This window comes from Trichomycterus rosablanca, chromosome 21 (assembly GCF_030014385.1).
Source record: "Trichomycterus rosablanca isolate fTriRos1 chromosome 21, fTriRos1.hap1, whole genome shotgun sequence".
Taxonomy (NCBI): Eukaryota; Metazoa; Chordata; class Actinopteri; order Siluriformes; family Trichomycteridae; genus Trichomycterus; species Trichomycterus rosablanca.
Window position 1 is genome coordinate 17,200,259 of NC_086008.1, and position 121,896 is coordinate 17,322,154.

Genomic DNA, 121,896 nt, shown 5'->3' on the forward strand with positions numbered 1-121,896 from the left:
CAGTCAGCTTCATTCTCAGAACAAAATCCTTCCTCTGTCCTGGAAAATATTAAAAACAGACTCCTTAGTGTATGCATTCATTTCCACTTTCAATCCCCAACTTGAAAATGACAGGGTTTAACAACGTGAAACAGAAATTTAAACACATTTTTATTCCGCAACGTCACTAACAGACAGTGGATACATTGAAGAAAGAACCTAAATACTTGAGTTGTGAAACATGATGAATGTAAATGATTCCAGATATGTGCACTGCATAATATAATCATATATGACTCTGCGGTATCTATAAAAGTGCTGAGCAGGCCCAGTTGAACTTGAATCAAATAATATTCTTTATTCATTTTTAATTATTTAGTAAATCATACACAGGAAGTGATGGGTCTAAAGCCACCAGGAAACACTGTGTGCAAAGCAGGCATTTACATGGTCCACATACCTCGCAGGGCAAATCCAGAGGAAATTTGTCTAGATGGTCAGAACATTTGTGATCATATAAGAAGTAAAACAAATCATAAGGTGACAATTTGAGATGTACTTTTTATAGATGCAGTCAAATTGACACTGATCAGCCATAACATTAAAACCACCTCCTTGTATCTACACTCACTGTCCATTTTATCAGCTCCACTTACCATATTGTAGTTCTACAATTACTGAATGTAGTCCATCTGTTTCTTTACATCTTTTTAGCCTGCTTTCACACTGTTCTTCAATGGTCAGGACTACCACAGAGCAGGTATTATTTAGGTGGTGGATGATTCTCAGCACTGCAGTGACACTGACATGGTGGTGGTGTGTTAGTGTGTGTTGTGCTGGTATGAGTGGATCAGACACAGTTTTTAAATACTGTGTCCACTCAATGTCCACTCTATTAGACACTCCTGCCTAGTTGGTCCACCTTGTAGATGTAAAGTCAGAGATGATCGCTCATCTATTGCTGCTGTTTGAGTTGTTCATCTTCTAGACCTTCATCAGTGTTCACAGGACGCTGCCTATGGGGTGCTGTTGGCTGGATATATTTTTGGTTGGTGGACTATTCTCAGTCCAGCAGTGACAGTGAGGTGTTTAAAAACTCCATCAGCGCTGATGTGTCTTCTCATACCAGCACAACACACACTAACACACCACCACCATGTCAGTGTCACTGCTGTGCTGAGAATGATCCACCACCTAAATAATACCTGCTCTGTGGTGGTCCTGGGAGAGTCTTGACCATTGAAGAACAGCATGAAAGGGGGCTAAAAGAGCATGCAGAGAAACAGATGGACTACAGTCAGTAACTGTAGAACTACAAAGTGCTTCTACAGTATATGGTAAGTGGAGCTGATAAAATGGACAGTGAGTGTAGAAACAAGGAGGTGGTTTTAATATTATGGCCAATCGGTGTATATTTGCCATAATTCGCTGACACAATTATGACTGAACACAAATTGAGCAATTGAGGGTTAATTGAGGGCCTTGCTTACGGTCCACTAACTTAATCACAGAGCTGCCACTGTCCTTTAAATTAACCCTATTTATATGGGCACAAATACATCACCAAATATCATAATCACTAAAAAGTTATCAAGAGGAAAAGCAAGTTTTTGTTTGTAAAATTATGACTTCAGCTGTTTCTGCAGCAAGTAGTCTCCCATATTTAGGGTGTCCATGCGTCCGGTTTTAGGCCGGGCGAACCGGTTTTTCATCTGCCTGCAGTCCAGCACAACGCTTGAATGGACATGTATTTATCCTTCTTTGGAAGCTAACCAGATGTTGGAAACTATCATAATTAATTTGGCTGTAATTGGCTTACAAACATGTCAACTGAATTAATTGTATTTCACTGGTTTAAAGTCACCCCTTTCCGTGAGGATATCTGGCACTTTATTGCAGAATGGCCAGACCTGAAATGCTAGTTAATTACTATGTTTAGTAAGTTTTAATAACTGTTCACAATGTCAACATGCCAAAATGACAATGTACAGCTCTGAGTGGTCAGCTCACCACCCCTTCATTTTGAAGAGTAGAAAAAATTAATTTCATTTTTTTTGTACTAATGTATCACAAGTAAACTCTAAATGTGGTGAATAGAACATTTATTAATATGGCAATTTTCTAGTTCATTTGGTTGCATTACAATGATATCAATTAAGGTTTTCATTTTGTCTGCTGTTGACACTTTCCTATATATATATATATATATATATATATATATATATATATATATATATATATATATATATATATATATATATATACATACAGTATATATATCAGCCATAACATTAAAACCACCTCCTTGTTTCTACACTCACTCATTTTATCAGCTCCACTTACCATATAGAAGCACTTTGTAGTTCTACAATTACTGACTCTAGTCCATCTGTTTCTCTGCATTCTTGGTTAGCCTTCTTCAATGGTCAGGACTCTTCCAGGACCACTACAGAATAGGTATTATTTGGGTGGTGGGTTATTCACAGCACGGTGGTGGTGTGTTAGTGTGTGTGCTGGTATGAGTGGATAAGACACCGCAGCGCTGATGGATTGAGAATAGTCCAGCAACCAAAAACATCCAGCCAACAGCGCCCCGTGGGCAGCGTCCTGTGACCATGATGAAGGTCTAAAAGATGACCAACTCAAACAGCAGCAATAGATGAGTGATCGTCTCTGACTTTACATCTACAAGGTGGACCAACTAGGTAGGAGTGTCTATTAGAGTGGACAGTGAGTGGACATGGTATTTAAAAACTCCAGCAATGCTGCAGATGGACTACAGTCAGTAATTGTAGAACTACAAAGTGCTTCTAATGGTAAGTGGAGCTGATAAAACGGACAGTAAGTGTAGAAACAAGGTGGTGGTTTTAATGTTATGGCTGATCAGTGTATGTTCCAATATAATTTTAAACTTTGTTTCATCCACTATATGTAGTAATTCATACATCAGGATATGTTTCCAGCTAATGCACATTCAGAGATGTTTCAAAACTGGTTCGAGATCTTGAGTAATTCTTTTACATTCCACATTCATTTATCCTGATCAAGAGCAATAAGATGTTAGCTTGTTTTAAAGTTTTATACTGTGGGGCTAAACCTGTCTTTGAATTGGGTAATCTCCTGGCCAGGGGAAAAGCCAGAATTCTCCTTTGATTCTAAAGCTAACATTGTGTGCTACCAGCTCAGCTGCTGCAAAGCATTAGGCTAAGTAACCAGCCGCTTGTAAAATACTTTTGGAAAGGGAAAGAAGAGAAGATGAGGATCCCACATGGCTATCCTTGGAGATGATAAACAAAGGGATAAGGTGATACACTTTAAGTGATATATTGAGCACATGTGGGAATGCACAAAAAAGAGAAGGCGAGAGGAAAAAAAGAAGAAAGGAAGGAGGGAAACAAAAGCCTGGTCCCACTACTGATTTATTCTAAGCTTTAAAAGCTGGTGTATCCAGGAACAAGATTAGTTCAGTAGATCACATCACCATACATGCGTCACAGATTTGTTTTCTACTCCAATGTTATCACAAAATGGCTAAAAGACAGGAACACAAGTTTTTGTTAAACCTTAAAGTCAGTGACAGAGGTTTAAAGTAGTCTTCCAGAAAGAAAGAACCCCACCAGCAGATTCATGTGTTTCTCTAAATATTCCAATCTACATTCCAGATCAGTTTTGAATTTATAGCTTTCCAAGCCTCCTTCACTATTGTAAGCTTTTGGAAACGGTTGCCTTGTTCGTTGGAGTAGGTTGGCTTGAGGAAGCCACACCTAGCTTTCTTTAAGTGGCCCTCTTTAGCAGTAAGCCCGTCTGGAGAGTTCATCTTCACGCTCCCATGAAGAGGGCCAGGGCTCTTCAAATCCTCCGTGTTAACTTTTATAGGAAGTGCTTATGTTAGGTCAGAGACATCAGCTTACACTGCTCTATTTTCCCCAGCCTGCCTTTTTTTACAGTGGGGCTTGGCATGCTGTTCACAGAACATGAAAAGCTATAGGAGCAAGAGCCCTATTAACCTCAAGCATTAAAGACCAAAGCCTACAACACAAAGTGACTAGTAATCTTAAGGTCTTTTCTTTATTATGATGGCTTTTCGCTGTAGAAAGATTGCAACATTTGCAGGGCTGGCAAGAGAGTACTGTTTCTGTCAAATTAAAAAAGCAACAAAGAATATGTACACAGAGGATTTAACGATAAAATGTAAGTCTTCAATAAAATCTAATGTGATTACAGAAAATGTGTTTTAAAAATACTTACCGGCTCTTTTCTCTTGTGCTAACTTGCTAATGATGGACTTCGTTTGAAATATAATAATACAATGGACATCAAGTTTAACTAGCCCTAGTCTTGAAGGCAGCCACAGTCTGAAATGTCTTCACTTTGGACATTTGGCTATGAATTGTGTACAAAACAAATATGTGAATATATGTGAATATGCCCACACGCATTCTTAAATCTATCCTTGTTTTACATGGAATTCATGTCATTCATAATACAAGCAAACCAGTGCTACCTTTAGTCAAACCATCCAAAATCTTTAAAATAATTGTAAAAAGTAATTTAAAGCAGGGCTAAGATCCAATCATGGGCGGCTCATTCCTTAGGGCGATCGGGCGACGCATCACCAAAGGTCGAAAGGGAAGAAATTTTTCACATAAATCACATTCAACCAGCGTTAAACTAGCTGTGACTTCTGGACAGTCTGTCTTGACTCTGAATATCATAGTCCAATCAGAGTCGAGTTGTGTTACGTACAGTACCGCCCCTTTTGGGCAATTTCAGTCTGATTGAAAATCGCTCAAATTGCTCTCATAGACTCTCATATTAAGGCACTTTTTTTCAAACTGCAGGCACTGCAATACAATCTGAATGGCCTCCGGGAGGGCTAGCACTTACGTGCTTGCATCACACGTAACCTGGTGTAGCGATCTCGTCACCATGACTACCGTCACCTCAGTTCGGAGCAACTCCATCGTGTCATTAAGGGAAATGCCATTCAGTCGTCGTAGTAATCAGGATAAATTAGCAACTAAAGAATTAGGGCCACCCAGACCAAATTTAAACATCAAGCAAGTATCTACAAAGGGGGGAAATCATATAAGTTACAAGTAAATTACAAGTAAGTAATGTAATTTTTAAATTGTGAATTGTGATTGCACTTATTGTATCTCCCCAATTGTTTAACTGTACTTCTTTATTCATTGCACATCAGCCCAGATGCCAATCTTTATTCTGGATCTGCTGCACCTAAAATAAAATGCTATCTGATGAAGACTGAATTAAATTGTTAGTGTGAAGGCTTTACTTAATTTTATGATTAATAATGAAGCTGGTCTGTTTCCATGTTCAAAGTTATTTGTGAGGGCAAACTGACAGATGACTTAATATAATAAAATAATAATGATATTAATTATTTAAGCTTTAATTTACCCATTGAACGGGTCACCTTGGCCATCATCGCAACAATTGCCCCCCCTATGAGATTTGGCAGGAGCCGCCACTGGATCCAATACACTATCTGCTAATTTGTTAAGCATACATTTACTCAAATATATGGTCTCAATTGTAATTGGCAAAGACACATTGTACTATTGATCACTTTTACGTTTATCTCCTGTATCTTGTGGTATACAATGTCATATCATCATGACATAAAAAGTATTACCAATTATTTGCTTTATAGAAATCATCATATAGCCTCAGTAGTTTCTATCACATGCTGAATATTTATTAGCAATTTTGGTGCTTAAACAGACCAAACATAAGCAGGACTAGTATAGAGGTATTCACTTTTCCCACTTTGTGGCTTAAACAAAGTTGAATTTCAAGGCTGTAAATGTCAAAATTCAACTTCCCAATTCCAAGGAAAGTCAAATGCAGCATTAGAGCCTCAATGTATCAAAACAGAAGGCCACTGACCGAGCTAAGAAGAACATCTGCTTTCTCCAGCTGAGGCCTCTGTAGTTTAACAACCCACCAGGAGTAAACACACTCACCAGGGGAGAACACATCAAAAAGGCAAACAAACCGAGGAGAAACATCACACAACTGAGAGCTGGTGGCTTAAGTAAAGTCCTATCCAATAATTAGTCACCCTATGAGAAGTAAATGAAGCAAGCAGACAAATATAGGCTATACATCTTATTCCTATTGTGTAGGTAAGGGGTCATGGGGTTGGTTTGGGGTGAGGGGAACGAGGGGTGATTCAGTGCTGATGGGTTGTAATCCACTTCCCTTTTTCTCAAGCACTCTATTTTGTGTACTTGACTGATCCAGCTGTCTAATCAACAAGACTAAGTAACTGATCCAGTGATGGATTGATGTTGCTTAAGCTTCCACTTTCAAGTGTCCTAAGAGCCAACATGAAAACGCAGGAGATCATATTTATGCATTTTTGTTAAGGAAGTAGCTTGAAAAATGGCGCTGTGTATGAAAGAACATGTTAGGACTCCCCATTGCATTCCTCTTAAAAAATATTTCACTTGTCAGATGCACCCAATTTTATTATTACTTAAAAAATTTTAATAATCGAGATATCATCAATTGCGTATTATTCACTTATTAACCATAAAAACAGAATATTTATATACATTAGCACAAAAGCTTGAGAACCTGTCAGAATTACATGCAGAATTACACACCACTAAACTGTAATGAGATCTTCATTGAAGGCTTATTAATCAATAGACACATTTTATCCAAACTAATAACACAGAAACAATTATACACTATATGGCCAAAATCATGGTGATATTAGATCCTGAAGTTTTCTGGCATCGCATTTCAAAACCAATGGCACTGATATTAAGTCGCCCCACCCCTGCAGATTTAACAGCCACCATCGTCTGGGAGGGAGGGCTTATATTTTATTGTATTATGTGTCTTTGGGAGTGTGTGCCAATGTCAGGCACTTATATTAAACAAAAAGGCTTGGCTCACAACTGATGGTCACATTAATCTTACAGGAGTTGAGTAGGGTTGCAGGCCACAGGAGTTCTTCAAAATCAAACTTGCCAAACCATGTCTTTTTTGGCAAATGGCACAGTCGAGCTGGAGTAGGAAAGGCGGTTCCCCAAACTGCTTCCACAAAGTTGGAAACATATGTATTATTTGATATAATTGATTTGATTGGATACACATTAGCAATAGGTGTGGCTGAACCACCTGAACGTTTAAATTAGGAGGGGTGACAGTATGTTGTGGCCATATAGTGTATGTTTCTTGTTTTTTATTAATAACACTCATTAACAATATTTGTATCCAGCAACTAGCGGAGCCTTCTTTGACAGCAATAACACTTACTGAAGCTGCTAATAAGACTTGCACACTGATGCGTAAAAATTGGGACCATTGTAAGATATAATGCATTAACAGACCATCCAGGTCATGCCACAATCTCTCAGCTTGTATAATGTGAATTCAGTGCGGCATAAGTGTAGATTAGTTGTTAGTCTGACGGAGAAGATCTCAGTGTTAGAAGGGCGCATTCGGGCTTTAGAACAGACTACTACTAGTGAGGGCTTAGATTCAGCTGTAGCAGTCCCGAATGCCAGCAGTTCAGGTACAGAACCCCAGACTCCGGCATTAGAGTCCTCACAGCGGGGCGACTGGGTGACATCTCGGCGACATAGTCGTAGGGCAAAGCACAGACCATCTCAGTTGCACGTGTCCAACAGGTTTTCCCCACTCAGTGACCCACCCGCTGAGAAGCCTGTTAATGTAAGTGCTCTGGTTATAGGAGATTCTCAGCTCCGACACGTGCGTATTGCAACCCCCATAGAGACACCAGCAACCATAGTCACTTGTATTCCGGGGGCCAGGGCGCCTGACATCAGAGCAAATCTGAAAGTGCTGGCTAATGCTAATCGTAGATTTTCGAAGATCGTTATCCACGTCGGCACTAATGATGTTCGTTTACGGCAGTCTGAGGTTACTAAGAGTAATGTTAAAGAGGTGTGTGAGTTAGCTAGGTCGATGTCTGAGGCAGTAGTGTGCTCTGGCCCCTTACCGATTCGACCCAGTGGCGAAACCTACAGCAGGTTGTTGTCGCTGAACCGCTGGATGTCTAAATGGTGCTCAGAAAACTGCATTGATTTTGTAGATAACTGGTCCACCTTTGAGGGAAGGCCTGGTCTTTTGAAGCGGGATGGTGTCCACCCCACGTGGGAGGGTGCTGCTCGCATTTCTTGCAGCATAGGTGACAGGCTTTACCACCGCGTTAGTGTAGCGGCAGATAGTGTTAAATGACTATCCAGAGCCAAGACCAGGCAGCAGACAAACAGGCCTAACCGACTGTCTGCGAGTCGCCATCGGACGTCACCCGGAATCCTCAGGTCACAAACCATTGAGACTGTGTCTGTTTACCGTGGCAGGTGTAAGCCAAAACAAAATCAAAAAGTATGTCATAATAACTTAATTAAAATTAATCTAAATGAGCATCATGAAAACCCTAGTAAGGCTAAACTAAAGTTAGGACTTCTAAACATCAGGTCACTTGCATGCAAAACAGTAATTGTAAATGAAATAATTACAGATAATAGTCTTAGTGCACTTTGTTTAACCGAGACCTGGGCTAGACCTGATGAGTATCTAAGTTTAAATGAAGCATCTCCTCCGGGTTACAGTTATGAACATAAGCCACGTCTTAGCGGTCGTGGTGGAGGAATAGCCACAATTTATGATAAAGACATAGGTCTTACTGTAAAATCATCTCCCACAACAAACTCGTTTGAAGTTCTTATCTCTGACATAACCAATAAATGTTCATCTGATAAAACTAGTATGTTTAAACTGGTTACTGTTTATCGACCTCCTGGTCCTTACTCAGAATTTCTTAACGAATTTGCCGATTTTCTTTCTAGACTAGTCTTATCAACTAAGAAAGCTTTAATTGTTGGTGACTTTAATATTCATTATGAGGATAAGTGTAATCCACTCAAAATTGCGTTTGATTCTATTTTAGAGTCCTTAGGCATCACCCAAAATGTAACAGGACCCACTCACCGCTGTAAACATACCTTAGATTTAATACTTACTTATGGTATAAACATAGACAACCTGGAAATTGTTCCACAGAATGACTTAATTTCTGATCACTCCCTACTAATATATGAAGTGTCCCTGTCCAATAATATACAGCAACCACATCGTTTTAAATGTAAGCGTACTATTACATCTGCAACTGCAGCAGCGTTCATAAACTGCCTACCAGAATTACCAAATATACCAGCATCAGAACCTATAGAACTAGATCAGGCAACTCAAAACCTAGAAACCATACTGCGCACAACCTTAGATAACGTAGCCCCACTCAAAACTAAACTGATTAGGGAGAAAAAACTTGCTCCTTGGTACAATGACCACACATGCACACTTAATGCACACTTAAACAAGCATGTGTGGAAATTAGAACGCAAGTGGCGTCACACTACACTGGAGGTGTATAAGATTGCTTGGAAAGATGCTCTAACTGAGTATAAACATGCACTTATAAAAGCTAAATCTTTATATTATTCGTCCCTAATAGAGAAAAATAAAAACAATCCCAGATTCCTTTTTGAGACAGTGTCCAAATTAACTAAAAACGTCAATGAAACTGAATCTAATATACCGCCTGACTGTACCAGCGATGATTTTTTAAAATTCTTTAATGACAAGATAGAAAAAATACGACTTCAGAGTCAAAGTGTGTCACTTGCCAATGTTAAGTATGGACTCACTCCGAGCAGCATTGGTGATAATAGTAACGAGTTAATCCAACTAAATTCCTTTAATCCAATCTCCCAAAATGAACTAACTATGTTGATTAAATCATCAAAGTCATCATCGTGTATACTCGATCCTGTTCCAACTCGTTTACTTAAAGATTTACTCCCAGCTATTGTAGAGCCCCTGCTTACATTAATCAATGCATCCCTTAGCCTTGGGTACGTACCTAAATTGTTTAAAAGTGCCGTTATTAAACCCCTGATTAAAAAACCTAATCTTGATCCACATGTACTAGCTAATTATAGGCCAATTTCAAACCTTCCTTTTGTCTCTAAAATATTAGAAAAAGTCGTTTCCAAACAGTTATGCTCATATTTGAATGAAAATTGTATTCATGAAAAATTTCAATCAGGATTTAGACCCAATCATAGTACCGAAACCGCATTAATTAGAGTAGTTAACGAGTTGTTAATGTCTTCTGATAATGGATGTGTCTCTTTTCTTGTTCTATTAGATCTTAGCGCAGCGTTTGATACAGTCGATCATAACATTTTACTGGAGAGGCTAGAAAATACAGTAGGTGTTAAAGGACTCGCACTCTCTTGGTTTCAATCATATCTGACTGACCGCTCGCAATTTGTTTATGTAAATAATAAATGCTCGGAAACTACAAAAGTAAAGTGTGGTGTTCCACAGGGGTCGGTACTTGGACCGCTATTATTTACACTCTATATGCTTCCACTAGGTGAAATTATTCATAAACATAGCATAAACTTTGACTGCTATGCAGATGACACACAGCTGTATATATCAGCCAAACCAAATGATACTGACACAATCAGTAAGATAGAAGATTGTGTAAACGACATAAAAAACTGGATGTCGTGTAATTTTCTTTTACTTAATTCAGATAAAACTGAGGTTTTACTTGTTGGCTCTAAAGCTGCAAGAGACAAGTTGTCTAACCTGGTGCTAAACCTAAACACTTTCTCTGTTACTCCCAGCCCAGATGTAAAAAACTTGGGTGTCACAAAAGATTCAGATCTTTCCTTTGATACACACATTAATAATATTATTAGAGTTGCTTTCTATCATTTGCGTAATATCTCTAAAATAAGAAATATACTATCTGTTAATGACGCTGAAAAACTGATCCATGTGTTTATAACTTCTCGGTTAGATTATTGTAATGCTCTTCTAACTGGATGCTCTGGTAGATCCATAAACAAACTCCAGTTAGTTCAAAATGCAGCAGCTCGAGTGCTAACTAGAACTAGAAAATTTGATCATATCAGTCCTGTTCTATCATCTCTACACTGGCTGCCAGTTAAATTCCGCATTGATTACAAAATACTTTTACTAACCTATAAAGCGCTACATGGTCTGGCTCCACAGTATCTGAGTGAACTTATTAATCACTACAGCCCAGCGCGTCCACTTCGTTCACAAGATGCAGGGTTACTTATAGTTCCTAAAATAAAAAAGACCACAGCTGGTGGAAGAGCATTTTCTGTAAAACTGTTTTACTCAACTGGCATTGTACATTATTAACTACATTCTTTGTTGTTTTACTCCAAAGGCGTTCTGATGGAAACCTGTTTACCCGCCGAGGTTAAGGATTAAAGTCGAGACTGCCGTGACAACTATGCTGCTCCTGCCGGATGTGACTGGTCTGGAGTAATTGCACCAAGAATGACAAGAAATCACTACAGACATTATTGAAGACTACACCGAAGAACAACTCTATTATTATTCATCTATTTATTACCAGTTATAACTTTTAGATAATTTAATTCTGTGTTCGTATGCTCTGTGTAAATCGTGTATTTATTTAAAGTATCCTCCTGGCCACCCAAGAAGGATGGGCCCTGCTGAGTCTGGTTCCTCTCAAGGTTTCTTCCTGTAATTTTCAGGGAGTTTTTCCTTGCCACAGTCGCCCTCGGCTTGCTCAACAGGGTTTTTTTTGTATCTGTTGGTCCTGGATTTTGTGAAGTTGCTTTGAGACAATGATAAAGTTGACTTGACTTAATACTGAGTTAAAGCTTGTAAAGCTCAGTAAAGCGAGTTAGCTAGCAAAATGCTAATCTGCTAGCTTCGATACAATGCTGGCAGCATTAGGATTTGTGAGTAAGAAATTCCCATCAGCATTTATCAGAAGCAGTAGACCTGGACCTATAGACTAGTAAAGGCGTGTGAAGGCTTGTAGCTGTATTGAGTTTAATAAAGAAAATTCCCCACTTCTGGAAGAAGCTTGCTCACCAGTCTTTTAAGGATTTTTGCAAGGCTTTACATGCTTTAGAAGTGCTAAATCTAGATTACAAGATGTTTGTATGATTTTAGGACTTCAGAATGGGAACACTAATGTTTCAAGTTCAAAGTGACATTGCCCTTATTATTTAGGGCAAACCGTGACTTAGTATTTAGGGCAAACCGTGACTTAGCTATAAGATCCTACTGTTATAAAATGTGTAGCTTCTCATAGTGTATCAATTAGTCAGGTTACTAAATCAGTTAACCATTAATGTAAATGTGTGACTTACCAAAAGGTGGTGTTTAATTTCCGTCTAGTATTAATTAACATGCTAAGATTAAGCTGTTAAACTATTTGTTAATGTTAAATGTAAAATCTAATGAGAGTGCTCATTAAATATCAATTAACTCCACTATAATAACTGACTATAATGAATATTGTTTAAGGTTCAGATTAGCAACAATAGTTCAGAGGGGATGTTTTTTAATTAAAATCAAGACTAAAAGAGTACAAGAAAAGAAAGGGAAGAAATTGGGCTGAGATATGAAATTTCATCTAGATTTATCATGAGTGGCATCTAAAATTTAAGCTAATCACATTCAGAATTAAAATCATATACACTGATCAGCCATAACATTAAAACCACCTCCTTGTGTCTACACTCACTGTCCATTTGATAAGCTCCTCTTACCATATAGAAGCACTTTAAAGTTCTACAATTACTGACTGTAGTTCATCTGTTTCTCTACATACTTTTTAAACCTTCTTTCACCCTGTTCTTCAATGGTCAGGACCACCACAGAGCAGGTATTATTTGGGTGTTGGATCATTCTCAGCCCTGCAGTGACACTGACATGGTGGTGGTGTGTTAGTGTGTGTTGTATGAGTGGATCAGACACAGTAATGTTGCTGGAGTTTTTAAATACCATGTCCACTCACTGTCCACTCTATTAGACACTCCTACTTAGTTGGTCCACCCTGTAGATGTAAAGTCTAAAGAGACGATCACTCATCTATTGCTGCTGTTTGAGTTTGTCATCTTCTAGACCTTCATCAGTGGTCACAGGACGCTGCCCACGGGGCGCTGTTGGCTGGATATTTTTGCTTGGTGGACTATTCTCAGTCCAGCATTGCTGTTTCTTATCCACTCATACCAGCACAACACACACTAACATACCACCACCATGTCAGTGTCACTGCAGTGCTGAGAATGATTCACCACCCAAATACTCTGTAGTGGTCCTGGTTACGTCCTGACCATTGAAGAACAGCATGAAAGGGGGCTAACAAAGCATGAAGAGAAACAGATGGACTACAGTCAGTAATTGTAGAACTACAAAGATCTTCTTTATGGAGCTGACAAAATGGACAGTGAGTGTAGAAACAAGGAAGTGGCTTTAATGTTATGGCTGATCAGTGTATATTTTACATGAGACCAGCATAGTGCCTAGCCTGCCAGTTAGTTATGGTATTTTTTTTTTCATTCTTATTTTTCAGTTAATTTTTATTGACCCTTTTATCCTGGTAAGGGTTGTGTTCTGTCCCTTTTCATTGAGAAACACTGGGCACAGGGCAGGAATACCCAGGACAGGCCGCCAATCCATTGCAGGGCTTTAACAGCTGGGATCCAGGGTTCAAATCCCCAGCGGTGCTGGGAGGGTGAGGGTGGGGCCGATGGCCGAGGTCTCACGATGGATTGGCCTGAGTGTGTTACTGCACTGTGTCCAGTGAAACCAAACACACTGTACAGATAGATAGATAGATAGATAGATAGATAGATAGATAGATAGATAGATAGATAGATAGATAGATAGATAGATAGATAGATAGATAGATAGATAGATAGATACTTTATTAATCCCGAAGGAAATTAAAGACGCTTTGACAGGAAATTAAGGATTAACTGTGATGCTGACCATGATAAAGTGGTGGTAAAAACATGAATTAAAAAAAAACATAAATATACAAAACATTTATTAATAAAAGCAAAATCCACCACAACAGTATGTGTACACTTTGCTAATCATGAGTTTGTAAGGGCAAAAAAAACGTGTGTAATGTGGGTATTTCATTTGACACTTTTTGTCAAATAATACACTAGTATGCCAAAAGTATGTAGACACCTCTTATTATTAGGTTCAGGGGTTTTAGTGATCCCATTGCTAGCAGGTTCTTAAAATCGTTATATAAAATAAATTTTATTTTTTCGAATTTGTGGCACCAGTCATGTTCTAAATGATTGCTTATGTAAGTGAAGTGACATCCTTAAAGACATCTAGACTAATTTGCAACTAGAAATCTATTTTTACTAAGGTTAATATAAATTGAAATATTTATTATTCTTTCTAATAAGTACTAGCCAGCTGTCGAGTATGCTAACATGCCATTGTTGTTTAAGATCATGTTAAATTGATTACAGCTTGGTACATAGCATGAGAAAGCCAATTACGCTCTTATTTTGAAACTACTGTTAGACATACTATTAAGTCTAGTAGTTAGAGGTTCAATAAAGAGACAACATAAATAATTTATTTAAGAGAATTTATTTTCTCTTCATGTTGAAGTATTTTCGTGATATTTTAATAGGAGACAGTACTGTCTACAAAGCCACGCTATTGTAGCACATGCAGAATGAAGACTTACATTTTCTTGACAACAGATGTCTCTGTAAAATCCCAATATATGTCTCTGTGTCAGTAGTAACTTCTACTATGTCGTGGACACTGATGAACCCCATACCATGGCAGTAGCAACTTTCTGGATGTTCCTTTTTGTCTTTAGCACAGAGAACTTAGCTACTATTTGTCCTAAAAACAAGCTGAAACATGGACTTATCCAACCACAGCACAAACCCAGATACGCACCATTTTCGCATATGGGTCATTCCTGGGAATTTGTGCCTTTTGGACCTTAAAACTTTTTGAAAATGAAACACTGTTTTAATTTGTTTTTCATGTTTTATTATAAAAAGGACATGTTATACTTTTCCAAACTAATATTGGTCAAGCTAAATTACACATGAACCTCATATACACTGTGACGTCCAGTCTGTTACGTATTAGGTCGTAACAGGGTGGACAATAACAGGGTGGACATTCTGACATAAAATTAGCCATTAGCTAGCAAGTGAGCAAAACCATGCTAGTATAAAAGTGAATTCAGACAAAGAATTCTCTGCTTTTTAGTGTGATAATTTTTAAAATGATCAAATTATATTGCTTTTTCTCATATATCCCATAACAGGGTGGACATGTTCTGGTTGACCATATAAGACTTTTAGGATAAAATGTGGAAAAAAACAACATTAAAATGAGGAGTTTAATAATCCACTCATCTTCCACAGTTGTTTTCCCTCCAAAAAGATTATGTGAGTTCCAGGAAATGATGTCAGTATGTAAAAAAACAGTTCTTCATTTTAAGAGACAGTAGTAAGAAATAACAGGGTGGACAGCAACTTGAGGAACGTGTGAAAAACCCTCATAATCAGCAATAAAATCAAACTCATAAAGAAAAAAAAATCCAAGGTTTAGAGGGACTTAATCAAAGCTTTTAAACAGTATTGAAAGACTGAGATATTTTCACGATTAAACCTCATGTACTGTATCCATCACTAAATCAGAATGTACTGCACTGGGGACATGGGAAAACCTTGTATATCTAAGAGATAAAAACAGTATGTATACAGTAATTTTTATTTTGGGGGGGGGGGGGTAGAAAACATTGTGTTTAGTATTTAAAAGTGTTCATTATTTCAGTGAGATGTTTAGAAATTGTATTGTTTAAAATTTACTTAATAAATACAATGATCAGTACTGGGGACACAAAAGGCACCGAATTGTAGGAATGACCCATATACATGTGATGTAAGGATTTCTCTTTGTTTAATGCAGCGGCGGACTGTGTCAGGTGAACTTTTTTTTTTTTTTTCATAGAACTTTTGGGCTCATGTGAATATCATTGTAACATGACGGTTTCTCATGCAATACCATCTGAGGGTTCAAAGATCACTCATATTTAACAAAGACTAATAAAAAGGTTTTTTTCTTTATACCTTTGTCAGTTAAATAACGCTTTAAGAGTATTAACAAGCCACAGGTAATGACTTTACTATACCATGTTAATTCAAAGTATCAGAAAGGGTGCAGACACAAATTTTGTTCTCCACCTAACCTCTATTACCAATTGAACAAAAGCACCTCCACTTGTTTGATTTTACATGTACGAACTTTATCTTCATCTGGCCAAATATTTCTACTAAACCCGTGAGGGATGTGTCCAAGCAATATAATCGACTTCCAATGGGCCATCATTCAGAACTTGGAAAAGAAGATCATAAGCAGCAAAGGAACAGACGAGGAAGAGAATGAGAGAAAGTGAGCGTCTGGATGCAATTAGCCCCTCCCCAGGTCAATGCTAGCTGCATCTAGCGAGAGCTTTTGTGAAGCTCTTTTGGCTGTCAGGACCCCTGCTGGGCTCATCAGGGTGTCCCTGGAAAATGTGTGTGCCAGAGCTCGGGGAGGAGGCCTGTGGACACAGCTTAGGGGCCAGCCTTCCTCATCCTACAACTAGGCAGCTTCAGAGCGCACAGCTGCTTATGTTAAAGTTCGTGCGGAAGAATGAGAAGCCTGCTCATAAATAACCCCCATCTTCTTTGGAAAGAGCAGACGTGAGCAGAACAGTGAAATGGGTTTTTTGTTACTATTACAAATACAAAAAGTATTTCATTTTGATATGCTATAATAAGTCCTTGGTGTCATAGCATGATAACGGGTGTTTGTGGCATTCCTTGTTTGGATGAATCCACATGAGCTGAGTGATTCACAGATTAGTGTAACCCTCTAAACTATCCGAAGAATGTTACCACCTTCCCCTCAAACAATCTCAGATGAGTATGTAACAACAGAGCTTCTGGATGCGATTTGTAATGCTTGGGTTGTTGTAATGAGGGTGAACCTTTAGGGCAGCAGGTTGTTTGTAGCCTCTAAGCAACAGAAGTGACAACCAGATAAATCCTCGAAGGACCTATTTGATTCATTTTCCATAGGATTTGTATTGCCATGTATTTCAGTAATGTGGATGCGTTGTGTTTTTGAATGGTGTAAAAGGAACTTCCCCGTACATTACTATTTGAACACTATGACTGAACACAATTAGGCTTGATTTCAGACAGCCCTCTAGAAATATAAATGTCACTCATCTTAAAAGCAACCATTAAGTATAATCCTTTGCTTAAAGTTTCTACAGGAACACTTTGCCATTTTTTTTAAGTTGGTAAAAGAAATACTCTAAAAAGGGTTACAAGGCATTTTCTAAAGATCTGGGACTCTCTTAAACCACCATAACACACATTTGTCTCATTTATTTTGTGTTATCTAATTTTTGTCATGGTGATAAATACCTAATAGAGTTTGGCCTCCATGTCTCCTCACATTTATACCCCAGCAGAAAATCAAGTACTAAGGCATTTGTGATAGTTCCTGTGATTCAGAGGTAAGGTTTGGATCAACACTGTTCCTGTGTAAGTCAGACACAAAATATGTCTAAAGGGCATGTTAGGAGAGAAAGTTCTAGACTCTAGTCAAAAGTTTGGCCACTGTAGAGCATTAAGTCTTCAGTGGATAGCAATATTATTTAAAGACCATAGAACAAATGGCATATGTTACTTTTCAACAGCCAGATTAAGACAGGCCAAATGGAGTGTCACAAAGGAAACATTGTCAAACACTAATAAAAAGACTGGCTGCTGATATATTTTTTAAAATGTCTTAGCCAGATGTTTTACAAGTGTACCAAAAAACATTTTTGCGAAAACATTTGTCACAAGGGGTTTGCTTAAGAGGTTCTGTCATGCTTATAAGAGTAACCAGGACTTTCATATTGAGCAATACTATTTAAAAAAGTCAATAGAGAGATATAACATAACATGCATTATTAAATAAAGGTTATAAAGCACTATACAAATAAATTTGACTTGACTTTACTTGATGAAAATCTATAAAATTTGAGATATTAAATAGATACGTAATGACATTATACTAGAAAAATCCCAATTAAATGAGTCTGGCTTTTAAATCACATTTTTGTCTGTGCAATATATTTTATCAATATTAGCTTAGCAGAGTCAAATATGTTATAAACCAATCCAGCCAAGCATGACTGCCTAAAAATTCTGTACCATTTCTTTTAATATGTAAAACCTCATAGTTCGAAGTCATACAGGCTATTATATACACTTTGCTTTTCCCATTAGTAAGTCAGTAATGACTCAAATGCTTTGTCATCCTCTGTGGCCTAATAATATCCTCAGCTTCCTCCAAAACAAAAACCCATCTATTATAATGCGATATAAAAGGGGTTAAATTGGACTATAAAAGTTACCACACTTTATAAGATTCGGTCACCAGAGGTACAAGTGTGGAAGTGGATACTCAGGAGTAATCATTAGAGGATGTTGATAGCCAGCTTTGGAAAGGATCCATCACCATGACAGAAAAAAGAAAATATTTTTTATGACTTCCTTTTAAAAAAAATATTCCAATTTATAAAATGTTTCCTGTAAAGGTGTCAGATACAGTTCCCTCTTGTGCTCATCGTACTAAATCATTCAGGCAGAGGTATTAAAACTTCAAATGCCTAAAAACTTTCTTACACATGTCACTCTATAGTCCCCATATAGGACTTTCCTGGTCATTCAGTGACTGATATAGCAGTGTGTGCTGAGTGCCAATTTTCCAAAAGGGGAAGAAAGGTGAACCTGAACACTGTAAAATCTGTATTCTCTATCACTTTGGCAGACAGGAAAAGCTCATCACAGGTGGCTGTCAGTGTGTCCACCTTGTGGAGCCAATTTCTAACAACTAGAACATGTAACATTCACAACAGCAAAGACAAAAAGCTATTGCAACCATTATCAATAATGCAAAGATGGCAACAGTCGAATTAGGGTCCAGATATTTTTCATTTAGACCATTTTAAATACACGATAGCTCTGCGGGGCATGCAGCTCAATATTTGGTTTTTCACTGACCAAACGTATGTGGACACCCCTCCTGTCTCAGAAAAACCTGTTGCTAACAAGTATAATCTATTAAAATAATTAAATTTAATTATTAAATAAAGTTTTTTTATCTTTGTGGTAACAGTTTAGGGAAGACTCTTTCTAGTTTTAGCATTACAGTCCCCATGTGCAAGTTCTATAAAAACATGGTTTGATGAGTTTAATTTATTGATGTGGAAGATCTGCAGTTGTCTGCACAGAGCTAAGAACATTCAGTTTAACTTTTGGGAAGAACTGGAATGTAGAGTGTGAGCCAGGCCTTCTTGTACTTACATTAGGTCTTTGCATCTTTACCTGGAAAGTTTGATAAGACTCCATATGAGTTTCTTAGGGGTTGAGTTTTTATGCAGTGTTGTTGTTTTGTCCCTGTTTTTACATTCAGCCTTTATAAATGATTATATAATTATTTAATGTTAATAATGATGCTGTGAAGGTGTTACCATATATAGCAACCATTAAAAGGAATTTATACTAAATAAAAGTACATGTGTCTCTAGCTGGGTCACTACTTTTCATTTCTAAATTATTATTATGGATGCATTTACTCTAGTATTATCAGTGTATTAGCTCATTGGTAGCTAGCTAAACATTGCATTATTAGTGGTGAATTTGATGGCAACATCAATAATTAATAGTCCTACTAAATATAATTAACAGCCAATGACTACTAATAGCTGACTGATTGTGGGTTTGCTGTTGGGTTCAGTAGATGATGAATTGACCCTACTTTCAGCATTACCATGGAAAAGCACTGCAGCATAATATATGTGTATTGTACCCTATTTAAAAGCAGTCTGAGCTAAATTGCATCAAATAACCTTCAACATGACTGGGCGGGCCGCAGTGCTGTAAGCCAAATAGGTGGTCATATGTAAAAGCAGGAGGTCAGATGTAAATGTCTTCATGGTAGTGACATTACAACATGAGGAATTCAAAATGGACTGACCTTGTAGCCTAGTTTCCATACAACCTGTGTGGACTTTTTACAAAAGCCTTTTCAACATGCTCATTACTTAGACGTACAAAGATGTTATTTGGCTAATAGTATCAGCTCAGAAATGTTGAGTTTGTTTAGTTCAAAGTGCGAAGTGGTAAAGGAAAAATTTAGCATTTATTTACTTATTTATTTATTCAACAGATTCATCTTACTTACTTAATTACTAAGACAAATTTAAACGTTTATTGTAAATCTTTTAATTTAAAAGCATTGGTTATGATTTGATTGATTTAATTAGTAGGTCAGCTTTAAGGTTAATTGGATCCTGATATCTTGTAAATGTTTGTTGCTACATTTCGTATGGCATTTTTTTTAAGTTTCAAGAAAACAGCATACTTCTTTTAAGGTGGGAGGGATGGGGATCCACCATCATGGGTGTGAAGTATATCTCAGGAACTAGTTTATGGGAAGAAAGTTAATCAATGTTTCGGACCCAACTAGCAGGCCAGAAGCTTAGCATTTTTAGAAAATGGAGAAATGTTTGATTAGTACTGATTTGATTGCTAATTAAATACAGAGACAGCCATTCCTTAGAAACTAATTTTTTTTGTTTGTTTAAGGGTAAATTAGCACTGCATGTTGATGCATCTTGACATCCTTGTCATTTTGATGCAAGCAGTAATTTTTTATTTATGACAGTAATTACTCAATAATATATTTAATAGTAACCAAATGTATTAGAATATTGTATAATAATCATGGCTTTATGTAGGTTTAATTTATGTAACAGGGCAGATTTTTTAGACTGCTTGTTTACACTGTTGGTAGCAAAAACAGTAGCATTGTGGCATCTCCCTACCTCCTACAACATAACAATAAATGGAAGAGCTACTAGTTTTATTTTAGTAAGGTAATGAGTAAGTATGTGATGCCTTGCAACAAACTGGCACCCTGCATGATGTATTTGTGTCTTGCGCCTAGTGTTTCCAAGTGGGCTCTGAACGCATTTCAACTCTAAAAGTTAATTAAAGCCTTGAATTGATAAAACATTTTGTGAGTTTTTTTAAAGATCAACTTTTGTTTAGATTTACTCTCATTAAAACACCAGGATTTATTAGTATTTATTTACATGCTAATTGGAAATGCCTTCATGTCTTCCTGCTATGTAATAAAGTAGAACATACACTGTTCTGACTGCATTCCAAACCAAATAATATAGCATCCCAAACCAGATTGCTACAATACCCATGGTGCTGCCAAGTATTCTGAAGCTGTTTCATATATGCATGTTAACTCATCAATTTAATGGACGATTTCCTGGGTTGACATTATTAAAACCCATGTGGATTAGTTCAATTTATTGCAACCTAATGTCTAAAACTGGCTCAATTTCATAATTTAATTGACAACACTTCAGAACAGATATTCTTGTAATTCTAAAGTAAATTTGCACAAGACTCAGATGGATCATAAAAAGCTCTATTTTATTTTCTTCAGTGCTAAGTGGTATTGAATGAACTCCATCATGGCAATTATCACATACTCTAGAGCATTTAGTACGGGCTGTTTCCTGAGGTGGGACTAATAACCATGGTGCCTCATTGAGGTCAGATTTGGAGCAGTGAACATAAATCTTTCAGTTACTGTAAGGCACAGCTTTAGCTCAGAACGATGCAGTGCCTGGTTTCAACAAACCAGAACTATTTCAACAAACATTATAATGCAATCAAATTCAAAAAGAAATGTTAAGGTAGTTTATTTTCAAAGCTATGATGGAATAGGAACTGGAATGTGTTATTTTGATTTATTAATTTTTGGTACAAAGTCAGGGTTAGATCTTTCATCATGGGCCACTATTCATTTTTCTCAAAGTCAATCAGAGGATTCAAGTGTGTTGCTATTTTTTTCATAGTAATATTTTAACAAAATTCATTTGAAGAAAAATGGTAGGCAGGCTCCTTGTGGAGTTGTTTTGCAGGTAAAAATATTTTTTAAGGCTCACCAATATTCTATAAGCATCACAAAACTATACATCATCCAAACAGGTTCTTAAAGAAAGAGAGACCAGAGAATCAAAGGAAAGTCCTTTCATCCATCATTTTTATATCATATTTTAAATCAAGTCCTATATCAAGTTCTACTTATTTTCTGAGAAAAAATAGCTAAAGTGTAAACGTTTATAGTAACCATCTGTGATCCAAATGTCCCATTTTTATTTATTAGTGCATGAAATACATGACAGTATTACAAATCAATTTATATTCATCAAATTACAATACACACAATCTAGTAATCATTTATGTAGTACAACAGCTATTATTCCATAAATTCCATAAATTCCTAAATGCTCAAGAAAATAAACAGGTTCAGGAGCATATGTTCTACCTTTTCTATCATTTAGAAAATTAAAATGCATAGGTTTGTATGAATATATATATTCACTGAAAACACCCACGTTTTGTGTCATGTCATAAATAACACTCAGCATTCACTTCGGCTGCATCTGACACCAAATAAAACTACTCTAACCATGGTGTCATAAGTATTTTTAAGCAATTTGACACATAAATGTACCTCTCCATTTAATCGTCACTTTACTGGGATGATGTTGTGTGTGAGTAGTACCAAGCTAATTGACATTGCAGTTACCAGGTCAAGTCCGTACAATTTCCTGGTATTCATTTGCAAACAAAGATAATACATTACCAGTTAAAAGAAATACAGAGGAGAGTGATTTAAAGCATTAACACACACAAGCAAGTTTTTTGTTCTTTATCTGTACAGTGATGTTACTGAAGGATGTATGTAATGATAAACTGGTTAATGCATAACAGTACATATCATGGAGGGTTAATACAGCATCCATCCCTTAGACAGGGCTTTATTCATTGTTGACAATTTATTATTTTGCAAGATAGATAGATAGATAGATAGATAGATAGATAGATAGATAGATAGATAGATAGATAGATAGATAGATAGATAGATAGATAGATAGATAGATAGATAGATAGATAGATAGATAGATAGATAGATAGATAGATAGATAGATAGATAGATAGATAGACAGACAGACAGACAGACAGACAGACAGACAGACAGACAGACAGACCAGACCAGACCAGACCAGACCAGACCAGACCAGACCAGACAGACAGACAGACAGATATTTTATTGATCCCAAAGGAAAATTAAGGAATTTAAAAAATTGAAGTACCTACAATAGTCTTTAATCAATACCTGTATATATGAAACAAATGCTTTTAGTTTAAGTACGTTAATGTGTATATTTTCTGTAATTAATGGGTATTGCAACTGTGAGGGACTATGTACCTAAGATTTTCACTCACCGTTCACACCTGTGTTAATGTGACGTGACAATAAAATGATTTGATTTGATTTTTGATTTGATCTAAGAGGGATTTTAGAATCAGAGACTTAATCATCATTATTATTTTTTATTGACTTATTTATTAGCAGCCAAATGTTGAAATATGTCAGCTGTTTGTGCAACATTAGAACAAAAGTCTAGTTAAAAGGCTTTCAGACATCCTTTCAGTCACTGAAGAAGACTTCATAATCCACTAATAATATATCAGAGTATCATATGTAATTGGTTCATAATTGTGGCATTCTTTTAGAGATGTTAAAGACCGTCCTTAATTCAGTGTATTAATTTTGTTTGTTTGTTTGTTTATTAGGATTTTAATGTCATGTTTTACACTCTTTGGTTACATTCATGACAGGAACGGTAGTTACTCGATACACAAGATTCATCAGTTCACAAGGTTATATTGAACAGTCATGGACAATTTAGTATCTCCATTTTACCTCACTTGCATGTCTTTGGAATGTGGGAGGAAACCGGAGCTCCCGGAGGAAACCTACGCGGACACGGGGAGAACATGCAAACTCCACACAGAAAGGACCCACCTGGGGATCGAACCCAGGACCTTCTTGCTGTGAGTGCTACCCACTTAGCCACCATGCCGCCAGTGTATTAATTATTATTATTAGTAGTAGTATTGTTTATTGTTATTGCTGTTTACTTTTACTTTTGATTTATAATTATTAATTTACCTTAACACCTAAAATAAATAAAAGTTTGTGATTTGAGTTCAGAACGACTGTAATTATTCAACCATGCTCTAATTATTAATTAAGAAATAAAACTTGTAAATGCACTGCTTGTAATAAACAGCTTCCATCTAAAAATGTTGAATTATACCTAACATTCTAGAACAGAATGTACTGTGTACTGTGCGTTAGTCTTTTCAAAGTGAGCTGCTGTAATAAGAAAAGAAAAAGTGTACTTTTGTATATTACTACCATATGATCAGAAAGATCTTAAAGTGCACACTCTGCATGTGATCCCATGCCTGACAAAATATGATTATGATGGATAGCTGCAGACTGTATTGGATTTCCATGTGTTTTCACAACACCTGAAAAGCGAGGTGATATACATGTTCATGTACATCAAAGGCCAGGCATGTAACTGTCTATTAAAAGACTGGCTTTTACAGGAAATAGCTGAACACTTGAGTGTCCAAGATGACACATCACCTCATCCTTTCTCAGATTCCCATCAAAGTTTTTTATATAGTTCTGTCTAAATCTGAATTTCTTTTGAAGTCCTGAACTGAAACATGAACTGCTCACATATTAGGAGACAGAAAATAAAATCTTGGCACAATTTTTACGCCGGATGCCCGGCTTGGGACCGGCTCTGAGAGCGCATTGACAAGTCCATATATATATATATAGAATAGTCCACCAACCAATATATTAGACACTCCTACCTAGTTGGTTCACCTTGTAGACGGTAATGAAAAACTCCAGCAGCGCTGCTGTGTCTGATCCACCCATACCAGCACAATACACACTAACATACACACCATGTCAGTGTCACTGCAGTGCTGAGAATGATTCACCACCCAAATAATACCTGCTCTGCGGGGGTCCTGACCATTGAAAAACAGGCTGAAAGCAGGTTAAAAAAGTATGTAGAGAAACAAATGGACTACAGCCAGTAATTGTAGAACTACAAAGTGCTCCTATATGGTAAGTGGAGCTGATAAAATGGACAGTGAGTGTAGAAACAAGGAGGTGGTTTTAATTTTATTGCTGATCAGTGTATATATATTAATATATATTTATACATTAGGGGACTCGGGTAGGGCAGTGGTAATATGTAATATTTAGGATGGTAATATTTTGTGTCTGATTACAGTGTGACCAGCTTTGATTTTTCATCTCTGTCATTTATTTAAATTTAAAAATGTATGTTAGGGGGTGTGGCACAAATTCCAGGTTTGATCCCTGTCTGTGGTTACAAGCTGTGTGGAGGGTAACATGTTTCCAGACATTGCAGTAGGTGGATTATTCATTTATTCATTCGTTGTTGGTTTTACCACTGCGTTATCCTATTCAGAGTTGTGGTGGGTACAATTCACAGAGCGAAAGGTAGGAAACTACCTGGTTGTCAGCCAATCACAGGTCAAACACACACACATGACCTGACTGCATGTCTTTAGACTGTGGAAGGAAACCGAAGCTCCAAAAGGAAATCCACGCAAACACAGGGAGAACATGCAAACCACACAGAAAGTACCCAGATTGCTCCACCTGGGAACTGAACCCATGAACTTTTTGCTGTGAGGTGGCGGTGCTACCCACCAAGCCAACATGCTGCCCAGTAGGTAGATTAGCTACTTTCAATTCCCAATGATTGAGTAGGTAAGGTCCTGCAATGGACTTTTACATAATCCAGGTTTCACATGACCCCAATCCAAATTAAGAAAGTTATTAATGATGGAGTTCTCAAAAAATTGAATGCTGTTAGATGTGTTTTTGTTGTGTTTTTTAAAGCCACTAGGTACATTGTAAGACCAGCACAACAGCTGACTCACCCTGACCCTGACTGGTAACTTACACTTTTCACAACATTGCATTATGTACCATTTGGTCACTGACCATTTGGCACTGTCACCCTGGTAGGAAGAAAGACCATTCCCAGTCAGCAACTGTGTAACATGGACCAAGAGCTACAAAGAGAAATTCTCTTCTAAGTTTTTTAAAAACACATTCTATCGAAATGAATTCTCACAATCAGTCAAATCCCCCTGGAGATGGGTAGAACGTTGGAGACCTGCATGTGGACATCTGGACGTGAGGTCCTAACCCAGCAGAAATCTGAGAAGATAAGATGTATAAACCTGTTTTGTGGCACTGCATTGTACAGGAAACATTCTGTGTTTACATGACAACATGCAGAATAGCACACATCATGTTGGCTAAACACAGTTTAATGTCACAGTAGCAACGGCTAAGACTGTGGCCTCTGTCAAGGTTAAATTAATCAAAATTTCAGCCAAATCAAAAGTTTTAATGATCTGTCCAGGTGGCCATCTCAGCAGATCCATTATTTTGAAAATGCATTAGATTGGTATAGTAAGAAGAAATACCAGTGCTCAAATAGTTATAAGGGGGTGTTGCACTCACAGCCTGGATGTTTACAAAACAACTGCATTGCTCATTTCGTAGCACTTTTACAAAAAAGATGGGAAGCTCCAAATTGGTGTTATTTCAATCACAATCCAGATGTTTCCAAAACAATTACAGTTTCTTAGGACTTGTAGTACATTCATAAGAATTTGTTAGTGGGTGTTGTTTTAATTACAATCTGGATTGTTTACAAAGCTTCGTATAGCTCCTGTCACTGGTCCATGTCTACTTGGATTCTCTCTGTGTACACTAGTTTCCTCCCACCTCCTAACATCATACAAATAGCTCAGATGGCTATAATAAATCAGTAAGTGCATGAGTGAGCTAACAAGCAAGTAAGCAAGTAAATGAGTAAGAGTGTGATGGATTGGTGCCCTGCCAATGGCATGTTTCCACCTTGCAGCCAGTGTTTGCAGGATAGGCTTATAAGCTTCTTCTTAATGTAATCCTGACCCAGATAAACGAGGCTACTGAGGTTAAATAAATGTGTTTATTAAAAAATATTAATTGCTATGTATGACAACATATAAGTTTAAAAACCATAAAACAATTGTTCACAAAAAAATATTTATTGCAGATTTTTTTATATTATGGGCAGCACGGTGGCTCGGTCGGTAGTCCTGACGCCTCAGAGCAAGAAGCTCCAATTTCATCCCACAGTCCAAAGACATGCAGGCAGGTTAATGGCAACTACTCCCCTTAGATATGTGTGTGTCTGTGTTTGCCCTGTGATGGACTGGCCACCTGTCCAGGGTGTTTCCTGCTTTTTGTCCAGTAAATCGGACTCACCGTGACCCCGAATAGAATAAAGCGTGGTGAAACAGATGAATAATGAATATAATAATGAATGAATGTTTTATATTAATGCACTTCTTTGTGCAGAGCCCCCCAAAGGAAACCTACAGAAAGTAAACGCTTGACTTGAAGGCACCAGCACTACTAGCTTTGCCACAGTACAAAGCCATGTAGGCAGATGTAAATTAGAACGGCTTGTATGTTCAAATAATATTTAGAATTAAACCTAAACATACTCTCACTGCCACTAGTGTTTATCTTATAAAAATTATATTACATTATAAATAAATTATTAAATTACAGCCAAAAGTATGTGGACATATGACCATCAGCTTGTTAAACATCAAACTTCAAAACCATAGCCCTTTTTGGCTATAACAGCCGCCATTATTCTGAAAAGGTGTGTCTGTTTAAATTTGTTTTCATTTTTAAATGACATTTGTGAGTTAAGATGAGCGATCTCATTCTGCACAAAACCACATTGCTGATGGAACTGGAAAAATTGTTGCCCCAAAATTAAAGGCAACACATTAATATAATACATTTTATACACTTGTAAACAATGTGTGGACATCTAAACACCTAAACTCAGTTTTTGGAAGAAGTGACCGCATAATTTGTCCTTATAATATATATTACAACATATAGGAAGTATGCAGTGGGCTTTGTTAACTGTAAAAGGTTCTTGTTCTCAACGTTTGGCATCAGTTTTATGTTACTAATAAGACTGCCAGCTTGTGGGCAATTTAGGTCCCCTATTCCTTTTACCATTAAACATCATTCAACAACAACATCCACAGCTAAACCCAAACAGCTCTTCCTGTTCACATTCCATCTTTCCAGTCCCCTCCATGCCTTGCAATGGGTTTCCCAATGTTTGCTCCTGGCCCCACGTTTAACCTGATACACAATCCCTTTCATTTCACCTGATCTGTCATCAAGTCTTTGTTTGGCCTACTTCAGCAAAGAAGGCAAGTCTGCTCTCTCAGCAGGGCATACCCCAGGAGAGCTGAGGGTTGAGGGGGAATTAGAGGGCCACGTCCAGGGCAGAAGTCAAGTAGTCTCAGGGGCTTGCCTTTTAGCCTGAAGCTATATTTAGTCTATTGTTATGATGATGAGACGTCAAATCATCGCAACATGGAGAGAGCAGTTTGTTTTGTCACAGTTTTTATTGATAGCTGATAACTTCCAAATTGGCTCTTGCTGGACCCATGTGACCTCACTTAAAAATAAATAGATTGTATTGAATGCGGTCCATGTATCCAGTAAAAAAAGTATTACATTTTGTTTTACTAAGTGTACTATTACTACTATTATTACTACTACTGCTGCTAATAATAATAATAATTTTTATTATTATTGTTGTTATTATTATTATTATTAAAATACAGTAAGTAAAAAAACATTCTTTGTTAATTAATATTCAGTACTTCCAGCTCATCAATCCACAATAAATTTAAACATATTATTAAATATTAAATATTTTTGTCAACATTAATTAAACATTACACAATCATATATTTTTAAGATGTATATCTTATATTAAGAGAATCTACAAAATAGAAACGTTTTTACCAGGGATTTGTATTTTTAATAAAGCTAAATTCTGACTTTTAATAAAAAAAACATTTTAGTGTCATGAAAACTAAAGTGCAGCATTTCACTGCGTTTCTCTATCCTAGTTTCACTTTCCACCCTTAATTTCCCTGTGCTGTCCTAGTGATAGTTTGCTGAAGATACAGTCTAAATGGGCCGAAACAAAGACCTTAGAATATGACCTCCACAGGAAAATCTAATGTCTTTTTCTGCCCAGATTTCCATAAAATTTCCATGTTCTTTTCAGAATAGCAAATTAAGACCATGCATCGCTGGACAGAGAAGATAGTTTTGTGATCTTGTAGACACTGGGCTCCAGTCCTAAAACAGGATATTGTTGATATGTTGACTGTTGAAATAAGCAGTACACAAAGCGTGATGGACATGCGTGCACACAGCTGGAGCAATAAATCAAGATCAAATGTAGCCCGGGATAAACTGTTGTTGCCAAGCTGAACTTTCCAGATTTATATTCCTAAAAGATTTACACACATTTGCATGAAGTTGGGCCAATTTGCCTATCTACTTTCCTGACTTGGAAATGTTGCGAAAAAAGAGAACCTGGACAAAGCCCGGGCATAAAGTCTAGGTCAGGACAAAGGATGGACAGTGTTGTTTTAATCTATGTAAATGATGCTTTGAAAAAAAGAGCTTGGTTTAGTGCAAGCATCTGAAAATGATATTTAGTTTTATGTTTCACTTAGATGTATTCCCTTGCGGACAAGCGCTTGTTGTTTTGGCTGATTACTTTATGAATCTGTCAACAGAGAATGGAGGTGGTGTGTTTAACAAGTTGCGTTGTTTGTTGTAGTGCCACTATTTCAATATAATCAGCTGTTGAGTGTTTGTTTGGGGGAAGAGCAACTGTTGCTGCATGTGAGAATTACAACCATTGAGTTGTAGGTGCAAGAGAACAAGTGTGAAAAAAAACATCCCACATTTGATGCGTAGAAACGCTTTTACTATGGAAACACACAGGAGGATAGTGGTAGTTTATTTGTTTATTTTTAAGTTCGCATGAGTCTTCATCGCGCATGAGTCTGCGATCAGAGAGAGTGAAAGTGAGCGAGCGAGCAAGCGAGCAACCAGGGCCAAACCCTAATTTGACTGAGCCCGCATTGGTTTCATCAGCTGTCAGCTCAGCAAACATGGTAATTAAGTGCTGCTCGCTTGTTAAAAGCTCCCATGCTACACATTTCTTATTATATTACAAGCTGCCTTGAAGGAATTTTGGGCCGCAGCCTTGCGTAGAAGTTGCTGGTAGTGAACAGTCAAACACAGTGAAGAAACTGAGGGTAATAAATAGGGATCCTACCCCTCTGGTCACACATTGGTGAGAATCTATGCAAAATACAGGGCTCGCCATTTATTCCACACATCAAAATAACCCTTCTGCTGGTGTGACTTCTGTGTGTCGATGGGTTTGCATACACTTCAGCTTAATAGGTGCTTAATGTGCGGCGTATTGTAGCGCAACCCGAGCCAGTGTGCTATGTTACTGAAGCGACAAAATCAACACATTGAAAGATGGTGAATACTTCTGCACCTGCAGAGGCAAAGAGTTGAGAGGAGGGAGACTGGGTGGGAAATGGGACACCACAAACTGCCCGGCTGCAAACTGGTCAGAGCAGTAAAAGTTGAGGCTGGCAAGAATCAGCCTCAATACCTGATCATGACCTAAAGGTTAAATCTGACAAGTTGATCACAAATCTCAAGTTCTAAAAATCTCAAGTTCTAAAAATTAATTTACATCATTATTACTGTAGAGTCTGGGTATGTTATGTTATTGTGGCTTTGGAATACATTCAGAAATGTTTTATGGTAGAAATATAATTACAGTATTGTTTAATTTCACACTTGTTTATCTTGACCAGGGTCACAGTGTGTGTGATGGGTGAATCTTGCACACTCACTTGCTCACACCTAGAACAGAAAACCACATTCTGCATGTTTCAGAGGAGTGGGAGGAAGCCAGAGCTGATGTGAGGAGACAATGCCAAACCTCTTACAAACAGTGGATAAACATAAGGTTTGAACTTTGGTCCTCAGCACCATGGTACCCTTTACTGTATATAAATCTGAATTCAGAGCTAAGCAGTATTGATATTTAAATGTTTAGAATACCTCAGAAAACAGAGAAGTATTTGTATTTAGTACAACATGTTTTAGAAATGAGAAAAATAATTATTGTACAATTTGTTTATTGTAGATTTTTTTCCCAGTATTTTATGCTTTAAGAGTATTAAACATATGTTTATTTTTACTGGAACTATATAGTTTAGCCATATATTTATAGGTATTTATTTATGGGCTCACAGATGGTCTCTTTTCAAACACCTATCCTGTTCTCAGATTTAACAATAAAAATATAATAAATTTTTTACATTTACATGTATGTTATTTAGCACACACTTGTATCCAAAGTGACTAACAATGGTGACTAAATAAACTGCAAGCAATTGAGGGTTAAGGGCCTTTCTCAAAAGCCCACCCATGAAACTTTTGGCAGTGATGGGACTTAAACCAGCAATCTTCCAATCACTAGTCCAATAGCTTAACCACTGAGATACCACTGCAATGTTTTGTTTTGTTTTTTGCATCAGACAACTTGCGCAACTGCAGATAACTAATTAAGTCAACTCAAGTGAAATCTATTTGTATAGCGATTTTTTCAATTGACATTATCTCAAAGCAACTTTACAGAATCCAGGACCATCAGACCAAACACCCCTGTTGAGCAAGCCAAGGGTGACTGTGTAATTAGCCAGTTTAATTGATCATTTGTTAGATTTTTGGCCTTGAATGGCCAGTAAGCTTCTTTGGACTTCTGTCCAAACCTTTCTAATTTGTCAATTTCAAGTGCTTCACTTTGTGCACTGCTTGGACCCCTAGAACTGCTCCGGCTAATATCACTGACCAAATACTGTGACTTTTTCCAAAACAATTCACCTCTTCTCTCTTTCTTTAAAAACTAAATATATTCTATGTATTGTAATGGAATGTGTTACAACATTTTTTTTAATGTTGTGGCCAACCTTTTTTATACAGGTTTCTACCAGTTTATGTTTGTACGTGTATTTTTTCAAACCAAAATCATAATTATTCTTAAACATAATTATGTGTACATTATATACGTGTTGCGTACAATGAAAAACTGGCTAATTAAAAGTAAGTATTATGTTATTTAGCTTACTCACCAAGCTTTCACAGAATAGGCTGTTCTGCATGTGTCTCGTTTCATTTGTTTTTGACCCTTGGTTTCAATCCTGTTTTTTCTAGAAATAGTAAAAGTGAAAACAAACTGTTTCAGCAATGAAAGATAAATGATAAGATAGCAACAAAAAGAAACATTAATCCATCTTAAGTGGGTGAGAACAAGCAAAAGGAAAACTAGATGGATATAAAATCTTCCATGTGACAAGTAGCTGCACCTGAGCGCTCAGTGCACTTTAACACACAGCAGCTCAAATTGTCAAAGCCGATGCTATCAATAAGTTGACTGGAGTCAAACAGAAACTTGTTTATTTAGCTGTTGTGTTTGACTGGAGAAGCTGGATTAGATGGATGGGAGAGAAAGGCTGGTAACAGAAGCTGAACAGCCATGTTTGTGATGCCAGCGAGAGCACTTTGCTAATGTGCTAAATTCGACACTTTGGGAATGAAGCTCATCTGTCTTGATGGCATCAGCAGATCTCTATCTGTAGCGGTTAGCATCTCCAAACACTTCGCTTCTACAAGCTCATGTATCTTTGCTAGCCTCGAACTATTTGCACCACAAATAGACTAATATCTCTGTACAAATTTGGGTTCAGGCTATTTAAGGGAACTGTTTACAGTAAATATATTAAAATGTGAGAGCAAAACAAGAAAGAAGTTTTACACAGAATTGTCTTCCATGAACAAGATGAACTGCCAAGGGGTATTGATCCCCCTAGTGCAGCCATTATTATGTCTGCAAAGACTTATCAGGGTTAGGGAAAAACAAACTGTCAAGCCAGCGAATAAATTTAACACTTGGAGTGTTCTTTCCATGTCTGCTTTTATATATTTTTATCTACACCATGCATCAGGCTTATCTCTAACCTGATGACACATATTATGCTTATGTTTATACCTACTTAATGTAGCGTGCCATGTCCTCGTTTAAAAATTTCCCATGAGAAAGTACAAAAAGAAAAGCTAATTTAATTCACAATTTGATATACTGCTTAAGCCTAGAAAATTCAAATGCAGACCTAAAAAAAATTAAACAATTTCCATGTAAATCAATATTTTTTATCTTTTCGAACTACTCTGACACATGTGCTTTAAACCAACTGAACGCTCAAAGGGTTTCAGTAGAAAAAAATCTGAATTGTAAAACAGACAATTTATGGACGTCTTAAGTTTCAGTAAAAAGACGAGAAGATGGCATCTGTGATACAAATTCACATAATTTATGTCTAGAGCAGGTGTTCCAAGTCTGCAGCTTAAGTATTGTAAATAACTGTACAATACTGTCTCCTCATGCGCAGATAAATGGCCACATATTTAAACACTCACATATTTCAGCTTCATTTAAATATGAGGATATAGGTGAAGTTTTATGCTACATTTGAGCTTTATAAAAAAAAAAAATCCTTTTTTGTTGTTCTTTTTATTGCCTTTTTAACTTTACTTAACTTTAGGGATATTTTGATCTCATCCACTGACATATTTAAGATTATTTAATAAAAATTAAAAGCAGATTCTCCTAAAGATCATCATTAAAATGTTTTGTGATGTTTACACAACTTGCTTACAGTGAGCCTGGTTACTAAAAGGATGTATTAGAATATTAGAGAATTTGAATAGGATGGGCATTATTCGAAACTAGAATTAAAATCGGATAATAACAAATAGAATTTGGATATTCCTACTCTAATATAGGTGTTATTTAATATAATTTAATTAATAGGAATTATTTTAATATAAATAAATAAATAAATAAATAAATAGAAATGTAAGGTAAAATATCCCATGACAAGTAACCAAATAAAAGTGCAGATTAAGATATGGACATAAATAGTTATTATGTTACTAAATACTAAAAATAAAATGCCTAAATTAAATGGCAAATAAATGGAATTGTGGTTGTATTCTATTAGTAATAAAATAGGACCTCATGATAAAAAAAATCTGAATATATTACAAGAACAAATTGGTTTATGATTTTTAATTCCATTTTATTGAAAGATTTTAGGTAAAAATGATCAATGCATTTAAATACTCTACACATGCTATTGTTACATACTATATTATGTACATAGTTATTTACAAAATCATCAGATAAGTTGAAAAGACTATGTAGTATGAAAGCATGAGTGCCATAATCACTCATTAACACATACAAACGCAACCAGCAATGTCAAAATCTATTGCCAAAATGGATAATAATAAATATACAGCATATTAAAACATAAGTCCAAGAGGTACATTTGGTTTATTACAGGCAACCTTACTGTAATGCTCGATTTACTGGCAACGAGGGTCGTTTTAAAATGGCTTCTACAGAAAATGACAAAGGCTCACTCGAAGAAACCTTTGTGCCAGCTGGCTTAACAATGAAGTCTTTTACTGCTCTCTCCGAGCTTTTAATGCAAGCTGTGTCCTTCGCTGTAATGTCCCTGTACTTTCTAGCAGCCTCCTCTAGTAATTCTTTAGAGTATGGGCTTCTCAACTCAGTGCCCTTTTCATTCAGTGTCTGCTGGATCAGTGAGTGGAAAGAGTTCAGTTTCATGGACAGTGTCTGCTTGGCACTATCTTTGCTGATCTTGTTCAATAAATGCTCGTGGGCTCCTGGAGGGAGTGGGCCACTGGCAAATGATGGCCCGAAAAGTTTCTTAGGAGGAGAGAAGGCTGAGCGGTCCCTGATGTTCTGTCCTGTCTGGGACTCTCCAGGCTGAACTTCACTCAGTTCCAAAGCCACCCGGGACCCCTCGAGTCTAGAGGCCGCAGAAGATGCAGATTCCTGCTCAGGTGATTGGCTTTCACTTGAGGGCATCATCTTGGGGTCCCAGACAGCACCAGGCTTGAGGTTCTGGACTGCTGTGGCATTAAGAAGGCATTGCTGGTAAAGTAGTGCATCACCCAGGTTGCTGCTGCTCCTCGGCCACATGACAAAACGAGGTGAGAGAGGGTATTGGCGATATGTAGTGGCCACGCTCACATTAGAGGATATAAGTTCAACATTGGCTGCCCCATTAGCAGCTCCATAGCCCAGAGGAAGGTCCAGACACCCTGGCAGAAAGCCACACAACTCCTTGGAGGGTGCTTCGTTTGCAGCGTTGGGAGCAGACGACGAGGAGAAGGCCGTCTTATAAGAGTTGTACTCTGCAGCATGAACCACATTTCCTGGCAAGAACAGAGAGGCAGAGGCCGACTGGTTGGACTCAATGAGTTCTCGTTCCTTGTATTCCCGCTCTAGCATGATGGTCTCCAGCTCTTTGTCAGCAAAGGCACGTCTCTTCCTCATGCGGTCACTAAGTGGTGGTGGTAGAGCTGGACTCACACCCATGAAAGGGTCTGACTGGGAAGGGCGGTAACCTGAAAAAAAGAAAAAACTTGTTTAGATTGTGAGATCTACTTATAAATTGTCATACATAGATATTTAAATTTCTGTATCAATTGTACACTATAGTAATTTTTTTACATACAGTATTTGAACACTAAATCTGATACACTGCATGCAGCACATTTCATAAAATTCCTCTAAATAAACAATCCTTACTGCATTAAAATCTCCAATATGAAGCAAGAGAATTGTAAGAAAAGTTCAGAAATCCAAGAAAAGCTGAGGAATAAAGAAAAGCATTTTATTAGCTTGTCAAGAGACAGAAAAGAGGGATCAAAGGGATGAAAAAGGATTAATACACAAAGAGTGCACAATATAGTCATTCCATGCCTGAAATTCTGCATGTTGTTTTTTTCTCTGCATAACTTACCTTCTAAAATACTTTTTGCCAGCATAGTGGATGGGCGCATGTGTCTGTGGTAAATAGCCCGTCTCTCAGGTTGTATTGGCTTCCCTGCTATGCCTTTCTTATCCTAAAATTGAAAACAATTTTATTATTAACAATTATTAATGAAAAAGGTTATGGAGGATTTTACATTGTGAAATTGTATTTAAATTAAAAATATACATTTTTTTTTATTTTAATAAGCCTATTATTTACTTGATTTAGACACACATCACTAGGAGCTGCATGTTTTTTTTCCAATATGTACACAGGTTTTCACAGTTTGTTCCAAAAGTAATAAAAATGTAAGGACATTGTGTGTTAATATGTTTAGTTAATAAAGAATTACACATTTAAATTAAACTGATTTAATAAAACATTTAACTTTTTCTCATTTAGACATTTGACAGCGTGACTTGCTTAATTTTGCTGCATGTTTTGCACAAAACCCTTTTTAAATATTAAGATGGTTTATAATGCTTGAAAAATTCAGACAACGATCATTGTTAATTTTGGTGCCTAATCCGGTGTGTGAGCTACACTACATTTTCAGTGCAACTTTTGTAATGCTTTTAATTCTAATGTTGACAATGTGTACAGTGAATGTTATGTACTTACCTAATAAACAGCATATAATTGTGTAATAAATGTTTTGCATTTGTTTCTCGTTTGCATTTTTTTTATTTAGTTGTTATTCTAGACAACTGATAGCTTAACAGTTTTACACTGGAAAAACTCAAATGTATGTAATATTTCTTATCAGGAAATCATTATAATTATAACTTGCATACTTTTACATTTTTGCTTGCATGTTTTATTTTCTAATAATTTTTTTTTGAATGTTGAGATAATAGTGTTTAAAATCTGTTGGTTTAGATTTACGAATACTGTTGATAACATGTATTAACATTTTTATTTACTTTATAAAGTTACATTTTCTGCCATTATTTTCTTCGCTATGGAATGACTTAATTATAAATTATATAATGGTAGTTTTTTTATTTAAAAAAAAAATGCACTGTTCGGGGAAAAACATAAAATGACAACTTTTACTTTTCACATATTTTAAAATGAGAGTTTAATAAATAATAAAATATATAATGATATTTTTACTGCATATTAGAGCCTTATTAAACCATGTTTAAATAGTGTAAGGTGGAAAGAAAACCATCAGCAAATAATGCATTTGACAGGTATACTGATTGCAGGCAAATGACAGGGCTTACCTCTGTGGCTTGCTGTCTCCTCAGGGCCACCTGAGCGGCCATGACCCGCTGGCGCTCCACCACTAGCAGGCAGTTGGCGCACTGGCAGTCTCTCCATCTGCAGAAGCGCTTGTGGCCTTTGAGGCACGAAACCACACCGTGGTTTCTACAGCGGGCACATTTGGGAGTTCGACTCAGCTTCTTCTGATCGCCACTACCGGGGTTAAGGACAGCTTTGTCTTCTTCTTTGCAGCCGGGGTCCTCCTCACCCCCTGTCTCTGTCTCTGTCTCCAAACTTTCCACATCGATTTCAAATTCAGGACTGGAGAGCTCCGTCATGTTGGATGAGTCCAGTGCGGACGCGTCCTCAGTCAGTGTTGGGCTCTTATATCAAACGGACTGGTTTAATCTGGAAGAAAAAGTAGCATCTGAGTTTATTTAATTCCAGCATAAATCCAGCGCTAATGCAAATACTAAACAAAGGGATCTCTCTTGATTTTTGCTTGTTTGTTTTGATTGCGTGAGTCGAGCAAACAATGTAAAAAGTTAGTTGTTTATTATTATTATTGTTATTATTATTTGAGGCGCATGTTTAAAGTGTTTAATGTCCACGTCACATTGGAGAATCACTGTATAAAAGCAGCAAATCATTGTACACAAACCTGAAGTATAAATGAGTATAAAGAGGAACAAAACATCGAAGATATTCTAACTACTTAGTAAACCATCCAGTTTTAACAAATACATAATAATTGCTGTAAACACGTGGAGGACAGCATACGTATTAAATAAACACTGTGCATTTTAATCTGTAGTTCATTCAAAACTGCGAAGTCAAATCCGGCATAAAGGCATAAATAAATCCAGCACAGTGAAGGATTATTTAAGTAATTAAGGTAATAATCTGGCATCGATTATATAAAACGGAGAATCGTCTGTTAAAATGTACATAGTAAAATGTACAGTTTCAATTAGCACTTATAGTCTTTATATGAATTGATATGCATAAAAGCAGTTTAAATTGTAATTAAAAAAAGATCACTGGCGATTTTGAGGTGGTTTACACGGTATAACTGTTTAAATGACGCACGGATGTCTAAATACATGTGTACCAATGAACACGTTAATTCTAAACTGAGTGAATTTAATTAAAGACTTTATCTGATCATCTAAGACTAGATGCTGAAACGTGTCGGTTTAAAATACTAAAATAATGAATCTGAGCATTTAGTTCATTCATAAAAATGCTGGAGTTGTTCAGAATCACTTACCTAGTCAAAAGTGCAGCAGTGATGTGAATATTTCATGTAAATATTTTCCTTATAAAGACTTGAAGATGAGATTTCGTGTTCTGTTAACGCGCAGTAGAACCAGAGCGGCTGAGTGAATGAGAGCGAGTGACCGGCCGATATTTACTACCGCCGCTGTCACAGAGCAAACAGAGCCACGCCCCTAACTGCTGGAACAGCCGCCGCGGCTTTTCTGATTGGATCTCTATTAGCCGCGTGTGCTGATTGGCTGCGACTTGACTTTCTCCCTCCATTGACTTTTTACTTGGATAAAGTTACAAACACAACAATTCCAGGAAGCTGTAGCTTAATTATCAGCGTGTTGTAAAATAGTGAGACGCACACAGTCCTCTAAAGGGTAGGAGACCAATTTCCAGTTCATTTCTTAACAACACCAGTAAATGTTACACCGTCAAATTCAGCCCTGGTTTGTTACGCTCGTTTAATAAACAAGTTTGGTCTGATAAGGTGCGATGACAGGATTCCACACTGACCTGTTTATATATTTTTGTCACGAGATATTTGTCACGAGCAGAGCGTTTTATAACCATACCAGTTTTATTCACTCAATATTGTGTAATTGTGTATTAAATATTGTGTAAATAATCGCAAAAACGAATCTCTTATGTGGTACACATTTGCAAACTGTGTATTAAAAAGTGTCATAAGCTGGTATTTCGTTAGAATGGGTTCGTTATAGCCAATGTAACCACTATTGAACTTATTCAAATGACCGTTTGAGAATGCAAAATTGGGTGATTGATTTTCATCTACATTCAGACTTGTTGTTTTCCTTCGTGTTTTTAATAGTTAAAATGTGTATTATGTTTTATAATATATATTAAAATAACCAGCAAGTCTAATTTCAACAGATATGCTTGGCTCGTGTTTATATATATAATATAACTAAATTTTAACTTTTTCTTACTCAGTAGCCTAAATAAAATTTGAATATCAGGTTGTGTAAGGCGTTGGCATGAGTAGCTACATTCAAATGATATGTGAAATAAACTTAATATTTTTACAGCCCACTGCTTTATTTTGTTTATCTTGTTTGTCTTGTTATTAAATGACAACATTAATCTTTTTGTTTGCTGCCTCATATCATTTATTGTATTGTACTATCTTATGGCCAAGCTTTGATGTAAAAATAAATTGTGAAATATTGTGGGGAAAAAATCAACTGTTTTAGGTGTTTTTCAGAAAAAATTAAAGGATCACCTTTCAACATAATAGGACATTTTACTGCTTTAAAAAACTAAAATTATGCACAAGTTTAACACGTCAATAACAAAAACAACTGCAAACTGTTTCCTATTTAATTTTACCACTCAAACAAGAATCCATGAACTTTCGCCCATATAGTTATAACATGAGGATGTTATGAAATGTAAATGTAGAAGGTTATTTAGCGATGCATGTACTCATAGATTCCACTGTCAGCCTCATTGCGTTTGATTAGTCCAAAGTGAAAGGAATAGGGCGGTATTTATATTTTTTAATTAAGATAGATCGGTTAACTCGTTATCACACTGACGTGAATTTTAGGCGGAAATAATAGCTCGGAATCAGTAAAAATAAATGAAATATCTGGACCCTAGATTACATCCAACTGCTCGGCCTTCTCTAAAGTCGAGCTTAATGTGTATTTTAACAGTGTGAAGTTAATTAAAACCATATCAGTGTAGAATTATTTTTACTTGTCAGAGAATAACAGTCCAAGAATAAATTGACTAAATAAATTGAGATTAGAGATTAACAGTCCAAGAATAAATTGATAAATTAACCAAATTGTTATTATAGTGATCAGCAAAAAAAGAAGAAAACACGATTATTATTTTTTTGAGCATTTCAGAATTTTTTTTACTGTTATAGTATTTGTTCTTAAACCATTTTAAATGCAATAATTAAATGAATCGCAACCATATTAACATTTTTAATTAACAAATTGTAATCTTATTAATTTGTTAGATTTTTTATTATTTAGGACTATCACTGTTGAAAGATTTACATTGCCTATGATATTGCCAGGGTGATTTTACATGTATGATTCTATAGTGTAGTACTATAGCACCTGAAATGGTAAAATACCACTGGTGGATCCTACAGGAGTTAGCAATACACCGCAGTTTAGTTTCTTTTTGATACGCATTAGATAAACGCGCAAATAGAATTTATGGGTTGATATGCCACTTGAGTTTACTTACTGCGCATGCGTACGTGTGGAGTCACTAACATTGTGACGAAAATACAAGGTATTCTCCTGCTCAAAAATCATTATCCATTCGTTTAGTTGATTGTTATCCAAAAGTTACCATTCTAACATTCTTGCTAGAACGATTGCACACGCTTTAAGCCTGTAATAGGGCTATGGTTCTTGATTCATAGTTAGGATCTCATTGTTACATTTTCTACCCAAATGGGGACCTTGATTTAAACGGAAGTTAGCATGTCTAATTAATCGTTGTTTATCTAATAACATAAGATGGCATGTCGTACTGGACGTGGCTATTGGTGTTTATGAGGACTATTTAGTGCTGCAGTGTGCGGTTTGGGACAGAGCCCAGTCTGTTTTAACTCTGCAGGTGCAGCTCTGCGCTTCCTGCTCATTCAGTCCATTAGTGAGACTGCGGTTAGCCGCACTAAAAACCGAGTCCATGCCACATTCATCTACTTCCAAATCAGGAGAAATGCTTTGTACTTTGTACTACGTTGCCCTTTACATGAAATAAGGGGCCGAACAGAAGGTCACATCTGACCTCTTCATTTGTGAAAATACGTTTAAAAATACAAGCGCTGTATCATTTTCTATTCTTGAATAAAACAGCTACAGATGAAATGACAGCATTCGCTAATAGACATCGTATAGAGAAAACATTAGAAATGGCCTTAAATTAGATTTTCTGTGTATACATTAACAAAATAAATTAGGACATTCAAAGTTAATAATGTATTATCTTTTATCTAGTCTTTATCTAGTTTTTCTTCAACTATTTTTCTTTTTAAATCGTAGCACATCAGCGGTTGATTAGTCGTGTATCATCTATCAAAGCAGACAATGTTAACAGATGAAAATGACAGTGTAAATATTTCTCATATACAGAGCAGGTTTTTTCATACTGTCAATTCCATGGTAAAAACAAAGTTAATCACAAAAGGCTAAAAGTTATTTCCATTTCCAGGTAACAGGTAAAAGTTTCACATTCATTAAAAAATACTTAACAGTTTGACAGTGCACTGTCACTCTTCATCCAAGAAAATAAAAGTGAGTTGTTGCCTCAGGAATGGTGTTTGTTGTTATAACTATAATTCAGAATTTAAAACTCAAAACTGAATACTTTTACACAATCCTGCTGCATGGGTGACAGGACCTGGCATGTTTGCACCAAGAATGTCAAGAACTTACTACAGACTTAATTGGTACCGTGTTTTATTATATGTTTTTGTTATATATATTATATATTATATGTATATATATATACATAACTAAATTTTCATTTTTTTCTTACTTAATAGCCTAAATAAAATGTGAATATTAGGTTGTGTAAGGCGTTGGCATGAGTAGCTACATTCAAATGATATGTGAAATAAACTTAATATTTTACAGAGCTCTGCTTTATTTTGTTTATCTTGTTTGTCTTGTTATTAAACGACAACATAAATCTTTGTTTGCTGCCTCATATAATTCATTGAATTTTTACTATCGTTTGGCCAAGCTTTGATGTAAAATTGATTGTTTTTCAGAAACAATTAAAGGATCAGCTTTCAACATAATAGGATTATAGTTTTAATGCTTAAAAAACTAAATATGCACTTTATTACAGACTGGACTGAATAATAACTCTATTATTATTTATTTATTTATTATTGCTAGTTATAACTTTTAGTTCATTTTAATTCTGTGTTTGTATGATTTGTGTAAATCGTGTATTTATTTAAAGTATCCTCCAGGCTACCCAAGAAGGATGGGTCCCTGCTGAGTCTGGTTCCTCTCAAGGTTTCTTTCTGTAATTTTAAGGGAGTTTTTCCTTGCCAATGTCGCCCTCGGCTTGCTTAACAAGGGTTTTTGTATCTGTTGGTCCTGAATTTTGTAAAGTTGCTTTGAGACAATGTCTGTTGTAAAAAGCATACATTTGACTTGACTTGACTTGACATAATCTTAACTTGAAAACTAATGTCAAGACTTCCTTTTAACTTAAATAAGTAGGTTGAAGCCAATGATTGGGACAAGTGAATAAAACTCATGTTATTGTCATCTGTATTTTAAACTTGCATTGCTACGTTGAAACAACAAGCACTGCATAGTCATATCAGCTTGAAGAAAGAAATCCAAAGCAAAACTACACATAAAGTCATGAGTAGAAGTAAGTAGTAATTCTAATTTGATTCTGCTTTAAGGCAGCTTTTGAACTTTAGTTTTTGAGTTTAAAGTGGTGATATTTTTTATAGTGTGAAACTTTAATCAGCTATTTTTACAACAAGCTTTTAGCATAATTACAGTGGGGAATCACTAATATGTATTGAGTAATTGTGTCTTTAGTTAGTATGTCATGTGTCAAAGTACCTAAATGATGATGATGATGATGATGTTAAATGCGCTAGCGCTGTCGGCCGGCCTGGCACATGATGGCTGAAGCCCTCCATGGGCTATTTCTGCCCCAACCCTTACCAGGATAAAGCTCTTGATAAGTAAAAAAGAAAGGTATTTGTTTGTTCTTTATATTGTTTTGTATAACCCAGTAATAAAAGCAAGACATTCCTTTAGGCTCGTTTTTATTTGTTGTTTTATAATTCTAATGTATAGCTTTTTTTATTCTACCAACCAACATTAGTACACGTGTCAACCAGCAGGGTGAATTTCTCTCCTAAGGTATTTTCTGAAAAGTGACTTATTTTAGATAGTATGTTATGCGTTTATGTGCTGCTATTTGGTGTCTCAGAATGCATGGCTATGTGCGTCACCAGGTTTGCAAAGACAATGGCTGCTTGATTTAACTATATTATTAGGTCAAAATAAACACTGAAAATACACACCCTGTGTTAAGTAATAAGGTTTTGTCGCATATAGCCATTCAAACATGAACATATTATGCATTCCATGTTTAATGGCATCCAAAGCATGATGGATTGGCAGAACGTGTTTTGTGATGAATGGCAACCCACTCATAGTTTATCGGTCTGGGTTTGATGCATGTATGTAAGTGTTGACTTAGAGGCGCGTATTCAAATAGCAGCACCCAAAGCTTTCTGTCGGTTAAGTCAACACGGTGTTTAATGAACTGCGACACCTGCACAGTCACCAGCAAAGTGTCCAGTGTCAAACAGCATCTGCACTGCTTATTCAAGTGCATGCGGGCACAACACAATACTGCAAAAAATAAGACTTACTTATAAGTGGGTGTCGCACACCTGGGTTCGACTCCTCGATTCGGTCATTGTCTCCTCACACTTCCTAAAACATACAGAAAGTAAACTGGACCCTTTAACATGCCTTTAGATGTGAGTAAGTAAGAGAGTTTGTCTTTAAACGTGTGGTGGTGCCAGTGGCGTAACTAGGACCTCATGGGTATATATATATATTATTCCATATTTATCAGAGTTTGCTATATATTTCCTGTTTGGCTTGCCATAATACATGCATAATACCTGCAGCCAATGGGGGGGTAGTGAGGTGGGTGGTTGAGTTCATGATGTGGAGGCCCCCCAGTGCATCTGCCCCCCCCCGTAGTTACGCCACTGGGTTGTGCTCAGTGTTTTTGAAAGTCCCTGAAAAGAATGAACCAATTAGTAAAGAAAATATTAAAACAATGAAACTTGTGACAAGGTCTTAAATTTGGTTTGTTTAGGAATGTGTGTATAAAAAATTAGTAACCTAAAGTAAAACACTGACATGAGAAAACATACCAAACTGCACAGAAGCAAGGGCTTCCAACCTGGTCACTGGAACTTTGTATCACCAATACTATAAAAATTAGTCATTAGAAATATTTGAAACATTACAAACAAAAATACGATGCATTATTATTATTATTATTAGTAGTAGTAGTAGTAGTAGTAGTAATATAAGTAAGAAAAATAATAGAAATATTAACACTAATGCTTAAATAATGCTACCTAATTATTATTAATATTATTGTTGTTATTATTATTATTATTATTATTATTATTAGTGGTAGTACAGTAGTAGTGGTAGTAGTAGTAATATGAGTAAGAAAAATAATAGAAATATTAACACTAATGCTTAAATAATGCTACCTTTCTAAATATTATTAATATTATTGTTGTTATTATTATTATTATTATTATTATTATTATTAGTGGTAGTAGTAGTAGTAATATAAGTAAGAAAAATAATAGAAATATTAACACTAATGCTTAAATAATGCTACCTTTCTAATTATTATTATTGTTGTTGTTATTATTATTATTATTAGTAGTAGTAGTAGTAGTAGTAGTAGTAGTAGTAGTAAAATATTAGTAATAAGGATATGATAATACTTATAAAAATGGTGCTATCCTAATTATTATTATTTCTTATAATAACGGCTTTGTAATGCTACCACTAGCATTAAATGTATTATTATTTTTGCTTCCATGTTACCTAACTGGACAGTGGTAGCTCAGCAGGTAAGGTACTGAACTAGTAATCTTTTGATAAAGTGTTTGCTAAATGCTGTAAATGTAAAATGTACTTGAAATTCTAAGATTTGCAGATTAAAGGTCCTGTCTGCTGTCATTTCACTATGTGCATCTTCAATAACATGCCCATATGCTACCCTGATATAAAATGTCACAGCAGTTTCATACATCCACATGGAACGTGTGCCTCATCAAATACATTTCAACTGAAGCACAGAGAGGGAGAGAGAGAGAGAGGAGAGAGAGAGAGAGAGAGAGAGAGAGAGAGAGAGAGAGAGAGAGAGAGAGAGAGAGCTAGACGTAAAATGAGAACTACACACATGCAAATAAACTTCACTTAGTGTATTAAACGTCAGGGGGCAACAAAGAGTCATTTTTCCTTATCAAACGTTTATTTTTAGTGGGTCACTACATAGCAGGTAGTGAAGGTGCTGCACAATTCCTGGGGACTTTGGTTTGAAACTCGAGGAGGTGTCCCACCTGTCTGCATTTATTTGCTTTGATTTTTTTTTTTTTAAATGTTTGGCACATTTTTATATGCTTTATGTAACATTGGAAAAAAGACTTTTAAACCTGACGTTTATATATTTTGATGTATTGTTTTGCCAAAATCAGCAAATTAATTAAAATGTGCATACGTTCGTCTCTAAATTATTAAAAAATCAACATTTGACCAAGGATTCCTAAACTTTGGGTTTCCCTCCATGCATTTTAATACAAATAGTGTGTGTGTGTGTGTGTGTGTGTGTGTGTGTGTGTGTGTGTGTGTGTGTGTGTGTGTTGAAGTCGTTAGAGTCACAAGCAAAATGTATCTAGTAAGAGCTGCCGATTCGAGATAGTTTGCATTAGTCAGCAGCATACAGCTGTGAACTGTTGGTGGCAGGTTGGCAGAAAGATCAGTGAGTGTAAACACAACAACGTACAGTGTATAGTGTAAATAATGTATTTTGTCTAATTTGCAATTTGTGTACAGTAATGCCTTCTTCACAGACTTCTTTCTTTTTTAACAGCTGGCTCAAAAATTACAACAAAGGATAAAAACAGTCACTTAACTCTTTGTGCCAACTCAGCTAAAATGTTGTGTTTTGTAAACAAGTTGTGAACAAACCAACTCATGCTACGAATATGGCAAATTCGGACAGAAGGTTGTTTACCACTAAGCTTTTGACAACACTTACTGGGTACTGAAGACCACTTCCAGTTTCTGCTATTGTTGTATAATGTACGTTTGTGAATGTGCAACTGTACATGTCTTTTACTGCAATAGTTTTTATTTTATAATGCATCTCATATTTTCAGTAGGTCTGGATGAAGTCATACTGTTGTAACACATGCAGAATGTGGTTAACATCCCTAAAGAGAAGCAAATGTTGCTTCAAACTATTAAAATATCTTAGCATTAACATCTAGATTGATTGATTGATTTGATTTTTCCAAATTCCCTAAACTATTTAATGAATTATGTATGGTTGGGTAAAATACACCAACATTCTTGCTACACTCTGTTTACAGAGCTAAAAAATTGGCTTAGTATTTTTTGTAACTATGATAGAAAGGTAAATAATACTGTGATGATAGAAATTATATCTCAAGAACTTTTTTATTACCTTTTTAATTACCTTTATTATGTATTACTAATTACATAATAATTAATAATAATTATTATTATTAAGTTCTTCAAAGGACACCATAAGTGAATGTTTGTACATAACAGATGTTTATGCAGGTTATGCTACTGACCAAGAAACAATTCAGTGGTTTGAGACCTCCATCCTGCACATTTTAATGTTTTCTGTTCTGAAAAACCATCTCCCTTTAAAAAGAAGCTATATTTTACTTTCACATCATGGAAGCTACACCTAAAACTGAATTTAATAAAATAATAATACCTTTTTATACCCTTTTACTCATAATATGTGATACAAGTAGTAAATGATTAAAGAACAAAAAAGTTTCTCCCAGTTTTTTTTTGTTTTTGTTTTTTTGCATATTTCTCACACTATATGTATACTATATGTATGTAAGTGTATGTGTGTCCATCACAGTGCAGACACACACAATCACACATACCATCACACTTAGGACAATTTTAGAAGCTCCAGTTGGCCTGACTGCATGTGTTTGGACCTGTGGGAGGAAACTGGAGCACCCAGAGGAAACACAGGGAGAACATGTGAATTCCATAGAGGACCCTGGCCACCTGGCAGAGGAATTAAACCCAGGCCCTTCTATGAGGCGACAGGGCTACCCACTGCACCTCTGTGCCATCCTGCTTTGTTATTCAGATGTTTTTGTGTTTGCATTGGAACAATACAAAAAGCTGATAACATTCCACACAGAACTCCAGAAATGAACTGGACACATTTTTTAAATTTAATTTGTACTTAAACTCATCTGTGGCAATTAAATAGTGCTAGCAATATTAAAATCACACTTTTATTCAGTTTAAATTAAAAAAAGTGACTCAGTCTTTGAGTACCATACTGATCATGGGGAAGAGAAAAAAGAGCAAAGTGTTGTTCTAGGATATGAGAACCAAAATTGTGCAAACGCCAAAGAACGTAATGTTAATGTGTCCACTACAGTTTTTTTTAGCCAGTGGCACTGTAGCTGACCTTCCTGGACATAAAGAATTGATTAAAGATTGCAATAAAAAGATTATTTAAATGGTGAATAAAGAACTTTAATCAACCCATACACAAATTAACAGGATATAACATTGTCAGCCCGCACTATCCGTTATTATCTTAATAAAATGGGATGCTATGGTAGGAGACCCAGGAAGACGCAGATGATGACAAAGAGACATAAAAATCCAGATAGGAGTTTCCAGAACCTACCTAAGGAAGTCATAATCCTGTGGAAAGACTAAACTAAAAATAGAGCACATCATTGTACCATTTGCAAAAAAATGAAATGAGGTCTTAAAAGACAAGAACATGGACCCTACGATCAAACATGGTGAAGATCCACAGTAGTTTTGGGTTTGCTTTGCTGTTGCTGGCACTGAATGCCTTGACTGTGTGCGTGGTATCATTCTTTTTAAATTTATTAATTTTCACTAACTGCTTTATCCTGGCCAGAGTCACTTGGGTGAATTCCTTGCACAGAATGCCAACAATCCATTGCAAGGCTTCAGCCACCCCCTTCCATTCCCAAGATGTAGCCAGTCATTTCTCTGTGGACCTAGGGGCGGCTGATAGCACTGCTGAGATTCAAACCAGGATATCAGCAGTGGTAGGTTAGTGTAAAAGACCGCCGCACCACCCAAGCGCCTCTGCATTGCATCATGAAATCTGAAAACTTCCAAAGAATTTTGGAGCACAGTGCTGGGCCCAGTATTAGTTATCTTTCAGCATGACAATAACCCAAACCATATTTTAAAAAGCAAACAGAAAGGGATTAAGACAAAGTGATGGAAAGTTCTGAAGTGGCCAGCAATGAGTCCAGATTAAAATCCTATTGAACACCTGTGGAGAGATCTTATAACAGCAGCTGGGAGAAATAACCTGGATAAACCATCTACACCAGTAGAGGTGTTGGAAACTCGTTTATGGTTTCACGAATTTCAGTTGTTACTTTATATATTGCTTTAAAATATTAAGTTTAGGAAGCCAGTAATTTTTGTCAGTCCATTTCTGGATTTCTGTGAGGAATTATATCAGATTGAGCATTTTATATCAGAATCAAATTAGATTGAACATTTTCAGCTTTTTAAATATTTTTAAGTGCAACAATTTGTTAATTTTGCACGGTGGCCCGATGGGTAGCACTGTAGCCTCACATCAAGAAGGTCCTGGCTCCTTTCTGTGTGAGGTTTGCATGTTCTCCCCCGTTTGCGTGGGCTGCCTGCGGGAGCTCCGGTTTCCTCCCTCAGTTCAAAGACATGCAAGTTGGGTGAATTGGAGATACAAATTGTATCCAACAGCTCCCTCTGTTGGTTAAAGTAGTATATATTTTACAATAGTTTGTTTACATGCCGAACGGGTTCTGGCTCCCAAAAACTGGGAATGTACTTGGAAATTATTAATGTACCAGATCGTATGTTATCACCATCTCAAGTTAACTACAACGTGACATGTAATGAACGATATATTATTAAAAAAATCTTATTAAAAGATACGAGTTAAAAATACGAGTTGTTACGTGCACAGTAAAAACAAAGTCTCAGAATATTTCTGACAGGTGAACAAACACAAAGATAAAGCTGGAAAGGTTGTCAGGACGTAATTTGTTGGTTATGTTGGCACCAAACAGTTCGCAACTTCTAAAGTACAGGGTGTCCCTGAAGTCTAGACACATAGAAAATATCACTAACTATAATTAGGCTGCTCCTACTAGATGGGATGGGTCCCTGGCGTGTTTGCACCTAAATGTCCAGAACCTACAACGGACTTTATCACAGACTGGACTGAACAATGAAGAACTCCAATTATTTTTTTCTGTTTGTATGATTTGTGTAAATCCTATTTATTTAAAGTATTCTCCAGGACACCCAAAGAGAATGAGGGTCCCTGCTGAATCTGGTTCCTCTCAAGGTTTCTTCCTGTAATTTGAAGGGAGTTTTTCCTTGCCACTGTTGCCCTCGGCTTGCTCAATAGGGGTTTTTTGGTCTGCTGGTCCTGTGAGACAATGTCCATTGTAAAAAAGCGCTATATAAATAAATTTGACCTGACTTGACTTGACTATAATTAACTACACACACATACAGGGGTTGGACAATGAAACTGAAACACCTGTCATTTTAGTGTGGGAGGTTTCATGGCTAAATTGGACCAGTCTGGTGGCCAATCTTCATTAATTGCACATCGCACCAGTAAGAGCAGAGTGTGAAGGTTCAATTAGCAGGGTAAGAGCACAGTTTTGCTCAAAATATTGCAATGCACACAACATTATGGGTGACATACCAGAGTTCAAAAGAGGACAAATTGTTGGTGCACGTCTTGCTGGTGCATCTGTGACCAAGACAGCAAGTCTTTGTGATGTATCAAGAGCCACGGTATCCAGGGTAATGTCAGCATACCACCAAGAAGGACAAACCACATCCAACAGGATTAACTGTGGACGCAAGAGGAAGCTGTCTGAAAGGGATGTTCGGGTGCTAACCCGGATTGTATCCAAAAAACATAAAACCACGGCTGCCCAATCACGGCAGAATTAAATGTGCACCTCAACTCTCCTGTTTCCACCAGAACTGTCCGTCGGGAGCTCCACAGGGTCAATATACACGGCCGGGCTGCTATAGCCAAACCTTTGGTCACTCGTGCCAATGCCAAACGTCGGTTTCAATGGTGCAAGGAGCGCAAATCTTGGGCTGTGGACAATGTGAAACATGTATTGTTCTCTGATGAGTCCACCTTTACTGTTTTCCCCACATCCGGGAGAGTTACGGTGTGGAGAAGCCCCAAAGAAGCGTACCACCCAGACTGTTGCATGCCCAGAGTGAAGCATGGGGGTGGATCAGTGATGGTTTGGGCTGCCATATCATGGCATTCCCTTGGCCCAATACTTGTGCTAGATGGGCGAGTCACTGCTAAGGACTACCGAACCATTCTGGAGGACCATGTGCATCCAATGGTGGTGCCGTGTATCAGGATGACAATGCACCAATACACACAGCAAGACTGGTGAAAGATTGGTTTGATGAACATGAAAGTGAAGTTGAACATCTCCCATGGCCTGCACAGTCACCAGATCTAAATATTATTGAGCCACTTTGGGGTGTTTTGGAGAAGCGAGTCAGGAAACGTTTTCCTCCACCAGCATCACGTAGTGACCTGGCCACTATCCTGCAAGAAGAATGGCTTAAAATCCCTCTGACCACTGTGCAGGACTTGTATATGTCATTTCCAAGACGAATTGACGCTGTATTGGCCGCAAAAGGAGGCCCTACACCATACTAATAAATTATTGTGGTCTAAAACCAGGTGTTTCAGTTTCATTGTCCAACCCCTGTACATATTGCATTGTTATTGTTATTGTTATTGATTAATATTCTAATGAAATCAAATGTTGAAAAAATTATTGAAATGTATTGAAAATATATGCATTTTGCCTATGTATTATTTTAGTAGGCTAAGTGTTAACCTTGATATCGGATTAATAAGTAATAGGCCTACCAACTGGCAGCTGAAGACTGACTCGGTGTTATTATATTTCCATCACAATAAAAAGGGTTTGAGAATAGCCAAGAAAGAAGGGGGGTCCTGCCGTTCTACAACATTCCTGTTTTATCAGCAACTGATGGGAACTCGGATCCTTACATTACGCAAAGCTCATGAGTGGAATATGTTTATTTGTATTTTAGACATCAGTATATTTGGGGGCACTATAAGCATATCTGAATCTGTGTTCCCCTTATATATATATATATATATATATATATATATATATTTATATATATATATATATATATATATATATATATATATGGGAACACAGATTCAGATGTAAAGAATAACATTAGTTACAGTAGACTGGTTGGTATTAAATGCTGCAATGTATAAACTCTGCCGCTAGATGGAGCTAGTTGACTTGAGTTTGCAGTGGTTGCTGATGAAGGTTTCAGATTTCTGCTTTGAATATAACAAGCTTACTTATAATCATTTAAAAGCAAATATAGAATAAACTATACGACCATAAAAGCATCACTAAACAAACAACACACCAAAAACGCTTTATTATTGATAAATTATATATTAGCCTATGTATTTTGATCTTAAACCTGTCCGGTTCAACACGGAGAGACTGGTGCTCAGGGCAGGAACACAAGGACTCTTTCATTAACAACAATAAAGAGTTGCTCAATTATCTTCTGCATGTTTTGATAGGTGCATAAACGGAAAGAACAAGCAAAAGCCTCACAAACATTAAAAAGCAGTGAGAATACACCACTAGTTTTGCATGCCACTCAGTTTTGCCTCATGGGCAAATAGTGTAAAAGTACATGTAAGGATACATGTAATAACAAAATACAGCAACAAGCATTTTTCCTTAGCAACTTCATTGTGCGCTGTAATTTTATGCATGTGTAATCAATGAAGGATATGACCTTTTATTATTCTACACTGAATGTAAAAAATAAGGTTTGTCAAAAGCCAGAGTCCAAATGCAGGTACAGATACAAAATACATTTAGGCTACCCCATGGCCAGTTGCTGTATTGTGGGTCTACTTTAACTCATGACTCGGGTCACTTTTACAGATGACAGCAAGTGACAAAATTTTAATTACACTGGCCGTCCATCTTATAAGAAAATCATTTAATTATTTAATTAACCTAATAATATGTAGCAGCAGCTCAATGCATAAAAATAATATAGAATCACCTATTATATAGGTGAACAGGTTTAGTTAATGTTCACTACTTTGAATGTGAGAAACTGCTAATTTACTGAGAGATTTACAAAGTTAGAATATCATCTACTATCATTTACATAGTTAATCATCAGTTCTGTGATTTCTTGTTGATGTGATAGATCGAAGGAAATACCAGATTGGTTTAAGCTACCATACAGACTATGATGAAGCACTCTTTACAACTGTGGTGAGCATCTGTGAATGCACAACATATCAAACCTCGAGGTAGATGGGCTACAACAGCAAAAGAGGACCACATCACCTTATTAACTACAAAGCACAAAGAATTGAGGTTGTTCAAAATGCAATCTGAGTCTGGCCCTGTGTTAGTACTTTGTCTCTAGTTTACATTTTTGGCATTTAGTAGACGCTTTTACCCAAAGCGACTTACAGTTATGACTGAACATGATTTTTTGTGGGACTTGAACCGGCAACCTTCTGATTACTAGTCCAGTTTCTTAACCACTAAGCTATCACTGTTTCAATTAAGTAACCAGTGAGTAAAAATACAGTTAAATGAGAAATTTCTTTATTCTTTAGTTCCATGATCAGAGTCATAGTGAGTGCCATGCCACACAGAAACACTGGGCACAAGGCAATCATCAATCACAGGGAACCACACACTCACCCATTCACTTACTTAGACCAACAAGAGTAACCAGTCCACCTTCTGCACGTGTTTTCAGGTGGGAGTTAACCAAAGCTTCTAAAGAAAAGTCACACGGACAACGTCATCTTGACATTTTTAATAATTTTGTAGACATCCCACACTGGCGTCTTCAAATTAGATCTTGATACTAAGAGGGTCCATCAAAACACTTATATGCTCTCAGCTGCTAAAATGACTAAGAGAACCTATAGAATTTACATATTAAATAATATCTATTACTTTATTTATCCTTGTTCATCACAAATGTAATTTATATTTTCTATATTCATTTCATGTGAATTACAATAACAATTCAGATTTGACATATTTGGCATATACAGTTTCATGCTTTATTACGTATTGGCTATTTCTACGCTGCATTCCTATTCACAGTACAATTCATGCAAGGTGGATTAAGAGGTTATTAATCACTAATCAATGTTTAGTTCTTCATGATTTTTGGTCAGATCATACTGATGATTTTAAGTGTTTGTGTTGCTTGTAGCTGTACTATTATGTCCACACATGAGCTACACAATACCTTAAGTAATACATATCTTACAAGTCTTAATCTGTTCATAACACATTTTTGGTATGTTTGCCAGCTTTACTGTTTTAATAGGTTAGGAAGATGCATTAAGGATCCTTGAGTCCGAAGAGTCAGACCTTTCATCATACTCCTCGTCTGCAGTGAATATGGTGTGTTTGACTGTGTCCTCCTGAATGTTCATGCGTTGTTGTTCCTCTTGTGCTGCTCTGGAAGTCAGGAGGGGTGATCCACGGAAAGAGGGGCCAGAAAAAGGCGAGACGTACTGCGAGCGGAGCTGATACTGCTGCTGCAGGCTCATGGTATTCCACAGAGTCATGTCATTGGAAATAAAAGGCCCGGCCTGGCCACGGCTCAGAGAGTTGCGCAGCATCAGTGGGTAACGGTGCGCCTGTGGAAAGCTAGGCTGCAGTGGAACACCAAGGGGTGATGGCATTACCCCACCCGGAGATTCAGGATTGAAGCGAAGAGAATCAGGCACACGGAAAGCTGAGCCCATTGACCACTTGGAGGAAGCAACTGGGTAGGAACCTAGAGGCTCAAAGAGGTGCCCACTGGATGGCAGAATTAAAGCATCAGAGTTTTCAGCTGATGGCTTGCCCACTTTTGTAGAAGAGCGGCTGGAGAGAAGGATCTCAATGGCACTTACTAGGTCACCACCGCAGCCCCTCAGGATCAGTTCCAGCACGGCTGGTTTGTGGGAAGGGAAAATCTTTTTGAGTACCTCCAAAGGAGGTCGGTTGGCTCGCAGATTAAAGGGGAGGGACACAGAGCCTGTAAGGCCCTCAATTAGTAGATTTGGTTCAGATGGAGATCTGGGACTGTTGGGTTTGGATTCGGGATCAACACATGGTTTGGGCGGGTTGTAACAAGGGTCCTCAGGATTGGAAGGGGGGTCCGGGGTGTCAGGAGTGAGGCAGGACCTGGGTTTAGGCTCCTCAGGAGAGCTAGCAGGTTCTTGCTCTCGGTCACTGGTGCTGCCGCTGTTCTCTCCTCCGGACTGTTCGCCGGACAGGTCCTCACTAGGCTCTGAAAAACAAAGATGGATGCTACTCAACATATTTTTCGGCCTTATTAAAAATAAGTGCTAAAAGCCTCTCAGGTGGCGCAGCGGTAAAAACACATGCTGCAACCAGGGCTGGATTCTGAGTACCTCGTATCGAATCCAGCTCTGCTTCACCGGTACGAAGCTGAGTGGCTGTATGAGCAACGATTGGCCGGTTGCTCAGTTGGGGGTGGGACAAAGAACCGGATGTGGGTCTCTCTCTGTAAGAATGCGATTACGACCTCTGCCGGCTGATTAGAGGCGCCTGCACAAGAGATGAGGAAGAGCGCCCTTAGGGTGTGTCGCTCCACATGCAACGCTAGGTGGCGCCACACTCATCAATGTATGGGTGGCAAAAAAGCATCCGGCTGCTGCCCATGTTTCGGAGGGGATATGGGTTAGCTTCGATCTCCTCGGTCAGGGCAGAGTTCGGCATAGACAGAGAGGAAGCATGATGCAAATTGAACAATTAGATGCGCTAAAGGGGGAGAAAAAGGGGAAAAATTATTTTAAAAAAATAAAAAATAAAAAATAAGTGCTTAAATTGGGTATATCAGCCATAGTAACTTTGGGATTTTAAAATATTAGTATGAACAATTAATAGATCAAAGATTTCAACATTTGTGATTTTTCCAGCTTGATAAGTTTACAGCTGAACACTTTACGCAATATGAACATTTACAATAATATGTAAAGCAACATAAAAACCGGCACAAAGTTGTTTAATAATATATAAATAGATTAACCAAACTGGGGTGGCACAGCGTTGCAGTGGGTATCACTGTCGCCTCACAGCAGGAGGCTAGGGTCTGTTTTATGAGAAGTTTGCATGTTCTCTGTGTCCACTTGGGTTTCTTCCAGGTGCTCCGGCTTCTTCCCACAAGTCCAAAGACATGCAGTCAGGTCAATTGGAGATACTAAAAATTGCCCTAAGTGTGTGTGTGTGTGATAGACTGGGGATAGACGGGGTGTTTCTTGTCTTTCTCTCAATAAATTAGACCCACCACGACTCGGACCAGAACAAAGTGGTGGTAAAACGGACAACAAACAATAAACCTTAAATTATAATTCATTGCATTTGACTAGCCCTACATGTCAGTTAGTAAAAATGTGTACAAAATACACACAATAAAATGTTAGTTTGGAGTATTAATATTAATAATGATTTGAGCACTTTGAGCACTGTTGGATGTTGAGACTCATGTGACTGCACACAGTGAGAGAAACATTTAGTGATAGGTTAAGCTGTCAGCACTCTCCTGATTTATTCCACCTCACTTTTCTCTTTCGTAAAGCTGTTCACACAAAAGTGCTGACTGGCTGCCACAGAGATTTGTTGTCGATTCTCCTCTACCACCTTTTGCAAAGTGATTGCCTGTTATTTGGTAACATTTCACCTGAGTTTTGACCTCCACTGAAAATTATTGCTATTGCTTTCGATTCAGCCTGTCTTGCCTTGATTACTGTAATCTTTGGAGCGAACAAACATCATCTGCTCTGAGAAAAGCCTGATGGAAAGTCGATGTCTATTTTCATCAGGTCTTACTGTGTGCTCCCGTTCTGACAGGACACAAGTCACTGCAACACATCTGAATTTAAACTGCAACACAATTCATTTAACACTTAATTGTTCACTGTCAGTTTTTTTAACTGAAATGAAAATCATTGTTTTTTAATGAAACATAAATATGCTTATTCTTTTTACAACTTTGAAGCTGGAAGTTGCACAGAGTTTGCAGTTTAAAGGTTATTGCAATTTTATAATGTTGCCCAATTGTGCTGTATACAATTAATGTAATGTTAATGTTAAAATAGCTAAACAGAAATTGTAAAATCTCTGTAATTCATCATAATGATCCTCTAAAATTATATAAAACATCTTAATGTAAATTAGGGAGCCCTTCATTTGGAAACTTATTTTTTGGAAATAGACTGCTCTATTTCTTTATACTAAAGAAAGACTTGATTTTTGAATAATACTAAATAAAAATTCCATAAATTTAGTTGTGTTTATATTTTCATCAGCAATTAATAAACTAATTACATTTTATTAATTATTTATTTGGTCCTTAGTTTTACAAGGACTGTACCACCACCACTAAATATTAATAACAATAATAACAATAATATTATTATTAATATTATTATTAATAATAATAATTTAACAGTGTTGTTATGCTGTTTACGTTATATTCATTATTAAGTCTTTTAAAATGTATGTAAAACAGTCAAAGCCTATTCTTCAATTGTCTATCAAATAAAAATAGTTTACTCAATCTCGTTATGTATCTAGACTTCCAAATATTTTAAATTGTTTTAATCTTTCAGCAATAATAATAATAAGAATAATAAGAAATACATACATAAAAAATTACATTGCTTTTATTAGATATTAACTTAACATGAATTTGTGCAAAAACATGTTTTATCAAATCTGGCAAATCTGACATTTTACAGCATGTGATTTTAAGGAATCCTAGTTTGTAGTTGTAGAACTGGGTGGTTTGTTGTTATCAGGTCTATCATTTTCCAAGTAACTTTGTGTGTTTAATTCCAGCAAGTTTAAAGCTCATATTTCGTATGTTTAAAGCATGCAATTATTAATTATTATGAATCTTAAGATTGTTAAGTAAGATCAATCAAGTAGCTGTTTTGTGTGATTAGATTTTAGCAGATCTGCCTGTTTTTAGTTATTAATTTCAGGGTATTCTGTTTTGTTATTAATAGATAGATTAAGCATAAAGTCTGCAATAAAATGACAAATCTTAAATCAAGCCCAGTGCTAGTAAAGGTGCGCTTATCTATTGTTGAGGTGCTGTGATGTGCTGCTGAGTAAGTGCAGGTGGGAGGATGTGGTTTACCTGGTGGTGGTTGTGGTGTGAGGACGGCCTCGGTACTCCAGCGCAATTCTCCGGTGCTCATGGATCTGTGCGGCGGTGGCGGAGCGGGTTGAGGTTCGGCGATCAGGTTTTCCAGACTCTCGTTAGCTTGCTGTCTCCGGAGAGCCACCTGTGCCGCCATGACCCGCTGACGCTCGATGATCAGGATGCACTTATCGCATGTGCAGTCCTTGAAGCGGCAGTAGCGCTTGTGGCCTTTGAGCCAGGACAGCACGCCGTGATTGCGGCAGCGCGCGCACTTGGGGGTCCTCTGCAGGGGAGCGCGCCCCTGAGCCACCGGGCCGCCCACGTACAGGTACGGAGAGCCATAACCGTTCATGCTGCTCAGGTCCGGATGAAAATGTGCGTCAGATAAACAAACCGAGGGGCGAGGTGTCGAGTAGATGTCGGTCTAAGATCAGAACCCCTCCTTTTCACGTTTGCTACAGTGCTGATGAAGAGGCGTTGACTCGGATAGAAGGATCCACCTTTTCTGCCTGCAATAACGATACGCGCCGCCTGCAAATCACATGTCACAGCCACTCAAACCCGCTGAGAAAGGTCGCGCCACTCACTTTTATCAACTGATTATAGGTCTCTGTCTCACTCGCAACATTTTATTCCTTAATACCCATTTTGTAAATAATAAGCGACATGACACTCTTTTAGAAATTACAGGGTGAATATTAATGACGTTGGATACTTCATCACTTATTAATACACTTATTAGTATGTTCTATTCTAAAACAAAATCAAGAAATACCAAACAAGTCTTTATAAGGTCTATTAATATTATTATTATTATTATTATTATGTTTGTTTTAGAACATCATCAGTATCAACATTACTGTAAATAGATCAATTAATAGATCAAACACTTTGAGATGACATTTTTTAAACATTTCTGATTTTCCCAGCTTTATAAGTTTACAATTGATTCCATATCCAGTCATGGACTAGCGACCTGTGTGGGGTGTTTTCTACCTTTCGCCTAAATCATCGGACACACCGCGACCCTAAATAAGATAAAAGGGTGGTAAAACAGACAAAGAATAAATGAATTTCACTCAATATGAACACATACAATAATATGCAAAGCAATATAAATCAGTTAATTTACTGTAACACAGCTGTAAAGTCGTATTATATAAGTGTGAGGGTGTGTGTGTGTGTGGGCCCAATGATATTTTCGCGACCTGTCCGGGATGTTGCCATGCCTTTCGCATAACGAATCGGACCCACCGCGACCCTGACCAGGACTGTGGTAAGCTGTGGTAAAACAGACAATGAATTGTGAATTATTATTATTATTTAATACTTGTATTATTATTTAATATTATTATTATGATGATGATGCTATAATAATAATAATAATTATTAATATAATTATAATAAAAGTCCGGTACGTTAATCAACACATTTTGAAACCTTTATTTTTGTTTAACCACTTTGTTTTTTGTTTTATGTTTATCTCTTGTAATGTGCAAGGGCATTAATTAACTTTTTACTGTAATGCAATATATGCTTTCATATAAACTTTATTTTAAAACCTGTAAATCTGTTAACTATACAAACTTAAAATATATTCTTATTTCTTTTTTAATGCAGTTCTACCTCCCTCAGAATGTTTATAAAATGCACTTCAATTATTGTTGTTTTATGTTTCATGCATCCAGTCCAAGGATTCTGCACTTCTTTATGTATGATTTATGTACATTTTAACTATGCTTAATTTACATTTATATTATGCTTAATCTTATCTTTCAGTTTGTGTTGTTTTTACCCTTTTTATTATGTGCTTATTTATTTGATAAGAAGATAAATACAGTATGTTTAAGTAATGACTACTTAATACGTAGATTACGTAGATAGATAGATAGATAGATAGATAGATAGATAGATAGATAGATAGATAGATAGATAGATAGATAGATAGATAGATAGATACTTTATTGATCCCGAAGGAAATTAAAGCCCCAGTAGCATAATACAACAAATAATTAACAGTACAAAACAAAAGCAAACAGAAAAGAAAAAATAGAACCGAGTCTTTCTTGTGATTAACATAAAATGAATAACTGGTATTCATTTTATGTGATGTAATGTAATGTAATGTAAACTGGTATTCACTTTTTAATGATGTAATGTAATCATATTCTTAGCAAATGCCCTACATAAATAATCTAATAAACACAAAAAATAAATGTGGTATATTCAATGTTTTGAGTGTACTGAAAAAGTACTAAATAAAAAAAAATTATAACAAACTTCAAAACTTCAAAATCAAATAAAAAAGAAGCATGTCTGCAGGTAAATTATAAAGAGTAAACTATATAGCTGTAGTTTTTGCCTGAAAATTATTATCGAATTGTTTTAGTTAGGCCTTACATATAATATCGGCACATTTTATATAATTGAGATGTTTTAGTTTAATATTAAATTAAAACTAGACGTTCATAAGGTTTAACTTAATCTACATGGCATTACAGTATAGCCTACATCATCTTGCTGAATTACTTAGGTCTATATAAATATAAACAGATTGGTTTGATTGATAATTTTACTTTTTAAATAACTGGAAAGATACAGGTAACAAACCGCTAGTTTTCCCATTATTTTCCTCTTATTACCGTGCTGGTCCCAAAGCTACAGCGCCCAGGACAACCTGGTCCAAAGCTATTAGGCCAAAAAAATTTGCTAACACTTTGTTAGCAGTGCAGTAATTTCAGAAATGATGTGGGAATGTGTGGACAGCGTGCAGCTCTGTGCAGAGAACTTTGCATGAATCCGCTCGGTGGGACTACTTTGTTTAACCACATGCTGCGCATCCGAATTAAACACAGAAGAAACAACACACTGGTTTGCATTTGAATGCGCGCTTTACTTCTTCCCATGAGGAATTTTACACACGTCGACAATGAGAGCTATTCTTGTTAATTGAGCGATTAAATTCGGGTTATGGGGTCTTCAAGAAAATTACCTGAACTTGAAAAATCGTACCAAGTGTTAGTGCGGACCATACCCAAAGTGGCCATATTAATTGGAGTGGCTGGGTATTGCGCTTTGGAGATTTGCTCCCACTGCTGCTTTATGAGACGGACTGACAGCTTTTCTTTCGCGCATTAATCTGTACAGCATCTACACCGACGGCAGAACATTAAGATGTGAAGATGTGTCTCTGTGCCTTAAAGTCTATTGAAACTGAACACCGCAGCTCGAGTCCCGTTTCTGTCCCTAAAAGGGTTTAGTGAAGCACATAATGGGATCGCAGCGGAACAAGTTTGGGAACAGGGGGCCGCACTCAGCTTGCCCACATGAACTCCGTTTCCAGGGCTATTAAGCTTTTAATTGGAAAACAGCGGAGGAAATTTCAAGGTGACGATAATACGCTGTGTGAATGTGAAGGGGAGGACTGGGCACAACACACCGACCAGTCATGTGTGATCAGTTTATTTAGCGTTTATATACACAGCGCCGAATGCGCATGAAACGCAGTGTGATCGTTTTCTACAAAATAACGCGCACTAGAATTGTGACTCAAAAATCATATTGATGAACCACTGATATTGTAAAAATGTTTAGTCTATAATGCTACTGAACATCATATTAAATAGTAAATAAATAAGAAATAAGAAATTTATAATAAATAAGAAATAGGCCCGTATTAGTATGCCCAAAAATAGACGCGCTATTGTCACTAGATTTGTATAATATATTTTACCCTAAACGCTTAGTACATCAAAATGTGCTATTACATTTGATTTAATTTGTAAATTACAGTATATATGGATAAATTACAAGTATACAAAGTACAAAGACAAAAAGAGTTTCAAATACGTCAACGACGAATAAAAATCTTAAAATAGATCCAAAATGTTTATTCATGTGCAGTATTAATTTATGTGTGTAGATTTACAGGCTGTTAAAATAGCATTATTTTACCACATAGACCAGTGCTGCAAACACAGAATAATTAAACGACAAATATTAATTATTATTAATTAATATTAATGAATTAAAATATTACTGAAAAACACTGTTAAGTTATAACATATTACCACTGAGAAATGATGTTTGATATTTTTCTATGTATAATTGGAATACTTTTATACATAACAGGTTTTGCAATATGTGCTCGTTTTTAATGTGTTAGGCAAAAACGGCCTATTTACATAAAATCATTTTTAATAGCTTATCTGCATGTATACTGTCGGTTCGAATAGTTACATAATGTGATGAATACTATTTATTTATTAAATGACTGAACACCGTGTCATGACCACTAGCAAGCATAATAATTTTTGAGATATAAAACCAATTTTCTTAGATTACATGCGGTCAAATATTGACCAGGTCTGGCAAAGCAATTGATAATTGTAAAGGTATTTTTAAAAGGGTATATATTTTAAGGTTAACCAACAATTAAACAAAAACATTATTAACTATTGCAAACTTTTGACTTTGATTTAAATGTATAATAACGTGAAATATCTTCTCACAACAAATAAGAACATTTAACAAATAATATGCCATGCTACATCTGCTGTATTTGTCAATGTTTGTCAAGTCATACTTATTAAAACCTAGTTTTCAATCTACTGACTTTTATTTATGCTTACAGAAGTATTTTGCCTTTACAATTAGTCTTAAAGTGTTATAAACACATGTACCCTGTACTATGCACTGCAATTTGTTGCAAATTACTTCTTTATGTGTGAAGATTTGGATAGCTGAAGCCGTTTTTTTTCAACGCCTTAGTATACATTTCAAGAGCACGGATCAGGTAAAGGTTAAATCCATATACACCTGTCAGGATAATAATGTATATGTGAAGATATATCTAGATGTACCTTTCATTTGAACAGTACGTTTTCTCCCACAGTCCTTCAGTTTATTTGCATTACATACTTAGAGGCAGCTGAATCCACGAGAATACTCAGTGAAAATTGAAAACAGAGAACTTTATTATTCGCTTTAATAGGACATCCATGTTCCAGCATGTAAAAAACTAAATTAAACTATGAAACAGAGAATTGATGTTAAAAAATTGCTAGTTAATTAAGGCATAAAGTTATATTATCACTAAAACCGCATTTTACAACATGCAATAAAACCTTAAACCTTTATTTAACTGACAAAAGTACAAATAATAGATTTCCAATGTTTTCACTGACCAACTTAATTGTAATTTTTCAAAATATAAACAAATGTACAATGTGATGCCTGCAACAGACTAAAACAGTTAGGACAGAGGCATCTTCACATTTACTTCTTACTTTTAAAAACATTCTATATTTTTTGTATAATATATTCTTTAACTATTTTGTAGTTTTTGTAATTACTGTGGCTGAGCAGTCACTAAAGCATTTCACTGCCAGTTGTACTGTGTATGACCATGTATGTGACAAATAAACCTTGATTTGATTTGATTTGATCTTCACATTTATGTCACTTCACCCCCCTATTAATTACACTTTTTAATAATTTAGGGTACTGATGATACTAATTTTTGCAATTAATGAATTTGATGATTGATTAATTTTGATAATTGATAAATCTGAACTGAAGGCAGGCTAGTCAAGCACATGCACTCAAATCCACACTGTTGTAGCAAGTGCATAATAAGGTCTAGCTGACACTGTTTAGCTGAAATAACCCTGGACCCCTATCAAATTACAGAAATTGGCTTTTGCACCTCAGAACAATCTGGATGGTTCTTTTTGTCTTATATGGTTTTTATGATTATATTTTAAAAATACAGTGTAGTTGGTCAGCCAAAACATTAGACATAATTTCTTTGTACATTTAATAGTCAAATAAAGATTTAAGATAATTAATACATCACAGATTTTAGTTTTTACTGCATTTTACCAAATCTCCCTACTTTTCCAAAAATTGGGTTTGTATGTTTTCAATTTGATGCATTTTAGTTTTTTCCTTTTTTTGCACAAATGCTTGAAATCAGTTTTTTTTATTTTGAGCACAAACCACTCATTTCAGGTCTCACCACAGCACCTCTCCTGCAAGTCATAGCTAGGCCACTTCAAAAGTTTTCCTCATTGTTACAGTTTTATAAATCTCAATTTTGAGAAGTTTTTTTCCCATAAACTCATGACACTGACCTAGGCTGGGGCTAAAAATGTCTGCAGCTGAACCCTTGTGGAAATACTTGCAGGCAACTACTAGGTTGATTTACCACTATTTTAATATTCTCAGTCTGAAGATAATGGCTCTTACCGTGGTACAGTGCAATCCTGTAGTCCTATATAGAATAATACATTTTAACATTATTTTAGTTTTTTTTGTCCTATATTATAGCATAGTAATCCTGTAAAAACCTTAAGGTGGTAGAGCTTTAAAAAGCTAACAAGAAATCAAGCATGGCTGATTCCTTGGTGACATTTTAGGCACCAATTACATTACATAGGTTAAGTGGTTAAATAACTAACCAGGTGTGTTATTTTATGGGTTATATGCATAGCTTTATTTATTCCTCAAAAAATATATATATTTTTTTTTTTACAAAATGTATTTTTACCTCTTTTGAAAGAAGTTTATTTTAGAAAAGTGCTCTGAAATTGAGTTCATAATAATAATAGTTAAAAAAAAACGTTTGTTTTCATTGTTTCATGGCATTAACCAGTTCTATCACAAGGACTGTCATGCTAACTGTAATAAAAATGTAAATTATTTTGAGCGTTTAAACTACAGAATATGCCAATACTAGCAGCCACTATAGACAAAATGCCACTGTAGTTGCACCACATTTAAATGTACATTTAATCTCCTTTGTAATAATAATATACAGGTTCAGAAATCATAACCATTGGCTTTAAACCCACTACCTACTTTGGTAAGTGGATCCTCAGTTCACTAAGCTGACAGGCAGCTAATAGGCAGTGGGGTTGTGAGTGATGGGGGGGACATCTGTCCAGTGAAATGTCTGGCTAATTTCTGAGGCACTAAGAGCATTCAAATCATCGACTCTGACAGCAGCTGCTCCTCCCAGTTACTCCCTCTCTATCTTAATATGAACAGCCACAATGGAACAATCACTGCTCTGTTACATTCCTATTGGTCTGAAGTGTTTTAATATACTGGTTCTGATGAAGTAATCAGGTAACAGTTGTACTCATAAGCTACTAAAAAAAAGCTCATGAATTTACTGGATGTGAGTAGGAGGGGAGGCTGGGAAACCCACTGACTGGTTAATACGAGCTGACCTTTATTTGGTCTTTTATTAAAAATTGAAAGCTACACTTTGGTTTTACTTGTTTGATACCAAGTGTGTATTTATAGACTCATTTACAAACTAATTTACTTTTTTGACTTTTTAAAAATGTTGCAGTTCCACTTTTTAGGCAAAAGGCACATGCTTATTATTATAACAATCATATAATAATTGCGTTCTGCTGTGTTGTTAATTTTGCTCCTAAGGAGTAAAATATTTAATATGTAATTCCATATGTGTGAAAACATCTACTAGATAAAAAAATTTTTTTTTCATTATTATCTGATCCTTTGTAAACAACTCCATACAGTTGTGAATGCAACACTGCCAGAAATGTGGCAACCATCACATTTTACATATGGACATGGCTGATTAATCAATCTACTCTTTAAATAATATATTTCCTCAACAAATATTCAATCAATGCATAATTATAAGTAATGGCACAAAATAAGTAAAGTGTATTAATGCAAAAAGATGTTATTGGAAAAAGTTGGAAACTCGTATGGTAGCTTAGTGGTTAGGGTACTGGACTACTTAATAAAAGTTGCTGGTTCAAGTCACACCACTGCCACTGGCCTTTAATCCTTAATTACTTGGATTGTCTTTTTTCACATTGGTAAGTGCTGTAAATGGTGCAGAAGCCTGTTTAATACAGCACATGATCAGGACTGTACTGTAAAGTTGCAAGTCAACAAACATGCTGCATCACGCTGCACATGGAGCCGAAAGCTTGATTTCACTACATGCTTCGTTTATATTAAACATTTTTTTTTAAATACAATGATTTGAGCCTTCGCTCCCCACGCGCATCAATGAGCCTTGGCTGCCCATGACCCTGTCGCCGCTTTACCACTGTTCCTTTTTTGGACCACTTTTGATAGATACTGCCCACTGCAGATCCGGAACACCCCACAAGAGCTGCAGTTTTGGAGATGCTCTGACCCAGTCGTCTAGCCATCACAATTTAGCCCTTGTCAAATATATATATATGTAGTTTATTCCTTGTAAGAAGTCCAATTACATATCCTTTCGTCCCAGCCTAAAGCATGTAAAGATGACCTGCATTAAAGTGTTTTTTGTTTCAGACCACACAGCCATTAAGCATTTTTATGGGAAATATTTCTTCCCTTAAATCCAGAACTCCTGAAAAGGCACTGATGAGTGGACCCCCTTTTAAAAAAAGTGTGTGGGCTTGAAAGCATGGTGAAGATGAGTACAGCTTTATCATAACTTTGTCTTACACCCGGTGGTTGAGATTGATGGTGCAATAGCAGCTCAAGGAAAACAAACTGAGCGACACTATTCAGCCCACAGTCCAGACTCGTAGCAACAGAAGGACACGGGCGCCTATGACAAGCCCTGGTGATGAAAGGGCCTTCCTTAACTAAACTCATAAAGCACGCAGCAATAAAAGTCAATCTTCTGTAAAATCCAATTAAGTCATTATCTGACTGATTGTATCTTTAATTGAAAACAGAAGTGACAGTAAATTTCTGTGATATATCAGGATCAATCGATACAGCTGCCCGATCCGCTCCGCAGCAGTGATTTATAATGTGAGTCATATAGGTAACTACACATTCTTCTCACTAAAACCACTGGGGGATGAAATTAAGACTTAAGTGTGTTTAATAAAAAAGAAGAAGAAAAAAACAAGATGGTCAGATTATTGATTCTAGCAGATGGGACAGAATCAAATAAATGTTTTCAGAGTGTTGGGCAAAGAAAATACAAGTAATTTTCAATTTTGGCTTTATATGGTGCATTGTATGCACAAGCATTGTAAAAATCAGTCATCAATAACAGTTTCTATTTTCCAGAGACACAAAGCCACATAAAGACACGGACACTGCAAATGAGTTTTCTCTCTGTTTTATTAAGACATAACAACAACCGGCACATTTGCAACATGCTATTCGAAATGAATCTCCATAACAGTCAGTCACAATTACAAACTGCAGCAGTAAAAGCAACAGAACGTTTTGTGGTACAGCTTACAATTCTGCTGTACAGTAATTAAAGAAGTAAATCTTAACATGACCGAACAATCTAAATAATAAAGTCTGCAGAAATATTACATTTGAACTGAAGTGAGAGACTATTATTATTTTTGAGTACTATATTTTTTATTAATCATTAATAAAACAATAATATTAGTCTTTACCACACTTGAGTTTGTAAGCACCTCAGGCTTTTCTTAGTATGACCTTGTATTGTCACCTTTCGCTCTTGATGTTAATAGTTTTCATTACTGTTTATATATACAGTGTATCACAAAAGTGAGTACACCCCTCACATTTCTGCAAATATTTCATTATATCTTTTCATGGGACAACACTATAGACATGAAACTTGGATATAACTTAGAGTAGTCAGTGTACAGCTTGTATAGCAGTGTAGATTTACTGTCTTCTGAAAATAACTCAACACACAGCCATTAATGTCTAAATAGCTGGCAACATAAGTGAGTACACCCCACAGTGAACATGTTTAAATTGCGCCCAAATGTGTCGTTGTCCCTCCCTGGTGTCAAGTGTCAAGGTCCCAGGTGTAAATGGGGAGCAGGGCTGTTAAATTTGGTGTTTTGGGTACAATTCTCTCATACTGGCCACTGGATATTCAACATGGCACCTCATGGCAAAGAACTCTCTGAGGATGTGAGAAATAGAATTGTTGCTCTCCACAAAGATGGCCTGGGCTATAAGAAGATTGCTAACACCCTGAAACTGAGCTACAGCATGGTGGCCAAGGTCATACAGTGGTTTTCCAGGACAGGTTCCACTCGGAACAGGCTTCGCCAGGGTCGACCAAAGAAGTTGAGTCCACGTGTTCGGCGTCATATCCAGAGGTTGGCTTTAAAAAATAGACACATGAGTGCTGCCAGCATTGCTGCAGAGGTTGAAGACGTGGGAGGTCAGCCTGTCAGTGCTCAGACCATACGCCGCACACTGCATCAACTCGGTCTGCATGGTCGTCATCCCAGAAGGAAGCTGACGCACAAGAAAGCCAGCAAACAGTTTGCTGAAGACAAGCAGTCCAAGAACATGGATTACTGGAATGCCCTGTGGTCTGACGAGACCAAGATAAACTTGTTTGGCTCAGATGGTGTCCAGCATGTGTGGCGGCGCCCTGGTGAGAAGTACCAAGACAACTGTATCTTGCCTACAGTCAAGCATGGTGGTGGTAGCATCATGGTCTTGGGCTGCATGAGTGTTGCTGGCACTGGGGAGCTGCAGTTCATTGAGGGAAACATGAATTCCAACATGTACTGTGACATTCTGAAACAGAGCATGATCCCCTCCCTTCAAAAACTGGGCCTCATGGCAGTTTTCCGACAGGATAACGACCCCAAACACAACCTCCAAGATGACAACTGCCTTGCTGAGGAAGCTGAAGGTAAAGGTGATGGACTAAACCCAATTGAGCACCTGTGGCGCATCCTCAAGTGGAAGATGGAGGAGTTCAAGGTGTCTAACATCCACTAGCTCCGTGACGTCATCATGGAGGAGTGGAAGAGGATTCCAGTAGCAACCTGTGCAGCTCTGGTGAATTCCATGCCCAGGAGGGTTAAGGCAGTGATAATAATGGTGGTCACACAAAATATTGACACTTTGGGCACAATTTGGACATGTTCACTGTGGGGTGTACTCACTTATGTTGCCAGCCATTTAGACATTAATAGCTGTGTGTTGAGTTATTTTCAGAAGACAGTAAATCTACACTGCTATACGAGTTGTACACTGACTACTCTAAGTTATATCCAAGTTTCATGTCTACAGTGTCGTCCCATGAAAAGATATAATAAAATATTTGCAGAAATGTGAGGGGTGTACTCACTTTTGTGATACACTGTATATATATACATATATATATAAAATGTTATATATATATATATATACAGTACAGGCCAAAAGTTTGGACACACCAGCCAAAAGTTTGGACACACCTTCTCTTCAATGTTTTTTCTTGATTATTTTTATTTTCTACATTGTAGATTAATACTGAAGACATCCAAACTATGAAGAATTATGTAGTAAACCAAAAAGTGTTAAACAAACCAGAATATGTTTTATATTTTACCAACTCTACCTCTGCACAACCCAACTGATGGTCTCAAACACATTAAAAAAGCAACAAATTCCAAAAATTCACTCTAGACAAGGCACAAACATTCATTGAAAACCATTCCAGGTGGAAACCTAATAAAGCTGGTTGAGAAAATTTCAAAGAGTGTGCAAATTTGTCATTAAAGCAAAAGATGGCTACTTTGAAGAATCTAAAATATAAAACATATTCTGGTTTGTTTAACACTTTTTTGTTTACTACATAATTCCATATGTGTTCCTTCATAGTTTGGATGTCTTTAGTATTAATCTACAAAGTAGAAAATTAAAAAAAAAATTAAGAAAAACCACAGGAATGAGAAGGTGTGTCCAAACTTTTGGCCTGTACTGTATATAAAATGTTATATATATATATATATAGCCTGCTTTCACCCTGTTCCTCAATGGTCAGGACTCTCCCAGGACCACCACAGAGCAGGTATTATTTAGGTGGTGGGTCATTCTCAGCACTGCAGTGGTGTGTTAGTGTGTGTTGTGCTGGTATGAGTGGATCAGACACAGCAATGCTGATGGAGTTTTTAAACACCTCATTGTCACTGCTGGACTGAGAATAGTCCACCAACCAAAAATATCAAGCCAACAGCGCCCCATGGGCAGCGTCCTGTGACCACTGATGAAGGTCTAGAAGATGACCAACTCAAACAGCAGCAATAGATGAGCGATCGTCTCTGACTTCACATCTACAAGGTGGACCAACTAGGTAGGAGTGTCTGAATAGAGTGGACAGTGAGTGGACACTGTATTTAAAAACTCCAGCAGTGCTGCTGTGTCTGATCCACTCATACCAGCACAAAACACACTAACACACCCCCACCATGTCAGTGTCACTGCAGTGCTGAGAATGATCCACCATCTAAATAATACCTGCTCTGTGGTGGTCCTGTGGGGGTCCTGATAATTGAAGAACAGTATGAAAGGGGGCTAACAAAGCATGCAGAGAAACAGATGGACTACAGTCAGTAATTGTAGAACTACAAAGTGCTTCTATATGGTAAGTGGAGCTGATAAAATGGACAGTGAGTGTAGAAACAAGGAGGTGGTTTTAATGTTATGGCTGATCAGTTATGCAAACTATTAACATCAAGAGCGAAAGGTGACAATGCAAGGTCATACTAAAAAAAGCCTGAGGTGCTTACAAACTCAAGTGTGGTAAAGAGCCTTTCTTGATTCAAGGAGGTAGATAGTGATGCAAATCATCTAGAGTTAAATGATGCCCTTTAGGTGGTGGCCATAAATAAGGGATGCATTGCTTATAGTGAGATTGAAGCATAATTCATTAGTATCCCTTCCTGCATACTAACCCAGACCTGCATCCACCAGCTAAAGTAAATAAAATAAAACAGCATAAAGAGCAATCTGAAATTATGTGCTTTCACTGTAGGAATGGGTTACTACAACAATGCAGTTATTAAAACTGTAATAACAGTCATAACACACAATATCTACTAGAAATAGTTGAAATTGCAGACACAGTGTTAACACAGTGTAAATGGCATACTTTTAGGGGAGGTCTTTGTTTCAAACCTGATTAAAATACATTGGTTAGAATAACATACATCTTTATATTTTAAAAAGGTGTTACATTTGTTTTCAATTAATTTTAGATATTTTTTTGTCTTAAAAGTTTAGAATAAATGAAGAAATATAAAATAGCTCTGTCAAAATGTATTGTAGTAAATGTAGTTCAAAAAACATTTTTTTAAGGATTTCATCGAACATCTAAAAATCCAAACATTAAAACTGAACACGTCAGGAAGAAATGAAATTTAAACAAAAAATAATAATACTCAAAACCAAAAAATAATGTACAATAAAGGCTCACAACTTACATCAGTTCCAGAAAAGTTGAGACAAATGCAAAACAAAATGCAAAACTCCACTTTAAACTGTCTATAATATTTTATCAATGTCATTGTTTTATGTAAATATAAGCTCATTCTTAAACTGATGCCTGTAATAAAAAAAAAACGGGTGGCGCAGTGGAAATTGCGGTAGCCTTCTGTCAGGAGGATTTGGGTCTCAATACCCGGTGGTGGTAGCAGCCAATTAGGCATTTACATACAGATATGACTGGCTGTGTTGGGGGGGCATGGAGGTTGGGGAGTTCAGGGGAAACAGGACCCATTGTGACTCTGACCAGGATAAAGCAGTGGTAAAATATAAGTTGTGAGTACAAAAGGCTTATTCAGAAAAGTCCTTTATGAGCAAACACGAGTCAAATTTTGGGGCAACAAATGGTGTCTTGTAGATAATTATTGTTTTGTAAAACAGGTGATGTAACACAGTGGTAAACACGATCCTGTTTGTTTTAAGAACTTGTTGCAGGCATCCAATTTAAAATAAGTGTTTATGTAATAAGTGTATATTATAAATAAGTGTATAAGTTATACATTTAAACATAAAATATTTTTTTAGTACTGTTTTCAATTTAATTCAAATGTAAAAAAAATCACTGCTTTCTGTTTTTTTTAGGATTTTACAGACTGTCCCAACTTTTTTAGAATATAAGTTTTACCATATACAGTTACCCACTGAAGAAAACACAACAAGGTCTTAACTTTGAGTTAGTGTATTCTCAGAGACATTTACTTGGCAGCTCCTTCTATGATGGAGTCGACAGTAAATGCTCCGGGGTCAGAGTTGGGCTCACATTCTGACTTGTTCTCGACGCTGATCATGGGGTTTATAGACATGCAGGTCAGGCTGGGGTCATGAGCTCCATCAACAGAGAACACTGCAAACCAAAAAAAGTCCCCAGATAAGTGAATGACAATGTGGCACTGTTAGTTTTCAGAGGGCATTCCAAAAAGGTATCAGTCATTACCTGGCTTAAAACACAAATCTAATGGTGAAAAAGTACATTATATTAAAACTGAATACCTCATTTAATGTTGTATATACAGTGCCTTGCAAAAGTATTCAGCCCCCTTGAACTTTTCAACCTTTTGCCACATTTCAGGCTTCAAACATAACGATATGAAATTGTAATTTTTTGTGAAGAATCAACAACAAGTGGGACACAATCGTGAAGTGGAACGAAATTTATTGGATATTTTAAACTTTTTTTAGAAATAAAAAACTAAAAAGTGGGGCGTGCAATATTATTCAGCCCCTTTACTTTCAGTGCAGCAAACTCACTCCAGAAGTTCAGTGAGGATCTCTGAATGATCCAATGTTGACCTAAATGACTGATGGTGATAAATAGAATCCACCTGTGTGTAATCAAGTCTCCGTATAAATGCACCTGCTCTGTGACAGTCTCAGAGTTCTGTTTAAAGCGCAGAGAGCATCATGAAGACCAAGGAACACACCAGGCAGGTCCGAGATACTGTTGTGGAGAAGTTTAAAGCCGGATTTGGATACAAAAAGATTTCCCAAGCTTTAAACATCTCAAGGAGCACTGTGCAAGCGATCATATTGAAATGGAAGGAGTATCAGACCACTGCAAATCTACCAAGACCCGGCCGTCCCTCTAAACTTTCAGCTCAAACAAGGAGAAGACTGATCAGAGATGCAGCCAAGAGGCCCATGATCACTCTGAATGAACTGCAGAGATCTACAGCTGAGGTGGGAGACTCTGTCCATAGGACACAATCAGTCGTACACTGCACAAATCTGGCCTTTATGGAAGAGTGGCAAGAAGAAAGCCATTTCTCAAAGATATCTATAAAAAGTCACCTGGGAGACACACCAAACATGTGGAAGAAGGTGCTCTGGTCAGATGAAACCAAAATCGAACTTTTTGGCCACAATGCAAAACGTTATGTTTGGCGTAAAAGCAACACAGCTCATCACCCTGAACACACCATCCCCACTGTCAAACATGGTGGTGGCAGCATCATGGTTTGGGCCTGCTTTTCTTCAGCAGGGACAGGGAAGATGGTTAAAATTGATGGGAAGATGGATGGAGCCAAATACAGGACCATTCTGGAAGAAAACCTGTTGCAGTCTGCAAAAGACCTGAGACTGGGACGGAGATTTATCTTCCAACAAGACAATGATCCAAAACATAAAGCAAAATCTACAATGGAATGGTTCACAAATAAACGTATCCAGGTGTTAGAATGGCCAAGTCAAAGTCCAGACCTGAATCCCATCGAGAATCTGTGGAAAGAGCTGAAAACTGCTGTTCACAAACGCTCTCCATCCAACCTCACTGAGCTCGAGCTGTTTTGCAAGGAAGAATGGGCAAAAATTTCTGTCTCTCGATGTGCAAAACTGATAGAGACATACCCCAAGCGACTTGCAGCTGTAATCGCAGCAAAAGGTGGCGCTACAAAGTATTAACGCAAGGGGGCTGAATAATATTGCACGCCCCACTTTTTAGTTTTTTATTTCTAAAAAAAGTTTAAAATATCCAATAAATTTCGTTCCACTTCACGATTGTGTCCCACTTGTTGTTGATTCTTCACAAAAAATTACAATTTCATATCGTTATGTTTGAAGCCTGAAATGTGGCAAAAGGTTGAAAAGTTCAAGGGGGCTGAATACTTTTGCAAGGCACTGTAACTGCCTAGTATCAACAAAAATAACCCAAAGTGGTGTTAATAAATCATGATTGTACAACTGATTAGAGAAATTGGTGGGTAAAATACAGTGAGTATGCAGGTCATCTGTTTATCTGCTGTATTCGATCAGAATGTTGGCAGCTCTTAACATTACAACAAAGTAAACAAAGTGCTCAAACGTATTAATCACAAGCTGTGGTGAGTTTAAGGTCCTACTGCAAGCCATTGAATTTTCTGATAAATTGTGTCATGGAACTGCTGGCTCTCACAGTACAAACAGGACCATAGTATAAAGCAAAGTACAAACCTAAATGCGTTCCTAAATGCAATCTGCTGTGACTTTAAAATGTAAATTTTAGTTACATTAAATACTTAAAAATAAGCAGTCAAAGGCTTTGGAATACTACATGGGTAAAAAAAAAAATAGGATGCCATTTTATTCTGCCAGTAGAGGAGTGAAAAGTCACACGTCTCTGTAACATAAGCAGGTAATATAATCATTATAATCCCAGTGTTCCTGCAGATTCTTAAACAATGTTCCTAAAACATGCCTGCAGAAAGTGAATCACTTCTTGTCATATTTTATACATTGGTTTACACTTCGCCACTGCATAAGAATTACATTTACACCTACTTAGTCATGCTATAATCCCATCAGCCAGTCATATGGCTGCAGTTTAATGAAAAAAAAAAAAAAGTTTTATTTATTTATTCTAAGAACCCAACGTGAAGTTAAGATTCACATCAAAAATCTAAATATGAAAAAAAAAAATTGATTAAAGTGATTAAAGCTGTGGTGGAACAATCAAAGAATTAACAAAAATAAAGCAAAAAAATCAAAATAGCCAACCCACTGAGAGGTAGTTTTGCGGGCAGAAACACTTTTTTAATGACAGCGGTCAGAGGAGAATGGCCACATTAGTCCAAGCTGACACAACCATGATTAGAAGAAAGATGCCATTCAGAAGGCAATATATGTCAAACATTAGGGTGGATAGGTTACAACAGCTAAGAACCACACTGGGTTCCACTCCGGTCAGACAAGAAAATGTTGTACTATGCCGAATTCCAACCCCACCATCTGCATGTTGCTGTAAAAATCGATATGGAGCAGGCCAGTTAACATTTTCTCAACTTTTAATGGTCCAGTTTCGCTAACTCTGTAGGTTTTGCTAATACAGTGGGTTTCTGTACATGCTGACAGAAGTGAAACCCAGTGTGGTGTTGTAGTCTTTCAAAAAGGCTAATGTAACTTAAACATCCACACTTTACATCCGTAGTAAGCAGAAAAGCCTCTCAGTTTGCACAACATATCAAACCTTGAGACCGTTACTACTGCAACAACAGCAGATTCTGCTAAAACAGCAGGATCTGAGGTAATGGCAAACACAGTCTAACTAAAACGAGCCAGTCAAAGACTGTAAAACTGTTGACTGGTCTGATCTATCATTATGTCTGACATGCAGATAATAAGGTTACAATTTGTACTCAATCTGCCTGGGTGTAATGATGTGCATATGCCAAGGATCCTTATACCAACTGAACATTACTTGAATGCCACAGCCTGTTTGCTTAGCACTGTTGCTGCCAAAATTAACCATTATATAATGGTCACTTCTAACATGATAATATACCATTACAATGAATTCAGCATACTTTTTGACATTCCAAATCCGTGGTAGCTTAACAGTTAAGGTAGTGGATTAGTAATCGGAAGGTCGCTGGTTAAAGCCCCTCCACTGTCAAAAGTGCCACTGCTAGGGCATTAAACACAGCCCTTAGCCCTCAATTGCTTGGTTTGTATTTGGTCATAATTGTAAGGAGCTTTGGGTAAAAGTGCTGTAAATAATGTAAATCTGATATGAATCCATCAGATGCACTGCATAATATTTATATTTGTACACAATTACAGACTAGAACTCATCTGGTGCATTTATTTACCCTTTTTACCTTATGCATCAATAAAAGAGTACACCCCCCACACAAATAGGACTCCACCGAACATATGTATTTACTTTTTATTAGTTATTATTTTTAAATATTTTTTTTTTATGAAAGTTACTACATCCTGTCCATAGTCATCACACTAAGAAGGGAGTTGAATCTGAATGTGGCATTTTACTGTAAAATGTGTATATATGACCAGTAAAATTAACCAGTAAAATGATATTCAACAGTACTGCTATCTTTACATGAACATTTTTAGAATATATTTATTGATTTATACATGTTCACCAACTACCTTATCATGGTCAGGGTAATGGTGGGCCACCTGGCAACACGGGCACATGGCAGCAAAACAGCCTGGACAGGGCCCCAATTTATCACATGGCAACACATACTTAATACTGTCATTCACTTACACATAATAAGAGTAGCCAGTACTTCTGGCTGCTTAGAAAAGGAAACCTACACAGAACGAACATACAGTACCTAATCCAAACATTGAGTGGGGGACCAAGGATCAAACCCAAGTCCCTAGAATCTATGTCGCAATACAGCACCCATTCTATCAGCTGCATCACTGTGTTGTCTTAAAGGGAATATAACAAAATGTAATATATTTCTAGATCACTGTTCTTACTCATACTGACAACATTTAACTGGCCAATAATTAATTTATAATGTTATTATCAAACTTGAAACACTTCCAAATTACAACCCTGTAGATTATTTTGTGCACTGAACCAAGTCAGTTCAGTACTTCTCAAAGTGTGCATATAAAACTCAAACTACAGTGGTTATAAGGTCTATTAAAGTTACAAGGCAAAGGGGATTACACAAACCCAATTCAGCTGTTTTATTCATCCTTATAACTCACAAGAGACACTACGGCTGTCATCCCCATACCACTCTGCTCTGCCTTGGAGGTAATTAAGAAGCACTGGAGAAAAAGGAGTCATTTTTCTCTTCATTAACCTTCTGATTGGTTCTCTGGGACCTGGCCTGCCGCGTGCAGTTTGTCACCCATCCAAAAGCAGCCAATCGTTAATACTAATGTTTGTGTAGCTAAACCAAGCAGATCCTCATTGAACAGCAATAATATGCTGTGATGTAAGAAGAGGGATTTGGAATTAGTTGTGGCTATGCTAATTTCGAGGTAGTTTATCAGGGGAAAATCTATGGTGTAATTAAAAGGTAAGCCCTCGCGGGTGACTGAATGGGTCGTTTGAGGGGACGTTAAATCGTACACGGTGGCTGTTCTGCATGCCAACATGTTCTGTGTCACAGCTTCATTGAATTTCATTATCAGCATATTACTATTTAATAAAGATCAATATGGTGCCTGGCAAATCCTTAAACACCTTCAGTGGGTCCTACATTATCTGGTGCTTTAAGACAATGCACAAAAAGACCAAAAATCTACCAAAAATACAAGGATACTTCTTATTAAAAGTAAACGGTGAGAAACAAATCACACAAATGAGTATCCAATTCCCTTGTCCAAATCTGATATAATGCACATATAGATGTTTTGTGATAAGGCCTGACAAAGTCCTTAAAGTTCTTAAAAAGGTATTTCACTGTTTCAGCCAAACATTATTCAGAATTAAACTTGGCTGATGGTTTAAAAAACTTTTACGTCTGTCAATTGTAAAATAGTTTTGAAACAAGATACGATTTACTCGTAGAGCTTTTTCTCTAGCTTGAACTTTTGCCCTGTTCACCTCTGTTAAACGGAATATCTTATATTTCCAAACTATTAAATTGTCTTTGTGTGGTTTAACAAAAGGAAGCCTTTTTTAAAGCCCAGAAAAGGGGGCGGGATAGGATGAAAGAAGCTCAATCATTTCTGGCAGTCCGAACAAAAAGTGAACAAAAGCCCAGATGTGAGAGAAGATGGTAATTTAGGCCTGATCTATTGTGGATAAGACGTTCCTGCTGGGGCTCATATACTACCTGCACTGGGCCATGAGGGTGCACAATGCCTCCACTTAGATAATCACAAGATATTCACACTCCGTTTACATAGCGTTTGCAAAGTTCCAACAGGCTTAAAAAGCACTCTCCATATACATTTGACCATACAATATATTAATTTAAGTTTTTATTAAAAGTTTAGTTTCATTTTCAAGCATAAAGTTTTTTTTTATTTTCTTGTTTACCACTTACATACCCTGGTCAGGGTTGCAGTGCAGTCCTGTTTTCCTGGCGGTATCAATGCAGTAACACACAAAATTGCCAGTAATGTCTGTATGTACACGCCTGACAGCACCACTGTGGATCTGAACCCTGGATCCAAGTGGTAGTGGCCTAGCGCAATTTGAGTGCCTGTTATTATAATTACTGTATTTTTATATATATTTATTTTAGTTTAAGTAATTTAAGTGCTGAGACATGAGAGTGTTGTGGATAGGAAATGCTGTTTGTGTAATGTATTTTAATTAATATAGCTGCATGAAAAATAAACATAACTTTTAGTGTACAAATGAAAAAAAAAAAGTGTTTTTTGGTACATTAACCTGAAGATTTGCTGCAAGAGACTTAATGTCGCAGAGGAGGAAATTTTAATTGCAACTGAGGCATAAAGCATACAGGGTTTGTTTTAATGTACAAGGTAGTAGGTAAAGTCACCGGTTTAAACCATGAATAAAAATCCCAAAGTTTTCTATTTAAAAATGGCAAAGACTAAATTATAAAAACATTATAGAGCTTTAAAAGGAAACAATAATAATAATGATTTTTGAGGTGGAATATTACATACTCATCAAGGCAAAAATAATCAAATGGACAAGATGTGTTATTTTATATTCAAATAGAAATCCTGGATGCTGTAAGTAAACAGATTGCACAATTATTTTGGTGTTATTAAGTCCGCATGATTTTACACACTGTACTGTAGGTGGTAATTGTGTGTATCTGATGTTGAGGAGATGAATGTACATGATGTACTTTAGATAATATAAATGAAAACATACATGGAATCAAAACTTATTCTTAAAAAGAATTATAAATTTTCTGCACTAAACTGGAATTCAATTAACTAAAATGTTGCACAGAAAAACTTCTGAAAAAAAGGAAATTACAGATTTATATCAGTTAATTTTTTTAAATCTTTAAATGCATTTCATTACAAATCATATAATTAAGATATTATTTAAAGGAATTATTAAAAACACATACACTTCAGAATTTCTTAGTATTTGTCACTTAAAAGCAAGCAATCACATTTGTCGAATTCCCCGAAAGTCAATTTCTTTGAAAAGGTCAAGTTTGCAGCCATTGTTCATCTGAATATGGATCCATTGCAGGACATTGCACAATCAGCATTTCTTTTACTTACTTCCACCTAGTGCTAATTTAGAGCAGCCAGTAAAACTACTGGCATGTTTTGGAAAGTAGAAAATCTTTTAATTGCCTGAAGTTCACCTATGTAAACATGCTGTGCCAGCATGCTGCCTACAATTTATTGTCTACATTTACAACCCCAAATCAGAAAAAGTTGGGACAGCATGGAAAATGCCAATAATAAAAAAAACACACAGAGTTTCTTACATTTACTTTGACTTTTATTTCATTGCAGACAAGATTAACCTGAGATATTTCATGTTTTGGCACCGAGGAGACCAAGTGATTTAGTGTTTTTGTCCCATTCTTCCCTTGGCAAGGGCACTGACACAGCCCCATACCATGACAGATCCTGGCTTTTGGACTTGTTGCTGATAACAGTCTGGAAGGTCCATTTCGTCATTGGTCCGGAGCACACAGCGTCCATTTTTTCCTGGAATGCTGATTGATCTGACCACAATAAACATTTCCACTATGTGATGGTCCATCCTAGATGCCTCCGAGCCCAGAGAAGTCGACGTCGCTTCTGGACATGGTTAACATAAGGTTTCTTTTTTGCACAGTAAAGTTTTAAGTGGCATTTGTGCATGTAACTCCGTATTGTAGTGCTTGACAAAGGTAATCTCTTGCCCATGTGGTTATATCAGCTATTGTTGAGTGGTGGTTCTTGATGCAGTGCTGTCTGAGAGATCGAAGATCACGGGCGTTCAGCTTAAGTTTGCGCCCTTGGCCTTTGTGCACTGAAATTCCTCCCGATTACTTGAATCGTTTAATGATATTATGCACTGTAGAGGGAGAAATATGCAAATCCCTTCCAATCTTTCTTTGAGGTACATTGTTTTTAAACATTTCAATCGTTTTCTCACGCATTTGTTGACAAACTGGATCCTCTGATCATCTTTGCTCATCAAAGACGCCTTTCCTGGATGCTTCTTTTGTACCAAACCATGATAACAATCACCTGTTGACATCACCTGTTTAAAATTGCATCATTATTTAGTTTTTCACCTCATTACTAGCCCTAAATTGCCCAACTTTTTCTGATTTGGGGTTGTACTTACAATAAATTACTTTAAACACAACATCACTTATTATTCTGAAATGTTAATCTGATCATGTGTAATGCATAGCGCACTAACTCCTTCTGATGCTTGATGTTTTTGCATATCTACTAGCTGCTAATTAGCTGGCTGAAATACACCTGCAGGCTAGGAGTACTAACATAGTAAAGTGTAAGTAAGTAATATTTTGCAGAATGTTTACTTGTAATAGTAACACAGATTGTTGACTTGTATTTTAAAATTAACAAAATATGTAATTTGGCCAGAGATGCTGAAACTTGTTCCTTGTAACTGTAAAGGTCAAGTGAAAGTTTACAAAGTTCAGAGCTCAAGCTTGTAAACCAAAAGATTGTGTTAAGTATCGTACTGCTGCACTGCCCAGTCATATAACAGTTGAAGTGCATCACTAGCTTTTTGTGAATACCATTAGAAGTGACACTTTACTCCCCATTATTGGACTATTAGAGAAGAGCATGAGTGGCCAGCAGTGTCTGACAGAAGGCATCAAGTGAGGGTCAGAGGCTAATTAAACACAGAAGCACCTCCAGCCCTGCATTGTTAACCAATCTGTCCCCAGCCGGAGAGTGTCACTGAGAGAATTGACAGGCCCTCCTCCATGCTAAATCACCGTCACTGCTATAGCGCTCAGCCGACCCTCACAAAACGACCTGTCTATCTCTGGACTCCTGCTTTGATCTGTCGAAACATTATGGATATACCATAATGACCTGAGACGTGCAATCAATGCTTTGAGGGATTTCTTGTCATTTTGTTTAAATGGAGAAAATAATTGTGAGCGTGTTATAAGAATTGTTGAGAAGCAGCATCGTGGGGTGGAGCAGAGTGTCCCAAGGGTGAAATGACTGTCTTAATACATTCAGATGGGACCCTTAATCCAAGCAAGCTACCGGAGACTTAACAGCACCCTAGAAAATATTCCCCTTCTATGCACCACACAAACATTTTAAGATCAGACCTACAATATTTTCATACAATACTTGATATTACGCATATACTGTACATTAAAATCTAATATTTAAACACTATTTTGCTGTAGCAAAGTATTTATTTATATTCAGTACGCTTGCCTTTTTTTTCAAGTTACTTAACCTGTCTGAGCGCTGGACGTTGGCAAAGGACAAAGAAGAACATAAAACAGTGCTCCTTACCCACTGAATCTTCTCAGTGCCTCAGGCAAGTCTTAATGGGGATGTTCTACAACACATTACAACAGTGCTTGAGCCCGGAGCATGCAATTACACTGGTATTTAACCAATCCATAGAGAGCAAAAAGACAAAGCATTTAGCATCGGCAGCACGAAAGGCAAGACAGCATGAAATGGAGGAGTCGCTAAATGTGCCTTTAGCTGTTAGCAGCACACTGTAGTTAAACTCCAGTCATGGATTTCGCCCCCGGGCCACTCGTCCCGTGTTAGATTTAGTACTAGATAGCTTTCATATTTTGGCTTGGCCTTTACCACATTTCAGTGCAATGTGTAAAACTGTTAAATAAATCTATTAGGTTCATTAAGGATAAACAATTTTATTTATTCATTCATTCATATATTTATGTTACTAACTGCTTTATGTCAGCCGGGGTCACAATGGGTCTAGTGCAACCTGGAAACACTGGGCACAAAGCAGGAATATACCCTGGACAGGGCAGCAATCCACTGCAGGGCAACATACACTTTCAGACACACACTCTCTCACACACACACACACACACACACCTAGGGGCAACTTAGAGCAGTCACTCAACATTCTGCATAATTCTTGGTGCTAAGAAAAATTTGGATGACCAAGATAAACATTAAAAATTCCAAACAGGCACTGAGCAAAAATTCCCAGGACTTCATTATCTTTGTTGCTGTGGTATCCACTATACTGTCCAGATGAGCAAAATGCTGACTCTATAAACAAACAGGCCAATAAGTTTTCATGGTGTTTGATAAATTTGTCTGTGCTAGTATTGTTAAAATAGCGTTATGTTGTCACACGATTTTTACCCATATTACCTTTATTTAACCCAATGTTTTGACATTTACATTTTCAGCATTTTTAGCAGACGCTTTTATCTAAAGCGACTTACAGTTGTGACAGTATACAGTCTAAACAATCGAGGGTTAAGTTCTTGCTCAAGGGCCCAACATTTCCACCCTAGCAGAGGTGAGGCTTTAACCCGGCAACCCTCTGATTACTAGTCCAGTATCTTAACCACTAGGCTACAGCTGCCCTTGACCAGCAGCAATTTTTTGGTTCTTGTCGCCCAAATCGCTGATGGCTTATCAGTGTTCATGCTGGAAGCATCATCATTGGCTGCTCAACAGGCTGCTTTGTCCCATTGCCATCACAGCCAGTCTGAACATAGGGTAAAACATTCAAGTACACTGCATGATAAAAACGTATGTGGACAGATTATCATGAGCCTGTAAGACGTTTTCAAGTTGGCTCCCACTTTACTCCTCTGGCGGTTCTTTTTAAAATATTTTTGAGTGTGTCTGTTGGAATTTGTGCCCATTTGGTCAAAAAAGCATTTGTGGCCTCCAGACACGTATGTTGGATGAGAAGGCCAGGCTCGCAACCAACATTCCAATTTATACCAAAGGTGTATTTGAGGGCAGGGCTCTGTGCAGATCACTGTTCCTTCATACCAAACTTGATATAACTGATATTGGTATTGAAACACTTAGTAGACACATTCTTTTTCGGGCAGTGGTAGCTCAGTGATTAAGGTACTGAACCAGTAATCAGAAGGTTGCCGGTTCAAGCTCCACTCCTGCCAAGTTGCCACAGTTGGGTTCCTTAGCAAGGCCCTCAACCCTCTTCGCTTCACAGCAAGAAGGTCCTGGGTTCGATTCCCAGGTGAAGCGGTCTGGGTCCTTTCTGTGTGAAGTTTGCATGTTCTCCTCATGTCTGTGTGGGTTTTTTCCGGGAGCTCCGATTTCCTCCTGCAGTCCAAAGACATGCAAGTGAGGTGAATTTGAGATACAAAATTGTCCATGACTGTGTTGGGTTGCTGTCGTCCTGCCTCTCTTGTCCGATCACTCAGGTTTGATGACGGTGGGGAGATGGGCGCTGATGTCCTGTGAAAGCCTTCATGACCTTGTTACCTGCTTGCTCTCCCTTTTAGTTATGCTGTAATAATTAGGGCTGCCGGAGTCTAAAACTCTCTGTAAAACTGTTTGTCAACTAGCATTGTACATTATTAACTACATTCTCTGTTGTTTTACCCCGAGGGCATTCTGATGGAAACCTGTTTACCCGCCGAGGTTAAGGATTAAAGTCGAGACTGCCGGGACAACGATGCTGCTCCTGTCAGATGTGACGGGTCTGGAGTAATTGCAACGACAAGAAATCACTACAGACTTTATTGAAGACTAGAGCGGATAACAACTCTATTATTATTTAATTGTTTATTTATCTATTTATTACCAGTTATGACTTTTAGATCATTTAATTCTGTGTTTGTATGATTTGTGTAAATCGTGTATTTATTTAAAGTATCCTCCAGGCCACCCAAGAAGGATGGGGCCCTGCTGAGTCTGGTTCCTCTCAAGGTTTCTTCCTGTAATTTTCAGGGAGTTTTTCCTTGCCACAGTCGCCCTTGGCTTGCTCAACAGGGGTTTTTGTATCTGTTGGTCCTGGATTTTGTAAAGTTGCTTTGAGACAATGTATATTGTAAAAAGCGCTATATAAATAAAGTTGACTTGACTTGACTTGTGTTTGACATTGAACTTGAACTGATGAATCTTGAGTAACCAGTGACTACCTGTCCTGTCATGAATGTAACCGAAGTGTGTAAAACATGACGTTAAAATCCTAATATAGTAATAATCACTGCAACACACTTGGGACTGACACAACGTAAGATTGGGAAGTTTTTTTTTTAAATAATTAAAAATAACTGTTTTGCAACTTTCTACAAGTAAGCAGGTAAATAGGTGATGCAATCATGATAGATTATACCAAGAGCAATGAAAAAAGGCTCAGTTGTTTACAAGCAAGGTTGGTTTGAGATTTGCCCCTTTTTGGCCTTGCAGTTTACACACATCAATTGGTCTGGATTCTCTTAGTCTTTTAATATTGTATTCCAGTGATCATACATCCCGCAGATAGAAACACATTTAAAATAAACATGCTTCTGCAGTTAAAATAACTGCATTCACATGTGCAGGACTACATATGTTATATATAAAACATCCAGAAATATAACAGACTGACACAAATGAAAATGTGTGCTGTTTTAAAAGTGTAAAAAAGACTCTAAAAGTGTAAGTGGCAATGGCACTAGTAACTTGGATATCTGTAAAGCCACCATTGATGCTCAGGGGTACATGATGGAACCTAGTGGTGAACATGTTTACACAAAGTTAAAATAAGAAATATACAATTACTACAATATACAGAACCTAATAAAGTTGATAAGCTGAAATCTTAAATATATTGTCGGACAGTTTTCAATAAAATACATGTAACTAAGGACATCACAGAGCACCACACACTCACACATTCACTCACTCACATCTAAATATGGAAAGTAACGGGACCCATGTTCCAGTGTGACACCCATTGTCAGAGATATTGCAACAAAAAAGTAATACATTTTTTAATTATTAAATGCAAACTAGGGAAGGTGTTATAATGTGATACATTACTCCATTTACATTTACTGACATATACAGTGAAAAATATTTAACAATTTTAATTTTTTGTTGTTTAATATATATTCAGAGCAGAGATGGGGACTCGAGTCTGCGACTCAATTCCGAGTCGCACGTAAGTCGCACACACAGAGACTTCAGACTCGACTCAGACTTGTTTCAAATGACTCGGACTTGACTTATGACTCAACGCAAAAAATTACTCATAAACAAATGAGTCCCTAGTGTCAGTTCAGTGTGACAATTATATATATATATATATATATATATATATATATATACAGTCATGGCCAAAAGTGTTGGCACCCTTGAATTTTTTCCAGAAAATGAAGTATTCCTCCTAGAAAATTATTGCAATTACACATGTTTTGTTATACACATGTTTATTTCCTTTGTGTGTATTGGAACAACACAAAAAAGCAGAGAACAAAAGGCAAATTTGACATAATTTCACACAAAACTCCAAAAATGGGCCGGACAAAATTATTGGCACCCTTTCAAAATTGTGGGTAAATAACTTTGTTTCAAGCATGTGATGCTCGTTTAAACTCACCTGTGGCAAGTAACAGGTGTGGGCAATATAAAAATCACACCTAAAACCAAATAAAAAGGAGAGAAGTTGACTCAGTCTTTGCATTGTGTGTCTGTGTGTGCCACACTAAGAATGGAGAACAGAAAGAGGAGAAGAGAACTGTCTGAGGACTTGAGAACCAAAATTGTGGAAAAATATCAACAATCTCAAGGTTACAAGTCCATCTCCAGAGATCTTGATGTTTCTTTGTCCACGGTGCGCAACATAATCAAGAAGTTTACAACCCATGGCACTGTAGCTAATCTCCCTGGACGTGGACGGAAGAGAAAAATTGATGAAAGGTTGCAACGCAGGATAGTCCGGATGGTGGATAAGCAGCCCCAATCAAGTTCCAAAGAAATTCAAGCTGTCCTGCAGGCTCAGGGTGCATCAGTGTCAGCGCGAACTATCCGTCGACATTTGAATGAAATGAAACGCTATGGCAGGAGACCCAGGAGGACCCCACTGCTGACACAGAGACATAAAAAAGCTAGACTGCAGTTTGCCAAAATGTACGTGAGTAAGCCAAAATCCTTCTTGGAAAACGTCTTGTGGACAGATGAGACCAAGATAGAGCTTTTTGGTAAAGCACATCATTCTACTGTTTACCGAAAACGGAATGAGGCCTACAAAGAAAAGAACACAGTACCTACAGTCAAATATGGTGGAGGTTCAAAGATGTTTTGGGGTTGTTTTGCTGCCTCTGGCCCTGGGTGCCTTGACTGTGTGCAAGGCATCATGAAATCTGAAGATTACCAAAGGATTTTGGGTCGCAATGTAGGGCACAGTGTCAGAAAGCTGGGTTTGTGTCCTAGGTCATGGGTCTTCCAGCAGGACAATGACCCCAAACATACTTCAAAAAGCACCCAGAAATGGATGGAAACAAAGCGCTGGAGAGTTCTGAAGTGGCCAGCAATGAGTCTGGATCTAAATCCCATTGAACAGCTGTGGAGAGATCTTAAAATTGCTGTTGGGAGAAGGCACCCTTCAAATATGAGAGACCTGGAGCAGTTTGCAAAAGAAGAGTGGTCCAGAATTCCAGTTGAGAGGTGTAAGAAGCTTGTTGATGGTTATAGGAAGCGATTGATTTCAGTTATTTTTTCCAAAGCGTGTGCAACCAAATATTAAGTTGAGGGTGCCAATAATTTTGTCCGGCCCATTTTTGGAGTTTTGGAGTTGAAATTATGTCAAATTTGCCTTTTCTTCTCTGCTTTTTTGTGTTGTTCCAATACACACAAAGGAAATAAACATGTGTATAACAAAACGTGTAATTGCAATAATTTTCTGGGAGAAATACTTCATTTTCTGGAAAAATTTCAGGGGTGCCAACACTTTCGGCCATGACTGTGTATATATATATATATATATATATATATATATATATATATATATATATATATTTATTTATTTATTTATATTATTATTATTATAAATGTTCTGCTCTCTAATAACGCTCCGACAACCCGCAACGCACGCAATGGGCTTCCGGCGTAGTGATGAAGCTTTCTAACGATATCTAAATAATATTGGAGCAAAAAAAAAAAAAATGCTATAAGAAAAGTCTGTACACAAATCATATAACACAGTTACTTTTAAACTAAGAAATTGACCTTGTGAGTTAAGGTTGTAGTAGCGTTAACTGTGCTACTTGGATCATGTTAACAAATGTTTAAAACCCTGACAGCTTTTCTGTTACATGAGACGTTACACCTCTTCCTGTTAAATTATTACCAGTCCACTGCACTTAGACCTTGAAGAAAGAACACATTTGTTTATAATCCCTCAGTAAATCAAGAGTGAATGGGACCTTTATATATTTATCTGAGACTGTGTATTTCCAGAAATGTATTTTGTTTAATCTGATCTTAATCTTTTTTTAGGAGGGGGGAGAGGGTGTTTAATAGCCTTCTTATCTGTAATCGGTCACAATTGTAAGTTGTTTTGGATAAAAAAGAATCTGCTAAATTCCAAAACTGTAAAATGTTGAACAGCCACTCATTGTGCAATCTGAAACTTAAGATTTTCACAATTATTATCCTTCTTATGTCTGCACAGGTGTGACATGAATGAGGTTCAGCCATGGGTTATCCAAGGTACTTTGGTTACGGACCCCCCTTAGGAACCAACTGATTGGCTACTTTAAGCGACCCTGAGAATTTACTAAGTGAGTAAATAGCTGGGTGTGTGTGTGCCTGGTGCCCTGTCTAGGGTGTAGACCCACCTTGAATAAATTATCAAGATAATATGTTATGTATTCACTCACCTTTAAAACATTGTTATTGGTTTCATGAGCTACAACAACCACACACGTTAACTTTGTGTGTATATATTTACTGCTGCTGTATAACCTGTCAACTTCCTTTACCCCAATCTATTACTTGGAACAGACCTGCATAGAAACCCCAGTGACTGTATATTATGGTAGTTTGTGTCGTTCTGGTATGAGTGTATCAAGTACAGCAGTGTTGTTAGGAGTTTTAAATTACTACAGTTAGAGACTAGTGCATTGTGTGTTAATCTTCCTCTACAGTTCATAAGTACACACTTTCTAACCTTAGGACACTTTTGGCTTAATATTTTTGGTTGGTCATTGGGGGTCCCTTCAGTTTATAAATGGGGTACAGCAGGGTGACAAAGTTTACAGTGCAACAGATGGACTACAGTCAGTAAATGTATACTGGTGTATAAAACCAAGCACCTAGGCATGCAGACTGCTTCTACAAACATTTGTGAAATAATGGGTTGCTCTCAGGAGCTCAGTGAATTCCAGCGTGGTACCGTGATGCCACCTGTGCAACAAGTCCAGTCGTGAAATTTCCTCGCTACTAAATATTCCACAGTCGTGGAAGAAGTGGTAGCCACGTAAAATGGCAGAGCAGGGTCTGCGGATGCTGAGGCACATAGTGCGCAGAGGTCGCCAACTTTCTGCAGTCAATCGCTACAGACCTCCAAACTTCATGTGGCCTTCAGATTAGCTCAAGAACAGTGCGTAGAGAGCTTCATGGAATGGGTGTCCATGGCCGAGCAGCTGCATCCAAGCCTTACATCACCAAGCGCAATGCAAAGCATCAGACGCAGTGCTGGAAATTCTCTGGGGTGACGAATCACGCTTCTCCATCTGGCAATCCGATGGACGAGTCTGGGTTTGGCGGTTGCCAGGAGAACGGTACTCGTCTGACTGCATAGTGCCAAGTGTAAAGTTTGGTGGAGGGGGATTATAGTGTGGGGTTGTTTTTTAGGAGTTGGGCTCGGCCCCTTAGTTCCAGTGAAAGGAACTCTTAATGCTTCAGCACACCAAGAGATTTTGGACATTTTCATGCTCCCAACTTTGTGGGAGCCTTCTAGTCCAACATCAGTGTCTGACCTCACAAATGCGCTTCTGGAAGAACGGCCAAAAATTCCCATAAACACACTCCTAAACCTTGTGGAAAGCCTTCCCAAAAGAGTTGAAGCTGTTATAGCTGCAAAGGGTGGGCCGACGACATCATATTAAACCCTATGGATTAAGAATGGGATGTCACTCAAGTTCATACGCATGTGAAGGCCGACGAGCGAATACTTTTGGCAATATAGTGTAAACGGCTTACAAATTTATACTTAATACAGGTGTTCCACATAATGTGAACGCACGTTTTTCTTCGTTACAAATGGTCAACATGCATAATTAATAAAAACTGATTATTTACAACCCTGCCCCGAAATTCAGAGCTGACTACAGAGTGCTGTGTAGCAGGGGATTATTTAAACATTTAAGAAAAAATTATATCAGTGAAATAAGCACTTCTGCAGCACTGCAAGGGAAACACTATAAGAATGTGTGCAATATGATGATGTCTACTTTTTTTACTAGTTAAATTTATTTCTGTTTGCATAACATAATAGCTTTGCCCAGCATATTTATCTTCCCTCCATGAAACTTTTCAACATCAACAAAAACAAAGAACTAAATAAAATAGTAAAACCTGAAGCTGTCTCGTATAACACTAAAATTCCAACATAACTCACAGCGGGCACATCATCTCTGCGTAGGACGGGGCGGGTGGATGGGTGGGGGAGCGATGTGGGGTGGATGTAAGCCAGCCCAAGGCAGGTGATGAAGTGCAGTGTCACTAGCGGTGTGGGCGATTTACGGCAAAGTGCTGCTGACGAGCTAGCGGCAGTAAAGCGAGCACAGGGGCGTATTTCACAGCGAGCTGGCTTTTATGAAGAACACTTGGACGCCCCGGCAGGGCCGCCGCTCGTGACGGATGGAGAAAGACGCATGACAAGCTTCATCATTGTTTGTAAATCTTAACTGTTCCCGCTCACTAACCCCAGAGGCAATTTTCCCGAGACACCGGTGGAGAGGGCCTGCTCGGAAAGGACAGCGTGGCACTACTGAAGGTTATTTGGCCTCATATTTGGCCAATTGATTACTCCCCCCCCACCCCAACCAGAGTGCAGAGGGGGCAATAAACACACAAAGGGCCTGATGGGAGCACAGGAGGTGCCATGGGTATATGGATACCCAAGAGGCCTTTTTAAATGATGACATGTCTACAAGAACATTATAAATAAAGGATCTCACTCTCACCAGTATCCAAATGTAAATGGTTACAAGTAGCTTCAACGTTCTATTAAAGTTCTATTAAATTAACACTAATTTTCTGTTTTCTTTCCCAAAGTGGGGTCAAAATCAAGCAGCTACTCAGGTCTGGTTGTACTGTCTGTACTAGCAACAACAACTAGTCTTCTGAAATGGACTGAAATGGGAGGCAACTCGGTACAGATAACACAGACTACTTCAGCCGTGCATGCAAGGTCCCTTACAACCAACTGAACTGGGTAGAATTACAACCCCAAATCAGAAAAAGTTGGGACAGTATGGAAAATGCAAATAAAATAAAAATGCAGTGTTCCTTACATTTACTTTGACTTTTATTTAACTGCAGACAGTTTGAACCCAAAATATTTCATGTTTTGTCTGCTCAACTTCATTTCACTTGTTAATATAACTCCATTCCTGCATTTCAGGCCTGCAACACATTCTAAAAAAAGCTGGGACTTTTTTATCTTTGATGAGCAAAGATGATCAGAGAATCTCCAGTTTGTCAACAAATGTGTAAGAAAATGATTGAAATGTTTAAAAACAATGTACCTCAAAGAAAGATCGGAAGGGATTTGCATATTTCTCCCTCTACAGTGCATAATATCATTGAACGATTTAAGGAAACGGGAGGAATTTCAGTGCGTAAAGGCCAGGGGTGCAAGCTTAAGCTGAACGCCTGTGATCTTCAATCCCTCAGACGGCACTGCATCAAGAACCGCCACTCAATGATAGCTGATATAACCACATGGGCAAGAGATTATTTTGGCAAACCTTTGTCAAGCGCTACAATACAGAGTTACATGCACAAATATCACTTAAACTGTGCAAAAAAGAAGCCTTGTGTTAACCATGTCCAGAAGCGGCATCGACTTCTCTGGGCTCGGAGGCATCTAGGATGGACCATCACACAGTGGAAATGTATTGTGCTCAGATGAATCAGTATTGTGTGCTCCGGACCAAAGACAAAAATGACCATCCAGACTGTTATCAGAAACAAGTCCAAAAGCCAGGGTGTGTCATGGTATGGGGCTGTGTCAGTGCCCTTGGTAAAGGTAACGTACACTTCTGTGATGGCAGCATTAATGTAGAAAAGTACATTGAGATCTTAGAGCAACATATGCTACCTTCAAGACGTCATCTTTTCCAGGGACGTCCATGCATTTTTCAACAAGACAATGTAAAACCACATGCTGCACACATTACAAAGGCACGGCTGCGGAAGAAGAGGGTACGGGTACTGGACTGGCCTGTCTAGAGAGAGTGTGTGGAGAATTTTAAAATGAAAAACGCGACAACAACGACGACCCCCCGTACTGTTGCACATTTTAAGACGTGTTTGCAGGAAGAATGGGACAAAATAAAAGCTGAAACACTAAATCACTCGGTCTCCTTGGTGCCAAAACATCTTTTAAGTGTGATGAAAAGGAACGGCAACATTACAAAGTGATAAATGCTTTACTGTCCCAACATTTTTTGGAAGGTGTTGCAGGCCTGAAATGCAGAAATGGATGTTTATTAATAAATGAAATGAAGTTGAGCAGATAAAACATGAAATAACTCAGTCAAGTTTTTTCATTATTTGCGTTTTCCATGCTGTTCCAACTTTTTCTGATTTGGTGTTGTTACATTTTATTAAGGGTGCCTGAATCAATGTTGAAACAATCTGTAATTCTTCTTAAAATGGAAATTTGTGTAGTATTGCCCTTCATTCCGCAGCAAGAAAAACAGACTTCTCTATTTGTCAAAGTCTGGTTAAAACAGAGTGGGAAGACAGGTCGCTTGGGTGGTGCAGCGGTCTAACACACTAGCACGTAATTTTGAATCTTAGCAGAGCACCAACCTAGCCGAGCATCCACACAAACACAATCAGCCGAGGGAGGAAAGGTTGGACGGTGTCTCTTTCGACTGTAATATGCAAACTCTGGTCTGGGTGCTTGCGTGTGTAGGGGAAGGGTGGTGGTCACATTGAGTCTAGCGTGGCTCTCCTTACGCAATACGGCTCTGTGTGAAAAATCAACACTGTCAGGTGATAAAAAGCGGCCGCAAGTCAAAATAAACTTGTAAGGGACATGTATGTGACTAAATAGTGGAAACATGCCTAATATTTGGTTAATTATATGTTAAGCCCTACCTTATTCACGGCAGTCAAAATCACGTTGAGAAAATGAGTTTTTGGGTTTATGGCTTAAACACTTATTAAAAACATATAGTGTGAAGATCTTATTAAATAAATATGTACTTCAAACAGGTGCAAACAGTATGCAGTATTTGCTTTTTTGGAAAGCACAGGCAAAAAAAATTAAGCTGCCATTATATCGGTAACTGCGTAATCATTATCTGTGTTTTCGGACCACCCAGACTGAAGGGCTTTTGTCCTGTAATGGACCGTAGAACACCCTGGAGTGAGAGTGTAGGGGATAGACACCCTTATAACCGAGGCACTGGAAAACAGCATGTACAATTCATTAAGACCCAGATAACTTAAAGGGTTTTGGGAAATAGGGGCACATTAGAGATGTCAACATCACGTATAAAATGCCTATTTAACAAAAAATATTCCAGGTTGTTTAAAGTCAGACGGCAGCTAGTCGTTTTAATAAAAGTCACAGGTATTACAACATTAACTTAATGACATATTCAGAAAGTCATATCAAGTTCTGATTTTGGTACCATCATTAGTAAAGAAGTAGTTCCTTTAATAGTAGAGTTTAGAAACTGTAGGACTTTAGTACTTGTAAATGTGCCTTCTGTCACTTTTAATCCCAAGACCTAAGAACAAATGGATGTAATAAAAGTTTTACTTTTCATTTTATTTATTTGTGTGAATTTTACGGCACCCTTGACTTGCAGAGCGAGCCTCCCTCAGATGTACTTGCTCATGCTGTTGATAAACTCTGGATAAAACTTTATGGGCCTGTGAATGGTGTGCGTGTGTGCATGTGTGACAGGGAGAGGGTACACTGACCTGAAGCTTTGGGTTCGGGACAGGTGCTGTTATCCTCCAGGGTGAAAATAGGGGGCATGCAGGGAGCTGTGCCCAGGCCCTGGCTAAGGTAGGAGGCTGCAGAATAGTAGGAGTGCATGCGGTACTGCTGCGGCATGTTGTGGCTGGACAGGCGGCTATCTCCATTGGGCATCTGCTGTAAAATCATATGAATCGCATTTAGAGACACAAACGGTGAAGATTAAACCCACTGCAACAAAGAAACCTATGTGTATATGTATAACTAGTATATAATTACTATGCTCTGTCAGTTTGTTATTAAGAAAATGTAAGAAAATGAACCGCAGCCATGCATATACACTGATCAGCCATAACATTAAAACCACCTCCTTGTTTCTACTCACTGTCCATTTTATCAGCTCCACTTACCATATAGAAGCACTTTGTAGTTTTACAATTACTGACTGTAGTCCATCTGTTTCTCTAAATACTTTTTTTAGCCTGCTTTCACCCTGTTCTTCAATGGTCAGGACCACTACAGAGCAGGTATTATTTAGGTGGTGGATCATTCTCAGCACTGCAGTGACAATGACATGGTGGTGGTGTGTTAGTGTGTGTTGTGCTGGTATGACTGGATCAGACACAGCAGCGCTGCTGGAGTTTTTAAATACCGTGTCCACTCACTGTCCACTCTATTAGACACTCCTACCTGGTTGGTCCACCTTGTAGATATAAAGTCAGAGACGATCGCTCATCTACTGCTGCTGTTTGAGTTGGTCATCTTTTAGACCTTCATCAGTGGTCACAGGGCGCTGCCTACGGGGTGCTGTTGGCCAGTCCAGCAGTGAAAGTGAGGCGTTTAAAAACACTATCAGCGCTGCTGTGTCTGATCCACTCATACCAGCACAACACACACTAACACACCACCACCACGTCAGTGTCACTAAATACCTGCTCTGTAGTGGTCCTGGGAGAGTTCTGACCATTAAAGAACAGCATGAAAAGGGGCTAACAAAGCATGGAGACAAACAGATGGACTACAGTCAGTAATTGTAGAACTACAAAGTGATTCTATATGGTAAGTTAAGCCAATAAAATGGACAATGTGTGTAGAAACAAGCAGGTGGTTTTAATGTTATGGCTGATCGGTGTAAATGTAAGAAATAACAGAAAGTGAACCAAGGTGTTTTTTTTTTTTTTTTTTATATTAAACTCTGTCAAAAAATGTATACCCTTAATGTCCTTGTACAAGTACAATGAGTTTCATAATTATATAATCAGCATAATAATTTCAAAATCAAATCTTTTAAAATGTGAATTTTAGAACTTTGAATTTGGTCAGTTCCCCTTTTTCTGTAATGACAGCATGCACACGTGCTGGCATGAACTCAACAAGTTTAAGAATTCAAACCCTGGATCCCAGCGGTAGTGCGCTAGCGCAGTTTACCATCCAGCCACCCAAGTGCCTCAGATGTTTTGTAAATTGCAATAAAAAATGTATGTGTAGCACCCAGGTGGCACCGAGTTTCTGAACTCATCGGTTCAAAACTTGGTGTTGCCACCGGTTGGCTGGGTACCATCTGGCGGGCATAATTGGCAGTGCCTGCAGCAGATACTAATTGGCCAACGTATCTGCAGGGTGGGGGCCAGACTATGTGTGGGTGGGTGAGTTTTTATACACTGATTTTGCTCTCCTTGGATGCAATCTGTTATCTCTCAGCAACGGAAGACAAAATTGAGTGCACTAAATCGGGAGGAAAATGGGGAGAAAATGCATTAAAAAAATAATAAAGAATGTGTGATTGTTAATTTTCTTGAATCTTATTTTAACTGAAAAAGTTAAAAAGATAAAAGTTTTTTACTGATCAACTTTATTGTTTTTCTGAAATATAAACACAATTAGAAGATGCCTGCAACACCCTCCAGTGGTGAGCCATGACCCATTATTGGCTTGTAAAGACTGAGCCTTTGATGGATCCTTGTTTTACACCCAGTCATGATTCCCTCACCTGTTACCAATTCACTCTAATTTAGCTACTGTCCTTTTTTGGAGTGTGTTGCAGGTATCAGATTCTAAAAGTAATGATTCTTCTTTTTACTGCATTTTACAAAACTGTCTCAACTTTTTCAGAAATATGGTTTGTATTAATAATAAAATAAATTACATAAATGAATAAATAAATATTTTAAATCAATTAACTTTGCTTTGTGCCTTTATAGTTTTCGTTTTTTACGTTGATTGCAGCTCTCAGTCTCTTATCTTTCTCACTATATATAAGGCTACTTTGACAAATCAAAAATTACAATGAACAGTTGTCTTTTGCCAAGGTTGGGGAAAATACCTGTACAAAATAGTAGCATAAACCAAAAAGCGGAATAATGAACATGGAGCAGGATTAAAGCTCTCCTACGTGTTTTTTTTGGGCTGTGGACACGTCATGTACAGTGCATAAAGATACAAGAAGGTACAAGAGTGTAAATGCATTTGGGACAGTGTTAAATCTGTACAATTAACATGTAGCATTTTTTGATATTATAAGTACATGCCCATGATTTTTTGTTTAACGTTAAAAAAAAAGAATATAGCTCATAACTTCAGCTTATTGATTTAATAGAATATGAATATTGTATTGATTTAAAAGAATTGATATCATTATCAAATTCAAATAAAAGTACAAAGGACAAAAGCATAACTCATGGAAAATTCAGAAAGTGTTCTTAAAAACTTACTGATCCCAATGCAAACGACAAAACAAAAAATGCAGAATTTAAGACACAAACAGCATTTATTTATAAAACCATTATGGTACTGTGCATGCCCCATCATGAAATGTAAAAAAAGAAAAAAAAAAAATCCTGTGCAAGTTGAAGTTAACCCTCATCCATTGTCCCTGCCGAACAAAATTAACTGCTACATATCTACATACAAGTTATTTCTTTCTGTGTAAACTTTAAAATAAGCTGTCAAGTCAGCAGCACCGGGGCTTTAGGCGATTTTAAATTTCAACTTTATGGAATCTGATTTCTGTCAGCCAGTAAGATGTCACCATTTATTGTTTACCCCATCAATTCCAGACAGCTTTATAAACTGTTATTTAAGCTAGGCTGGCTTTTTGCATTGCCTATGACTAATACAACAGAAAATGAACTGTATTTTTCTGGCCATGCTCCACTGACATGTTCATTAAACCAAAACGCTGGTACAGTAAGAATCTGAAATGTGCCACAACAAGCATTGAGATGTACCGTGTTCTGCCTGCACAAGAAATCAATTTCAGTGCACGTTAATCCATCTCATATTTTTGCCAGACTAAATCAATTTTACGGCATTAAACTGTCCTGCATGCATTAGTATTTTATTTGCCAGTCCAACATTATCATTTTGACCCTGTTTACACATGATGGCTTCATGCGGGGTAAGCGTTTAGGCTCTCCTGCTGTTTACTCCCCAAAAAGGAAAAGTAAAAAATTACATGAGAATAAATACTATATATCTGCTATGTAAAATATTTTTATTTTATGTTTTGTGAATTTTTTTTTTTTTACAATAAATATAAAAGTAATATACATTTTAATTAAAAGAACAAACAGGTTGTTCTGCATCCTGAGCCAAATATATACTGCCTGGCCAAAAAAAACACTAATATTTCGTTAGACCGCCTTTAGCTTTGATTACGGCACGCATTCGCTATGGCATCGTTCCACAAGGTTCTGCAATGTCACAACATTTATTTCTGTCCAATGTTGCATAAATTTTTCTCTTACTGTCACTATTAAGCTTCCCTGAGTTCTACTGGAGTTTTTCTACCATTTGATTTCACCAAACGTTTAAGTGATCGCCGATCACTCAAGATTTTTTTCCGACCACATTCCTTCCTCGAAGATGATGTTTCCCCACTGTCCTTCCACTTTTTAATAATGCGTTGGACAGTTCTTAACCCGATTTTAGTAGTTTCAGCTTCTCCTTAGATGTTTTCTCTGCTTGATGCATGCCAATAATTTGCAGTGGAGTAATTGCACCAAGAATGACAAGAACTCACTACAGACTTTATTGAAGACTGGAGCGAATAACAACTCTATTATTATTTATTTATTTATTTATCTATTTATTACCAGTTATAACTTTTAGATCATTTAATTCTGTGTTTGTATGCTTTGTGTAAATCGTGTATTTATTTAAAGTATCCTCCAGGTCACCCAAGAAGGATGGGCCCTGCTGAGTCTGGTTCCTCTCAAGGTTTCTTCCTGTAATTTTCAGGGAGTTTTTCCTTGCCACAGTCGCCCTCGGCTTGCTCAACAGGGGTTTTTGTATCTGTTGGTCCTGGATTTTGTAAAGTTGCTTTGAGACAATGTCTATTGTAAAAAGCGCTATATAAATAAAGTTGACTTGACCCTTCTGAAACAGATTAACATCTTTTCCATGACCACAGGATTTCGACACATGGTTGTTTAACAAATGAGAAGCTACTCCCTGCATCAGTTAGGGTTAAATAACTTGTTGCCAGCTGAAACATAATCACCCATACAGTAATTATCCAATGGGAGGCTCTTACCTATTTACTTACTTAAGTTATTGTACAGCCACCATTAATGCTGAGGGGTACATATGCATTTTGGTGCAACACATGCAGATGTGTGGAGCATAATGACGTACAAACGACAACAGAAACACCAGACTATTAAGCAGCTGAAGCATTGTATCAAGAAAGAATGGGGGTGTCCTCAGTTTTTAAATGATGACAGAATTCTATTAAAGGAAACTGGGAATTGTACTTTTATGGACAAAGAAATGAACTTAACCTTTAAAATTCTGACTTCAGAGGGTTTTCTGAAAAGGAGGTAACAATGGCAACACTGGCCGTCTACCTTACCTTTGTATAGCACACAGCAAAGTCTCAGCGCCAAGCTAAACTCTAAGCTCACTTATATAGAGTCGCCAGTCCACCCATTACTACAGGGAATCATATATTATACTTCAGATTTAGATAGACATTGTACATATTCAATTGCATTTGTACTAATTCCGTTTTAGCCAAATTTTTTATTTAAGTATGAAGGCTGTACAGGGTGCCAATCTACTGCAGGTCAACATAATAACAAATTTACCAACAAAAGAGGCACATTAGAGTAACCAATTCATCTTAAGCATATTTTTGGGAAAACCAGTACCATGGTTAAATGGATAGGAGAGTACCATGAGGAAATCCACATGAACATAGGAAGAACAAAATCCCCAAAAATCACAGCAGCACAGGTCTTATGTGCTAGCCCACCAACACAGAGATCTCAAACTCTTGAGTTTAAATCTTGGCAGTGCTACTGATCTGGCCGGGCATCAAACAGGCACTATTGGCTGTGTCTGAAAGAAGAAAATGTCAAAATGATTCTTAATTGCTGCTGCAATTGCAGCCTTTGCTAGTTGATTGTGGCGCCTGCATGAATGTTGGTTGATTTATGGATAGCCTGGGCCTGTGGTGGAGTGTGGTTCTCCTCAACAAAGTGGTGGGCTAGCATATTACAGAGCTGCACAACCCAGGTGCCCAAGACATATTAGGGTACACATTATGGTAAATGCATGTCAATAAAATCAACATACGATCAAAAAGTTTCTGCACTTTTTTTAAAACTCTATCAAGAATTTCAAAAACAAATGACATCACTTTTCTACACAGTCACCTTCTGACACATTTTTCCCAGCGTTGTAACAACTTTTTAATGGCATCAGAAAATTTTTTTTTGGTTGAGCGCATAGCCACTGATGCAACGCTGCTTTCACATCATCATCACATGAAAATCTTCTTCCCCTTGAAGCTTCTTTGAGCGGTCCAAAAAGATGTAGCTAAATCCAGACTATAAGCTCTCTTAGACACGACCAATTACTACTCCTCCTGTCCTCACAGTTTCCAATGAAAGAGCGCAGTAAGAGCGCAGAAACTTTTTAAAGATCAATCATATAATGCAAATGCAAAGGACATGCCATTTAAATAAGGTCTTTAGGTCCAAGAGGGTCATTTTCATGAGCTAGTGTACATGTGTTCGGGTCTGACTTTCCCTTTCAACAGGAAGAAAGTTGGCATTGTATAGCGTGTGGGCACAGTGCTACTTTTGGTGTGAAAGCTCCAGTGCAGCCTCCATTAACAAGGGCTGGCTCAGCTGCATTACCTCCCCCAGACTGCTCTTATCTGGCACCATCAGCTATCTGGATCCTCTACGCCACCCTCATATTTTCATTCTCCACCTGCAGTGCAGCGGAGCACTTCTTGCTCAAGGTGGGAGAGGGTGAGAGATGGACAAGCTAAGATAAAAACTCGCAGGGGAGCATCACCCCCCACCTTTTTACATTTCCGTTATGTGTAGCAACCAGTGTGCACTGTCCAAACACAGGGACTGGAAACTATGGTAACATAAGTTTCTAAGGTGTATAAAAATGCAATTCACCTGGTAACACTGGGCATAAGGCAGAAATATACTGCACACACACATACACTCACGTGAAGGGGGTTATTTAGAGTAGCCAGTCCACCCACTGCATGTTCTTTTAAGATATGAGGAAACCGTAGTACACTATACAAACAACAGTATTAGGACACCCCTTCTGATTATTGAATTTATTTGTTTCTGCTACAACAATTGCTAACAGGTGTATTAAATCAGTTATGTAAAAGAAATTATATGCTCCCAACTTTGCAACAGTTTAGGGAAAGCCCTTTTCTGTTCCCGCTTGGCCTGTACAGAGCTCTGACCTCAGCCCCACTGAACAGCTTTGGATTGAACTGGAACATCAATTGAGGCTTTCTTGACCAACATTAGTGCTCAGCCATACAAATGCTCTTTAGACTAAATGGGACAAGTTCCCACAGACATACTTCAAACGGCTGTGAAAAGCCAAGAGCAGCTGTTGTTGATTGATTGATTGATTGATTTTATTGAACCATTTCACATTTTCTAAATAGATGCAATGCCTCTTATAAGAAACTGAAACAGTCAGGGATAACACAAAAAATCCGTAGACTTATTTCCATTGTGGTCCCTTGTGTTCCATTGTGTTAAGGCTGAAAAGATCACAGAGAGGTCACTATTTTAATACCATTTGTTCCATTTGTTTTTAACGGAATGTCCAACAAGCTGGTGGCCAGGTGGCCAAATACTTTTGGCCATACAGTGTACCTCGAGAAAAACCATGCCAACATTTAGAGAAAGTGGCAAAAATAATCATACATGACTGAACTCAAACCTAGAAGTGAATTTATCAATTTTGTTTATGGACTTATGATTTTGTGAGGTACGGAAAACCAGCTACTGTGAACCCAGCATACGTGACTGACAGCGTATTGTTACCAAACAATCATTATGCTGAAGACCTTGCGAGATCAGACTAACACTTTTTTTTAGCTTTAACATCAATCCAAATACAGTTCTACAAAAAAAACATGAGCTTACATCTGGTTCAGCTTTATTTACAACATAACCACTCATCACTCACTCATCCTGCAGAAGGTGCCATTACGCATAATGAAATCAACATTCAAGTATTCAAGCGTGCTGAAATACTAAAGCAATATCATTAACCTTCGCAATTCAAACTGCACAACGTGGTCTGATGAAGCCAGTGACCCTGGTGCAGGATGTCACTGTCAGGCTCCTTACCGCACAAACATACTGAAATATAGCACCATCAGCACCCCTTATGGATATAAGACTCACCGACAAGTCCCTGAAGAAATACAGAGCTAATTTATTTCTCACTTAAGTAGATCACATTTGATACAACAGGGATACTCTGAAACATAAATCAGCTTGAATATACAAGTGATCTCCATAATTAAGTTATATTACATGCCGGCGTCGAGACAGCATCGTATGTCTGAGGGTTTCTCAGGTGATTGATAAAAGCTGATGAGATATTAAAGCTGAAGGGCCATGACATTGAGGATGCCCTCAATTTCAAGCTGTCTAATTCAATGTGTGTAAATGGAGATCTTCAGCATTATACAACACTGTAGCAGACACGCCTTAACAAAACAATGGACTGCCTCAGCTGTCTGACACACATTCAGCAACAGAACGTTTTAATAATAGAGCCCAAAACACTATATTGGGAAAGACTGCATTACTGTAGACAAATAAATATAAAATATCAGGTGTATATAATTTTTGCTTATATCTAAAGGTACCCAACCATTAAGGAAGATTATTAGTGCATTCTAGTCATTGTAATGAGACAGCTGGATTCTTATCCGGTGGCCTTCGGTCTATTTGTACCTATAGGCACTGTTTGCACTATAAATGTGTGGGAAAAAATCTGATTTGTAATGATTTGTTTTTCTATAAATTTTATAGATAGTAACCAGTAAAGTACGATTTACTGCTTTGCCTTTTTTTTCCTCAAATCCATTAACAATCATTAGCTGTCTGATATCTGTTGATCATGAACCCATGGCATTCCATTTAAGTCATGCCTTAAAATCTGTACACAAGATAATCAGTTTAGATACAGAACAGTAAGAAAAGAAAGTCTGGGTCTGCTTTTCATTTTTTACAGTCTGTTTATTTAATGACCTTTTTTGTAACCTTTAAGAAAAAAAAATACAGGTAACTGTTAAACCAGCCTTCAGTGTAAATAAAAAACAAAAAAACATTGTGGCTGTTCCCAAGCCCTACTGGTCAATGTGTGAAAAGTCACAGTTTTGCATTGTAACATGAATAAAAGCCTGTGGTCTGATGCAGACTTGCTAGAGGGCTGCTAGGGGGTCATCCTGGTAATAGTCAAGGTATGCAGAGCAACACACACTTACCCATCCACATCCTCACTCACAACCAATGCCAGTTTAAAACAGCCCATTTATTTTTAGGAGGTGGAAAGAAACCAGACTACCATGAGACACTATGTTCTTTTTTTAAAATATAGTTATTCTAATAAGCAGTAACATCCAGTAAATGTTCAATGTAGAAGATGTTTTGTATTCTCTCACTCATTTCGAACTTGGGACCTACACAACTAACTACAAAAGGTTTTGCAGTCCTCAAGAAAATGTAACTAACCTGATTCCATATCATGTCGCCTCACAGCAAGAAGGTCCTCGGTTCGATTCCCAGGCGGGGCGGTCCGGGTCCTTTCTGTACAGAGTTTGCATGTTCTCCCGGTGTCTGCGTGGGTTTCCTCCGGGAGCTCCGGTTTCCTCCCACAGTCCAAAGACGTGCAGTCAAGTTAATTGGAGACACTGAATTGCCCTATAGGTGAATGGGTGTGTGTATGTGTCTGCCCTGCGATGGACTGGCGCCCTGTCCAGGGTGTTGCTGTGTGCCTTGCGCCCATTGAAGGACTGGGATATGCTCCAGCATCCCCCCCACCCCCCGGCGACCCTAACTGGATAAGCGGTTAAGAGAGTGAGTGAGAGTGAGTGATTCCATTTCACAGCCAGTAATGTTATTTCAGAGCTAATAATGCACTCACGTCATGCATTCACAAAGATAAAGTACACATTTCAACAAAAATGATGTCAGTGAGTTTATAATAGTAGTCAAACATCTAAAAATGCACTCAGCAGTCACTTTATAGGAAAGACCTATACACCTGCAAAATAATGTAGTTCTTCAATCAGCCGGTCATGTGACAGCAGTAGTATGCATAAAATCATACACATGCAGAACAAAAGTTTCATTTAATGTTCTCATTAAACATAAAACATAGAACAATGTGATAAATCACTGACTGTGGTATGTTTTGTTGGTACCAGATGTCAGTAACTGCTGTTTTTTGTGGCTATGATTTTATCTGGGTAGCATAAACTGCTCTGAAATTTCCAAAGACTTCCATTCTCTGATAAATATTTAATTAAATAAACAAATTTAACTACACTTTTTTGAGTTGTGGAACTTAAAATTTAAGTTGTTAGCCCTCTGAGCTTTATTTAAATATTAAGATTTCTCAGATCTGTTGATGCAAATGTACAGAAGGTCATCATGGTGATGTGTATAGAACTGTAAGTAAAGAAAGTATATTTATTAATACAAACAAGCTATTATTATAAGATTACATTATTCTAAGTTAAAATAAAACAATTCTCTCGACAAATGTCCACTTGCACTACTTTTGAACTCCCAGCCTCAGTACTCTTTTGGTCACAGTTTTAGTTTTAATTAGTCACTCTATAGAACTGTGTCCCCGAACTCTGCAGGCCTACCCAAAAACATTATGGCATATTCCAGTTGGCCATTCCTGTGCTTGCATCATGAACTCTAGCCATGAAATCTTTGGTTCTTAAGTGATCTGCTTATGGTTGGCATTGAAACATCTGTCAGAGCCTTCACGTTTCATCCTCCAAGTCTTTTGCACTAAAATAGTGGTTTTTTCTTTACTGTCCTGATGGGATTACTAAAGCCTCTGGATGATTTTTGGGCTTTCTTCCACCACTAGGCAAGTTTGGAAAATACTTGGTGTACAATACGATGGTGTCTCTAGAAGTGTTGAAACGTTGTCTTGAAATTCTTATTCCCACTGCCTTTTTGGTTGGTTTGTTTGTTTGTTTATTAGGATCTTAACTTTTGGTTACACTTATGACAGGAATGGTAGTTACTCAATACACAAGGTTCTTCAGTTCTCAAGGTTATATCGAACGCAATCATGGACAATTCTGTATCTCCAATTCACCTCACTTGCATGTCTTTGGACTGTGGGAGGAAACCGGAGCACCCGGAGGAAACCCATGCAGACAAGGGGAAAACATGCAAACTCCACACAGAAAGGACCCGGCCTGGGGATCGAACCCAGGACCTTCTTGCTGTGAGGCGACAGTGCTACCCACTTAGCCACTGTGCCACCCTGCCCGTTTGGTGCAATAAAATAATCTCTTAGCTATTGTGAGAGCTCCTTAGTTTTTACAATGGTTGCAACACACCTTGAACACACGAATCTTTGGGTGGAATTTACATAACAGTAGGTTTTAAGATCAGCAATTGTATGTAGTGGTTTTATTATGTATAAATTATGTATGTATTATTATTTTCTTTGGTGAGAAATGTTACTTCCAGGTTTGTCAATATGCATGTAAATTCTTTAGTTATTGGCCACAGTGTTTTAGTTTGTATTAGTTACGCAGAGAAATGTCCCACTTACTTACAAGTGTAACATAAAATAAGTATGCATCTGTTAGTAGTACACTTCACATCCCATAAAGAATCTATGACAGTATCTATGCTATAGGACTATTATTTTATATTAAGTTAATTGAAATATTTTCATGTATTTCTAACCACATGAAATCACACTCATGGAAAACATTTAAATTTGTGGCATTTCGTAGATGCTTTTATCCAAAGCTACAATTGTGAGTGAATACAATTCAAGCAATGTGCGATTCAGGTCTTGCTCAGGTGCCCAGCAGTGGCAATATGGTGGTGGTGGGGCGTAAACCAGCAACACTCTGATTACTAGTCCAGTGCCTGAGCTACCGCTGAGCTACCACTGCCCTTAAAAAAATCTTAAATGTATTAAGAAATGCAGCTTTTTGGGGAGTGGGGTGCATTTTTATGCTTATATCTTTCAAATGTTTGCTAATACTTAACAAAGGCAAATATCTATTAAAGAATTATTGTAACTCATAGAGCTAACCAGAAAACTGCAGCTCAGACTTTTACATTCAAACTATTTGCTATACTGAGTGATGGGGGGTAAATGCAGTGTTGCGGTGAGGATAAGGGTTAGAGAACTCTCAGTGGCAGCACTAGTTGCAGTTCCGGCTGGGGGGAGAAGGAAAATGTAAACAGCGTATAAGAGGGGCAGCGTGGCATGAAGGCTGTACACCATCCTTGCTGTGCTTGTCCACTGACTCAGAACGGGAGTAGAGGCGCTATCCGTAAAAGCTTACCGTGCCACCCTGCCAACTTAAACAGTCAGCAGGGTCCACTGACAGGAACCCGTATCAACAGGCGCTCTAAACCTCTTAATCAGCTCATTACCACATAGTGCTGGACTACATGGAACACGGCATGGGCGAGTGGGGAACATTGTGCATTATGGTGGTATTCTTCATGGGTGTTGAGTGAACATAAAATAATATTTCCTGTTTGAATGAGATTTGTAGGTGGGATGGCAGGACTAGGCAAAAAGTCACTTCAGCAGCCTTTTGGATAAACACAATTTTACTTTTTTTTTGTTTTTAATAAACTACAAGCTTTATAAATAAAAGGATTATCGGGTTGGCCCCATCCTAAATTAAATTAGTAAAAATGCTGCAAGATAATGCTTTACATTGTTGAGGAGGACTAATTTGTGTTCAAAGCCAAACAGCATCGGCAAAAGTATTCCCTCAAAGTAGCCTAATAAATAAAATAAAAATTTAAAAATCTAAACATGAAATTAAAGTTATTTATTTATTTATTAAAGTATTCAGCCCCCTTTTGTTAAATACTTTTTGACAGCCTGTTTGGCAGCAAATTACCAGCTGCAGGTCATGGTTATGTCTCTACACGCTTTACACACCTGGATTTGGGCAATTTATCCCATTCTTCATGGAAAATTGGATAACGAGCGTCAGTCAATTGCAACTTTAGGTCACCCCACAAAAGTGCTATAGTGACATTGACTGAGATACTAAAGGACAGTTAGAGACATACCCTTTTCTCACTCGAGAGTTGTTTTATCGTTATTTCGAAGAGTAAACACCAGCGTGTTTTACTGTAAAGCCAGATAATGTGCAGAAACTGTTTTTAGTAGGGCTGTTGTTAATTGCATTAATTAACACGATTAACGAGAATTTTTAAAGATTAAAGAATGAATTTTTATTGGACTCTGTTTGTGCCACTTTAAACATACGTCACTGTGGTAATTTGAGCTGCTTTAACATAGCAACATTGTGTTTATACTATATAGCTATAACACGGGTCTTTTTCCAGTTTGTCATCGTGAGTTACAAATGACTCGAGCTGCTGCTGCTACATATTGCAAAATATAGGGTATTTTAAATAATAATTTTCAAAAAGCATGAGAAATCATCACTAGACACAATTCCAGTTATTAATTGACGCTTTAATATCATCTTCGGTCAAAGCACCTTTGTGTCGTGGGGCATCTGCGCGCACGGATATGCATTACAGGCAAAACGAGCTCAGACTCAGTCTAACTTTATTTCAGAGGAATTTGGATGGAAAGCCCATGGACTGTAAACATCGTGGGAGCACTACAAACAGGTGTTAAATGGTTCACAATGGACTGCAGAAGCTTTAACATAGTTAACGATGTGGGTCGACATGACGTTATACGTGCTGCATCTAGAAATGGTTCATATTAGTACCCTGAGCATCTGTTTTCAGTGTCAGGGTTACAAACAGAAAAAGATCCTCACTTTTGCCAGATAATGTGAACAGACTTGTCATTTTAAATATCTGGCTAAAAGATGGGTAGCTGTTAACAACTCTATATAGGCACTGGCTGCCTTTTTTTTTTTTTTTTTTTTAATAAATTAGATTTAATCCTAATTTATCATAATTTAATTTTTTTTTATTGGTAAACATGTTCTTGCAATAAAAATGTGAATAACTGTTAAAATTTTGCTTTGTTATTTTTGCAGTTAATTAATCATGTGACAGCCCTTGTTTTTAGACATTTAAAGTTTAGTTTCTATCTCATCAGAATAAAGAATATTTTTCCGCATGAGTCTGCATAAGGGCTGTCATTTTATGGAGGGCTGTCATTTTACTGCATCTGATTTATGGAGTGCTGCAGAGATGGTTGTCCGTCCAACAAGTTCTCTCTGCACTGGATTTTTGAAGCTCTTTTAGAGACCACATTTTGCTGTGCCACAAAATACATTTGTTCACAATTTTCTAAAAACCTGTTCTAGAAAGTGTAGACTGCTAAAATATCAATTATATCCATTTAAAATCAAATCCACAACACAGAAAAGTGTGCAAAACATCAAGGGGTCTGAATACTTTCATTTTTTTTTTTTTTATGATTAAGGGGGGCACTAATATAAAGTAATATTCACAATATAACATTGTTCTTATCATTATAAATAAATTGAAAAGATCTAAAGAACAAAGTGAAAAAAAATTGATGAAGTGATGTTATTCAAGTACAGTGGTACCTTGAAACTCGATGTTAACTGGTTCTGGGATTGGTGTCGAGTTTTAAAGGCGTTGAGTTTCAAGGTATTTTTTTCCATAAGGATGTATGGGAAACCTTTTAATGCGTGGAATAGGGCTGCAACGATTAGTCGACATAATCGATAACATCGACTATAAAAATTTGTCGACGTGGAATTTCATTGTCGACGCGTCGTTATTATCGCAACGCACTAAAGGAACTGCAGGGGGCGCAGCATCGCTTCCATGGCGCAGCGGGAGTTTATGAAGACAGAGAGGCAAAGATAGAGAGACCGAAACTTTCTAAAGTATTTCAGGAGCATTTCAGCCAAAATAACCCAAAGAAACGAGCTGAACGCAGAGACTACAGAGCAGAGTTGTGGTTTCACGCCAGCACTACGGTGAAACGCGAGCACCCTGCAGCCGTGATGAGCAGCGTTATTCCGGGCAGGTACGTTTTTACACCGCTTTGTGCTTTAACCAACGTAGTTAATGTTTGTTAATGCTAGAGTACTTGTCGGAAAACTTCCTAAGAGTTCGCTATTTTTCAGGTTTGTTAGCTAGCCAACGCATTAAGTGCAATAGTTAATCAGTCATTTATATGAGTAATGTTATATAACTTAACATTATAGCCTAACGTTACCCTGTCTCGTCTTCCATATTTTTTGCTCTCGTTAATGAGAGCATTCATTCTAAATAATAAGCCTCCTCCACTTAATGATAGCTAGTTAGCGCAGCAGATAATTCAGATAAGATACACTATTTGTAATAAACTATGATACATAGCCTTCAGTTTGTGATAATGAATACAGCTTTCTCTTTTGCTCTTTCTATTAATAGCACTAAGCAATGGAGTGTGGATGAGAAGAGAAGAGGTTCATGCTCCCCTCAGATGGCTGAGGTCTTCACAGACAGCATTCACGTTTCTCAACCACATGTTATAAATGTTTTTGACTTCCAGAGTGATAACTTCTAAAACATAACAGTTTCTAATGCTGTCCAAAGCTTTCTTATTTAATTGAATTTTTTTATTGTGATTGTGTATTAATGTTTCAAATATATTTAATTAAACTATCAAGCTCAAGTTTCATATTTATGTTTCATGGGTCATTATTTTAATTTGATATTGGAACTTAAATAACATAGAGTTTTGTTATGTTAAGGCAGAGATAGAGGGTATGACATAAATAATCGAAAATAAATAAATAAATAAATAAATAAATAAATAATCGTCAGATTAGTCGACTACTAAAATAATCGTTAGTTGCAGCCCTACTGTGGAACGGCATATATTTTAGGCTAATGTAAAATAATGCGGTTGTTTTTACACTTATACACTTATACAGTTAAATACAATATAAGAAATACAATAAAACCTGCACTTTACCTTTATTTCTTTATTGTTCGCTTACGCTTCTCAATTGTGGAGATGCTTGATCTTTGAATACGGTCTTCTGTTCAGTAAAGGTGCATTCACATGAGTAGTGACAAAACAGCGTTTGCACATTTTTCCAAAACAACAAGCAAGGAATTCATTAGTGGAAAGAACTTATAAGCAGTAATAATCAGGGTAGTGTTCCTGTTTCGTTCTTTTAGTACATTAATCCACATTACGCTTTATTTATTTTTTTTTATGATAATATTTAAACTCAGAAAAGATGATTCTCACAATATCTCAGAACCCCCAGCTATAATACAGATTTGTCTCATACGCGCACTTTGATGATGTCTTACTGCACCGTGTGCTCATAAATTAAAATGTGTTAATTTAAAATTAAATAAATAAATTTTTTTGGCAAAAAAAAGGCTAAATATATCTCATCTCAGAGAAACGTCGAGTTTAAGGGTACAAATTTCTCCACAAAGGGCATCAAGTTTCAAAGATTCTGAGTTAAGGGGACGTCGAGTTACAAGGTATCACTGTAAATGTATCATGTGACTGGCTGACTTGTTTAAATCCCACCTGACAGTAACTTTACACACACTCTACTGTGAGCCATAACCTCACTTCCATCAAACTGCATACAACTGAAAACTTTGTAGATTTGCATGATAAAGGCTAGTGAGAAAAACAAACAAAAAACTAAATACAGCCTGTAAATCCGAGAGCTGCTTGTCTGTAATTGTAGAAGACCACTACATATTGAGGTAGTGCTGGACAATTTTTTTTACAATGAAATTAAAATATTTGCATGTTTTAATGTGAAAATCCAAATTAAATGTCTTATCAAAGGACACCAAATTAAGTAATGTTCTGTATAAATCTATTACTAAGTGCTACTTGGAACTCCTATCGGACTATGTATTGTTAATGCCATGCACGCTGCATTATTTACATCAGTTTCACTGTTTTGTAATCAGTAATATATGTTATTTAAATTATTTGTTTTTCATTTTTATTTTACCACCACTTTATTCTGGCCAGGTTGGCATGACAGTAATACACCCTAGCCAGGGCACCAATATATACCACGCTCTAGCCACATGGCCAGCAAATAGCACCTGGTGGTGGACTAGTGCCAAACAAGCGCTGATATAAATAATTACTGTGTTTAGTTAGGAAGAAGTCATATTTGGCTTGCTAGCCTGCAGTGACGTGAAAATGTAAGTTTTACAACATTGCTAACAGGTAGGCATTTCTGTAAAACTTCCTGGTTCAGTTAAAAAGGAAATCCACATAGACACATGAAGAACAAGCAAATCTCTAACCAAGGGTGAGGATTTATTGTTGCTGCACCACCATAATGCCTTCAACGCTTTCAAGAATTCTAAATCATGGTGCATGCATCTAGATTTAACTGCACATGTAAAACTGTGTCTAGATTTCCCATGTATTCAGAATCAGTAAAATGTTAACAAAACATTTTCTATTTTGATTAAGCTTCCAGTCCACTTACTAAGATGCATGTAAAACATGGTCTATGTATTATTTCAATTCATGTCTGACAAAAATCATAAAATATTGCTGTTAAATTGTTACAGTGTAAGGCTTGCTTTAACTTGCTTAAAATACTGCATGTAAATCTAGCATCAACACATCAAGTTCCCTTAATTGTGTTTATACTTGGTTCCCTGGTTCAGATCAGACATGAATATGATACATTGTTACACGTTAGTACTGGTTTGCTTAGCATTCACGAACACACATTTACAATCAAGACAAAATAAGCAAAAGAAGTGACTTATGATGCACATATGACGTATAATTTGCATGATGTTTACTTTCACACGGCACTGTTCCACACCTATGTTGTACTCAGTTTCTTTTAACTTATCACTGAATAGACTTTCACTTTCAGAGACTTTCACAGTTCAACAGAACTTAGGGTACTTGGGCGGCATAGCGGTCTATTATACTAGCCTATGACAGCTAAGAACTGGGTTCAAATCTTAGTGCGCTATTGGCTGGACATACATCTACACAGACATGACTGGCTACGTCTGGGGGTGTTTAAAGTCCTGCAATGGACTGGTGCCCCATTCACTGTGTTTTTGCCCTGCAGACAGGGTTTACTAGAAAAAAGACCCTGCATGACCCTCACCAGGATAAAGCACTTAATGAAAATAAAAGAAATAAAACTTTATACACACTAAATGAATAAAAAAGTTGTTTTTATAAACCTTGGATTGTATGATTTATAAGTCATGCTGAAACAGGAAAAGACTTTCTCACGCTATTGCCACAAAGATAAAAAGACTATCATTTATTTTATATATTTGTGTTTTTATTCACCCGTTAGCAATGGATGTAACTAAAAGACCTAAACTCAATAATTAAGTTGGGTGTTCACATTTGGATATACACTGATAAGCCATAACATTAAAACCACCTTCTTGTTTCTACACACACTGTCCATTTTATCAGCTCCACTTACCATATAGAAGCACTTTGTAGTTTTACAATTACTGACTGTAGACCATCTGTTTCTTTATATACTGTTTTTAGCCTGCTTTCACCCTGTTCTTCAACGGACAGGACCATCACAGAGCAGGTATTATTTAGGTGGTGGATGATTCTCAGCACTGCACTGATACTGACATGGTGGTGGTGTGTTAGTGTGTGTTGTGCTGGTATGAGTGGATCAGACACAGCAGCGTTTTTGGAGTTTTTAAATACCGCGTCCACTCACTGTCCACTCCAACCTAGTTGGTCCACCTTGTAGATGTAAAGTCAGAGACGATCGCTCATCTATTGCTGCTGTTTGAGTTGGTCATCTCCTAGACCTACATCAGTGGTCACAGGACGCTGCCCACTGGGCGCTGTTGGCTGGATATATTTTTGGTTGGTGGACTAGTCCAGCGGTGACAGTGAGGTGTTTAAAAACTCCAGCAGCGCTGCTGTGTCCTATCCGCTCATACCAGCACAACACGCACTAACACACCACCACCATGTCAGTGTCACTGCAGTGCTAAGAATGACCCACCACCCAAATAATACCTGCTCTGTGGTGGTCCTGGGAGAGTCCTGACTATTGAACAACAGCATGAAAGGGGGCTAACAAAGCATGTAAGGAAACAGATGGACTGCAGTCAGTAATTGTAGAACTACAAAGTGCTTCTATGGTAAATGGAGCTGATAAAATGGACAGTGTGTGTAGAAACAAGGAGGTGGTTTTAATGTTATGGCTGATCTGTGTATGGTGTATTTCAATTCATAACACTGCAATGTGTAAATCTGTGCATGGTCACCTGGTATTGCTGATAATTGTAGAGGTTACTGTAGTAGGCTGGATACCGCGGAGGCTGATAAAGGTTGTAGTATGAGGCATCAACCACCAGATCAGCAGAACCATCAGAGTGCCCCCTGCTGGCAGACGTCGGGCTTAAAGACAGTGTGGAGTGGATCCCTGTGCAAAAACAACAGGTCTCTCAGTTACAAGCCTATTCAAACCAGGCCTAACAGAATTGACTTAAAGGCTGTTGGAAATTAATAATCACCAAGGTATATGGCTGCTGCTGGCTGCTCCACCGCTTGTGGAACATCAAATGTGCATACAAAATGTGCTTCTCTGTGTTTTCCATCCACTGCCAACCACCATACATGTTTTATCAACATTTCCTTGTAAATTTTGTTAGCAATAATTTAAGTCAACAAAGCTGACAAAGTACTTCACTTCAGCACATGTTTTAAACAAAAATGGCACCTTGATTATTTCTTGCAGCTTTTGCAAAGTAATTTATTTGAACAAGAAACCTTCCAATTAGTAGCTGAGTAAATAATGTACAATAACAAACTCAGGTTGCAGGAAAAGGAATAAGACTTTTAAACCTTAACTTAATGGGTATTAACAGATTGTCTCAGCTTAACAATAAAAATAATTTCCACTGTTGCAATTACCAATTTCCAAAGTCTGAAAATTTTGTAAAATGCAATCAAAAGAAGAATATGTGATTAGTTAATTCTCTTGAAGATGAAGAAGATATACTTTATTTGTCATATACGTGTATACATATACAGACGTACAGTACAATGAAATTCTTTCTCCGCATATCCCAGCTTGTTTGGAAGGTGGGGTCAAAGCGCAGGGTCAGCCATCGTACGGCGCCCCTGGAGCAGACAGCGTTAAGTGGCTGCATAGCAGAGCCTGGATTTGAACGGCCAATCTTCCGGTTGATAGCCCAAAGATCTACCCACTAGGTTACCACTGTCCCTGGAACGCTTTCATCACTGACAAAGTAAAAGGAAAAGATTTCCGATGTTTTCTCTGACCAGCTTAACTGTAAATTGGAATTTAAAGCCTGCAACACAATCAAAAAAAGTTGGAACAGAGGCATGTTTACCCCTGTATTACTTCACCTTTCCTATTAATTACACTTTGTAATAGTTTGAGTACTGAGGACACGTTCCCAATTTTGCTTAATACGAGACTGCTCAATCCGCTCAACAGTCCTTGATTGCTGTTGTCTGATTCTCCTCTTCTGATGCTCCATACATTTTCTATAGGCGACAGATCTGGACTGCAGGAAGGCCAGTCAAGCACACATACCCTGTGTCTAAGAAGCCACGCTGTTGGTGCATGCACAGAATAAGATGGGCATTGTCTGCTGAAATAACAATGGACATCCTGGATGAAAAAGTTACCTTAATGGTAACATACTGTATGTCTCTTTAAAATCTCAGTACATCTACACACATCTACGCCACCACCTGAATTAAAATTTCATATCATGATGACAGAGACGTTCAGTGCATATTTCTGTACTAGGTAAAACTGCAAATAGGTAACGACTGTGGTTTATTTTATCAAACTCGAGCAAAATTGTGACTGGAACACAAACTGAACTGTGAGCTTGTCCTACATACAGTCCTACATATTGTTTAAAACTGGGTTAATTTTATTTGCATTTTTATTTTTCTCTGTTAAACACTGAATTACATTTTAAGCTGGTAAATAATGTGTATTGTCCTCACTGTCCTCCCATTATAAATCGGGCACTTTGAGACCCTTGTTGCCTGGCACCATCTGCTGGTGAAATAAACAACATATTGAATTTGACTGAATTTACATGACTATTTTTTCTAGGGAAACACTATTCAATTCTAAGTCAAATCTATTAATTCTGATTTACTGTTTTTACAATTAACAGAAGACATTTGGCATTTATATCAAAAAAGGAAAAATTCTGTAATTGTTCATTTTGCAAACCATAATTGTTCCTGATAACGTGCCAATGCACTCTAAGCTTATAATGACTTTATTTTACACTTTGGTTATGTTCATGACGGGACAGGTAGTTTTGTACCTTTGTGTCTTTTGACTGCGGGAAGAAACTGACACGTGAAAACCCACGCAGACACGGTAAGAACATACAACTCTACACAGAAAGGACCCCACTGCTCCATTTGGGAATGAAACCCAGTACCTTCCCGCTGTGAGGTGACAGCGCTACCCACCAAGCCACTATGCCGTCAAATGTCTTTAGAAATGTACACTGTAATTTTGCCCATAACTTCATGTTTTAAAGTCTTTTACAACAAAGTGATTTTCATTATCACTCACCACACCTTAAGCATGTCGATGTAATAACTTGTCAAATGATCATTTATTGAAATTAAAATGACAACTTAAACTGTTAATAAAATTGCAATTTATTCCCAAAAACATTGATCAGTGCAAGTTACAAACAATGTGTGAATGTTTGTGTGAAAGAATTTTGAAAATTGATCAACATTTTGGCAAAGGTACAGAGATTTTTTTGACTATATACATAAACATATACATATATACTGTATATATCACAGCGAAAATTAAGTATTTAATCACCAAAAGTTGTTAACAAATTGTTGCAAAAGCTCTTGTTGCAGAAACCGACCTTACAACAGTAAGAAATAGTTATTTCAACCATTACTCTTGATCAAATTTCCCAGGTTTACGAGGGTTCCTCTGATTGACTCTCCAGAAGATTTAATACACCTTTGGCTTTATGTTTGTGGTGGTTGTCTTTGTGTGTAAATACTTGTATTTAGACACATTTTTTTGCACTTTTTGGGCGGCATGGTGGCTAAGTGGGTAGCACTGTCGCCTCACAGCAAGGTCCTGCGTTCGATCCCCAGGTGGGGCGGTCCGGGTCCTTTCTGTGTGGAGTTTGCATGTTCTCCCCATGTCCGTGTGGGTTTCCTCCGAGTGCTCCGGTTTCCTCCCACAGTCCAAAGACATGCAAGTGAGGTAAATTGGAGACACTAAACTGTCCATGACTGCGTTCGATATAACCTTGTGAACTGATGAATCTTGTGTAATGAGTAACTACCGTTCCCGTCATGAATGTAACCAAAGTGTAAAATCCAAATAAACAAACAAACAAACAAACAATTTTGCACTTTTTTAAGAAGAGGGAGTTTATGTAGAGTTAAACAAGAGAGATTAAGTACAGTGTACTTCATTGCTTAATCATTACTGTGTAACTGTTGTTCTTGCAGTTTTCAGATCATCATGCAAGTTTTTCATGACTGCTTGCTTTTCTCTTGCCTTATTATTAGTGTAAGCGCACCTTTAGAAGCAACAACTGTAACCAAGCACTTTTAATAACTTTCAGTACTAGTGATTTTATTACACATTATTTAAAAAAATTTCAGCAGCACTGACTAGGCTACTATAAAACATTAATTTTACCTTTTTAAAGAAGGATTTGCCCTTTATCTTACTGCATAACTGAATTGGGCTTATTCTTTAAATCTGACCAATTTAAAGAGTATTTGTCAAGTCTGACTTGACAAATAAAAATAACAAAAAACTAACAAATTCATTTTGGATTGATTGAGAACAATTCAAACACACAGTATGTACATACAGGGCCAACATTTAGAGCTCTGAAACAAATATAGTACCAGACATTAAAATAAAATGGCATTGACTCATTCCTTAATGAAAAAAAGACTTGATGGAATTTCAGAAGATACATACGAGGGTTCTTCAAAAAGTTTCCAAATTTTTTTTTTGTTAACTCTTGTTAATAGCATCACTTTTCTACATATTCACCTTCCGGTGCTTTTTTAATGCCATCAGCAAAAATTGTTTTGGTTGAGTGTGTAGCCACTGATGCACCGCTGCTTTCACATCATCATCACATGAAAATCTTCTTTCCCTTAAACAGGGCTGCCCAATTTGGGGCCCGCGGGCCAAACTTGGCCCGCCGTCTCTTTTTTCTGGCCCGCCTCACTAGATCAAAGTAGCGCTTACTTTTGTCAGTAGCTGGGAATTTCTTTTAAGTGTTGAACTGCCTATAACGCTAGCTGCAATTCATTGGCTGACCACAATTTTACATGAGACAGTGGATAGGAGAGGGGGGCGCTGTGGAGCTCCTGTCAGCAGACATGATGACACGAGTGAGGCTGTTAATCATGGAGCGTATGAGGCAGTGGCATTGGATAAACGAACATTTAAAAACAGTTTGAATATTTTTTCACCGAAATAGATTAAACCGCAGTTTGCCTCATCTGCGGATAGAGAGTGGCTGCACTACAGGAGTACAACATCCGTCAGCATTACGAAACAAAACATGCACACCTGTTCTCAAAGTACAGTGGCGAGGAAAGGTGAATATATTGAATATTTGAATATTGATGATATATACGTATATATACAGTATATATTTTGCTTTGCATGTTTTTCTTTACAAATTTACATTTGTTCAAATATTTTTGCTCCTAAAAAGAAACATCTATCATCCGTTGAAATAAATAAAAGCACTGTTAATTAGATAAACAGTAGTGTTTTATTTAACAACAAAAACGTGATATTTTAAATTTAATGCAATATTAAAATTAGGGTGGGCGACTTTCACGATTAATTCGAATGAACGTTTTCACACGATGTTAGAAATGTGACAATCGCGATTGTTTACATACTTTATATTTTAATTAAAATACCAACATGTCAGTTTAATATCAAAAGAGTAAAAACAGTAAACGGAAGACAACAAGGGTCATACACGGTAATAGTTAGATTCAGAAATAAGGAGCGCAAACACGATCGGCAAAACTTCACAACGAGACTCACAAACAGAAGAGTTTAATTAAGATTCATGGAATCGAACACAGCCGAACTGAATCAAAACTCCGGAGTGGGAGGACCGATCAGAATTGACTGACCGGGGACTTGTGGTAGTCACGTGACAGTCTGTGAGAGCATGGGAGTTGTAGTCAATATTGTTAGAAGCGGAATGTGCCCCTCCATCCACCCCCCAATCACAAGGGGACAAAATGAAAGCTGAGTGATTACTTGTGGTCCCCCAGTGTAGATACTGATACACTAACTTCATTGGTGAAAACAGTAAACAGGCTTGTGTTTCTTTTAAGAAATCTGTAAAGAACTTTTTGTAGCTTTGCACTTTTCTTAATGTAAGGAGGTTCTGCTGCAAATTACTTAAAGTGAGTTGTTTGTGAGCTGTTCCTAAAAAGCATATAGCTAATTAAGATTTCTGTTTATTGTTAATTGTTATAAAGTTTGAGTCCCTTGAAAAGATAATTATAGGTGGTGCTGTTACTATTTTTACACTTCTGCAGTCTTTTTAATTAAAATGAATTAAAAAAAAAAAAAATTCAATTGCATTATACAAAAACAACAACAACAACAACAAAAAAAAAACACAATCAGAATCTTTTTTTTTTTTTTGCAATATCGCCCAGCCCTAGTTAAAATAACTTTTAGTTTTGGCCCGTGGCCCCTCACTGAGATTAAATTTTGGCCCCTTATAAGGAATTATTTGGGCACCCCTGCCCTTAAAGCTTCTTTGAGTGTCCAAAAAGCTGGAAATCAGACGGTGCTAAACTCTCAGACACGACCATTTACTACTCCTCCCACCCTCACCGTTTTCAACCAAAATATAAAAGTGCGGAAACTTTTTGAAGATCCTCGTATTTTAAATATTTGCAATAATAATCAGTATTGTAAGAATTATGACAGACCTATTTTTTTTTGCTGTTTTCAACCCATTTGCTTGTCTTTTCTCCAATATTCTCTTTATCTTATGTTCAAGTATGGAATGTACCGTTTACGCCTTGGTGTCAGAAGATGCCCAGCTAATGCTGTCTCTTTTACTTTTGCCCCTGTGACAGCAGCATAGGCAATTTAGGTAGCCTTGACCGGGCTAAAATTCTCCTCCTAGCACAATCCTATCAGAGGAGCAGGAACAGTATGTCTCTCTCCCACCCTTCATAAGCCACTGTCTCGGGTCAGACAGTCATCAAAATGATTGCCCAGCATGCCAAGGTGCAATCACTGGAGCTACAGATAGGCACGGAGAGTAGTGACGGAATGTTACGGGCAATGCTGCTCCTCTATCAACACCTCCCTGGGTTCATAAGAATAAAGTGTGTACCTCACTGGCTGTATTGTGTTGGAGCATGAATGGGCCACTAGAACAGAGAACAAAGGGAGGGGTACAGGCTGCCCTTGGTCACGGTTCTACTTGTACTATTTAAGTGGGTCATAACAAACAAGTTATCAAATGCCAAGTGAGAACAATGGTCAAAATGTTTTTCTTTTTTAGAATTCTCTTTAGTATGATAATTATAAAGAGTTAATTATGTAATTATAATAATTATACATTTTTGCATTTATTTATACATCTTATTTAAGTTTTTATATATTTTATAATCTCTTTGCTCCTGGTTAGTGTCAGGGTGTGTTTCCGATGTCATCCGGAAACCCTGTTGTAACACCCTGGACAAGGCACCAATCCATCATAAAGCACTGCGCCCTCATCTATTATGTCACCCACAACTAGAAGCAATTTAAATCAGTCAATCAGAACTGGTTACAGAAGATTTATCACTTCACATGTTTAATGTTAAACACAGTCATGAACAATTTGATATCTCCAATTCACCTCACTTGCATGTCTTGCATGAGAACAAGCAAGCTCCACACAGAAAGGACCTGGATCGCTCCACCTGGGAATCGAATCCAGGAGCTTATTGCTGTGAGACGACAGTGCTACCCACGGAGCCACCGTGCTGCCCATACATGTGTATTTAACATTGTTTGACTAAGCTGTAGGTTAAGCGCTGTTGGTGGTTGATGTTCAAATTTCAAGCAGAGCTGAGGATCTCTCACACATCTTAGCGGTTTTGAAAAAGAAATCCCATGTTCAGGTGAAATTTGACTGAGCATTTTAATACCCCACTAACCAACTGAGGTGTCTTGATAAAAGGTGCACCTGCTGTCTGGTGCAGCTCCTTTTTGGTGAGCATGCTGCAATAGTAATGAAGTAATATTAAACTCAGCACAAGAGTAATATTATATTGTAACAAACATGACTGGAGTCATGTTCTATGATAAGATAAAGCAAAAAATGAGCTTTACGGCAACAAATACTCAGGATGTGTTTGGCATGAAAAGAAGAATGACCACACTGAAAAGAGCCTGTAAAATATGGTGGTGGGTCGGTGATGTTGTGGGTCTGTTTTTTTCTCCAATGGCCCACAAAGCATCATATTAGGGCACAAAGTATCATGAATTCATAAAAAACAGGACATTTTAAATCTACCAAGTAAGTAAAATTAGTCATCACTGGATTTTTCTGCAGGACAATAATCCAATACATATGTCCAGATCAACAGCGGACACCTGCTGCTTCAATGCGGGTAAGTTAAAGAGGGGGGTCGCGATAGAGGACCTAGGACCCTGGATAATCTGAAGAGATTCTGTAAATAGGAATGGTCTCACATGTCCTGTTCCGTATTCTCCAACCAAGATGTTACAGGAGAAGACTTATTATAATTATTTTTGTCTTGTAACCCTTTTTTTTTACTCATCCTTACCAGGGGTGCCAAGATTTGAGAACGGCACATTTTGAAGAACATGCTGGAGGTCTAGAATTCTCCACTCCATCTAGATCTTAAACAACTGTCATGGAGAAAAAACCTGACTTACCAGAGGCAGTAGGAGAATTTGCAGATCCAGTGCTGCTGGAAGAAGATGATCTGGTTCCCACTGCAAATGCATAGTCACTGCCTGGTTCGTTTTTCACGATGATATCAGAGCCAGACAGGTTCACTGGGGTGCAGATGCCTAACTCTTCCTCTTGAGCCTGCTGACGACGCAGAGCAACCTTGGAAATACATGAAAAGACATTCACATGTAGCTGGTATTTACATTGACATTCAGCATTTAGCGGACGCTCTTATCCAAAGCGACTTACAGTCTAAGCAATTGAGGGTTAAGGGACTTGTCAAGTTGCAACCTGACAGTGGTGGGGTTTGATCCAGCGACCTTCTGCTTACTAGTCCAGTACCTTAACCGCTAGGCTACAACTGCTAACTTATTAGTTAATTATTAATTAACAGAAAGAGAATAAAAGTAATTGTGAAAAGTGGAATGTGCAAAAGTTTGCACCTAAGAATTTAATACGGCTGGCTGGATATATTTTTGATTGGTGGACTATTCTCAGTCCAGCAGTGACAGTGAGGTATTTAAAATCTCCATCAGCGCTGCTGTGTCCTATTCACTCATACCAGTACAACACACACTAACACACCACCACCATGTCAGTATCACTGCAGTGCTGAGAATGATCCACCACCCAAATAATCACTGCTCTGTAGTGGTCCTGGGTGGTCCTGACCATTGAAGAACAGCATGAAATGGGGCTAACAAAGCATGCAGAGAAACAGATGGACTACAGTCAGTAATTGTAGAACTACAAGGTGCTTCTATATGGTAAGTGGAGCTGATAAAATGGACAATGTGTGTAGAAACAAGGAGGTGGTTTTAATGTTATGGCTGATCGGTGTATAATACACCTGTTATTAAGGAGTGCAGGATGCAGGGTGTCTTTAAGATTTATTTTAGTCTTGCCTAAACCTGTATGTTTTATTTTATAGGTCCAATTTACCTAAATTAACCCTGTTTTAGCTCACTTACCTCACCAATTCTTTCCTTCGCTGTTAGACAACATGGCGCTGAGACAAAATCAAAATCTTGCCCTGTTTAACATTGTAGCTACTAACTGTATCATTGACTGTAAACAATTCAATGTTTTTGAAAGGTTTTTGTAAGTGTATCAAAACCACGTATTTAATAATAAAACTGTGTTGAAACTGATTAGCCTGGGTGTATAAAAAAATATCAATCAAAACAATGTCGGCTCGATGTGTTTGGTAAACCTAGCTAAAAAAACAAACAAACAACGGCGCATTTCAACATTGGTGATCATTTTAACCAGAAAAGATGAAAATAAACATAAAAGCCTGATTGTGAGCTTTTGAATGGTGTATATATATGATAATTTTAGAAGTCATGAATGCTAATTAACTTTAGCCTTACCCCTGTCACAGTGTTCCGTACATTTTCTGTTCAATACATATTAAAATATTATACAATTTTGTATTAATTATATATATATATATATATAATAGTAAAACAAAAATATAAAGAAATTACTTTTTACAAATCCTTTTTTAATATCGAAAAATGAGAAATTTGCCAAAATACCAACACACATAGGCTAAGTGAATCGACTCCTTTGCTTGAGCTAAACTTTGCTATGCACCTTTAAATGCAAATATATTAATTCTAATTAGTAAAAAAAATGGGTTAAATGTTTAAACAGTGACAATGTGTCTGCTTGAAAAAATTCTACATAAAATAATTAGCAATTTAAACTTTTTCTTGCCTGAATATAATTCCTATATAAAACTCAATTGTAAATGAGGAACATAACGATTTTATGCTACCACTTGTTGCATGGTAGCTCTTATTTTTAAATGCTGAAGTGGTTCTTATATTATTTTATATATTTGCACTGTAACAAAACCACGTATTTAATAATAAAACTGTGTTGAAACTGATTAGCCGGGGTGTATAAACATCAAAAATATCAATCAAAACACTGTCGGCTCGATGTGTTTGGTAAACCTAGCTAAAAAAAAAAAAAAAAAACAACGGCGCATTTCAACATTGGTGAAACAATACCTGATCATTTTAACCAGAAAAGATAAAAATAAACATAAAAGCCTGATTGTGAGCTTTTGAATGGTGTATATATGATAATTTTAGAAGTCATGAATGCTAATTAACTTTAGCCTTACCCCTGTCAGTGTTCCGTACATTTTCTGTTCAATACATATCATATTAAAATATTATTAAATTTTGTATTCATTATATATCTATGATAGTAAAACAAAAATATAAAGAATTACTTTTTGTAAATCCTTTTTTAATATCGAAAAATTTAACTCAATTGTAAATGTAGAAACATAACGATGATTTTATGCTTCCACTTGTTGCATGGTAGCTCCTTTTTAGCTAATTTTTAAATGCTGAAGTGGTTCAAACCCCTTATAATATTATTCATATTTCCCTGTACAAACTACTCGTGAATGATAGAAAAGAAGCAAGATAGTGGATTCTAACGTGGCTACCTGTGCGGCCATCACGCGCTGGCGCTCAGCGATCAATTTGCATTTCTGGCACTGACAGTCGCGCCAGTTGCAGAAGCGCTTGTGACCCTTCAGAGGAGACACGAAGCCGTGGTTCCTACAGCGCGAGCATTTGGGCGTGCGGGGCTGCTTTTTACCAGCCAGAGCTGGAGACCGTGGGGCAGATCCACCCAGAAACGGCTGCTTGGATTGTTCTTCGTCACTCATGTTGATTAGAAACCGAAGCCTCGTGCTGGTGCTGTTCTGCTGTTCTCCGGCTCGTGAGAGTACCTCACCTCACCTCATCACAGCAGGCTCGCGCGTGGGAGAACCGAACCTAGGTGCCGCCCCACTCACACACATTGGTTCATCAATGTATAAAAAATGAATGTCACTGAGCATGTGCTGGGTTTATATTTGTGCAGTGTTAGAGTGCTTCATTAGCAATTTGGATAAAAATGTTTAGAAGTGCGCACAAGATAATCAAAGCCAAATGTAAACATTAGCAAATAAAGACCTAAAACATTTAAAACAGGGGATGTTTTCATGACTAGGAGCA

At 37.3% G+C, this 121,896-nt stretch overlaps 3 protein-coding genes across 4 annotated transcripts; all 3 read right to left on the minus strand.

Annotated features, from left to right (window-relative positions):
• Nucleotides 1-34,297: 34,297 nt before the first annotated feature.
• On the minus strand, nucleotides 34,298-37,342 carry dmrt2a (doublesex and mab-3 related transcription factor 2a). Its single transcript, XM_063018019.1, has 3 exons — nucleotides 37,025-37,342; nucleotides 35,784-35,886; nucleotides 34,298-35,385 (listed from the first exon to the last, which is right to left on the minus strand). Exons 1-3 carry the CDS (start codon nucleotides 37,340-37,342, stop codon nucleotides 34,298-34,300), a joined length of 1,509 nt encoding a protein of 502 aa, XP_062874089.1.
• Nucleotides 37,343-53,468: 16,126 nt separating this feature from the next.
• Nucleotides 53,469-57,749, minus strand: dmrt3a (doublesex and mab-3 related transcription factor 3a). The gene is made up of 2 exons (XM_063018156.1): nucleotides 57,392-57,749; nucleotides 53,469-54,514 (listed from the first exon to the last, which is right to left on the minus strand). The coding sequence occupies exons 1-2, from the start codon at nucleotides 57,747-57,749 to the stop codon at nucleotides 53,562-53,564; spliced, it is 1,311 nt and encodes a 436-aa protein (XP_062874226.1). The 3' UTR covers nucleotides 53,469-53,561.
• A 13,562-nt stretch (nucleotides 57,750-71,311) lies between these two features.
• On the minus strand, nucleotides 71,312-121,658 carry dmrt1 (doublesex and mab-3 related transcription factor 1). Of its 2 annotated transcripts, none has more exons than XM_063018157.1 (5): nucleotides 121,341-121,658; nucleotides 118,852-119,029; nucleotides 111,167-111,324; nucleotides 92,414-92,588; nucleotides 71,312-71,501 (listed from the first exon to the last, which is right to left on the minus strand). In XM_063018157.1, the coding sequence occupies exons 1-5, from the start codon at nucleotides 121,563-121,565 to the stop codon at nucleotides 71,353-71,355; spliced, it is 885 nt and encodes a 294-aa protein (XP_062874227.1). In that variant the 5' UTR covers nucleotides 121,566-121,658; the 3' UTR covers nucleotides 71,312-71,352. The 2 variants fall into 2 exon arrangements, with proteins under 2 accessions (XP_062874227.1, XP_062874228.1); XM_063018158.1 differs by lacking the exon at nucleotides 71,312-71,501 and adding an exon at nucleotides 85,085-85,325.
• Between the last annotated feature and the right edge of the window lie 238 nt (nucleotides 121,659-121,896).

What these genes read in the sequence shown, in the direction of transcription:
- dmrt2a (XM_063018019.1), bottom strand. Translation starts at nt 37,342, where the DNA reads ATGACGGAGCTCTCCAGTCCTGAATTTGAAATCGATGTGGAAAGTTTG. An exon ending in GGAGACAGCAAGCCACAGAG is followed by an intron (nt 35,887 to 37,024) that starts GTAAGCCCTGTC and finishes TTTCAATTTTAG; the next exon opens with GATAAGAAAGGCATAGCAGG. An exon ending in GGCAAAAAGTATTTTAGAAG is followed by an intron (nt 35,386 to 35,783) that starts GTAAGTTATGCA and finishes TCTTTTTTTCAG; the next exon opens with GTTACCGCCCTTCCCAGTCA.
- dmrt3a (XM_063018156.1), bottom strand. Translation starts at nt 57,749, where the DNA reads ATGAACGGTTATGGCTCTCCGTACCTGTACGTGGGCGGCCCGGTGGCT. An exon ending in CACACCACAACCACCACCAG is followed by an intron (nt 54,515 to 57,391) that starts GTAAACCACATC and finishes TTTGTTTTTCAG; the next exon opens with AGCCTAGTGAGGACCTGTCC.
- dmrt1 (XM_063018157.1), bottom strand. Translation starts at nt 121,565, where the DNA reads ATGAGTGACGAAGAACAATCCAAGCAGCCGTTTCTGGGTGGATCTGCC. An exon ending in AAATTCTCCTACTGCCTCTG is followed by an intron (nt 111,325 to 118,851) that starts GTAAGTCAGGTT and finishes GTTTTTGCACAG; the next exon opens with GGATCCACTCCACACTGTCT. An exon ending in TCCCGAACCCAAAGCTTCAG is followed by an intron (nt 71,502 to 92,413) that starts GTCAGTGTACCC and finishes TTTGGTTTGCAG; the next exon opens with TGTTCTCTGTTGATGGAGCT.